Source organism: Helicoverpa zea, unplaced genomic scaffold (genome assembly GCF_022581195.2).
Source record: "Helicoverpa zea isolate HzStark_Cry1AcR unplaced genomic scaffold, ilHelZeax1.1 pri_000016Farrow_1_scaff_6_deb, whole genome shotgun sequence".
In the NCBI taxonomy this organism is placed as follows: Eukaryota; Metazoa; Arthropoda; class Insecta; order Lepidoptera; family Noctuidae; genus Helicoverpa; species Helicoverpa zea.
The window spans coordinates 1-116,085 of NW_025899712.1; the positions used below are offsets into that span (position 1 = coordinate 1).

The 116,085-nt window shown below is 36.7% G+C and overlaps 3 protein-coding genes across 3 annotated transcripts; 1 reads left to right on the top strand and 2 right to left on the bottom strand.

Moving 5' to 3' along the window:
- Nucleotides 1-5,641: 5,641 nt before the first annotated feature.
- LOC124645555 lies at nucleotides 5,642-33,963 on the bottom strand. The gene is made up of 8 exons (XM_047185367.1): nucleotides 33,933-33,963; nucleotides 26,849-27,045; nucleotides 24,523-24,620; nucleotides 23,312-23,446; nucleotides 14,702-14,824; nucleotides 6,893-7,006; nucleotides 6,335-6,460; nucleotides 5,642-5,774 (listed from the first exon to the last, which is right to left on the bottom strand). The coding sequence occupies exons 1-8, from the start codon at nucleotides 33,961-33,963 to the stop codon at nucleotides 5,642-5,644; spliced, it is 957 nt and encodes a 318-aa protein (XP_047041323.1).
- A 3,204-nt stretch (nucleotides 33,964-37,167) lies between these two features.
- Nucleotides 37,168-39,699, top strand: LOC124645549. The gene has a single exon (XM_047185362.1). It carries the CDS (start codon nucleotides 37,168-37,170, stop codon nucleotides 39,697-39,699), a length of 2,532 nt encoding a protein of 843 aa, XP_047041318.1.
- A 14,978-nt stretch (nucleotides 39,700-54,677) lies between these two features.
- Nucleotides 54,678-85,182, bottom strand: LOC124645551 (alkaline phosphatase, tissue-nonspecific isozyme-like). Its single transcript, XM_047185364.1, has 9 exons — nucleotides 84,961-85,182; nucleotides 61,911-61,990; nucleotides 60,397-60,570; nucleotides 59,104-59,296; nucleotides 58,307-58,470; nucleotides 57,608-57,941; nucleotides 57,091-57,296; nucleotides 56,178-56,289; nucleotides 54,678-55,411 (listed from the first exon to the last, which is right to left on the bottom strand). The coding sequence occupies exons 1-9, from the start codon at nucleotides 85,034-85,036 to the stop codon at nucleotides 55,224-55,226; spliced, it is 1,527 nt and encodes a 508-aa protein (XP_047041320.1). The 5' UTR covers nucleotides 85,037-85,182; the 3' UTR covers nucleotides 54,678-55,223.
- Nucleotides 85,183-116,085: the final 30,903 nt, after the last annotated feature.

Here is a 116,085-nt window from a genome sequence, read left to right on the forward strand (position 1 = left end):
GTCGTACTATATGTACGATATGTTACCCATGTATTATCTATACTATAATATTATAAAGCTGAAGAGTTTGTTTGTTTGTTTGTTTGAACGCGCTAATCTCAGGAACTACTGGTCCGATTTGAAAATTTCTTTCAGTGTTAGATAGCCCATTTATCGAGGAAGGCTATAGACTTTTTATCCCGGTACGGGAAGTAGTTCCCACGGGATGCGGGTGAAACCGCTAGCAAAAGCTAGTTATCCATATATTTTTCACACTGCTTAGCTATCAAAAAAAGCTTTGCATCAGCCCGTACTATTTCTACATCACCCAAAGGTAGACTGGTAGGCAACGCCTAAGACGTTAAGTCCGCCGTTGCATAAAGCGTTATAATAAATAAATTATAACATATCATTATCAAATTTTCGTTCTATTCATAAAATGCTCTAATATATGTATTTTTAAATTCCGACCGACCGTGTGTGAAAAAGGTGTCAAAAAAAAAGAAAAAAAAAGAGAAATTCACTTTGCGACTTGGCATTAAAACCAGAAATCGCGTTGAACTTTAAAGGCAAAGAAGTGTGAAGATAAGCTGGTGCAGAATTTATAGTTTTCCGTGTTACTAGCTCGTGAATGAACATGAACTCAATAAACTGTGAATACATACATCTGTACTAGACTAATCTAGGTAAACTAATACAATAGGTAAACTTTATCACTTGCATGTTTATAGCTAATTTGCATGTCATTATATTATGACTGAATACCGAACACACTGAAATTTTGTAACACCTTATGAACCTACTGTATCATGTTTAAATAAATACTATGACTTTGAATAAAGAAGAAAATTAAAAAAATATATATAGGTATCCCGCTAGGAGCAGTACCTACTTAATTCTCACAGGACGCGGGTGAAACCGTGGGGAAATGGATACTAATGAAATAAAGAGGATGTTTTTTGTAGTCTATACCTAAGCACCAAAACAAAGTCTGCAGTGAGTGGGTACTCATGGACACGGATATTAGAATTTAACTATCAACACGGATTGAATAATCCAGTTAGTACTTCGTTAATATCAACAAAAAAAAATGAGTTCTTAGTCACAAGAAACTAAAAAATCAAATCAATCCTCATTCGATCGGATTTTTCTCCAACTTTGTCACGGAATGATTCGTCACATATACGTTACTCAAGAAATCTATGTCACTATGTTACGTCCGTCTTAGTAAATGACGTGGTTTTGCGTGGGTTACCTTACTCTTAGCAAATGTACTATGTTATTTAAGTTAGTGTGGGAGGAACGTAGTAGTAAAATACCTCGTGGCTAAGTCAAACCCACGCGATAAAGTAAAGCAACGCTTGCCGCGGTCGTTTCATAGATGAGTGACCTTCTTGTCATAACCAGTTCTTTCATCTTCGTCTATGTATTGATACCGAAAATAGGTCTCTATATAGATAATAGGGTCTATCGCAATATACCGTAATGACAAAAAATAGGGAAAAGTGTGCAAGAAATCTTGCACATCTCTCCCTATTTCTGTTACAACCAACACCACCTTTTAAAGAAAAGATTATACTTAAATCTTTCTTTAGATTGAACACCGTATAAAAATCTATGCAATAGTTCAGAAAATTTGAGTTTATTGCAAACTAATCTACAGACACGGCAGAAGACTATTAATCATGTTTAAGTGTCTAAAAAATCTAATAAGTTGACTTCTTTGACTATCAAAAATTGCTAGTCTGATTTTACAGAGTTTTCACACTACCTCGGAAAGTACATTTGCTGTCGCGCGTCAATCAACTAAAAAGCTTTTATTCAAAGTAGGCAGCGCTTTTCGAATAACATAAGACAGCCCCAATAACGCCCTCATTTCCTATAATGTTATTGATGGGAAGAAGAAGTTTGCAACAATTGACAAGTTACACCGGTACGAAACATTTAACCCGTGGAGTACAAATAAATGACTAGCGGAGGTGCCATAACGGAAAATCGCCTAAGATGTGCGGGGGACGAGGAACGTTACTGTCTTCGCCCTTGTACGCCTTTCTTAGACCCGAACATTTGTTATAATACCAAAACTCGTTGAAAAATGTCTTAAATACCCGAACGCCTCATTACTTCACTCATTGATTGTTTTTGTCATGCCCACCGTACGAATTTGACCCAGATGAAGGCGCCTGACCTACCTACATTATGGTATCTCCGCTCATCTTTCCTTACTCCTAAATTTAACCGCACAAAAGGTTGGGATGTCGCGCGTATACGCTCGGTGCTTCGGTGTGAAAGCGCCGAAGCGATGTAGCGGCGCCGTACCATATTTCTAATTAAAGCAATTACGTAAAGACAAATACATGCTTTACTGAATGTATTCACACTTAGAGTTATTTATGGGACATTATTTGTGACAATTATGGCACATTCTCTTTGAAGTTTATTACGAATGCGAAAGTGATTTTATTCGAGCGAAGCATAGCACTTCTTGCTTCCACTGTAAAACGGCTGATACAATTAAAGAGATATATAAGGTGCTTTAATATTACCTGCCAGGACTTGAATGGGGGGTAGTATTGCGTTTATAAATCACAATAGTAAAGATAAATAATTGATTATTTGTCATATTTTTTTTCATACAAAAACAAAATACGTATAAATTTGACTTAATTTATTGGTATAAAACCATCCAGTGGAGTTACCGCGTTGCCGCTCCGCACCGAATTCTTTTCAATTTATTTCGCAAAAAGCGCGGCGGCGCCTTTCATACGCTGTTGCCATACTTATCAGACGGCGCCGGCGCGCGGCGGCTAGACAGACTGTCGTCAACGCGCAGCCCCGCCTGCGCCTGCGCATGCAGTGAACTTGTTTCAGCTGAGGTTTGGTGTGCGAGTGAGCCATCACACCATTTTGAATGCCTTGTACAGGTTCTGTGAACACCTTCGCTTTGACCCGCCACCCGTTGACGTAGGCAGGCCTCCATATTCTGCCCATCTTGAAGAGCAAGTGCTGGATTTCTTCCGGCGTCATCCTCTTGCGAGTACCAGGGATGCAGCTCGTGTCTTCAATGTGAGCGACAATTACGTGTGGCGACTTTAATTGTAATTTATCGTCATTTGATAATAATCGTTATCGATAGTTTAAACAAATGTGATTCTTTACACTAACTTGTCAGTCCAAAGCCTGTTTTAAGTGTGATGGAAAGTTTATCATCTTATTTACGTCAGTTTTTTGGAAGAATGCGTTATCTGGTAAGTAATTACACATTTTAAACACTTCTTAGGTAGAGTCGAAACTAGTCAGCTGATTTCAGTTTTCATTCGCAGAACAGATAGAAAGAGATAGCAGTTGTTTTCATTGACGAAGCGATACTACGAACGTAATTTGTGAACCACGTTATGCAGAGTAGAGCCAATGTTAATTTAACTTGTTTAATGTCTCAAATTGAATTGACTGTTCCGGGGAACGAAATTTCTTCACTATTGTAATCTATAAACGCAATACTACCCTCCATTCAAGTCCTGGCAGGTAATATTAAAGCACCTTATATTCGTTATAAAAGGAGTACCCTGTATACTGCTAGGCCATTTGTGGTGAAGGTCCAGATAATCATCTGTCTAGCCTGAACGTAACGACTGCCAAAGGTGTTGAAATGACAGCAGGGACTAACTGATTTTAAGCCTTCGTAGTTGCAATATGTTGCTATATGTCTTCTTCTTCCGAGCCTTTTCCCAAATATGGCATCGGCTTCCACTCTAACCGGATGCAGCAGAGTACCATTGTTTTCCAAGGAGCGACTGCCTATCTGAACTCCTCAACCCAGTTACCCGGGCAACCCAATACCCCTTGGAGAGTTAACGTGGTTGCAATATGTATAAAAGATATACATTTATTCATGTATCACAATTTCTTCAGTAATAACATGGAATATCTTCTGTCTTGGTCATGTTGGTAATTATCAGGTTACACTATTAAGAGCAGTAATTACAGTTTTATCGTGTCTTGTGACGGCGCCAAGCTTGGCTAGACTGCAGTTACAACCAGATAAAAAGTCGAGGTGGCTTAGTGGGTAAAGAACCAACCTCTCAAGTATGAGTGTGTGGGTTCCATTCCAAGTCAGGCAAGTACCGATGCAACTTATCTAAGGTTGTATGTACTTTCTAAGTACCTATATCTTGGACACCAATGGCTGATAAAAAGGTGAAGGAAAACATTACGAGTCTGGTGATATTAGTCACCAATCTGCATTGAGCAAGCGTGGTTCACGCTCAATCCTTCTCTGTGTGAGCAGCCCAGCAGTGGGACGATAAAAGGCTGATGATGATGATGAAGCTTCCACCAGCGATTTCACCCGCATCTCGTAGAAAATACTTCGCGTACTTGAATAAAAAGCTTTTCTAAAGCTTCTAAGCTCTTTTAAAGAATTTTTCGAATCGGTCTAGTAGTTTCCGAGTTTAGCAAGTTCAAACAAATAAACTCTTCACTTTTATAATATTAGTATATGTAGATTCAATTAATTATCATTGACTTCGGCTTGTTTTCAATCGACTAATTGAAATAAATACGTTATGATTGCAGTGTGTAGCGACTTCATTGCAAAAACGAATTGTCTTAAACGAATAACGCATGATTTAATTCAATCAATCTTTTAAAGTATCGCATTTTAGCTCCCATATCTGAACAGTTAGAGTTCATTTTTTAATGCATTGTAATTTTAAATATAAATTGTTAATGGAATAGCATAGATTTGAGAAAGAATTTCCAATTCTACTTTGAAAGAAAATAAATCAATATAAAAGCACACTTTTATAAATATACGTAAAAACCGGTTTCATAATTAGACCTTAAAACCTAATCATAGTCAAAGTTCAACACTAGACTTTTCTAACAAGTCCAAACACAGCTATGATACGATGTTCCATTATGAGGTTCCAGTTCATATCTTTCGGCTCCGTTATCAGATTAGTTCGAAAGCACCATATTGAAATGTGTTTTTGGAAGTCGGTTTTATTTTTTTGTAAAAAGTTTTTTTTTTATTTTTAGCTTTTCAGTGATAAGAATATTTGTCACTATCCCCATAACTGGAAAGTTCTCATCAATACGAATAATACAAGCCCAAACACGAGGTAGTTTACATATTCGGTTGTCGAGTTCCCTCGACCTTCTCTGGTCTCCATCATCAGGTCAGCTCTAAACCCTCACTGTTGCAAAGGCCTCGTCAATACGAATAATATAAGCCCAAACACGAGACAGTTTACATATTCAGTTATCGAGTTCCCTCGACCTTATCTCGTCTCCATCATCAGGTCAGCTCAAAACCTTCACTGTTGAATAGTGCTATCAAGCAAACACCTGATTGTTAAGTTTTCATCCTATGTATTCCTACCACTTTCGAAAGTTGCCCTCGATTTCCCAGCCAACATCAGATCCTGAACTGATGATAATGAGACCACCTCGGAAGTATACGCTATCAAACAAAAAAGAATAATCAAAATCGATTAAAAAATGGCTGAGTAATCGCGTAACAAACATAAAAAAAACGGTCGAATTGAGAAGCTCCGCTTTTTGGGAAGTCGGTTAAAAAGCGTGTAAATAAAAGGTAAGTGCTTTCAACCAAATCTTCTGTTTTACAATATTAGTAAATATACCTTGAATGTAATTTTCCTTACCTTATATATTCTCTTAATTGCTTCTGTACCGCCCGTAGTTTGTCGAGAAAGGTAGCAGTCTGGTCGAAATACTCGATCGCGTCAGCTACGCTCCCATCCTGGTGTTTGTTATCCACAATCTGCTGGTTTCTGGTGAAAATCATTATTAATTAGTTTAAGACCTATCTTCAAATACCAAGTACCAGTGACGCCCACCAGGGCCAAAGCCTGCCGGGGCTGCTGGATTGTTTGAAAGAGTTATCACGGCCTTGGTACATAAAGGGCTTAAGAAGGAACATGGTGGATTTTAGTTAGTAAGAGTCTGATACTCCCTTATGCTGCACCCACAGTGGGAAGAGTAATTAGATGATTTTCCGACAAAAGTACTAAACGTAAATCTATAATTGATATTGTAGCCAACTTTAACGGTTCAGAAAACCTATTTAAATTGTTGCATCTATGGAAAAGAACGCTAGAAAGAATATCACTTGTGACATGATGTCAGACAGAGAAATATGGATAAAGAAGACATGATGCACTGAATCAAAATAACATTGTTATAAGGGCAATATTCGATATTGATAAAAATTGCAATAAGGGATAGTGATCTTCCCCAATATAATCACCTTTCTCTTAGTACCTATATTTCGTACTAACATAAGTTTTATATGTTAAACTTCTTGTAAATAAAAACAATTTGTACTACTTACTTTTTCTCTAGATCCTGATACTCAAAGCTGTCTTCTTTGATATCCTTATGCAGGGGTATCAGCGATGGGACCAAGTTCAAAGTATTGTCCAGCAAATCACGCCCCAAGACCATATGAGCTATATACCTGCGAAAAGTATTAAATCCAAAATTAAATTTGAAATCAATCCTTCATAAAAATTACCATTTTTCCTTGCAATTAGAACGTTTGGCAAGAGAAAACACTTACTAGTCAAATGTATGTGGGGAGGAAATATATTATGATCATATGGCATACCTAGATAATACAATAATTAAATAGCTAACTATGAAAATATAGTCTGACCGCTTTTTGTGCCCTTAAACTGTAGCGTACATCTGACTCTCAGAGATGTACCTGGTAGGAAAAAGTTATTTACCATTTCTTTGACACGGCAAACCCTTTCATTTGTCTGCCTGCCACTCTGACAGGTGAGTGAACCCGCGGTTTTACGGTATCCAGCCAATTCCCCCTCATGTGCATGGCAGACTGGTATGAGAACATGATCCCTTCCTCTTTATCGTAAATGATTATACTTACCGTTCATAAGCTCGGGGTTGTAGGTACCCTCTAGCGAAGTAGTTGATGCCCAGTACAGAGCCGATTCCTTTGCATTCGATGCTGCGTAATAGGTTCTTGAAACCAACGAGATACCTGGAAGAGGATATGACACATGAAGATAGATAAAACAATGTAGGCATGTAGATGCTAACTATTCTCAACATTGAAAAAAAAAACAAAGAGTAACATCATCTACCTAGGCTTTTCCTAACGTTGTGGTGCTTTTAGTTTTAGCGAATGCGGGATGACTGCCTATCTGACATTCTCAACTCTCTTGCCTGGGCAACTCGATACCCCTGCCTTAAACTGGTTATCAGACTTTCTGGCTACCATATCGTCTGCCAAAGATGTCAGTCAAATGACGGGAACCCATGAAGTAAACATGCGTTTTGTAAAAAGGTGACCCACCCATGGACAGACCATGCCAAGAGTTGCCCTACTTTATGATTTATCGACCTGTGCGGCTATTACTCAACCATGAGCAGAATTTTCGCAAAAACTAATTCACTGCATTGAAAATGATTGAGAATGAACAGATTTAGTATACATATTTTAGACATTGTATGTAATCCACTTTGTACCTCTAGGTACCTATTTGAAGTTTAAATAAAAAGGATTTCTGAGTAAATATTCAAGGAGCAACAATGTTGCAAATACGTTTGTTTTCAAGTCTGTATAACAATCTGAAATTGAACGCGATCGTTACGCATGATTTAGATATATGAATATTGTCATTGAGTACACTTCTGTAAAAAAACAAATGCATTCGTTGTAAACAATAAGCAATTCAAAGTCAGTCACTCATCTTATACAACGATATTAATACAAATCTTTTTTCCTCGAAAAATAAACATGACTAATAAGTCCAGAGGAAAAAAAATATTTTCATAACTTTAATTTTCTGGCCTGTTAACGCTAATTACTATTACAGCCTTTTTATCGTCCCACTGCTGGGCTCAGGCCTCCTCTCACACGGAGAAGGATTGAGCATTAATCACCACGCTTGCTCAATGCGGGTTGGTGATTTCAGACTTTATAGTCCAGGTTTCCTCGAGATGAATTCCGTCATCTTTTTATCAGACATTAGTGAAACTGCTAAATTGCTAAACCAATATGCTAAAACTGCTAAATTGGTTTAACAATTTAGCAGTTTGACTTTTGAAAGTTGGCAGCTAAACGACATCTCAATCATTCGTTGTTTACATTTCACTCATCGCAAGGAAAAAAGTATGGCTACATGAGTGAGTCACGTTATCATTCAGTAAAATAACGAAAAGATACTGTAATTCAGAACATTTGTCATCAGACATCATGGTGTTTCATGGTGTTCGATGAATCACCCTTAATTGGTATCTTAGTCAGCCGCTAGTATTACCTCAATGTAAGATAACTCTGTTACAGGATAAAATGGTAACATTGATGACTATCTCTAACGTAAGAGGATAAAATAAAATATATTAGTTATCACATCTATGACATCATTACGATTTTTTGGTATATTAAATTATTGAATTGATTGTTATAGTGGATTTTTGTTGATAAGACATGACTCATTCGTCAGCGTCATCTGACTAGACTTTTCCTAAAGTATGTTGGAGTCAGCTTCCAGTCTAAACAGGTGCATCAGAGTATTTTACATGGAGCCACTATCTAATTTCCTCAGCACAGTTATCTACAACTAGGTACCCTTTATTTATTTTTCACACTTCTTGTCAGATTGCTAAAAAGAGGTTCATATAAGATAGATAAACAAGAAAGATAGGTATCTTTTAAACTAACATAAAATCCCAAAACGTTTTTATTGAATAGAATCCTACTTCCTACTATCCTACTAATATTATAAATCCTACTAATATTATAAATGAGAAAGCTTGTGAGAATGTACGGATGTATGTTTGTTATTCTTTCATGCCAAAACGACTGGACTGATTTGGTTGAAATTTGGTGTGTAGATAGGTACTTTTTATCAACACACCACGCGGGCAAAGGCGCGAGCGGAAGCTAGAAAGTCATAAATGAATAAAACGAACTTAATTAAGTTTGCCGATAGACTATAACCATAGACTATAGCCGATCGTAACCAAAGGGTTAATCTCTGCCATTGAACGTTTGCTGTTGGCAAACATGGCAGGGTTAAATGTTGTTTCTAACTATGTATTCTATTTAGAACTCTAAAGTTGGGACGTAATAAAACTGTAAAATTAACTCGTAAAGAAGCCGAAAATCGATCCGAGTGGCGTGCACTTGGAGAGGCCTATGTCCAGCAGTGGACTGCGATAGGCTGATGATGATGATGATGGTGAACTCGTAAACACTGATTTATTTATAGGTACAAAACTAGCAGTGTCTCCCTACGTATTCCCTACTTCCCGGCTCTGGATAAAAGTGTAATGATAGTTTAAAGAATTTGTTTTCTAAGAACATGGGTGAAAGTACCTATAGGGAAAAACGCACGTTAATACTATCTTATAATTTTTAAAGATAAGGGTTATAACAAAAACTATTGAAATACTTCTATTTGTCACGTGCGAAGGTTTATAGCCTCACTAAACTTATTTATCATAATTGTAAAAAGTCAAAAAAATCCTTTAAAGAATGCACTGACTCAAACAAAAAGTATTTAATGTAGAGAACACAAACAAATATTGACTAATACCTCCATGATTTAAAAATAAACAAATAACCTTGAAAATAATTCCAAAACTGCAGGAAAAAATAACCTAAAAATTCTATGTTTCTAGAGGTCAAGAAATTGTTTTCTCGGGACGTGGGTGAAAGCATATAGGGAACAACTAGTGTAAAAACGTAAAAATAAAGGGTACAGTGAGCTCGTTTTGCGTGAATCGGATTGTCAATAATAATCAACAAAATGTAGGGTAGCTGTTTGTAACTAATATATCAAGACGACCAACACCTTAGTCTGCCCGTGACCATGGATGCTGTAAAGGATCCGAAACGTCGGGATTAAATAATATTAATATAACCGCGATAAAATCCGTAAAAGTTCCTAGTTTTATTTAAAAGTCTAATATTCGCGTAAGTGTCAGAAATCAATAAACCATATCCTTGTTTCTTTTCATATTTTATGAATTTTCTTAATTTGCTATTGTTAAGCTAAATATATATTTAAAAAAATAACAATATACTGTATATGAATTGACCGCTGCGGTCTTCGATGGTATAGCATGAAGCCCGGCCTTTCTCGTGTTAAAATAAGAATTGTAACAAAAGCTGTTGCTGAAATTCTTTTAATCTTGTTTGTCACGTGCGAAGGTTTTTAGCCTCACTAAACTTATTTATTAAAACTGTTTTAAAAAATTGCCATTGAAGAATGCACTGACTCAGACAAAAAGTATTTTAGTTAGAGAACATAAACAAATATTGACTAATACCTCAATAATTTTAAAAAGAAACAACCTTGAAAAGAATTCCAAAACCACAGGAAAAAAAAAAAAAAAAAAACAAAAAAATCGAAGTGTCTCGAGGCTATAACTGTTAATTTGTCCGGATTTATTTTATTACCTACTACAATTTTTTGGTTTTTCGTAAAGGAAACTACTCAACCACTGCAAAATCTTTCATTGTTGGTAAGCAATCAATGGGTGACATTAAGGGTGCATCTACACGGTCCAAGTGGCTTGCGCATGTTAAGGCACGTGCGCAGGTTACATGCATTTTGAAAACGTGCGCGTCCAGCGACTCGCTCATGTACCAAAGCAAAATACCCACCCGCGTGCTCTTGTCACTTGCGCATGTTAACTTGCTCCAGCGTCATGCACCGTGTACATGCAGCCTAAACTATATTTTATCCGGGTACGCAAGTGAAATCGTTCTTGAAAGGTAGTAGGATACACAATAGTCGAATTGAGAGCCTCCTTTCTGAACTTGGTTTATGAATCACTCAATGATTCATTGAAGGGATAATTGCGGTTTGTTTAAGATATTTTAAGATTTGACAAAATGCATCACAAATTTGGTATTTCTGAGAGGTAAGTGATAGAAATTCTCTTTGAACATGTCATAATGTGGCATGGTATTTGTATGAGATCATTAGCAGTTTTTTCCGATCAAAGGGACAATAATTTCAGTAGGTAGTTTTTATGGAATGCAGACGTATAGCGTTAAACACATTTTAATTACTCTCCATAAGTGTATCCGCATACTACAGACTAAACAATTGGGGGACAGTTGACTCGATAAAAGGGTTTGATAAAATCTTAATTCCCATAAAAGTTTTCAGTCGGTCTGATACCGGCTAAATACCTGACTGAGTTTTGTAATGTGCGTACTACCATTTAGCTTAATACTGATTTATGAGTTCAAACAAACTATCGACTAATAGTAATAAGAACTTAATTGCTAAGAAAATAAATGAATGAAAAAAAATCACTCTTTCACTCTAAGGTTGGCTGGAAGAGAACCCAACACTGGGTTAAGCTCGCCATTGTACATTATCTCTCTGTATTCAGTGTGTCTCTCTGTATTTATGTGTGCAATAAAGAATAATGAAATTAAAAGGTTGATAACATAACATATATCATGTATCATCTCTTCTTAGTCATCTTGACCACATACATAGTTAGTGGAAATGCGTTGATGCAAATGAGTGGCGCGCGCGCAGCGCTTGTGCCGTTAATTTAATGTGGTCGACGGGGGTTTAGCGGCCTTGTCGTGTGTCCGTCTGAGTCACTCTTTCTCGGGAAATACCTCTGTATTATAGGGATGGCTCGGAGATTATTTTAATTTTTAATTTCTAATGATAGAAGAGATAAATTGACACTGTTGTAGAAAAGTGACTGTCTACATGGAGAACTACTTCGCGCATCCGGATAAAAAGATCATAGACGTCCTCCATGAATGGACTAGCCAGAAATATTTATTGAAAACGTTGAACTTTCAAAAACCTAAACGAACAGTTTTTACTTTATAATGTTAGAGTACCTAGGTACCTATTAAGATATTCTCGTTGAGTTGAAAAAATCAGATAGGCAATCACTTTTTGTAAAACAGTACTGGTACTCAGTTGCTCCGATAAGACTGGAGCCATCCTCACATAGTCGGGAAAAGGCTAGCCAGATGATGGTGATGCGTCATGTTGTTGTTAATAAGTAATATCTGACTTTTATTTTAACAAACTTTTATGATATTTTACTAAATTGTTTTAGTTGCCTGCCCTACGTGAAGGATCTTAATTCATGAATCATACAATCCGCATTCCGTTAAGATGCGGAGTGTCGATTTTGAAAATCTTAGCTGGATTGATACTTCTTTAGTTTTATAATTTTAATAAATTACCGACTACTATTTTTTTTAAAAAAAAAAAACATCGTTCAGTCGATAGGTGACCATCTTGTCATTACAAGCCCTGCCGAGTTTCGGGAGGCATGATAAACTGTGGGTCCCGGCTATCATTTCAACACCTTTGGCAGTCGTTACAGGTAGTCAGAAGCCAGTAAGTCTGATCACCAGTTTTACCAAGTGGTATTGGATTACCCGGGTAACCGGGATGTGGAGGTTATATAGGCACTCGCTCCTTGTAAAATACTTGTACTCAGCTGCATCCGGTTAAACTGGAAGCCAAGCCCAAAATAGTTGAGAAAAGGCTAGGCAGATGATGTTATTATTAAAAAAAACTGTTTAATCCGTTTACGTATCTTTCAGACAATCTGGCTAGACTTAAATTGATGACTAAGCTAACCGCTTTTGCTAAATTAAAGTTGTCAAGCTTCTCAACTTTATGTGGTAGAAATACGAACCATTCTATCTGCGATATCTAAAAGCTTATTCATTCTACTGAGTAGGTCAAATATGTTGGAAGTAGTGGTCTGTTTCTATTTGTTTTATGAATTAGTCGAAGTGGCTTCAATTTTCTAAGAAGACTTACCTAAGTCTACAATCTATACTAATATTATAAAGAGGAAAACTTTGTTTGTTTGGTTGTAATGGATAAACTCAAAAACTATTGGACCGATTTTTAATATTCTTTCACCATTAGAAAGCTATATTATCTGCAAGTAACATAGGCTATATTTTATCCCGGTGCGGGCAGTAGCTCCCACGGAACGCGGGTGAAACCGTGGGAAAACGGCTTGTAATATATATTAAGAGTAGAAATAAATATTAATTCTCAGAAATTACACTTAATCGTCACTCAGTACTCAAACATTTGCATACTGATTGAGCGGTGAGATATGCTGTAGGTACATAATTTAACCTAACTAAACATCTGTAAGATACATACCTCTGCAAATATTTTTTTTTTATTCTTCTTATATTATCAATGTGAAAGTAACTCTGTTTGTCTGTCTTTCATGCTAAAGCTACTGAGCCAATAAAAATGAAATCACTTTGGAGCCGCATAGTAGGGAAAAGTTGGAAAGAATGATAATTATGCAAGATATTCTGACTCATAACTTTCCGATAGACGTCACCTTATTATACTTATGCCCATTTTCACCAACAATCTCTTAATCTAAGTGCCACTTAGAATAAGGGCTCTCCCAATTTTGACATAAATAACTATGGATAAGGGATACCTAAACTTTGGTGAAAACGAAATTCTTATTAAGTGTTCCGTAAATGCTCTTAGGGGATCCCTTAATTTAGGTATTTGTTGGTGAAAATGAGCGTTAATCAATAAAATAATTAACAAACATTAAGTGACGTAATGACGTCAAAGCTTACATTCTTTCCTTGTACTTACGTATTGAGATAATCATAAATTTTTACACATTATCCTGTTATTCGTTTTGACACGGTTTCACGGTTGAATCATTGTCCGTACTCTGATAAAATATCTAGCCTATGTTACTCTGGAAGAGGACAGCTTTCCTTTTTTGCTTTTTTTTTCTTTTTTTCTTTTTTGTTTTGCATCAGTGTTTTGTTGTTGTTTTTGTTTTTTTAATTGGTGTACATAACAAAGAGTACATCTATCTATCTATCTATCTATCTTTCCAACAGTGAAAGATTTTTTTAAGATCAGTCTAGTAGTTTTTGAGTTTACCCATTACAAAGAAACATAAAGACTTTTTCCTCTATAACTATTCAACAGAAATATTTTTAACTTGAGGTAAATTAGGAGCTGACTAAGAAAAGATTTAAGAGTCCAATGAACGAGAAGCCGACTCTTTTCTCAACTAGAAAAGGCTAGGCAGATGATGATATAGTGTATAATAATAATAATAGTCCAAAGTCGATTTCGGCCACGGTGGCTGTTCTCATAGATATACACCGTGACTTTTTAGTCGTCTTACAACGGCAGCCCACTTCATGTATCCAATGACTAGTAAACGTTCATATTAAAAAAAAAAACATATATGAGATTTGAATAATTTAAAAATAAAAATTAATACATTATTATGATGCATGACGTAGGTAGATTATAAGAACACCCTGTTGTGAGCGCTGCCCGAATCTTGTATCAATGGAGCGCGGCACGTTGAGAAGGTACCTACTTTCTACCGTTTGATACGTAAACATTTTTTTTTCAGTATTTTTCTTTGCACCTATTATCTTAATTAAGTAAGGCTATAAAATTAATAATCGTGTCTAGTGGTATTTTATGTCGGATAGATTGAGTGGACCACCTTTGTAAGACGACTAAAAAGTCACGGTGTATAGTGCACGAGTATTTGCGCAGACACAGGTCCACTCACTATTCCTTAGCTCTCATAGCCCGATGGGACGGCAATCCGACACGGCCGGAGAGAGATCAGGCGCAGGACCTAATGATATATATAATGATGAAGATGTTTTATTAGTGCGACAATACGACATTGACAAATATACCTCCATATAGTGCTGCTGTCTGTATCCTTGATCTCCTTGGTGAGATGGCTGAGCAAGGCAGCATTTGCATTGGTATACCACTCGACAGCTTCAGTCATAGATGTACCAGCGTTTATACCAGCTCTGTGGACAAACAAATATCTATAGCAATATAATAAAGAGGTGAACATTTTTTTGTTTGTAAAGGCTCCGAAACTACAGAAGCGACTTTGAAAAATTATTTCACTGTTGTTAAGTGTTCAGCATTTTTCTTCTTGCATAATCTTCTGTTTGCCGCCCTGTTACAAGTGCCTAACATTCTTTCCATCTATCGTTCCTTTGGTCGTCCTCTCCAATTATATTCATCCAAATCCTGATCGTACTTAATAGATGAATAAATAAACAATGATTCCTTGATACAACACCGAAATAAATTAATTTCATCACTATTGAATTGTTTATAAACTTAAACTGTGTGTTAATTGTAAACATAATACAAATACTATTCGATCATTGAACTTCTAAGTCAATACATCGAAATCCTGACTCAATATTCCTCGCACGGAACAGAGCTTAAATTACATTCTAAATTAAGTTCGGGCCAACATTTGCTTAACAAACATTGGGGCCAACTAACAAGTGCCAATTTCGGCACCAATAAATATTTGGCAACGCTTTACTGAAACTGTGAAACATATTGGTTTTAAAAGGTAAAACTTTACGCTATGATAGTCGGTAAAAGCATGTAACGTGCACAAACGTTGATTTTTTTGACACGAAATGTATTTCATACAGGTATAGATGTTTTCTATCTCTGATCATAGAGAAATCTGTACTTAGTATCATAAAGATGAAGAATTTGTTTGTTCGGACGCGCTAATCTCCAAATCTAATTAATGCACCGACTTGAAACAAATATTTTAGAGTTCGATTTTTATTTGTTGAATACAGCTTGCAAATCTCCAGGTATTATTAGGTCTGAGAGCTCATTTTTTCACTGAGGCTGGCTTCTAATTCGTTCAGCAATTAAGTATTGTCAGTCAACGTGGCATTGCTACCAGCCTATTGGGTAAACTACCGATGAGGACAAATTTTTTGACTTAATTTATTCGTTTCAAGTTATGTAATTGTAAGTAAATATAGATTTAGTTTTATTTAAAGTATGTGAATTATATCAAACTTCCCTCAAGAATTACTTTTCTATTGATAAGGAAATCCATTGTTTGATAGTTAATATTACGTGCACTGGTTTTATCTTCATAAAAACTTACTAGACTAACAAAAACAAACACTCAGAATTATTTTGGATCAGACACATGCTCGTTGCCCGTGATTCCGCATTGACAAAAATACCAACTTTTTTATTTTCGTCACCGTGGGATGTCTCTTTGCTGCTCAAAAATAATTTTCTAAATGTACAATATGTGGGTAGTTGTTTCTTTTTGTACGAAAATCTAGGTCACTTTGAAAGAAAATAGATTTGTTTTCGTTTTTTTTTTCTACATTTTCTAATGTAAGTAAAAGTTAACTGAAATTATTATCAATTACCTAGATTACTTATCTACCAATATTTCGCTACAAGATCTCCAGTATGACAGCTTTTCTAAAGGCGTCGAACCGTCATGCAATCGTAATTCGTCTCACTTGCAGTCACCATGAACAGTTTACGCTTGATTCCTTTGATTTGATTCTTAATTTTGAATTCAAGGAACGAAAAAACAATGATGCAACACGAGTAGTTCGTTGTGAATCATAGCAAGAAAACTATCGTCACTATTATTTCTGATTGACTCACCTACAAGTTTCTATAATATAGATTATTACCTAGTTCAATTTAAAACTGAAATGTCAAAATACCCAAAGGATCAAAGACAAAGAGGTAGAGCAAAACTCAGGTGGATGACTATCATAAGGGGCTGCGGGATTGTTCGAAAGAGTTACCGCGGCCCTGGTACATAAAAGGCCTACGACGGAACACGACGGTTTTAGTCTGACACTCCCTCACCGCTGCTAATCCACAACGGGAGGATTTTGATGATTTTAACGTCGTTAAAAAATTGAGTATCATAAAGAATGATATGGAAAGCTGCGAACTTAAAGACGTCTGGATACGGAAAACTGACACCGTCACAATTATTCGAAAAGAAGAAGAATCGACCAAATCAAAATCATCGAAATTTAAATGCTAGAAAAACATTTATAAATAGGTATTTCACCCATATCTGTCTCTGTCTGCGCAAATGCTTGTGCACTATAATATGCCAGTGCAGTTGGCCGATTTTCAAGAAATACCGCCGGCGTCGCCGACATGCTATCAGTTTGAATGCCCTATGATATGATTTTTAAAATTAAAATATGCAGGTAGATGCATCATCTTTGCTAACAAACGTTTTCTTTTCCTAAACAAAAGTATACATCGATAATATTACTGGTAAAGCATCAATATACCTACGTACCAATTTATTTTCGTTTCGCGAAAATTCACTCGTGGAAAACAAAAGATGATAGGCAAACGTTTATTTAGAATTGTAATTGCGTCAAAAACATAAACATACTTATGTCATACGCCTGCTATTCAATTACCAACTATTATTTCTTAGAATACTATACTTAAGCCATTTGAATGGTTTGCGTAAAATACGTCTATTTGTAAATTAACAATGTAAAGTGCTATACAAGTTGGGTAAAACACATCACATTTACGGAAAACGATGACGGTTACTATAATAATACTTTTAATTAATTATATAAATTAATTTTATAGTATTTTCTTATCAATAACTAGCCATTTTCCCCCCGGTTTCACTCGTTTTCCGTGGGAACTACTGCCAGCAGCCTATGTTACTCGGGAAGAGTAGCTTTCTAACAGTGAAAGAACTGGAAGCCGTCCCCAACGTTACTTGGAAAAAGGCTCAGACGATGATGATGATGCTTGATTCCGATTAAAAGTGACCTCTTATTCAGAAAACAAAAGACTACCAACAGTTGTTCGAATTCCAAACCTTGAGAATATAAAAAAAAAAAACCAATAGTATAAGCGATAAGACGGCCATTGGTACTGTTTTTTGTGTGTTGTGATGTCCTGTGTTGCTAATTTTATTGGTGTACAATAGAGAATAATCTATCTATCTATCTAGTATCATCATAATCACAGCCAAAAACGTCCACTGCTGGTCAAAGGCCTCCATCGAACTACTATGGGGGATTTACCCATACTCACCGCGCTGGGCACGCGTGTTTGTAAGCACAGTATGGGATATTTTTAGATTCGAAGACGGTTTTACTAATCGTCATCAAACTTTTATCGTCCCACTGCTGCGCGCAGGCATCCTCTCATACAAAGCAGAATTGAGAGTTCATCATCACGCTTGCTTAATAGAGTCTAGGTTGGTGATTTCAGACTTTACAGATGAGGTTTCCTCGAAATGTTCTCTTTCACCTTTAGTTTAGTTTAGTCAGTCATTGGTGTCTAAGATTTTAGAAAGTACATACAAACTTAGAAAAGTTGCATTGGTACTTGTCTGACCTGGAATCGATCCTACACACTTGTACGTTGAGAGGTCGGGTCTTCACCCAGAAGGCCACCACGACTTTTACTAATATGAAAATGTTACTATTTTCTATGTGCATGATCCATTATAGACTATCAGTGGGAAATCCCCTGAAGGGAAAATCGGCTAAAAAAACAAATCAAAACGTATGAATAAGCCTAAATTACTAGTAATACTAGTAGAATGATCTAAAACTCCTTATATGTAGGCGTATGATCTCATTTGGTGACTCTACTTTCATGTAACCTTGTTGTTACTGTTAAACTGAGAGCTGCGGTGAATCTTAGTATTTCCAGGTAAACCTTAGTTTCACTAAATCATAAAACTAACCTCCTAAACTGCCTCCTTATTTAAATAAAAAAAAATGCTTTTAGAGTTCCATATCCAAAGGATTAAACCCTATTACTAAGACTTCACAGTCCATCTGTCACTAAGACATGATAGCAAGACACACACACACACAGATGCAATAACAACGAATATTGATAAATAGTTTTAAATAAGTATTTTAATATTGTAGATATATAGACAAAATACAAGCTATTGATTTGCATTCGTGCCATATTCAAGGACGTAATTATGCTAATATGATTCTCGACCCAAATCAACAAAAAAATTGGTACGTAATTTTTTCTTAATTTTTTTTTTCGTAATTCCATCAATTTTATCTAGCCGTATTTAAACTTGGCGCGTGTGTTGGCCTTAAAACCGTGCTGCACCCTCACACAAACGCAAACACAAAGCATACGCAACGATCATTCATAATTTTCATTCATAAAATTGGATTACTTCTGAAATACTACGGCATTACAATGACAAAAAAAGCAGTGCATATTAGCTATTTCCCGTCTACTGTAATTCCAATCGATTTTTTACGTATTTTATGACCTCCTCCTGAAGTATGGCACAAACGCAGATCAACACCTTGTATAACAAAACATAGGTTTTTGCAAGTGTTTTAGATAATAATACAGAATCCTTTATGCGCGAGTCCGACTCACACTTGGACTGTTTTTTTTAATTAATCAGATCAGTAAATTATCAGATCTACCAATATTCGGTCTATTACAGTAACATTATACATACAACGTTTATTTACCTGTCACTGACAGTTTTTATGATTCCTTCAATGAATTACCTATAAAAATTTTACGTTCATTTTATAGTGAAGGTAGGTACATTAATAGCGAATAAAAATCTAAACATTTTGTAATATCGTTCATTATGCCTTTCATAAATATGTTGGTATATTTTTATGTTTTCATGCAGAAAAACAGTTCAGTATTCTGTTTAATTTGGACTTATTGTTTTTGCCTGCAGAGAGACATTAAAATCACGAGGTTTATCTTTGGTTCCGTGCTCTGCTCATGCTAATTAAGTAAAGAGGAAACACTTCTTTGTTTGTTTGTACCCTCAACATTCCGAAACGATGACGAACGATATTTTTTTTCATTTTTGGGAAACTAGAAGATCCTCGAGTAATTTACAATGTATTTTGTCCGAGTCCAGGAAGAAGCCTGTAGCTTTCCAAACGGGAAAGACACTACAGACAGTTGCATACTTCTAACTTTTCCTTCACTTTACATTTTAGAAACCGCACTGTTTGTCAAGTGTAATCCAGAACTATTTCTGAAAATATCTGATGCTAAAAAAATGCCCACACGTTCACAATACATAAATAAATTATGTCACGTAAATTGTAAGACCGCTTTACTCAAAAAGAGCTTTTTTGGTTTGGCTCCAAGAATTTACAATAAAATTCCCACCTTAATCCGAAATCTACCTCTTGGTAAATTCAAAAGGGCTCTTCAGGCAGTATTAACCGAAAAATGTTACTACTCTTTGGATGAATACTTGAATGATATGTCTCTGTGACTTGTATTTATTGTTGTTTATTTTGTTTTCTGATGATTTAATTACTATTTTTGTTTGTCAATTTAATGTTAAGTTTTTTTTTTCTCTACTACATTTGTACGTCTTAATGACAAAACATAGCGTTCTAATTATACATACGTAAGATCTTTATTTTGTCAATACCTATGTTTTACAAATAAAAATATTCTATTCTATTCTATTCTAAAGAATTTTTCAAACCAGATCAGTAGGTTCGGAGCCTTTAGGGTAACTCTGTATTATATGTAGGTATAGATCTTCATAAGTATAAAATTGTCTACTAACTTTTTATATAAATACAATAGAATCACCCCTTCGCGATAACTGTGACAAACACAATATTTGCTAACGATTAGCCCATCTAAAAGAGTGGCAGTTCATGGGTTTTTAACGACCAAACAAACACATTACTAGTAGGAGTGCCAACGATTATAATATCCATTATGGTGTATTAGAAACACCATTAGGACACCATGGAATATTATGGTGCATGTTGCATGCTTGCTGATGAATTACTATGATTATAAAGAGCTTGTTAATTAATTGTGGTAATTAATTGGAAGAGAAGGTTTTTAGAAACAATTCCATGAAGCATACATTTGTATATTGAAGGTCATAGTTTTTTAAATCATTTCGTGCTCTCGAACAATATAATTTCAATCATGTCACTTTACAGTGGGACCTACCTGGGTCAAAGCCTGCTGGGACTGCGGGATTGTTCGAAAGAGTTTTCTCGGCCCTGATACATAAAGGCCATAAGAAGGAACATTGTGGGTTTTAGTCAGTAAGAGTCTGACACTCCCTCACACTGCACCAATGGGAGTCAATTGATGATTTCCCATAAAAAGGCATGTCACTTTCGATCCCATATTAAAAACAATAGCAATTTCGGAGAAACAAAAGCAGTATTTGACAAAATGAAATAAAATGCTCTTAGTTAAAGTAGATTGAGTATCTACTTATACAAGAGTAAATAACCTGAACCAATATAAACTTTTAAAGTGGTCCGTTTGATCGATCGACGCTCAACTTCTGTTCAAGAACATAACTTAGTCTCCGTAGCTTAATTACTTTAGATTTTAGATTTTATAGAAACTATACGAGTCCTTACTAATATTATAAGTGCTAAAGTAACTCTGTCGGTCTGTCTGTCAAACCTTTACACCTAAACTACTAAAACGTTTTAAATGGGTACACAGTATGCAGATCAGTTGGAGTCTGAGAAAGGAGGTTTTTAATTTTTAACCAGGTGCAATAAGTAGTTCCCACGGGACGAGGTTAGAATGGGATCCAGCTAGTATGGATATCTTCTACCTATATGTATAAACTAGCCGCTTTCCTGCGGTTTTACCCGCGTCCCGTGGTAACTACTGCCCGTACCGGGATAAAATATAGCCTATGTTACTCGTGGATAATGTAGCTTTCGAATGGTGAAAGAATTTAAAAAAACGGTCCAGTAGTTTTTGAGGCTATTTATTACAACCAAACAAACAAACAAAGTTTTCCTCTTTATAATATTAGTATAGATTAATGTCACTTTTCGTTGTAATTTAAAAACTCAATAACGGGCTTATCCAAACCGAATATTTAGACTTTGTTCGGACTATTTACTTAGTAGATGGTTTATGTGAAGTTCTTCATTTATACGTAGCAAAGCACTTTAATATTCATATTATTTATTTGCATTCCACAATGTATAGAGTAAGTGTTACAATTTGGCTTAGAGCTAGGCACAATGTGGACTCTGACCCTAAAATAATAATTAAATACACATATTAGTTTCCGGCCCACTAGTTTAAATATAAAATATGCAAGAAAAAACATATTGTAACATACACAGATACAATTGGCAGCATGCCCGTTAACTACTGTTTTAATTCATTTTTTTTTTAATCTTCCCGGAAAACGCGTAGGAAGTAATAAATGTGTCTTTTGTAAAACCGACCTTCAAAAGTGCAGATTTTTAGCCTACAAAATTTAAATAAATAGATTACCCTCATATAATGGCTGATTTACATTGAGTCAGTAACTGACGTCAGTCCACTGACAAGTCAGTGCTGACCCGGCACTGCCATCGTGTAAATTGATTTGAAGTCAGTACAGTACTACTGACGAAACACTGACACTACACTGACTTCGTGTAAATAGCACGCGTCAGTTTTCGGCGCCTACACTGACGTCAGTTACTGACTCAATGTAAATCAGCCTTTATGTACAGACGCCAGTAGTTCATCTTACCCAAATCTGTCAAATTAAAATTTTACCGATCAAACGTAATTGTATTAGAACAGGTTGTCAATTTCGAAGAAATTTGACAGATTGAAAAGGTTGATGTGAAATTGTCTATACATAAAAAAAACACATACACTTAGATATTGATTGTTTTCCGTTACTTTCTTTCAAAAGAAACGAATTTGGTATTCAAGTGAGTAGGTAAATGAATTATTTAGAAATCTGGTTGAAAACAAATTGAGAGACAATAGACATTCAAGATCGCTTTTTTACCATCAACCAAGTCAATGACCTTTCTAAACTTTATTGGAAAGACTTTATTGGCACACGTAGGGCTCTTAAGTCTCTTTATTTATTTGTAGACACCAAATTGGTTTCATTATTAACGATAAATCGTTTTCAGGTAAACACGGCTTTCTCTTTGCGTACCGATCACGAGTAATCGAGACAAATTGCTATCGATACAAAGAACTTTATTAGTTTTTAATGAAAATCTAGTGAAGATTATTTCTTTACAACTAGTTAAAGTTATAGAATTCGATGTTTTTCCTATCTTTATTTTTTATTTTAATTAATTTATAATCCTTAATTTAATTTTCCTTCTGTCCTTATACTCAAATATGAGGACGGCGCAGGATATTTTTTTTCTGTACACACAAAATAGACAACACTCTTTCAATTCTAACTTTAATCACTTTACTGCCCACGATGCAGACATAATAGTTAAACAATCAGTATGTATCACCTATGACTCATGGAAATTTATAATTTGAAACCATTTGATCTTTATGACATCTTCAATACAGACATAAATATCTCAATACTATTCTAGAGCTTAACAAAAATGTTAAAAATCAATAATGAAACATTTCTTAACTTACGAACGGTGTTTCTTCAAATAGTGCAAAAAGAAGATAGTTAAACAAATACTTCACTAAAAACAAAAAGAGCTTACCTTAACTCTTCAAGCTCAACTCTAAAAGCGTCACCATCGACAGGTTTCGACCTGTTCTTGAAGACCAGCATCGGTAAGGACCCCATTTGGTCTATAGCTCTGTTGGTCCCCGCGAAACGTTGCGATAAATTTGATCTGGAAGATAAAAACATTATAAGACCATCTTCAAAAGTAATTTTTATACAAAGAAACGATGGATAGATTGAAAGTCGATATGATTAGAAAGAATGTTCCTTGTGATATGACGGTAGATAGAAGAGTATGGAAAGAGAAATTATGCTGTGCCGACCCCAAATAATATTGGGATAGGTAAGGACAGGAGGATGATGCTTCTCCGTGTGAGAGGAGACCTGTGCCCAGCAGTGGGACGATAAAAAGGCTGTTACAGTACAGGTATGGACAGGAGGATGATGAAAACGTATTACCAGGAATCCAAACTGAAATATTGAGACTTGGTGTTCAATGGTGCACTACTCAGCCATAGAAATTACTTAAATAAATTGTAATTAATTGTTTAGTCATGTATTAGCTTCTTAATATTGAGTACTTCAACTTTACTGTCTCTAACGAAGCATATTAATCCTTGAATGTTATGTACAGGAATAATTGGACTTCAGATTTATGTACTGTATGCTAACTGTTGTTTGTCTTGATTGTCTTAACCTGTAGTCTGTCACTGTACTTATTAAATAAATAAATACTTATAACATCTACTTATAACATCTTATACACACAATAAACAGGTATCCTAAGCGAATGGTTATATCGGGTGTGTCGTTCATAATCACATTAAATTCTATCACATGTACTTCATGATATTCTATAGCGAATTGTAAAAAAAATACATAATCCATTCAGTGGTTTAGCCACAGGACTCATTTTTCGTTTATAATTTACAACATCATGTGTACAGCAGAGATAAAGTTAGGAGTATCGAATGTTTTGATCAGTTGACAGCTGTCAGTTTTCAAGGGAGAATTTCAGCTGTTTGTAATCACTGACTTCTATATAGTGTTCTAATTTTCGCACATTTTTATTCTATTTACTTTGTTTGAAAAATGCATTTTTTTATTTTCACGTATTTTTCTTTTTTCTTGGTGTTAATCGACATATATTAACCAGTATATTAACGCATTTCATTTAATGTGATTATGAACGACACACCCGATATAAGTGAATGTTATAATTAATTTGAACAATGAAGATCTTACCTCAAAGTGCTGCCATTGGTAAATATAAAGAAAGCCACTTCGGATCGTTCTTGCTGCAGTCTCGTCACTAGCTTGCCTAATTCTGTAGCTCTGCTTACCTGTTAACGTTCATATTTATTTATATGTAGTTATAGAAAACATTTAAGTGCATTAAAAAATACAGACTTAATTTATGGGCTAGACCGTTTTTTGTTTACTTCAAAAGTTAAGTGTAAAGTTAAGTGGTATATGTTGTATCCAAAGCGGTATTAATTATTGTAAATTTTTAGTAAATACCTTAAGCATTTCTTTCATAAATATCCATATTTCTTTACACCCAAGTGTAGGTACCAAGAAATTATCAAAATGTAATTGAAGTGACAGCCATCTTCGATAGTACGCAAATCCATAAAAACAATGAATAAATACTTCTAATAAATGATAACGCTCATTGCACTTTCAAACTTATTGACATATCCATAAGTTTGAAAGTCTAATGAGGAAAACAGATCGATACAAACGTTCAGGACTTGCAGGGATACCGGGTGACCGTTATTTGCGCTTCGAGAACCTACCATTTAGTGGGAAAGCACGTAACGCTGGGGTTATGAAAACAGAACCCTAACACTTCGGAAAAATACAGATTCTATCTAAATGTTTCTAAATATACGAGATTTTTTATAGAACTCCAATTTTGTAGCGTGTTTTTTTTATCTGTCTTCAGTTTAATGTTTGAAGTAAAAAATTGACTGACTCCCTGATCGATCAAAGTTATCAAAGTTGAGATGAAACTGCAGGTCATAAAATTATGCACAAATGTTCCGTAGCATTACGAATCTATCGACCGATTGTTGGCCGACAGTGCAGTTTTAGGTTAAACTAGACCCATTACAGACTGTTTAGTCGACCTGTACCAGAACTTTTTAATGTACCAGGTACCATTTACGGTGATTCCCGGTATTATTTACTAGGGAAAGGAATTAAATGTTACTAATGTCAAAGAGCTAATTTATTTTTAGTATGCAATCCAACAGAAATAGAATATTGGGAATTTCCGTTAATAGACCAGACAAACCGGCCGACTAAAAGTTTGCAGTCTGTGGTGGTCACAACGATAACTTAACTAACTGCATGACTGCCTAGAAACATCAGAGTAAACCACATTCTCAATAAAGGGCGAATAAATAAAGAAATGTAATTTATTTCACGTCAAAACCGATAAACTAACAATCGACTGACGTTCTTGTCACAAGCTCATGAAAATGTATGAGTTCGTAGATATTCATATACAACCCTTTAGCCGTCAATGGCTGATTCTATTTTAAATTATTGTTAGAGAGATTGATTGAGAGATTAAAATAAATTGCTGCTTAGAGCACACTGCAAACTTTCAGTCGGCCGATAGATTGATTGAGCTCATAAATCAGTAGGAAGATGAATATTAAAACGCATATTACACAGATCAGTTATTTAGCCGCCGGTGTCAAAGCAACTGAAAATTTTGATTGGAAAAAAAGTTTTATTGAAAATAAATTGTGAACTATTGGGTCATCTATGGGCCTACTGTTTAGTCTACAATGTACGGGGTAATCTTATTTAAATTAACATGAAAAATATCTCTATAACAAATGAACTGAAATTTTATCTAGATTAGAAGACGTTTTCATAAATGTCTGCATTGAAATTGCGTTTCATTTGAATATAATGTAGACTGCTAGATAGTTATCAGAAAATGAATTGATTGTTTTTTTTTTCAAAGCACGTCTATATAGCTTATTTGCAAACAGTACATTAAGGCATAGCAGTGCCTTCACCGTTAGGTTATTTCTGCCTAAAGACAAAATTATCAAATGCTGTAAAGAAAAAATCATTTCTAAAGTGTATTGATTTGTGGTTTTAAAGTTGAACGTCTGAAGTCACCACAACCTAAATGTTTATTTCTTTTTCTTGGCAAGTCGATAACAATCGATCTTAAATGTTAGAGGTCCAGTTCTTCATTATCAATTGTTTACAAACCTCATCAATTCAAAGCAAAAAGGGCTGCATCACTGAGGTCTCAAAGTTCAAAATGGGTTATTCATTACCTGCTCATCAACTTGCAAAATCTCTACTCACCATGATTGTAATTAATGTTCAAGCTTCATAAATTCAAAGTATAAAAGACTCTATAGCACAACCATCAAAGTCCAAAATCGTTTACCTGTTCTTCAACATCAGCCACATCTCTGCCGTTAGTAATGCTACTCTTCAAAGACAGTGTGGTCTGGTCTCTAAGCCTAAGGGCCTTATGGATGTTCAAAGCAAAAAGGACTCTATAACTGAACACTCAAAGTCCAAAATGGGTTACCTGTTCTTCAACATCAGCCACATCTCTGCCGTTAGTAATGCTACTCTTCAGAGAAAGTGTGGTCTGAACAATAAGTGCCAGGATAGGTATGAAAGGTAGAAGTAGTAGTCTCCAAAGTTGGCAGCGTCGACTTCTGCACCATTTCTGCAGTTTAGGGGCACAGCTGGACTGGTCTTCTACTTTGATATTTTCGGGGGCTGCAACAAAAGATAAGTCTGTTTGATAGTTGATAGAATCTTCAGCCAGGGCTGCGGGATTGTTCGAAAGAGTTACCGCGGCCCTGGTACATAAAAGGCCTACGACGGAACACGACGGTTTTTAGTCAGTTAAGAGTCTGACATTCCCTCACCGCTGCTAACCCACAGTGGAAGGGGTCATTTGATGACTTTTGACGTCGTTAATAAAAAAAGGGTTGATAGAATCTTCTTTAACTTAGAGACACTGTAAATTTTTTAGTCGGTTGTATCGAGATATAAGAAGTGAAACATAACAACGATCAGGGTTTCCTCGGCTATCAGAAAAAAATGCTGTCGGCCAACTTCTTAGATAGTCGGTTGTGTTTTTAATATTATTGAATCAGAAAAGAGTTTTTAATATTATCATGAAGCTATGTATGCTACCGTTTCATATTAAGGGTCCTTCACTTTTTAATCCCCGTTCACATTCATTTCCCGGCGATTTCTGGGAACCAATTACACGGGTTTTTATTAGGATTATTCTATCTGTTACGAATATGCTTCATGCAAAATCAAAAAGAGCAAACAATATTCGTGAAAATTATTTTTGGAAAAACCTTTTAAATTGGCTCAGTAGTATTTCGTTGGCCATTTTATATTTTTACTATGAAAAAAAACACTGTGCCCGAAGCAACACTTAATTTTATTTACAAACAAAGGGAGAAATAAATTCGTTATCCTGAAAAAGCGTTCACTTTATTTTTAATTCGATACAATTTTGTGCAACATCCAATACACTCAATTATTTTAAGTGTACCTACCAGTAAAAAAAATATTTAAACATTAAAAAAATATTTCTGATATAACAATAAAAAAATATTGGGATCAGCGCGAAGTTTTTAACATAAAACACATCATGTCATCATGTGTCTATTTTTTTCCCAACTATCTTGGGTTTGGCTTCCAGTCTAATTAAATGCAGCTTGCAGCAAATGTTTTTTTATGGAGCAACTGCCTATCTGACCTCCTTGTAACATAAAACACATAATGAGGAATTCCTCGACAACCTGGTAGCACAATGGTAGCCACGCCAGACTGCCGAAAAGATGTTCCCGGATTCGAAATATGTATTTATTGACAAAATATATTATGATGTGTAGTTTAGTATCAGTTGCGTTAGCAACCATAACACAAGCCAACAAATAGCTTACCCATTAACCGACTGTACGTGTCGCTATATTTATTTATTTTATATTCCACCACCTCTATATATTTTCTTCTTTCTCAGTACACCTAACTAAAGGAATTCATACATTGGATAAAGGTGAACGCAATGAGAAACGTGAGCAAGCGATAGCACTTCGCTGCTCGCGTGAAAACATTTAGGCTCTTCACACACGAACGCCTGCTCGTAACGTTCCTAGCGTGAACACGATGGCGACTCGTCACCGTGTTGTCATCAATGCTAGGTAGGAGAACTAGGTTTATATAAAGCGTCGCGTAGACATTGTTTTGGCATTTTTTTACCTGTTCATTTTTTTAGCTTCATTATTACCTGTATATTGGTCAGTGCATTTCTTCCCAACTTTTCTTTAAGTATAAGATCACACCTTGAACGCTTACTTGCAAAAAAATATTATATTGACTTTTTTGACATAGGTAATTAAATGATGATTCAGACACATAAACGCTATGTATATTTTAATATGTATTTTTTGCAAATAAAAACCTTCATCAAACTTGTGTTGTCCTGTGCGGAAGGCCTTAATTCCACGCAGCTCATATGAAAACATAGAAATGCATTTCATTTGGATCGACGCTTGACTATTTCCTTTGGTTAAGTTTTTCCAACGTTTTAAAGACTGAGTAGTTCTCAAGTTTCTCATAAAAAATAAAATGCTCACACCCTTTTTAAAGATCTATCTAGGCGGCTGGTTGATGCTTCTCGTGACCAGAAGGCTGGCTATTACCCCAGCCAAAGGATCAGCTTGGCCATCCAACGAGGTAATGCTGCCAGCTCTTGGGTACGCTCCCAGTCGACAGCGATGAAATGATTTTTTTTACGCTTTTTAGTTTTAGTTTTATTTGTGTTTTAGGATAGTTTTTTATCTTTATTGTAAATTTGTAAATTAAATATCTTTGCTTAAATTGAATAAGAATTAGAATATTAAAATATATGTATATACAAATAGCAAATATAATTCGAGGCTTTTGATAGAAATCGGGCGCGCCCGAGTGGTCGACGAGTCAACAATAAAAATATGCTGAAGATACCGAGATGTAGAAGCGTGGAGAGGCGAAATACATGTCGAGCACCAAAACCCTCGATTAAATGTCACACGGAAATAAACTCTACACATTTTTAGAAACATTTGATGTCATGGATTTATTAACACCAGTCAAAGTAACGAATGATTAAATCATTTGAACAAAAAAACTTGAATAGGTTTGTACTAGTGGTGGAGTAAGCTTAAGTTAGGTCTAAGGTCGAACTTAGGTCCGAGCTCTCAAACCTTAGCTATTGGTATCAACTTTTCCTAAATGCCTCGTTGGTCGTAGTTACCACAGCTGTGATCGTGGTCATGCTAAATCGCTTTGTGGGTATTAAAAAAACTTTAAATAATCACTCTTTCTTGCTTATTTATATTTCTTTGATTCCATATACCTACAGAAAACATATCTCAGTCGAATTAAATTCTACACTAGCCGTATTCCTGTGGTTTCACCCGCATCAAGTGGGAACTACTGCCTGTAACGGGATCAAATATAGCCTATGTTACTTGGGAAGAGTGTAACTTTTGAAACAGTGAAAGAATTTGTTAATCAGTTCAATTGTTTCGGAGCCTTAAGGGTACAAATAAAAAAAAGGTTTCCACTTTATTATATTGGCATTATTTAGTATAGATTATTATATAAACATAGACGAGAATTCCTCGAAGAAGATTGACATATGCATCGTGAAATGTGAGCTGAAGGATCCTTTGGGTCAAAGAAACGTTTCTGATTTCACATCTGTGTAAAATTACTGAAAGGGATTTTCTGTCATAAAGGTAATTATACATCTTGGTATCGTCTATTCTAATATTATAAAGTTGAATGGGACGTAGTTATGCAAAAAAATTTCATCCCACAGTAAGTTGAATTTGAGATAAAAGCATTTACGCGTTTCAATGGTATTCTTTTTTATTCTAACTAGTAAAGATCTATATTAAAGGTTTTATTGTTGAATTATATTGTGTTTAGATAATCATATGTTAAATTTTGGGCTATTCACTATATAATATGAAATATTTATATATATATTGGTACTGGAACATTTTAACATAATTTATGTTTAGTTGGTTTTTAAGTTCGTTTGTTTGAACTCGCCAATTTCAGGAACTACATGACCAATTTCAAAAATTCGTCCAGTAAGTAATAATTATTTCAAGATTTGCTATTTGAAATGATATTTATAGGCAAGTAATATTGAAAATCGATTATAAAAGAGTGCCCGAAGCATAAATAAAATTGGGGAGTAACACGTATTCTGATGCACACAATGAAATTTTATGCATTAAGTATAAGTACCTAAATAATTATTGGAAAGTACAGTAACCCAGATAATCGAGTATTTCTCTGATATTAATTTGTCTAATTTACAAACCCTCATTCAAATGAACAAGTAACAGGATAAAAACATTTGACAGTCAATTATAGACCGGGCGTTCCAAAAAAGTACACATAAAACCACAACGAGCGTCGTGCCAAACATTTTAAGTGATACATATGTTATTGTTCTACATAATCATATATACTAGACATGTTGGTTTGTGGTTTCACCGTAAAACTGATACATTAATTCATTACATTAACAGCCAGTTTCTTCATCAAAAGTTAAAGCCAAAGTAAAAGTCAAAGTAATGTCTAAAGTAAAAGTAACGGTCAAATTCAATTTTTCTATTAGTTTTGCTGTCACTTTAGCCTTGAAAAAACGTATTTGACCGTTACTTTTACTTTAGACATTACTTTAACTTTAACTTTTGATGAAGAAACTGGCCGTAATAAAAGTTGCGGTCTGAGGTATTTCTTCTTAAAATGTTATTCACCAGTACGCGTACACTATAAACTTTTAGTCGACCTATAGTTGGATTGGGATCATAAATCAGAGTGATGATGAATGAAAGTAAACACGTAACAACGATGAGGTATTTGTCCGGTATCAGACCAACTAAAAACTTTGAATCCACGATAAAAAACAATAAAGTACTGGGTCAAAGATGGTCGACTATTTAGTTTGCATTGTACGCGTAGGCAAAGTATGTATATGAAAGAAAGTCGTGTTCTTGAGACTACTTCTAACTTAAGAAAGACTGAACCTATTTGGCTGAAAACTGGTTGGAAGGCTTAGAACCAGGAGTAGGATATTGGATACTTTTACCCCATACGGACACGGGAATCAGTAAAGACCAAGGAATTAATGACGAACCGAATAAATAAATCGTAGACTGATGAACGGACAGCAAAGTATTAGTAATAGGATCCCGTTTCTACCCTTTGGCTGCGGATCCCTTGAAATATTACTAACTTGCATATATTTTTTTCTACAAAACGTAACTTGAGTGAAAATAAAAATGACCTGACCCTGACGTGACCTGAACCTTGTTTTTAGATTAATTGGGTATCATATTATTTTGGGACGTAACTTGAGCAATTTTTACTGCGATTTGCGTGCATACAAATGATAATCAGTAAAAAAATGGGGGTTACCCAAAATATGAGCAGTTGAACAGTGTTGGCTGTGGTTTGGGTGTTAAAATATGTGACTAAGTATAAATATAAATGTAACCATATTATGTAATTTGTCAGTTATGTTAGCATCCATAACACAAGCTCATCAATAGCTTACCACGTGGCTAACCGACGGTGTGTGAAAGTGTCGCGTTATTTTTTTAGGTATTTATTTATACAAGCTGTTGATTTGCATCCGTACCATATTCAAGGACGTTAATGATTTGACGACCCAAATCAACAAAAAAATTGGTACGTATTTTTTTTTTCGGAATTCCGTCAATGTCATCTAGCCGTATTTAAACTTGGCGCGTGTGTTACTGGCCTTAAAACCGTGCTGCACCCTCATACAAACGCAAACACAAAGCATACGCAACGCTCATTTATAAATTTCATTCATAAAATTGGATTACTTCTGAAATACTACGACATTACAATGACAAAAAAAGCAGTGCATATTAGCTATTTCTGTAATTCCAATCGATTATTTAGGTATTTTATGTCCTCCTCCTGAAGTATGGCACAGATGCAAATCAACACCTTGTTATTGTTGGATTGGCTATAGGAACTTGGTACGAATATACAAGTACAATACTTAAAAGTTTTTTAAACCACGAGACAATTTTCAATCAAAACAATAATCCGTACTAATCATATCAAAGAGCTCTATAAGAAAATATTCAATCTTCATAACCGTCAGTAAGTTTATTTGTCCCACAGATAAGCTAAGCTATTAGGCTAATAACTCGAGGGGAGGTTGCAACACGCTTTGCAAATAAAACGATAGACTGTTTACTTCCTAAGTAAGGCAAGGAAACTCGATTGAAATATTCGCGAAAAAATAAGTATAATGATTGAAAAGTTCAATAATGAAAATGAAAATGAAATCTTTATTTGTAAACATAGGTTTAAGAAGGTGGTTCAAAGTACATATATATTATATTATTAGCCCATTCATGTCTTGCATTTAAGCGTACAAATACATGCATTTTATGATTATACAAAGTGAACATTATTAATTTGTTACAATAAATTTATTAGGTTTGTCCAAATAAGTATAGAGATATTCAACCTCTTTAACTCAAAGACAAATTATAAAAAGAGGATAGATGACAGTTGTCAAGAGAAAAGGTTTTTTTGTTCAAATTATTGATTTTTTATTTTCCATGTTTTTAATATAACTTTTATGTTTTAAATTTCTATTGCAATGTAAATACAAGTTAAAAAAGGCGAAGGAGTTTTCTTTACAATCTTGAAGAACCTAGAGACTACAATTTTCCATGGTCCTTCGAAGAGCCGAATCAATGCGTTAGTACTGAGCGCATGTGGTTCAGGAATCGGCGATGAGAGAGATAAGACGATGGTGAAACGCCGCTAGAATTCTACAATGAAATACTTCAGTGCACCAGGTAGTACAAGAGCTGGGTGCTCGATGACTTCAATGTAAGAATTGGACTTCAAGCTGTGAGTAAAAACTTGATATAATATCTCAACTGTGCAGTTGGAGCAAGATTGGAACTCTGTTTTGTTTGGTGTTTGATCGTATTTAATGAACTCGCGGACTCGAAGTGAAAGTGCAATACATTTAAACTTTTCATAATTTTAAGTAGTTGGTAAGATTTGAATTTGTTGCACATTTATGATGACTCATAGGTTTTTTTGAAGGTGTGCAAATAACTAACTAGTATTGTTCAGTTTTTGTTGTTGATTTGTTACATTATTTCATATACTCATTCGGTTATAGTCATGGATACGTTATTTAATATACAAATTGATAATAAAAGAAATATAGAAAAAAGTAGGATCAATTACAAAAAATCTCCTAAAGAGCGCATCACACCGTCATATTTAGAAACTAGATTGGAGACACTAGAACAACAGTGGGCAGTATTTATCGAAACGCATCGAGAGATTGTTGAAAAAACCGACAGGAAGCATAATTATTTTACGAGTGAAGCATATGAATTAACCGAAGAAATTTACATTAATTATAAATCTGAATTAAAGGAAGCTCTTAGACAATTTTCATCAGCAAAGGTTATACAGGATAAACAGTCAACAACGGGAAAATGTACCACTGTAAAATTACCCAAAATTGTGATCCCAATATTTTCAGGCAAATACACCGAGTGGATTACCTTCCGCGATCTGTTTCTTTCCCTTATACATAACAACGATAGTATTGATGATGTGCAAAAACTGCACTATTTAAAAGGGTACCTAGCTGGTGAACCAGAACAGTTGTTAAGGCATACCCCAATCACTGCGGCCAATTATCAAGAATGCTGGCAGACCTTAACTAAACGTTATGACAACAGGCGTTACTTGTCTAATTGTATTCTAAAACGGTTAATGAATCAACCTGTTGCAAAGGAATCATCATCCTCGGTGAAGGAGCTGTTAGATACAACTGTGGATTGCTTACATAGCTTAAGCAATCTCGGAATTGATACAAAGTCGTGGGACGTCATCATTATTTACATTATTAGTGACAAGTTAGATTCTGAATCGCGCAAGCTATGGGAAGCAGAGATAAGCTCTGTAGAACATTTGCCAACTTTTGATAAATTTAAGTCGTTTTTAGAATCTAGATTTCGCTCGTTGGAATATTTAGATACTGCCAAGTCTACACAAAAATCCACAGCTGTAAAGTCAAAGAACCTTCACGCAGTAAGTTCAGATAACGATAATACTGTAATATGTCCATTCTGTTCACAAGATCATAGTTTGAGTCATTGTAAACAGTTTTGTAAAGAAAATTACAAAACCCGAAGTGAGTTCGTCCGAACACATCGATTATGTTATAATTGTTTAAGTTCCAACCATTCGATCAAGTTTTGTCGAGTTAAAACTACTTGCCAGCTTTGTCAACGTAAACACCACTCATTGTTACACCCCAAGGTTTCTTCAAGATCCACGTCGCCTACCACAAGTGGCCTGTCCGGAGAAGCGGCAGCTGTCAAATCAGCAGCGTCTGCGTTGCTAACCGCCTCCAGTATGGCCCAAGAATCAGATTTACCAACACAATCAACACACTTCTCGAGAAGAGTAGTGCCTAACCGAGTTCTGTTAGCAACCGCTTTGGTCGAAGCACAGACCGAGACCGGTTATAAGCAAATGCTGAGAGCATTGTTAGATCAAGGATCTCAAACATCCTTCATAACAGAATCGGCAGTTCAATTGCTGGGACTAAAAAAGATACCAACCAGGAGCGTCATTACTGGTATAGGAGGTGACGAGAGTGCATTTGCCTCAAAGTTCATAGTTTCTGTAACTATTAAATCACGTCACGATCCTACAGTTAGCATTCAAGTCCAAGCATATGTAATGAGAACCATTACTACATTGATTCCATCTACAAAGATTTTAATACAAGCTTGGCCTCAACTGAAAGATTTGGTTCTGGCGGATCCAGAATACCACACTCCAAACAAAATTGACATTTTATTTGGAGCCGAGGTTTACGGCCAAGTCATAAAGGAGGGTTTAGTAAAATGCGGTTCAGGGCCTATAATAGCACAAAACACATCCCTGGGCTGGATTTTATCTGGACAAACTCATGCTGATCGCAATGTCGATGCAGCACAAGCTTACAACACATTAGTTAGTATGTGTTCACAGTCTAGTGATAATGAATTACTAAAGAAGTTTTGGGAGATAGAATCAGACTACAGCAATACACAAAAAATACTTACCCCTGAAGAACAGCAGTGCGAAGACTTCTTCTCTCGTACAGTTGAACGAGATTGTTCTGGGCGCTACGTAGTGAAACTACCGTTTCGTGAGTTAAATCCACTTGCCAATATAGGATACACCAAAGACATCGCACTCAAACGTTTTCAGTCACTTGAACAGCGTTTCAAGAAAAATCCTGAGATCAAAAAAAGATACACCGAAGTGATCCAGGAATATCTTGATCTTGGTCACATGAAGAAAGTATCTCGCCATGCTGACAAGAAAGAGTCAGAAGCAGTATACTTACCTCATCATGCAGTTATTCGTGAAGACAGAACTACCACCAAAGTAAGAGTCGTGTTCGACGCTTCTGCAAAAGGTGGCAATGGTGTATCGCTAAACGATATGTTAATGGTAGGTCCGACCATACAGCCAGAATTACGTCATACCATAATGAATTGGCGTATGTATCCAATTGTATTGTGTGCAGATATAGTAAAAATGTATCGGCAAGTGAAGGTAGCTCCAGAAGATACGTCTTTTCAGAGATTATAGTTCGGCCATTCAGAGAATGCGTTCCTGACACGTCGCGATTGAACTGACGACGTAACTTTGCAATGGCGTTGCAGTTACGATAAAAATATTTTTGCTGGTTGTTTACCGTTTTAACAATTGAGGAGCATTAAAACAACATTATTATATCAATAATCAATGAATGTTATAATTTTGTGCCAAACTGAGTGTCAAATAACTTGGTAAACAATATTTTTCTAAATCTATACTGCGCTATTACAAGGTTATGTCAGCGGTTTATATTTTGTAGTGCTGTGCTAAAAATAACAGGCAAGTATCGTAATCTGTTCTTATACAGTTATAATATAAAATAATACGTTTTGATTTTCTTTTTAAGAATTGGAAAATAATGGACTATAAGACTTAATTATAACTTTTATGAAATATAAAAATAAAACTATGACCAAACCGCATTTTTATACTTAGATTAAAAATGGTAACCCCAAATGGCGTTATGGGCCGCCATTTTGTGACGCTAAAACAGTCGTCCGTTGTCGTTTCGTGCGCATAGACCACGTTTTTCAAGTGTTTTCGATCTGTTTTTATTTGATTACCCGGCTTTTGTTAGACCGAGATATCAGGATTGATTCTGTTATTGATAATAATATAATTATACATGTAGGCGAAGATGATGATGAAGACACCACCTCCTCAAGCAAATCGGAGTCTGATTAATATTCTGTTCGCACATTCAATTCAATGTACTTGTAACAAAGAATAAATAAAACAATTTTATTATATGAATATTACCTTTTTTTGGTTTCCACTTAAATAACTAAAATATAAAACAAATGATTCCGCCAATTTAAAACGAAAATAATCTTAAAATAATGCGGCGGTTCATTTTGAAGGAACGGTAACGAACTCAGTGTTATGTTGTGCCCATCACTAGTCGTGACTAACTGATAGGTGTCAGGAACGCATTCTCTGAACGGCCGAAGTATAGTCTGGAGAAGTGATCCTGCAAAAGAAATAGAGGATTACGAATTATTAACAGTCACCTTCGGGACTGCATCCGCGCCCTACCTGGCAGTAAAATCGTTGCAGCAACTGGCACACGATGACGGCGAAGAGTTTCCACTGGTACGGGATAAAATAAAAAAGGAATTTTATGTAGATGACTATATGTCTGGATGTCAGTCAGTAGAGGAAGGAAAAAGGATTAAATTAGAAATGGAAAGACTGCTAAAAGGGGGAGGATTTGAACTTCAGAAATGGCTGACGAACAATGAGGAATTAGCGAAGGAAATAGCATTAGAGAAGGCAGCTCAGGAAGGACAAGTTGAAATAAAAGTTAATGATGTAGTGAAAATATTAGGACTTACCTGGGATCGAGAATCTGATAGCTTCAGGTATTCAGCAACATTTCCTTTGCAGTCTGGATCTATAACTAAAAGGAGAGTTATTTCAGAAATTTCTCGTCTGTTTGACCCATTAGGATGGGCAGCGCCATGCGTGATTCCAGCCAAAATAATGATTCAAAAACTATGGCTTTCCGGCATTGAATGGGATGAAGAATTGCCGGAAGAGTTATTGAGGGAATGGAAGACTTACCAAGAAGAACTTCTGAAAATCTCTGAATTTGTTATACCGAGATGGCTGGAAAAAAGGGATAGCGATGAAGTTGTTGAGCTGCACGGATTTTGTGATGCATCCAATATGGCGTATGCAGCCGTTGTTTATATTCGAACAATCAGACCGGATGGAATCATCAAAGTCAATTTAGTGACGGCCAAAACCAAAGTTGCTCCCATTAAGCAACTCTCAATCCCTCGTCTGGAACTAATGGGAGCAAAACTATTAGCCAAATTAGTCTCAGAAGTGGCTGAAGTATTAGCTATAGTAAAAGAAAGAGTTCATTGTTGGACAGATTCAACTGTTGTTTTGGCGTGGCTGAACCAACATCCTAGCCGATGGACTACATTTGTCGGCAATCGGGTATCTGACATATTGTCCCATTTAGATAATAGTCACTGGGGATATGTTAGGTCTGCTCACAACCCGGCTGACATGGCTTCACGAGGTACAACACCTTCGTTTCTTGCAATATCATCGCTATGGAAACATGGTCCAGAATGGTTACTTAAAGAAAACATCGACTACACCAAACCGAAATCAATTTCAACGGATTTGGAGAAGAAACCAGTATCAAAATCTGTTAAAGCACATCTAACAACCAATGAAGATAATCCGTTATGGGTAAAGTATTCATCACTTCAAAGGTTGATTAGAGTTATAGCATACTGTAGACGTTTTTTAAGACGTAAAGAACGTAGGGAATCATACTTGACCAGCGAAGAATTGTCGGACGCTTTGGAAATCTGTATCAGAAAATATCAAGCTCAAGAGTTCAAGAAAGATATAAATAGCATCAAGAAATTAGGAGTTGTCAGCAAGAAAAGTAAACTTAGACCTTTATGTCCCTGGATAGATAATAAGGGAATATTAAGAGTAGGTGGTAGGATACAGAAGTCTAACATGACTGAGAGTATGATACATCCTATCATAATTCCATCTAAAAATCATTTTTGCACGCTACTAGTGCAAGAAGCACACCAAAATACTCTACACGGAGGTCCAACATTGATGTTGAATTATTTACGGTCCAAATATTGGATCATATCTGCGAAGAATATGGTTAAGGCCTGCGTTCGCAAATGTGTAACATGTGCTCGACAATCAGCCACAATAACAAACCAATTCATGGGACAATTACCAACCTGTAGAGTAACACCAGCTCGACCATTTTTGCATGTTGGAGTCGACTTTGCCGGTCCTATCAACCTTAGAGTATCTAAAGGTCGTGGCAATAAATCTTACAAAGGCTACATCTGTTTTTTTGTGTGTATGACTACGAAGGCAGTACACATAGAAGCTATCAGTGATCTCACCGCTCAAGGATTTATAGCCGGTTTTAAAAGATTTGTCGCCAGGAGAGGACACTGCAGCGACATTTGGAGCGACAATGGAAAGAATTTCGTTGGTGCTTCCAAAGAACTACAATCATTGGTTGCTGCTGAAAGGTCAGCAGTTGCTAATGAAATTCGAAGTTGGTTGAGTACTAAAAGCGTTAAGTGGCATTTTATTCCTCCTCATGCCCCAAATTTTGGCGGACTTTGGGAGTCTGGGATCAAATCCACTAAATACCACCTAAAGCGTGTCATCGGTGATTCAACCCTTACCTACGAAGAAATGTTCACCTTACTAGCTCAAATTGAGGCGTGTCTCAATTCCAGACCGCTTTCCCAGCCGCATCAGAATCCCGACGATCCAATAGTGCTAACACCTGGTCACTTTTTAATTGGAGAACCTCTGGTTCTAGTGCCGGAACGCAATTACGAAGTGGGCAACGTCAGTACATTGAGGAGATGGCAGCTATTGCAACGAATGACTCAGGATTTCTGGCGACGTTGGTCCAAGGAATACTTGGCTTATATGTTGCAGCGGTATAAGTGGCCACAAAAAGAAACTGAGCCGAACATAGGCCAGGTAGTTCTGGTGAAAGAGGATAATCTACCTCCTGGCAAATGGTTGCTAGGAAGGGTAATAGAGAAACATCCGGGTTCGGACGGACTCACTAGGGTTGTGACCCTTAAATGCAACGGGTCTAGTATTAAGAGACCAACAAATAAGTTGTGTGTTTTACCTATTGATTAGGTACTATTTTGTTTTAAATAGGTTTTATTTTGTGTTTATTTTTCTTTATGCCTGTACCTCATGGTGGGCGGTTAAGGTTGGTCCTCATGGTTAGGTCCTCTTGATGGTTAAGGACAATTCAGGCGAATATGTCCTTGGTGGGCGGTATGTCCAAATAAGTATAGAGATATTCAACCTCTTTAACTCAAAGACAAATTATAAAAAGAGGATAGATGACAGTTGTCAAGAGAAAAGGTTTTTTTGTTCAAATTATTGATTTTTTATTTTCCATGTTTTTATAGTTCGGCCATTCAGAGAATGCGTTCCTGACACGTCGCGATTGAACTGACGACGTAATAACATTCATTGATTATTGATATAATAATGTTGTTTTAATGCTCCTCAATTGTTAAAACGGTAAACAACCAGCAAAAATATTTTTATCGTAACTGCAACGCCATTGCAAAGTTACGTCGTCAGTTCAATCGCGACGTGTCAGGAACGCATTCTCTGAATGGCCGAACTATAATATAACTTTTATGTTTTAAATTTCTATTGCAATGTAAATACAAGTTAAAAAAGGCGAAGGAGTTTTCTTTACAATCTTGAAGAACCTAGAGACTACAATTTTCCAAGGTTTGGTATCTGTCATTTAAATATTCATTAATTGAGTAATAGCATTTTGTAGCCAAGAAATTATATAATTTTTTTTTAATAAATCTTTATCGTAGACCAGCGGTTTCACCCGCATCCCGTACCGGCATAAAAAGTAGCCTATAGCCTTCCTCGATAAATGGGCTATCAAACACTGAAAGAAATTTCATTCAAATCGGACCAGTAGTTCCTGAGATTAGCGCGTTCAAACAAACAAACAAACAAACTTTTCAGCTTTATAATATTAGTATAGATATTTATAATATGCTTCGGGAGATTTTGAAAAAACTTTTTGGAAATGTTTTTTAGAATTGTTTCGTTCTAATATTTGTCTACTAAAGTTTTAGTTAGTCACTTAAGTGCCAAAATGATAAATAACGTTTGTGTCTGAAACGGGCTATCTCAAACTGAAATATTTTTCACACTGGACCAGTGATTCCTGAGATTAGTGCATTTAAGGAAATAAATATAATTACAAAAAGACAGTTACATTAGAAACAGACTCAAAGTAATAATTTGTGAATTTCTTAAGTATTGGTGTAGTTCATAATGGTACTTACTGTTAAACACCATTTACATTTTGTAAATAACTGGATTGTGCCCCTTCTCACATATACATATCGACACACTATTATAAGCCTCAGGCTGAAAGAATAAAAGCTAGACTCTGCGGAATATTGAATAGTAATGAGGTTACACTCACAGGCAGGTACTTTAAGTTATCTAGGAGCAAAAGGATCCATTTTATATTAAAGTACAAAGAAGAAGCCTTATGACGTTTTAAAGTTGGATGAAATATTAACTTAAAAGGTATTCAATGCCTTTGGCAGCATATTTCTTGATCTTTCCCCACGTCGTATATTAGTATTAATACTTCAATTTTAATAGAATATTTATCTAGGTTTTAGTATTTTATTTCAATGTATCTTTCTACCTCTGGCGGTGGGTACAGCGTGAGGGAGTGTCAGACTCTTACTGCCTAAAACCCGCCATGTTCCTTGTTAAGCCTTTTATGTACCAGGGCCGCAGTAACTCTTTCGAACAATAGCGCAGCCTCAGCAGGCTTTGGCCCTGGTGCAGCAAACCAGTCAATCAAAACCCCAGTGGGGTTTGCTGACACAATGAGTAGTGGAAAAAAAAAACAGAGGTACATTGAATACTCAATTATAATATACGGCTTCATTCAAGTGAGAGATATTGTAGTCATTAAAACAAACAATAAAATCTCGAACAGAATGTGTCGTATACGAGACAAATGCCGTAAAAATGTTTTCCGTAAGCTCGTAAAGTTACCTTTTTCGTGTATATAGGTAGCTGTGAGAGAAATTAGGTTAGTATGTCTATTACTTATATGTTTTTGTTTAACTATTATAATGGCGTTGTAGGCCGATTTCGGCGACGGTGGCTGTTCTCATGTAAGGAGATCAGCCAGCTGCGGTGGACTATATTGCACGCAGACACAAGTGCACTCACTGTTCCTACACTCTCATAGCCCGATGGGACGACAATCCGCCACGACCTGAGAGAGATCAGGGAGAGATTTTACTATTAAGTATATTTAGTTATGGTTTTCGTCATAGACCGTCCACATTGTTTAGCAAACTGAGGAATTTGTTTGATAACTTATTTTATCGTGAAAGGATATGTGCTACTTTTATCCAAGTAGTTTCCATGGGGTTCAGGGCAAAAACTAATCGTTACCAAATATTTTGCTAAATTGCCTTAACAAACGGTTAAGGTTCTCGATAACCCATATACCACCTTGTCATATAAATTAAACTTTACATAATCTTGTCTATACAAATGCAATAACCATAGAATAAAACAATGAAACTTTTTTATTGCGAGCACAACAACTCATAAAATGTCAACCTCATTGCAAAAAAAAAACCGGCCAAGTGCGAGTTGGACTCGCGCACGAAGGGTTCCGTACCCGCAAAAAATCACGTTTGTTGTATGGGAGCCCCCCAAAATATTTATTTTATTCTAGTTTTTAGTATTTGTTGTTATAGTGGCAACAGAAATACCTACATCATCTGTGAAAATTTCAATTCTCTAACTATCACGGTTCATGAGATACAGCCTGGTGACAGACGGACAGACGGACGGACAGAGGAGCGAAAACAATAGGGTCCTGTTTTACCCTTTGGGTACGGAACCCTAAAAACACGTATAAATAAGTACCAGTTTCAGTATTCAGGGAAAACGGCTCGTTCAAGTAAGTAAGTAATAAAAATGTCCGTGCTGAAGTTCTCTCGTACGTAAACTTCCTTAATGAGCTAATTAACAATTCGAGACGAAAATCTGGAGCGAAAATGTCTGAAGAAGACTCTTTGCGAATAAGTTAATTTATTTAAAAGCTGAAGCTACTTATTTGACTTGGACTATTTCAGGACTTAATTTATTAGTAGATAGGTACCTACTACTACGTACTACTAAGAGCCCCCGCATACTGCAAACTTTTGGTCGGCCGATAGTTCGATCGAGCTCATAAATCAGTATAGATAGATAAATGGTAGTGCACACATTACAACGATGAGGTATGAACCTACTTGATTGAATTCAAGATTACTTTTAAAAAACTGTCGGCAAACCATCGGGCCACAGTTGACCAACAGTTTATTTTGCAGTGTGCGGAGTCTCATAAATAGATTTCTCCCATGATATAATTAATTTGAACACCAATTGTAAGTATATGTTTTCAGGATAGCTGTAACAATAAAATCCGCTAACCGCGGTTTTACTTGTGTTAAGAGATCCTCCTCCTCCGAGCCTTTTCCCAATCATGTTGAGGTCGGCTTCCAGTATAACCGGATTCAGCTAAGTACCAGTGCTTTACAAGAAGCGACTGCCTATCTGAACTCCTCAACCCAGTTACCCGGGCAACCCGATACCCCTTGGTTAGACTGGTGTCAGACTTACTGGCTTCTGACTACCCGTAACGACTGCCAAGGATGTTAAATGATAGCCGGGACCTACAGTTTAACGTGCCATCCGAAATACAGTCCATGGTGTCTAAGATATACTTAGAAAGCACATACAAACTTAGAAAAGTTGCATTGGTACTTGCCTGACCTGGGATCGAACCCATGCCCTCATACTTGAGAGGTTGGTCCTTTACCCACTAGGCCAAAACGACTACTTGTGTTAAAAGATATATCAACATAAATATACTTATAAAGACAGACAAATTGAAATTGTTTAGGATGTGGTTTTATAATATACAAGGTGTTGATTTGCATTTGTGCCATAGTTCAGGAGGAGGACATACAATACGTAAATAATCGATTGGGATTACAGTAGATGGGAAATAACTAATATGCACTGCTTTTTTTGTCATTGTAATATCGTGGTATTTCCGAAGTAATCCAATATTATGAATGAAATTTATGAGTGATCGTTGCGTATGCTTTGTGTTTGCATTTGTGTGAGGGTGCAGCACGGTTTTAACGCCAGTAACATACGCGCCAAGTTTAAATAAGGCTAGGTGACATTTACGGAATTCCGAAAAAAAAATAAAGAAAAAAAATTACGTACCAATTTTTTTATTGATTTGGGTCGAGAATTATTAGCATAATTACCTCCTTGAATATGGCACGGATGCAAATCAACAGCTTGTATACGAAGGAGTGTATAAAATATGTAAATGCCTGCCTAAAACGGTTGCCCATCTATGTATTGATCCATAGAGCTGTTTAAGAGATAGCCCACTCAACTAAAATATCTATAAGTTACCAAAGAAACAAGAAAAAATAGTTTAAGTCAACCATTTGGCCTGACTCCAAAGGATAAAAAGGACTAGTTTAAGATGACCCCTTAGTTTTAAAAATACGGTATAAATATGAGGTCATGAAAAATTGGTTATTCTAGTGATGAATGTGCTGTCGATCGGGATTTTCTTAATATTGTACAAAAAAGCCCTATGTAAACAGCCCTCTTTTTGTGCCTTTGGGGTTATTTGGTCAGAAGGGCTTATATCATTTTATGGCAAGCGTAATATTATGAAGGGATCCCATATTATATCATCTATAGATGAATATCTATTAATAGATAAATACCAATTAATCTTATCTGCAATATTGCATACAGTGAATATCAAAGGGGTTTAAGGGGGAAAACCAACATCGTGCTGCCCCAATCGCCAACTTCACCAGCCCGAGGCCTTGGTGTGACTAGTGGTGGTATAAACACCACACAATACCAGGTGGGATATTGAATGATTTGCTTGGATATGGGCAGCAGTATCTCCGAAGCTAAAAACACGCATGCCCAGCGCGGTGAGTAGGAGCAAATCCAAGCTTAATGTAGGCTTTTGTCCACCTGTGGCCATTTCTAGACTGTGATGAATGCCAATAAAATAAGCTATAGTAGGTACATGCCTACAAACAAATAATATACCCAAGAAATTTTCCAAGTTATGTCGTTACGAGAGTAATCAAAAATTAATTGTAGGGTTAGATAATATTTGAAAGTGTCGACCTAAAATAACAGTGGATATTTTTATAAGCAAAATGAAGTGCCATAATAATTCATTTTGTCGTGTTTTCAGTAAACATTTCAAGGAAACGGTACTTTATTTGGTTCGAAAAAATAGACAAAAAATCTAAATATATTTGGTTCTAGGAATTGGGCCAGTTAATGCTTCATTGGTCTTTTCAGATATCCGTCGGGTAACCTTGAGCCAACTAAACTTAGTAGCTTTTGCCCGTGGCTTCACCCACGTCCGTCACCCAAATATAAAATAGTGTATGTAACCAGAGTAATACTAATCTATGACCCTCACTTCAAATGTAAATAGTAAAGCCGCGTCAGCTTGAGTGTCATAATGAAAATGAATGGAAATATGCCTGTGTGTGTATCATACAGATACTCACAGACATACTGTTGTATTTACAATATTAGTAAGAATCTTGAGATTTTTTGGCTGTTTCCCAGGATACTTCATTCTTTGTTATTAAATATTCACTAGTAAATCTTTGTAGTTATTTTTATTTATTTATTTGGGTCATTAAAAATGCCAACACTGTATTAATGAGGTAAATCATGAACCCTTTTTGTTACAGTTGACAATACAGCCAGTCAGTACACAGAATGATATGCTCTCTAGAAAATTGACAGCTGTCAACTGCAAAACAATCGGTACCCCTTTTTTGGTGGGAAAATCCTCATATGACTCCTACAGCTGCAGGTTAGCTGCTTGACGTGTTGTCAGACTCTTACTGACTGAAACCTATCATGTTCCTTCTTGGGCCCTTTATATAACAAGGCCGCGGTAACTCTTTCGAACAATCCCGCAGCCCCGTCATTCGTTACCCCTACAAAATGAATTGGTATCTGTGCTAGTCCCTTAAAGACAATACAATCATGTGACATATACATACAATTGTTGCAGATAGAAGTTAGGAATATGATTTTGTTGTTACAACTGGCTGAACCAATTTCGAAAAAGTATCATTTTTGTTCAAGTGAAGTGCACGTACTTTTACTATGTAAGAAGATAATTTTATATACAAACTTAACGTAACTTAACTTAACGTTCAAGATAGTAGGACTTTTATCTCTTTTAGTCCATGCACTTTTGTGACTTTGAGAAACTTAAAATTTATCTAGTTTTGGACTTAAACTTCGATACTGACTAATACTGAAGGAAAACTTTGAGAGTACCTAAATATTAAAAGATGAAGTATTTTCGTTCGCATGTTGGACAAGTTTATATATCTAAGAAAAGGAATAAAACAGTCCTCTATTAAAACGAAATATAAACTGATATAGTTAAGAGGATTTTTAAGCTATTGCATAGCTTCTATCGCAGGCCTTGAGCGCGGGGACCAAATCCACAAATTCCGTAACGAAAAAACCTCACGCTCCCCACTCCGACGGGCACGGAGGCAGAACCACAAAAGTAAAGTACTAGGACAGCATAATTCACCTTAGTAAAGTATACCAATAACGAAATTTCGATGCAACTGCTCACCATGTACCAGGGTAGCATAACTTATATGAGTATACCAATACCAAGTGTAGGTAGACGCTACTGCTCACCATGTACCAGAGCGGCAAAAAATACACCGGGCGCGGGTAATATCGCGGGGAACGGCTGGTAATTAATAATTATAATTATAATTGCATAATTTTTATGTTGTTTGTGAAGGCATGAAGGTTCCGAAACTACTGAACTGATTTGGAAAACTCTTCCCGAGTTACACAGGCTATACGGTTTCATCCGCAGGATAATCGCTAATTAAAACTCATTTTAAGGCGCCGCAATAGTTTTGATAAAATTTGCCTTTGATATATGTTTATTGATACACCACAATAACACATAAGCTGCTACTAATATATACCTAGCTAGTACACTCATACTTGCGAGGTCTGTCTGTGTGAAGTTATCTCACAAATTTTAATATGAATGTCACACACATCATGTTTATTACATCTTTTATCCTTTTGAGTAATGTAATTTCATGTCTGAGTGGAGAAATGAGAGACTTTGACTTATAAAGTACTCTGAGATTATTATCGATAGAGAGCCTTTTCAAGTGTTCATACTGTATTATTTATTAGAACGAGAAATGTTTTTTTCAAGTATTTTCCTTTGATTTACTCATACTATCTTTCACCCCGACTTCACTTGTAACACCTACACTGAAAAAACAGCCTGTACGTGCCTAATTACATTCTTCAATAAATGGGCTAAAGACACTGACAATAGAAATTGCGTGCCAATACTTTCTTAATATGAGCATGTTCAAGCAATAAAATAAACAAACTCTCCAGCTTTATGATATAAGTATTATTAGGTAAGGAGGCGTAGAAAAGTTAACTGCCTTATTAGTCTATTTTTGTCTGCTACATCTAGACTCATTTTCGAAATAATCAGCATTCAAATAGGACATTTTCCCAAGACCAATTTGTTATCTACCAATATTAAGGAATCATGACGTAGGTAATACAAAAGTCTAGAATAAATTCTTGTAGCTTTTCGGTTAATACGAGTTTTTGGATTTTCAACGTGAACGTCATAATGTAAAATTATCTGAATACTGCACTTATCTTACTAAAACTATTTTGATGTAATTACATTTTAAATGTAAATAATAAATAAAAAATAACACTGGTAATTCGTTGGAAAAAGAAACCAATGCTTATTACAATATCATTTCACGTTTATTTAACCATCCTCAGAATGAAAATAAAACCGCGGGGAAAAACTACTGCCATAAAAGAATTGACCTTATTTACTACACTTCCGATCATTGCATAGGTACTCAATAATCTGCATTACGGTGCAATGAACCTTACATAAGCCGAAAACCTCGAATGCAGCTATCCGCAACAAGTATCCCAATGCACTCTATAGAAACGCACACGATATATGAATACAAAATACAGCTTCAATAACTTATCTTCAAAGTCCTTACGAAAAAGAAAAACCGTGCAACGGAAAAACGCCAATTTATTTTTGTAATAAAAAATAACACTTACCCATATTCATTGAAAGTTGGGAATAGTAAATCACAGTTGTGTTTAATACGCGATTATTTGAATATGTAAGGGTAACTTCACGCGACAACCACCCCCCACAAGGGTGAGATTTCAACTGAGGCGAACGCCTAGCGTCAGGCCCAACCAAACTGTTGCTTGCTACAATAATATAACCTGAAATATTAATGCCCTGAAACTTGTGAAACTCGAAATTGCTTAAATTCTAATGTGGTGGTATTTTTTGGTTATTTTTCTTTTGTGTATTTGTTTGTGTAGGTAGTTTTTTTTTGGGAAATAAGATTCTGCGTAGAAAAAATTGTGATAAGATTTGCGTTTGCTTTCAAACAAAATAGAGAAAGATAAAAGTGTAGTTTGACAAATGTCTTTTAATTTAGCTCAAAAAGGCAATAATAGCCTTTTTATCCAGGTGTGCGAAGTAGTTCACGGGACACAGATGAAACTATTACCAGAAGATTGTAACAAAATAAATATGAAAAACACAATTCTAGGCTAACACTAACACAAGCCTAAAATAATATAAGACCGTATGTAAAGTATCAAAAATTCGAAACATGCGGTCGACCCAAAAACGTTAACCATCCAACCCCTTTAAATAATGTAGTGGAAAACGTAATATTTCTTAGTAAATATTGTAACTACAATAGCAGGGCTCGTGAGGTCAACGACCTATATTCTGTATGAACAACTCGTCGCGAAGGATCTAATTTGTAAACAAGAGCTTGTGAAAGGCTTATATAAGCATTCTGTTTGTTTCAGGAACTGGATATTTTCATAAGTGTTTTCATAAGCTAGAGAATTAATAGCTGTTGGACTTTCGTAATTTGATGAAGGCGCACTTTTTGCATGAGCAAATCTACATTCTATATTTACCTTGGGTACTAAAAAGGTCTTATCATAACGTTTTTAATACAACGCTGGTTAGAATCCACCGAATTAGTAAAAGATATGTAGCCAACCTTCTGCCAGCTGCCCTAAGAATATAAGCATAAAGTTGAAGTTCTTGAAGAGTTTTCTTTAAGTACGACAGATTCCTGGATTCCTAAGATAAGGGCAGCTGGATGAGATTCCTGGATTCATAATCTTCAATCTATCGATACACAGTTTTATGGAAAAACGTCAAATGACCCCTCTGTGGGTGCAGCGTGAGGGAGTGCTAGACTAAAAGCCATCATGTTCCGTCTTAAGCCCTTTATGTACCAGGGTCGCGGTAACTCTTTCGAACAATCTCGCAGCCCCAGCAGGCTTTGGCACCGGTCGACCCCTTGGACTGTACTGTGGGCTATGTCACCACCATAAAGCATCTAGTAGTTCCTGGTTACCACAAAACCCACTACAGGCAGTCAGATACTATTATCTTACATCAAATATTAATTAATACTTATAATCAAACCATGTATGTGTGTTGTAACCACAGTATTTGAATATTTATGTCCCATTAAAGTGTATGTAAATTTCTGTCCTAAGGGACACATGGGTTATTAATAAATTAATACCAATGAAAAGGCAACTACATACGATATTAATTAATGATAAACCAGGGACTTCATAAACTATCGACCAACCAGGACCACCAACCACCACCAAGGACCAGGGACTTCATAAAGTGTCGTGGTGGCCTAGTGGGTAAAGGACCAACCTCTCAAGTATGAGGGCGCGGGTTCGATCCCAGGTCAGGCAAGTACCAATGCAACTTTTCTAAGTTTGTATGTACTTTCTAAGTATATCTTAGACACCATTGACTGTGTTTCGGATGGCACGTTAAACTGTAGGTCCCGGCTGTCATTGAAAATCCTTGGCAGTCGTTACGGGTAGTCAGTAGCCAGTAAGTCTGACACCAGTCTAACCAAGGGGTATCGGGTTGCCCGGGTAACTGGGTTGAGGAGGTCAGATAGGCAGTCGCTTCTTGTAAAGCACTGGTACTCAGCTGAATCCGGTTAGACTGGAAGCCGACCCCAACATGATTGGGAAAAAGGCTCGGAGGATGATGAGGGACTTCATAAACTATACATATATTTATCTTTTCTAAAGGTGTATGTAATATGTAATCATCATCTGGCTAGTTTTTTCTCAACTATGTCGAGGTTAACTTTAAATCTAATTAGATGCAGCTGAGTACTGGCGTTTTACATGGAGCGACTGACTATCTGACCTCTTCAAAGTAAGACTAATTTTCTAATTCAGATTTTCTAGCTTCTGACTATCCGTACCGACTGCGAAATATGTTAAAATGACAGTCGCGGCCTACAGTATCGTGCTTTCCGAAACACGGAAGAACTCGTTATGACAAGATGGTTACCCATCCACGGACTGATCACGCCAAGCTTTGTTAAACTTTTATAATCTTTCAATCTGCGCGGCTTTAACTGAGAGCAAACTGATGTACCCATTACAATACAACTACAATAAACATATAGACTGTAATACAAAAAACTTTGCTGCATTTTTGAAAAATAAGCTCTGCTAAATAAACGAACAGTTATTCAGTAAAAGTAACAAAACAAAAATGTGAAAGACTGCCAAGTTCGATAATATGGGAATGCTTTGCCTATAAAAGAAGTGAGATCTGAATAAGTACCAAGTTCCATACACATACCTCAGTTAAAAATAGTTACTTTTTATGATGTTACTTGGCAAGTTTTCATACACCTTGTTATAAACCTACTAAACGCAATGAATCAAGTATTTAATTTTCTATTAAAACTTGCCAAGTAATCATCATTAAAAAGTAACTATTTTTAACTGAGGTATGTGTATGGAACTTGGTACTTATTCAGATCTCACTTCTTTTATAGGCAAAGCATTCCCATATTATCGAACTTGGCAGTCTTTCACATTTTTGTTTTGGGTGGGATTTCATTTATTTTTGTAAGGTTGTTTATTTTATTTTTTTCTTATGATGAAGTTAGTTAAAGAAATGTCTCATTTATACTATCTTTTAGATTTTTTAATATGCACTATGTTTCTTACAAAGAAATGAACTAGATTAACTATGACTAGATTTACCAACTGACTGACATGACATGTTATCATATATTATGTTCGTGGATCAAAGTTACACATTCGTTATTTTCTAAAGTGATTCACACTTGGCCGTTTTCAGATTTTTACTTTACTTTGACTAAATACAAACCTTTGTACCATTCGAAGATATATTATATAAATATAGATAAATTTAGTTCGTTTTAGTTCCTTAGGGGTATAAATTTACACCGGGTATAAAACACCTTCATTATTTTGAAACCGACTCACACTTGGCCATTTTCAGATTTTTTCCTTTACCTTGACATAAAGACCTACCTCCATGCCAAATTTCAAGTCAATACGACCATTGGAAGTGGTCTAGGTTTTTGATGAGTGAGTCAGTCAGTGAGTGTATAGTAAAAATAGCGATTTTCTGACGTCAATATCTCAAGACCTACAATAGGTATATTAATGAAATTTTGTATTTTAGATAAGTGAGGGGGTCTCAACAGATACTAGAAATTTGATATGCGTAAATAAAATAGATTTTGAGTTACAGGGGGGTCGAATTTGGCCCGAAATGGTTCGTGTAATATAACCCACGGCCGGTGTGTCGCCTTTTTTGCTCGAACTTGGCGGACACACTGCCGTGTGTCTAGATGCGTTTCTGCATGGGCACAGCATGTCCCAGGTGTAATAAATGTAACTTTGTTCTGTACTAACCTTTTATTTCCTACTAACTTCTGTTTCAACGCAATTGTATGGAATTCCTAGAAAATGTGACTGTTATTTAAGTTCAGTGGAAATTGTTCGGTAATTTAGTTTATTCAGCTTTAGATTTTCTGTATTTTTTGAAGGGAAAAATGGAGCTTGTATTGGATTATTGCATAGTACCAATGCAAAATTTCTAAGTTTGTATGTACTTTCTAAGTATATCTTAGACACCAATGACTGTGTTTCTGATGGCACGTTAAACTGTAGGTCCCGGCTGTCATTGAACATCCTTGGCAGTCGTTACGGGTAGTCAGTAGCCAGTAAGTCTGACACCAGTCTAACCAAGGGGTATCGGGTTGCCTGGGTAACTGGGTTGAGGAGGTCAGATAGGCAGTCGCTTATTGTAAAGCATTGGTACTCAGCTGAATCCGGTTAGACTGGAAGCCGACCCCAACATTCGTTGGGAAAAGGCTCGGAGGATGATGATTGGATTATTGCATAGTCTATCTGTATGACTGTCCGTTCATATAACACAGATGTTTATTCATCCATGGATTAACCCGTCAATTGTTGCTTAGCCTTATGATCGATTGACTCGTTCAGCTGTTGCTTAGCTACAGGCTCCTTTTTACTAGCACTATTTATGGAACTACGGATGGATGGGACGCGGGAAATACTACGGGCAATAAAGTAAACCCAATTATTTGACCCACTGAAAATGTTTTAAAGATAGCTATGTATTGTCGTAAACTTCCCGAAACACAAAGAAATTATACATTTGCAAATAAGTTTATCTACGTTTTCCTATGTAATAAATACTAATATTTAATGTAACATTTCATTTATTTTGTGTATTATTGATAAAGCTGGAATTTTAAAATGTCTTCTTTTGCTGTGTCCTAACAGGATCCATAATTGTACATACGTACCTTAGAGACTCTTCGACATCTTCAACATTATGCAATTCAAATAAATATTTGAATATGAATTGCTTTACCTACTTACTAAAGGATACCTATCTATCTAAAATTCTAACATTACTTAATCCTCTTTACCGCATTACCACAAACTATCCTTCCACTATCCCCAGAGAATCCCCGCTGGTTAACACTGAAATTCAGTTAATCAATTACACATACAAATGTCATTGCTTTCGATCAAAGGAAGGAGTAATCGTGACCTCGTTGACCTGCATCTGTTACGACTGTATCTTATGTTGTCGAAGTTCCGCTAAACTATCGTTTGAGGGAGCTATCCTTGTTGTTAATTTAAGCAAAATATTGTTACTTCTGTTTAGGCCATTTAATATATGGGTAGTCTTTTATAATTCTCTCCCGACTAAGTTCCATGTACGTAAATAATAGCTTCCCTTTTATTTCAAACTAGCTTCCGCCCGCGGCTGCATCCTCCCTCCGAGATAATCGCTTCCCGTAGCCGGATAGCGACACAAACTCCTATCTACTCCATAATATGTATAATCCTATGTCTTTCTCTCGGGTCTAAGCTACAGGTTCAGCTTAAAGGTTCAGCCATTCACGCGTGATGATTGGACCAAGGGATATAGGTATTCATTTTTTGTATATTCCGAATAGGCCTTTGCCGGTGCAAAGGTACGTCCCATAATGATTTGGCCTAACTATGAACTAATGAAGGAAATGAAACGAAACCGAATTTATTTTTCAATATAATCAAAATGAATACCAATACACTTCTGACATCTGCGAATTAACATCTCTTCACCTTTATAAAAGTAATCACAATTTTACCCCAAAAAAGGTAGCCTATTGCCTTTCTAGGGGGCTTTTCATTATTATAACGCCATTCTATTGACTCGCGCTTGCTTTGTGGATCATAATGCAAAATCATAGTTTCATCACCAGTCACTAGCCGCTCGATCACATCTTTGAATTTTCCTCCACAAAGATCCAAAAACTCATCATCCAAAACATGCTTTAAACATAAACTTTATGAGACTTCGTTACTCACTTTTCGACATTTAGAAAAAATACGCGACTCTCTTCATTCAAATGCCTACTAAACTAAAACTAAGCATTTCATGTCGATGCGTATTTTTTATATTAAGTACACAATAAACGTACTTTTTAATGCCACATAAAATGTATAAGATAGATATGTCGCCTAGAACTATATCAGGCCAGTTCATTATGGGACCGCCTAGGTATTTGATCTTTTACTGACGGATGTGGTCTACTACATAAATTCTGAATTGCAACTGCCGATGAGGTTTACTATTTACTGAATTGCGAAATGCAATTTTAACATTAAACCCATACTAGTAATGACAAACTCCTTTCTGTAGGATGAATATCGTGAATAGATATATAGATTGTTCTAATGTGCCATAAGTACGTCTAGTTTCATTTTATTAATGAAAACGTAGTACAGGCAGGGGTTAAATAAAAACCGCTATTTAATAACCACAATTTATTATTTCATATCAAATCCTGGTACAAAAATATAAAACTTTACAAACACTTATTACAATTATTTAACTTTATTACATCTACACTTAAATTCATTAAAACATAATTTACTTTTAAATAACACTTGTAAAAAAAATATTTAAAATAATCCGTGGTCTAGTCTCCGAAGGAATGAGTTACTTTACGGTCAAGATTTTCGACCTTATTATTGAAGAAGTAAGGTCGAAAATAGTCAACCGAGAAGTTACTTTACCAGATTATGTTCTTATACTCAAAAATTAAAATAAATAACAAAGGCAGTGAACCCTTAAAATCTTAAAATTAATTTATTGATAGCTTATTTCACATCAAACAACAATACTTGACATAAATAATTACAAATAATGTCAAAGTTCCTAATTATAATTATTTACAAATTATAAGTTACTGCGATTTTGAACCTTAAAACTGCGTCTATAAAGAACACTTTTCATGATGATTGTAATTGTGAAATTAAATGCGATATTTAAAGGACATCCAAAACTCAATTATTATAAAATGTCTTCCCAAAAAGGATGAGGTTCTTAATTCTTCGAAATCTTTGTTTTTTTTTCTTATTACAGAAAAAAGTGGTCTTGAATAGGCAAAAATGAGGTAAAGAATGAAATACAGATTTTTTTGTGAATAATATTGAATTACTATAAATTATTTGGTACCATTTTCACAGAACTGTTTGTATGATAATTAAATTCGATATTACGAGAATTTCAATTAAAAATATTTGCACAACTCTATTTAAGGTATTTCATTTCAGTTTCGATCGAAAAATTGAGAATTAAAGCGCAATACAGCAACTAGAGGAAAAAATTGGAACGAAAATTGATTCGAAAATTGCATGAGAATGTGAAGAGAATGTTTGGTGTTACGCGAATGGATAGAGTGAGGAATGAGTAGGTGTATAAGAGGAACTCTGAAAGTGGTACCGGTCACAGAAAACCTGCCTGGAAACCGACTGTCATGGTATCCTCATCACATGTCCACATGTGATGAGAGGGAATGAAAGTCACGTTGTGAGGAAGGTGATGAGCATGAATGTGGATGGATATAGTAGAAGGGGACGACCAAGGAAACGGTAGATGGATTGTGTGAAAGTCAATATGGCTAGAAATAATGTTACTTGTGAGATAACGACAGACAGAAGAGTATGGAAGAAGAAAACATGCTGCAAATAAAAAATTGGGATAAAGGCAAGAGGATGATGATTTTTGTACATTATTGAACTGGCTGCTATTTACAACTGGTAAGTCCCGGTCCCATACATGCAGCATATGCTATGGCATGAGGTAAGAAGTTCTGTTCATAGTTGCCAGTAAACAAATGTGCCCAAGGACCTCTGGCGAAGACCGCCACGTCCTCACCTCCGTGAGTCTCCCGAGCGATAGGCACTAATGCTGGGTACGTGTAGTTTATGTGGCCTGAAATTAAATCATACATTAATATTTTTGACTGGATTCTCGCTTTTCGCGAGCAGTTTCGTTAGCTGCCTGAAGGAACTACTTTCGTCAGAGTTTTCGCCCGCTTCCTGCAGGAACTACCTCCCGATTAAACAGCCTTCTCATTATTCTGATCTGATCGAGTTTCATTAAAATCCGTTAAGCAGTTCATGCGTGTACAAGTAACAAACATACACACACAGACACATTCAGAATCTTTCGCCTCTATAATTATTAGTGTGATAAGTGACATAGTGTGATGTCTTGGTGCAAAAAAAAAATCTGTATTAGTGTATATGGTTCAGCTATGTCATGCACTAAAGTGAAAAGAATTGAACCTGTTCAAAAGTACTATCTACTGATGGGGATTGTATAACATCCTGGTACGAAAAAGTTATCTGAGGACGCGAGTGAACGAAACCGCGTGAAACAGTTAGTGACTTATAATGAAAACTATATAACAGTGTACGAGAAAGATGCAAAAGAATTGTGGCATCTTAGTGAGATATTAAACAAAAAAATATCTTTTACTATTGTTGCATTTGACTGCTCAGTATTTCCAAGTCAGTTTCTTTAGAATATTTTAAATGCTGGGTCACATGGTAAAAATAGGTCACTGGGTATATTAAAATCTGAGTGATATAGTAAAATATGAATCTCTGAGGTCGGTTAAAGTGTTATCACGTTTTTGTTGTTGCCGTGGAAACGCGACAGAAGGAACTTTACAACATTTATAAAGATTACTTACTTAAGTTATCGAAAGCCAAGTTATGTCTCTTCTGGTGCTGATCATCAGGTTTATACCCTGGACCGTTGGCGTAGCTCAGGATGGTGTACGGCATATTATCTGATCCATTCATCTGTAAGCCAAGAATTAGATTTATTGCAACTGCAGTAACTATTTGAAAGTACCTAAGAAACGTTGGTGATTCCTAAATATTTGGAACGCCAGTATAATTCCTACACAAAAGAAACGTCAGATATTTAAGCAACCAAATAAATGGCTACCGTCATTATATTTTTTTTTTTTCGCATAGAAAAATAAGCATTTATAGTTTCTTTCAGCTATTAACACCATCCACCTTATTATAAAACGTGGTACCACCTTTAAACCACCGTCCCGAACAAAATCAGTGGACTTAACCCATTAATTAAGAGGGTGCTTCTTAAAACCACGTTTTGTAATAAGGTGTAATATTATTACTATGTCGTATACAAATTGATGCAGAGGAAAATTATCACATGGATCAATCTATCCATGGTCTGTGAGGGTTTGGATAATTTTGAATACATGCCATTGTTTTGGTTACATAATAATAGAAACAAAGATACCTATACAAAATAATGTTTTGATAAGGGTTGGCTTTTGTCTATTAAAGGTACACAAAAACACATTGTAACTTGAATACAATTATTTGTACTACTAAATGATAAGAAGAGAGATAATTTTAGTTAATTTAATCAAATCTGTGTCTTCAATTATACACAAGTATTATTCAAACCCTCTAATTACCTGATTATGACATTGAACCATCATCTGGCAAACATTATAGGTATGTATTTGTATAATTTACCATTGACAGAAAGAAATCAGTCAAACAGATATTCAATCCTCCTAAAAAAACTTTTCAGAAATACTTTCCATATAAAAATATAAATACCTTATTAGCAAGTCCCAATATATCAGTGCCTCGTTTACTATAACCATTGTACGTCATGGTATGGCTATGGTCTGAGGTCACAACTACTAAGGTCTCCTGTAAGTCCACTAATCTTAAAGCAGCTTCAACCGCTTTAGCGAATTCAGCCGTCTCATCGAGCGCTTTACGAGTCTTCGTTTCATGGTGAGCTGTGTCTATTCTTCCTCCTGAAATAAACCATTAGGTTTGAAATAAGATGATGTTGATTTATGGGAATCTGATTTGGGAATCCCTTCTAAAACTAATAGTTTCCAAGAATATTAGAAGCGCCATTCATGGAAAGTAAGTATGGCAGCTAGCCAATGCTGCTGCCGCGATTGTAGCTAGTACTCTAAACGTACCTTAATTGTGTGAGCAAGATGTAATATTATTTCTTTATTAAAGAAACTCTGAGTAAAAAAGACTATTTCTTAGTCCTTTACCTTAAAAGCCCTATCCCTAATAAATAACATGCATCAGGAGTCTCAAAATTATTTACCTTCAACAAACAAGAAGAAACCATTCTTCTTCTTCTTCAAAATCTGTATTGCTTTCTGGGTCATCTCACTAAGAGTAGGATCATCGTCTCCCGCTTCCAAATGGTAAGGCATATGGTCAGGAGAAAACAGGCCTAAGACTGAGTTATAATGATTCTCATCAAGGCTTAGAAGACCAGCTTTGTGGTATACGTATTTTGGGGAAACTCCAAGAGCTTCCTTCTTGAGCTTCCATTCTCTGATTAAGTCTACTCCGTCACTTCTATAGCCGTTGTATCCTTCGATGTCCTTTTGGTTCTTGGAAAAGAAGTTTCGGCGACCACCTCCTAATATGACCTGTACATTTAATTTTATATTAGTAATTGCTTTTCTGTTGTCATTACTCTATGTATAGTCCGATTTTCAGCTTGATATGTTTTTTTTTTTGTAAATCGTGTACTTCGTGTGACAATTTTGGCGGACATCAGATTACCCTTCCCGTTGTGAGTTTAGCTTGAGAGTGTTTCTGACTCTGCCTGACTAAACCCCATCATGTTCCTTCTTAAGCCGCTGACTAAACACCCCCATGATCCTTCTCAAGCCCTTTGTGTACCAGGGCCGCGGTAACTCTTTCCATCGAACAATCCCGCAACCCTGACCGACATACATACATTCTCTATTTCAGTTTAAATTAAGCGTAGGGTTACCAAAAAGAAACTTACATCAATTTTGCTGCCAACCTGTCCCTTGACCAGCTGCGTGGCTATATCCTCACAGCGCAGCCCTTTCTTCGGCAGATCACTATCGGCCTCCCACCGCCTGTCTGCTGAGTGAGCGTACGACGCCGCTGGGGTCGCGTGCGTCACTCTTGTGGTGGTCACGAAACCTGGAGTCATGCCACATTAGATATCTATAAATTGTTATTTAAGGAACACTTACATATATTTACAGATCTAAAACTAAACTATTCTTATATTTATTTACTAGGTACATTTACTTATTAGGTACCTAGGAACACTTCGAACCAAGTATCATGATTCTGGATTACTGGACGTCAGATAGTGCCAATGGAATTTATCCATTAGGAATATGAAAATAAAAACGTAAAGATTCATAGAAATTTGTTGTTTTCCTAAATTAGAGACTTTGCCCACAATATGGGTCTACTACAAGAATGAATGGTTCATAGACTAGCTAGGTTTTTAGCTTAGCCATACAATATTTTTTTTAATCATAGATCTACAAGTCGGGAGACCGATTAGCTCACATTATGCTAACTTCCACGTTTGATGACAATATAGGTTCTTTAACAAAGGTTAATTATCTGTGGATCGCTACAACCAATCTATTTCATTAGATTAATTTTTGCCATTACCTCCATTTATATTATGTCCAATCTCTAAACGCAAAACAACTGTTACACTCAATTCTTTGTAAGCATTCCATAAGTGATGTTATAGAGTAATCTAAACCAAATAATTCTATTACACACATTACAGCAAAAATCTGTATTACTCACCAGTGCCCTTCCCCGCTTTCTGTGCCCAGTCCATAAGGCCCGTGACGGAATGTATGCCATCTCTTTGGCCCTTACAGTCCCCGCGTTTGACGGCCGCGCTAAGGCCCACAGTCCCGCTGTTGGCCTTCACTCCTGTGAGGTAAGCAGTGCCACTGCATGCGGAGTCAGCTACGTTATGGTCTACGCAGTACGTCTGAAAATTAATGTAATTGGTGATTTTAAAACAAGTATAGAAACACAAGACATTTATGTAGTGAGCAATGTGAGCATAAATATGGATTAGTAGTGGGATGCTAAACCTATGCTAATTAAAGTAGGTTACAAATTGGGTGAGGCAGTTTCATACTTTAATCACAATGAGATCTACAAAATTCTGAACTACATATGTAATTGTTTAGTTATAGCATAAATAAGATATTTGAAGAAATAAGAACCTCATTCCATAAGTTATTCCAAAATCAATAAAGAATTAAACAAAATGTAAAAAACAAATGTTGACAAAACTAAAAAACACGTTTGCCATGTATTGTCATCAGAACTTAGGGCGTGTGCAGAAATTTAAATAAAACTACTTTTACGGATTTTATCGCGTTATATTAATATTATTTAATCCCGACGTTTCGGATCCTTTACAGCATCCATGGTCACGGGCAGACTAAGGTGTTGGTCGTCTTGATATATTAGTTACAAACAGCTACCCTACATTTTGTTGATTATTATTGACAATCCGATTCACGCAAAACGAGCTCACTGTATCCATAGGTCGAGCAGTTGTAGGCTTGGATTTTGATTTAATAGTTTCTATGATGGGATTCCAAGCAGGTGGTATGCACCAGCCATCTTCTCTATTGAAATTTGGATGTTTTTTAATTTCAATAGCCTATTAAATCAAAATCCAAGCCTACAACTGCTCGACCTATGGATACAGTGAGCTCGTTTTGCGTGAATCGGATTGTCAATAATAATCAACAAAATGTAGGGTAGCTGTTTGTAACTAATATATCAAGACGACCAACACCTTAGTCTGCCCGTGACCATGGATGCTGTAAAGGATCCGAAACGTCGGGATTAAATAATATTAATATAACGCGATAAAATCCGTAAAAGTAGTTTTATTTAAATGTCTAATATTCGCGTAAGTGTCAGAAATCAATAGCGTGTGCAGAATTTCATCCTTATCGAAGACAAGGAAGTGCGTGAAATTAAGATTCCAAGATTTTTTTACATACATATGTAGTTACAAGTGAAGCTAATAAGTATAAGCGTGTTAAAAAGGGGATCTTATATCCGTACCTTTGCTAATCCTGTGTAAGGAAAAGCTTCGAAGCTCAGCTTCAGCTCTTCACCAAGATGTCCATACTTCTGGCCGAGATACACCCTGGTGGCTGCCAGGGTCGTGATACTCATGCCATCTCCAAGAAATAGGATCACGTTCTTCGCAACCTTCGTGTTTAGAGGACTCGCTAACTGAAATTTTAATAAACGAGATAAAAAGTCATTAAGTAGACTAAAAAACAGCACTTTTTGAAGATCAATTTACAAAAGACAGCCCGCAAATCGCCCGCCTTTCCCCACTTCCTATATGTTATTACTGGGAAGAAGAATTGGTAGAACGGATAATATAAGTATGAATGTGAAAGAGACAGAGGTAGACCGAGGAAAAGATGGGTTGATTGCCTGAAAGAGGACATGAAGCAGAAGGGAGTGTATGTTTAGTGTAAATCTGACAGAGAGAAATGGAAGAAAAATACAAATTGCATCGACCCCAAATGACTTGGGAACAGGGTAGGAGGAAGAAGTAGGTATTATTAGCATTTTGGTCCCCATGGCAAGAAATAATGTTACTTGTGAGATGACGGCAGACAGAAAAGTGTGGAAAAAGAAAACGTGCTGCGCCGACCCCAAATAAAATTGGGATAAGAGCAATTTGATTCCTGACATATCTAGTAAGTAACTTTCCATTTATTTTTATAAAAAGGATTTTTTTATTTGTACCTTGAAAGCTCCAGAACTTCTGAACCACTACTTTATCTTCGAATGTCATAGAGGCTATATTTTTTCGGGGTACGGAAGTTAGTAACTACGGTTTTTCAAATAGGGTCTGTAGTTTTGTAGCCTTTGGGTTACTAAAAAAATCCTCCTTATAAAATTAGTGTAGTCAGATATTTTTTTACATGGATTTTATTTAATACCATCCTTCATCTTTTTTTAAGGATCCCATTACTTAAACTTTCACTCGAATTTAAGGCTTATAAGAATTTTCTGCAACTGGGTCAAGTATTCCTGCTATAATTTGAAAACTTAAATTGTGTTGGTCCTCAGGTATTCGGGAGTTACTTTTTGGGTATAATACCTTATGTAAAGAATTGCTGCCGTTAAAAAGTTATCTGATTTATATTGTGCTCGATTTTGTCTTGATAATAAGCATTAATCGAGCTATGTGTATTGCTCCTCGGCATCACGAGGCATAATAATCATTTACTTAATTAAATTTTCTAAATTAACAAAATCAAAATCAAAACTCATTTATTCAAACTTGGCTGCAAAACAGCACTTTTCGAACGTCAGAAAAAAAAATTACATAAGACAGACCCCAAAACGCCCACCCTTCACAACAACACCCTTAACAAACAAATCAACCTATTTTCGCATTAAAAAAAAAGTTTGAAATGCAAAGTTGAAAAGTTAAAGGCTTAGGAGCAAGCTAGTTAAATGGAGTAGGTAAGTTGAAATAGATGAACTGTACTTATATTCGGAATAATCAATAATTTAAAAATAATTTGTAATAATTATTTATCAAATTATACCTTTGTTCGTAATATCCATTGCGCTTGCAAATTCCAATGGTCCCTATTCTTTTCGTCGAATGTCGGAGTTTCTGAATTACCTGTAAAAGAGAAAACAATCTATATACCTAATCATCAATAAATGTAAATATATTTGAAACATCATTTTCTTCAAAACTGTCAATTCTCTTTTCATTTGGCACGTCATGCATTTAGTTTTCACAAATATATCCCAGGGTATTAAAGGCCGCACATAACACTCATGCTTTATATTATTGTTTTCTATTGTGAGTAAAATAATTAAAAAAAAAAAACAAATCTGAAACTAGCGATAATTTAAAAAATAAGTTTGCGAGAATAGAACTCTGCCCATGATCTAAAAAAACCATTCAATAGATTATTGGGTCAGCGTTACTCAATAAACAGGATCCATGAATAATATTAACCCGTTTCAGTTAACTAGTACGGTTAAAGATTGATTGAAGCACTATGATGCAGGAAAGACATACTTTATAAAGTTAGTAATAAGATTTAGTTAGAATTATAAAATAAACAGGCCAAGAGAGTGCCACGCTCAGGGTAGGTAATTTTTTTAACTTATAATTGAAAGAAACTCTTTTAATTTATTTAAGGGTTTATCTTATTTAAATAAAAAAAACAGATTCAATTCGTGTAACAATGAAGTCATTTGATGGGTTTTTCACACGAATGAATTAACTATCGTTTTAATAATTCCTTTTATCTCTAATCAAAACGTGTTTCTAATATGCAGTCACAAAAAAGTCTTTTTTTATGTCATTTATTAAAAACAAAGATGATATTTGAAGTCTCATATTAGTAAGAATTAAGTAATCGGGGGAATTCTATAGCCGGATGGCAATTAAATAAATCATCGGCTTGAATGCACTCTTAACTGTAAATGCCAAATATATTCATCATTTGATTTCTTAGAACTTTTGTGCTGGTTATTTAGCTGCAATTTTATTTTACGTGCAATAATGGAAATACCGTTATTTGTAGCTGTGTATAGAGGTTGATTCATGTATATATTCGAGTACCTAAGAAAGATTTCTTCGTTTGTTTGTTTGTACCCAAAAAGCTATGAAATCCACTAAGCCGATCTGAAAAAATCTTTCACTGTTGGAAAGCTTCACTGTACCTGAGTAACATGGGCTATATTTTATCCCGGTGAAAAAAAAACAAATCGGTGCAGTAGCTTCGGAGCCTTTAGGGTACAAACATAAAAAAACTGTTTCCCCTTTATTAAGTTTATTAGTATAGATAAATCCAACATTATTCACAGCTAGAAGTAACGTGATTTCCATTATTGTGCAAAATAAAACTGCAGCTAAATTGGCAGCACATACATATTATGTAAATACTGACCATTTACACTAGCCACCCATCAACATAAAGACCGGGACGCGAATCCATACCTATTTTCGAATCCGATTTTTAATAAACAGTGAATTTCTGGTCTTTCAAAAAAATTGTTTAATTTTATTCATGATATTCGTTTTCCCGCGGTGTCCGCGGTGTCCGCGTCTCGTGGTAACTACTGTCTGTACCGGGATAAAATATAGCCTATGTTACTTGCAGATAATGTAGCTTTCTAATGGTGAAAGAATTTTTAGAATAGGTTAAGCAGTTTTTGAGTTTTTACAAACAAAAAAAAACCGGCCAAGTGCGAGTCGGGCTCGCGCATCGAGGGTTCCGTACAAATCCTGTATAGATAAATAGTGACTCTCGCGCAAAAAGTTCAGTTTAGAACAATCATAGTTATGTTAATTTCGTGAGAGTCAAAATGTTAATATTTTTTATTTTATAATGTAGGCCAGTACCTTGTAAAAGTTCTTTTATTAAAATTATTTATTTACAACATTTTATAGTCATCATTCAGAAATCTGATTGAAAATAACTAATTATGTCTTTTGGTCATTGGGCATATCTGACCCGCTTTGCAAAAAGTGGCGGACATGAATCAAAGTAGTTTTAAATTGTCGAGACTAGTATGACGTTTCTTTGAATATAAATATTTTATTAAAATTCCATGGAGACGAATGTCCAGGATCGTTAAAAAATATAAAAGACAAGCAGTTTCAGAGGATTGTACAGGTACTAGTTTTTTTATTTTTAAAGACTTTTAATAAAGAAGGAAGATGTCAATTCGGATGACCAGGATCTGATGAGGATCTGGAAACCCTGAGAAATCGAGGGCAACTCTTGAATTTTAGTTTATAATCAATAAGAACCCATCTGCCGCATTAGGCACGGTAGATGTAAGGTTGTGTGTATAAATAAATAAAAAAAAATAAAAAAAAGAATATTGTTGGCACGCATCAAGTCAAAACCAGACATTTGAGTGTATTTTTGAGGGTAAACAGTGAAGGTATGGAGCTGATTTGATTATGGAAGCCACAGAGAGTCGAGGGAACTTCTGAACGGTATGTTGCAACTACCACGTGTTTGGGCTTATTTTATTCGTATTGGCGAAGACTTTCCGTTTCGTTTCTAGAGCCTTGACAAAAGTGTAATTCTGTCTCTTTCTTTGTTTTATAAAGTCGGCTTTATTTTATTTTGTAAATAGTTCTCATTAAGTTTATATATCTCAATACCCATATTTGTAGTCGTAACTTGTAATGGTGGGTCGACCATTAGGGTGGTGACCATTAGGTCATAATGGTCTTTATCAAAATGACTAAAAAGCATTTTACAAACAAATCCAACTTCAAACATATAAAAAGGCAACAAGAAAGAAAGGAAGAAGATGTTAGGTGCATTGGTCTAGAACTCTACTCTTTCACTACAAAGAAATGATTTCTCAAATCCGTCAAACTTGGTCGTTTATAGGTATTCCCCATTGAAATGAGGAAAATATTTGATGTTTAAACCTGATTTTCTCTAGATTCTCATGGTTCACATTGATGCGACTAATGCCATAGTAAATCAGAGCCTTATATCATTATTACTGTGCTATATTTCGTTCTTGTCCGTCGTGGGTATGGTTTCCATACTAAGGTGCCCAATGACTTTTGAATGATTTAGAATTTTTCACAGTTTAGAGGCAATTAAATTTAAGAAGTGTTTGATATTAATTAACATTTTACATAACTTCAAATTTATCATTTTGGCAATTTTTCCTTTTTATGTACTATATAACGTTGCTTCGTGTCGAATTTCAAGATTCTGATTTCACGAGAAGTACCTTGTAGGTTTTGATTCCCTAGCGTGTGACGGAAATTCGTCTAAGGTGTCGGTATAAACTGCTGTATCTTTTGATCGCGTTAACTTTGAAGTTTGATTTTTTCACTGCTTAAGGGGACAATAGACTTAGATATTTGATATAAATTTCAATTTGATACCTTTATTCGTTCGTGAGAAATAAGGTAGTAAGTTTCATTTTATTAAAATATTTTTATTATATCATGTAACTAAAAAAATTTGATTTTCGCAATTTTTCCTATATTTGTATTATATGACAATGCTTCATGCCAAATTTCAAGATTCTGAGGTTACGGATAGTATCCTGTAGGTTTTGATTCTTTTGCAAATGTCGAAAATTTGTTGAAAATATCGACATAATCGGCTGTATCTTTTGATTGGCTTGGCTTAGAAGTTTGATATTTTCACAGCTTAAAGGGACAATAGACTTGAGTATTTCATATGAATTTCAGCTTGATACGTCCACGCATTCTTGAGATAAAGGGTCTTGACAGACAGACAGACGGACAACAAAGTGATCCTATAAGGGTTCCGTTTTTTCCTTTTGAGGTACGGAACCCCAAAAACACAGTTTTCTTCTTTATGATATTAGTAAACATAGTTAAGATACCGCGTTTTATCGTGCGCTGCCAAATAGAAAAACGGAAATGCCAATGGAAACGTATGGCTTTTGTACAAGTAAATTATATACTAAAATCTTCAAGTGTTTAAGGATGATTGCGTGTATATGTTACTGTAAAAGTTCGAACTACGGTAAATCTTAAGATTTTCTAGTATGATCTTAGGATAGTATTTATACTGTAGTTCAAGGTTTTACTATTACATTTAAATAGTAGATTTTTTTATTTTCATTTTACAAATACAACAATGCTTTGGTGGAATACCTAAATCATTCTGGTTGGATCCCTCTTTTAGATCTATTTTAATATTTGTGGCGTTGGATCCCACAAAACATGATTTTATATTCCTGTTTTAATTGATCGTATGCACATTCATAGAATAAATCTACCTTAGTACCTAATTTTAATATAGAAAATAGTTAAAAAAAAAACGCTTTTAGCACGCACTAAAATGATGATATGTGGTGATGAATGTGTGGTGTTACAAGAATGGATAAAGTGAGGAATGATGACATTAGAAGAAGTCTGAGTCAGTTACAGAAAATGAGAAGTAGAAGATTGTCATGGTATGGGCATGTAATGAGGAGTGATGATAAGCATGCATCCAAGTGTGTGCTACGTATGAATGTAGATGGATGGAGAGGAAGAGGAAGACCTAAGAAAAGATGGATGGATTTGACATGAATAGGAAGGAAATGAGTGTCAGTATGACGAATGACAGGGGAAAATGGAACAGGATGACATATTGCGAAGACCCCAAATAAAATTGGGAACAGGGCAGGAGGAAGAAGAAGAAGAGTTTTGTATATGCATTTTAATCGCAACATAGGCAGCTCATAAAACCGTAGCATTCTATACTTCACCCGCAACTTTGCATACGTCAGAAAGGCACAAAAATAAAAAGCGTGTAATAGCACACATTACACGCTGTTATTTCCTTTTCCTTCCACTCTGAAAAAAATATCTCATCATAACAGCTCAAAGTTTTTATGTAATGGACCAAAAAAAAATCGTGTTAGTTCAAATTAGAAAAAAACTTTGACATTGACATCACCAATTACTTAAAATCAAATGAGTAATTGACATCTTCACACGACACTAAATGAATCACTTATGTGGCACGTGTTTAACCAATTATTTTGTCTTGTGCCAAAGAAACCTGAATGGTAAAAACCCACCCATAAATGGAAACCCAATCTGTGATTAAATGTATCTTATAGCTGTCTATTCATTCACGCAATAAACCTAGGTACTTAATCATCTAATTTATTACATACTAGCTGTTGCCCGCAACTTCGTCTGCGTGGGCAATATAGAATAGTCAAAATACTACTTATCCCGTAGGTGCATTCTTTCACGTGACAGTATAATTAGGATTAGCACTTAGCAGTCGCATAGATTCATTGATCAAGGTTGTGTTGTGGATGTGACCATTTATCTAAACAAAAGAAGTAAAGTTTGTGACGTTGTGAATATCTCTGGATCTAGTCAGCCAATTTGGAAAATTATTACGTATGGTGCGTAAGTAATTTTCACAGGAAACAGTTATAATCTATGTCTATATGCTTTGATCTCAGTGGCGTGCACTTAGAGAGGCCTATGTCCAGCAGTGGACTGCGATAGGCTGATGATGATGATGATGATGATATGCTTTGAGTCTGACAAAGCTGTCATTTGTACATTTTCTGCAGCTGCTGCGACTAATCAGAAGCCAGAAAGTCTGTCAGTCTTACCATGGATATCGGCTTGTGTAGTTGACTGGATTGAAGATAGGTAGATAGGTAGTCGCTCCAAGCAAAATATTGGTACTCAAACAGATTCGGTGACTGGAAGCCAACACCAACATAGTTGGGGAATAGCCGGATGGATGATAAAATGAGTCATCATCATCAGCAGGCGCATAGGGTAGGATAGTTTCACTACTGGGGAGAAACACTTGTATGACGGGGATTTTCTGTGCACTTACTCACTATGGTAAGGCTGACCCCACATTAGGCGTGCGCGATCCTCGGGCGTGTGAGTAGCGCGGGCGTCGCGAGCACGCTGCATGAACGTCGCGTTTTGCTGCCCTGCGGCATGTGTGAAGAGTGCAAGCGACGCGGCGCTCGAGTTGCGTTCTTACCCCTTCGCCTGCTATCCCCGCCACCCGCTAAACGCCTTAGCAGTTAAACGTCAAGGAGAGCGGCGCGTGCGCGCCGCGACCTCGCTGTAGGTAAATGCGCAGGGCAGCAAAACGCGACGTTCATGCAGCGTGCTCGCGACGCCCGCGCTACTCACACGCCCGAGGATCGCGCACGCCTAATGTGGGGGAGGCCTAAGCCGGGACTCCACCGAAATGTTTGCATTACTTCACGAATAGGCAAAATGTACGTATCTGTGAGAGTCCACTTCATGTGTTCGTACTTGAAACCTGCAGTTTTGCCAAGATTTTCAAAATGTACGCTCTCAATTTGTCATTTCTTGGTGGAGCCAGCAAATCAAAAGAAACAGAAGTGTTGTATACTGGGCGTCACTACCGCACTCCAGGAAAATTTCGCTCTTGCGTTTATATACCATATTTTGTGTCACACGTAAACAGGACGACAGTAAGTAAAAAAAGTCCACCGAAAAACTTTCAAAGATCTGATGAACGAACAAATCAGACCTGACTTGGTCAACTGGGGCCAATCAGAGCTCTATGAAGCGATCATATGCTTTGGCTCCTACTGTTATTGTGGTTTCTGAAAATTTATTCACCTCATTCAACGATGAATGTAATTCTGATGGTACTATTAAGAACACTTGCTTAGCGCAGAAGCTGACGTTGGCAGGTCGACTCTTTTGACTTCTCGAATAGGATACCATTGGTTTTTGTGCAATGCACACCTGCAATGCATGCTGGATTAGGATAGGATACAGGTGGATAGGATTTGCAACAGAAAACAATTCTGTCTTTGTGATTGAATGACATCAAACGTAGTTTTATATAAAAGGTGTTTTTTTAGACTTGGCTCGGGTCTTACTGAGACTGTTCGTAATCGTGACCAGTGTATTTGCGATCAGAAGTTGAAAGTAAGCATGTCTCTGGTATGCGACGCGCAATTTGTACGTTTTCAGACGCATAAAGCATTTTACTTGTGTATGGTATTAAATCGAGAAAGCTCCCATTTCTTATCTGCACTTTGTATCTGGGCTTGTTCTTAAAGCTACAGAATCCTACATTACCTACCTACCTCACGCTTAGCAGCACTTGCGAGAGACAGATCCTCCTTTCTTCTAGGATTAAGTTTACATACTTTGCATCAGAAAAAATAATGAAGGTCTACTTAATACTATTCACTCAAAGTAATTTGTTTTAAGGCCACCACATTAGTGGAAGAGAAGCTAAACTATGTTTATGAAAAAATCCTGATATAAACTCCATCTGTAACTTTAAATGATAATTAATTGTTATACTAAAGTCATCATTTTTGACATAATATTCAAAAAATAATTTAGATGGCACCGTTTTAAATTTGGCTGAGAACTATTATTTTCCTTTCATCAAGGTAATAATTATAATTGGATTTTGATGTGGCACGGCAAACTGACAAACACTATTGAAATGTCTATCGAAAAATTACACTACGTGTTAAAATATGGTGAATTACGGAAAATACACAACTCCATCTGTTGAAATAATAATCCTCTATAAAGAATGTATGGTAATTTATTGTCATTTACCACCTCGCTCCTTTGACAAATTTTATGTATTTTATTTAACACAGATTACCACAGATGGAGCTACTTTAACCTTGGCTAAACACAATTTTCATTTTTATTTTCTTCCGAAGTTACTTATGAAGGTGTGATTTTCTGTGTAAAGGTTAATAATAGGCCGATCAACTAATATAAGTACAACATTCAAATGTACAGTTTTGACAAACAGATTGCGTGTCGTAATATTTTACATCTTGAATTCACAAAATTAATCATATCTTTTGATAGAGTGAATCGATTTCGATGAAACAAAAACTAAGTAATACCCCAAGTCACGTAGAATTTTTGTATATAAGCATTGTCTGCATTGAATTCGTAGATTTTACGTGAATCCCGAACGAACAAACAGATAAACAGATAAACAGACAAACAGACAAACAGACAAACAGACAAAAATGACAAAAATGATGGAAATGGGTTCTGTTAGTTATCCTTTAACATGCTGGCTATTTTTTTTGTCAATTTCTTCAATGTACAAAAATTACTTTTCTACAGATTTATTATATGTATAGACTATTTTCAAGTTTTGCTTGTGAAATTGAATGATAGTAATTATATTTATGAAACTGTAGCTTACTAAACTATACTCGCGACTTTTTTGTGTCCCGAGGGCACTACGTCCCGCATCCGGGTAAAAAGTAGCCTATAGCCTTTCTTCGATACGTATCGTTCGATACGATAAGTAACCGGAATAGTAGTCCCTCAGATTAGATGGTTCAAGCAAAAAGACATGATCTAGAGATGTACCTATATAACCATATGTATAAAAGAAAGTCATGTTGTTTGTCAATGGCTGAACCATTTTTTCAAGCTGAAAATAGGGGAGAAAGGTCCCCAGCTTAGACACGGTAGAAGGACGTTGCTACGGGAAGCTTTTATCACGGGACACGGGTGAAACCTCGGGCGGAAGCTAGCATTAATAAAGATTAGTAACTAAAATTATTCGAGCTAAATCAAATTAGAAGAACCCTATGACCTTGACATCACCAACCGTTACCTACTCAACTTAAAATCAGGTGAGCAATTGACTTACTATAATATGTATGAATCATTCAAGTGGCACGAGTATAATAACCAATTAATAAAGTCGTGTGCAAAATACCTTAAATGGTAAGAACCGACCACACTTAAAATGAAGTTAAAAATATGCTCATTCTAATATGGGCAAGAAAAATCTTACTCAGTTCTCAACCCATAGTACTTTCGAGTAAAATAGTTTCGATCAGAGTTTATAATCGCACTTAATAAATGGATGAACCCAGATTCTTCTTTTTCTTTTATATTATATCTATTATCTACCATATTAATCATTTATGTGGCACAATTTAATAGGTAGCCAATTGATACCGGCATGTGCAAAAAAACCCGGAGTGGTAAAAACCATACCTACTACAAGCCAATCTTTCACGGTTCATCTATCATCAGCTAATTGCCGACTTGCATACCTACTCTTCCGACGTGTGACATTCTAATATGCAAATATTTGCATATCATTTATTTTGTTTTAAGTTTTAGGAAACATTATTTGGATTTAAAAAGAACGTAGGTAAGTATAATACCTTTAAACATGGTCTATCGTCATTTTAAATTAATTACATCTTTGCATTCGGTTAAGTTAACAAGAATTTATTAACAAGCTCACTGTAAAGTATGTACTTGGATTTGATATGAAAAACGATGACTTTACTTACCTACAAATAAATCTGATTCATCATTGGACAAGTTTTTAATAGCTCAGAAAAACTGAATGGGAAAAACAAACTGTTAAAATACTGTGAACGTTTATACTTAATAATATAATTATAGTAAGTGTAAGTGTTTCGACTGCAATTATATTGTTTGGATTATGATTCATGCTAAATTGATAGGTGATCAATTCTTAGATGTGCATTCTAAAATCTGCAATTTAACATACTTACTAAATTCTAAAATATTGGATTGCAACACTAAAATACAAACAAAAACTAAAATATTTTTTCATTCCTTTTTGCCACTATTGGCATTTAAATATTTCTAAGCATGTTTTAGAAACGTGTTTTCAAAAGAATTACGAATAACGTCAGTATCAAGTCGATTAGAAGTCAAGACTTCATTGTTATTCCGTCATCCACAGACCGATGACGATTTAGACAAGATTTTAGAAATAATTTAAAGCAGATTTATTGCTCACAAATATTTTTCCACCTTTTTACCTAAAAAGCACGACCTTGCTGCACTTGAACTATGGAACTTAAAATTTAAAGTAACAGTATATTTTAAAGAATATATGATTCAATGAACACACATCGTCAAAAGATTACGTATTTATGTCATGAATAAAATATCAGTAAGTAGTACTAATATCAGTAAGTAGTAGTAATATCAGTAGGTAGTAGTGTCAGTGTTAGCTCTCAAGAACATTTTTTGTTACCCAGGTTGAGTGGACAGAAAATATATAGTCCTCTAATGTGAAAGATTAAAATGACATACTGCAGATTTTAAGAATGAATTTCCTAGTATTGTTTCTTAAGATTCCAAGTCATTCTAACTGTAAAAAACGTGACAGGTGATTAATTTATTGATATGCATTTACACATTAAGCATACATTATCTATTATGTTGTAGTTAGTACCTAATGTTGATTTTCATTACATTACGTTCATTACATTACGCGCAAGGAGAACAATTCATCCAGGTTGACGTTTAGTAAAAACCTGGTCCCTTCTGAGAAAATTACCTACGTAAATATAGCATTCCTAAGAAAATTCATGTGTACTACTGCACTGCATATATTCATGAAAACGTATTGGCAGCAGAAGTTTTACATTACAAGTCAAAGTCATTTAGGCCTTTACAACCACTGATAAAAGTGTGGTTAGCAATTAGTTAAAAATTGTAAAACCAAATAGGTAATACAAAATTCAATATAAAATACTCAAACAAGAAAAAACTAATAATTTTACAATAGAAAAAAAAAGCAGAACATCATCCATAAAATGAAAATAAAAGAGATTTATTTCCTTTACATAATATAATATAATGGCTCATAAGCATGTGCCTGCGCAAGCACGTGATTTGCATAACAACACACATAACGCTACGTAGTGGTATCTCTGTGACGTTTCTTACTCGACGGTTGCATGAATGACACGTGAACGTCATTAAGTTGTTAGATATGTTGCGTCAAAATAAAGTTCTTTGATAATTGCACAAATCTGGCATATGTGGGTACCATGTACCTATCCACGAAGACAAAATCCGCCAAAATTCTTATAAAATAGAAAAAAACCGAACCCCTTTTACGGACACCAGGCTGTAGGTATCTATCGAACCGTGATAGTTACACAGATGATGTGATGATGTGCTCCTAGCCGAATATCGTCTACGGCAGCTGTTCTCGTAAGGAGATTAGCTAACTGCGCTAAACGTTAATATGCTCAAGCAGTTGCTCAGACACAAGTGCAGTCACTATTCCTTTACTCTCAATATCAGTGCCCCTACCGGAATAAAATATAGCCCACGTTACTCGAAAAAAGTGTAGCTTTGCAACAGTAAACGAATGTTTAAAATCATTTCAGTAGTTTCGTCTAATAACTTAGGCTATATTTTATTTCCGGTACGGGGCCTCAGCTCCCACGGGACGTGGGTGAAACCATGAGAAAACGGCTAGTATGACATCATTTTACATCCAGATTTGTACATTATGCAGGCAGCATAAAACTTACAACATTACAACTTAAATAAATCAATAGGCATACAGATTTAGAACCATAGTCATTGTTTTGAATTCTTATTACGATTTTCGTGACAAGAATACAAAGTTACGTTATGTCATTCAAACAGCCTTCGGAAACGTCTTATGAATTTGAAATTGTGTCTACAAATATGTTTTGACTGTACTGTTTTGTTCGGAATATGGGTACAAAGAACGCCTTTGTGCTAATCTTAGGTTGGTGCTGCTTCTATATTCAGCAAAGAAATTGGTCGCCTGTCTAAGCATTAAATACTTAAGTCTGAAAGCACTATAAAAGCACGCTTATATAAATGGACGTTACATAAGTGTGCTTAATATGTAGTGTTTTTTTTACTATCTTTAAAAAAGATCAAAAGCCAAAACAGGACTTTTCTAACAGCTATAGCACGATGTTCCATCATGAAGTTCTAGTTTATATCATCTGGCTCCATAATCAGATCAGTTCGACAGTACCATAATAATGTACTATCATCAGAACTACATACAGCTACTAATTTTCATGACGCTTCACTCCTTTAAATTCCTCTACATAGCTTACATACAAGACAATCTAATAAAAACCTGTTAAAAAGCAACAAAAACAAAACACTTTCACTTTTACTACAATAGTACTCAGTGTCATCATCCTCATCCTCCGAGCCTTTTTCCCAATCATGTTGGGGTCGGCTTCCAGTGTAACATATTAATATTATACACTTTATTAATAAGCAGTCAATAAACTCTAAAAACCGCTAACAACCAGAGATAAACGTCCGATTATCAAAACAACCTTCGCTTAAATACCAAACAGGTTTGAAACACGTTTAACCTCCTTACACGAGACTTGAATACGTAAGAAAGAGGTTTCTCTCACGCATGCATCTGAACCGGGACGTCACGAAACGTCACAAAACGTCATAATCTTGTCTGCAATAACAAGTCAAGTGAGATACAGGTTATGCAAAATATGCAAATTACCTCTATATTTGCGTGGGAAACCGGAGGTGGTAAATAAATTATGTAAATGCCAATTTATTTATGAATCTTGTTAAGAATTATTTTGGTGTTTCACTTTAATTTCAGATGTTAGTGTATTGATTTAAATATAGATACCTATTGGTCCACACGACCCTACTGTATAATTTAAGTTTGTACAAATATCTGTATAATCATCGGCAAGGATATTGAGCCCTGACCTTCACCTGCGCAGAAGTGATTTATTGGTTTATTGCCTTAAGTGTACAGTGCGCAAAGCGATCCCCACTCTTCCGCCGAGAGCTCATTATCCGTGCCGATAACTATATGAACTTGAAGTTTTTTTATTCATAACTTTAGTATGCGCAGACAAAGTTCTATAAAAGAACTCTCGCGCTGGGATTGCGTGTTGATAACCAACAGGTCTAACAGTGTTAAAATAGAATAAAGACATAATTAGAATAGCTCTATGGATTGTGGAGTGAAAATGGAATAACAGTTAATAAATTACAAGTATTCCATAAACCAGACCACTTTTGTCACTTTAAATATAAAACGTCATTAATTAAATTAAGTACACTATGTATGTACAAGGATAATTAAAGACACTCAAGTACAAAGACACTCAAGTACAAAGACACTCAAGTACAATGGTGACTGGTGATACCTTCTCTTTTCGTGTGGTTTTAAGACGAATTAATACGTCAACGATAAATTAATTGGCTATGCACCTACTTGGTGTTAATGTATAATCTTGGTGATTTAAGTGTATTTAATTTTATTAAATTAGAAAAAGGAATGAGCCTATAACCTTCCGCGATAAATAGGCTGTCGACACATTTGTTATTTCCGTCAAGTATTTTCCAAGATTATCAAGATTAAGCAAAATTAACATTTCAGTTTTATAATATTAGTAGGATAAAGCACAGATTTGCTGACGAGACGACTATAAGTAATTAACTATGACTCATAAAACCCCAAGTTATAACGCCGGTAAAAAGTCGTCTACATATTTGAGTAGAGAGTCATTTTTATGGCCATATCGGTTATAATATTTTGTTTTGCATCAAACTGGTCAAGCATTCTTACCGTCTGTCTCACCGCTAAGCTATGGATGAGACATCATCGGTCACACATCTGTATGTTCCTACTATAGTAAAAGTCATAGAGGTACTAATCTTTATCAGTATATAGAGAAGAAAGATTTGTTTGTTTTATGAATGGAATAATCTAGGCTCCGAAACTACTGAGCAGATTTGAATAAATCTTTCTTTCTGTAGTTATTTATACACCCTGGGAACACATTATTTTTTTTTGGGAAAAATCACTGGTCGCGATAAAATTGAACCAGAGTTTCATTTTAAGATCTCTAAATTATGTGTTCAGGATTTACCACTATTCGAGTAAACTTAATATTTTAAAGCTGAAGTTTATTTGCTTACTCGCTTTAACCTCAGGAACCATTGGTCCGATATGATAAATACTTTCAAGAATAGATGTAAGAATAGGACCAAATAGTTAACCAATTAATTATTTTAAAGTGTGCAAATAACTTATGCTACCTCCTAAGTACGGGTTTACCGTTATCCATATTAAGCGTAATGACTCATTTGCCTTAAGAAATTACCACAATTTCCTTAAGGTAAATATTAAAATTTTGCAAAAAGATTACTTATAATGGATACTTGACAATTTAAATATCACTTAATGACGTCATAAGATTTTATATTTGCGCACGAGTGAAACCGTATACGTCACTATCTTGTTTTTAAATCAGATTTTGTAATTAATGTTGATTAAATCGTACGCAAGTTAGTAATACCGTGCGGTTTATTTATAGAGGATAATAATTTGAATGAGTAAGGCAATAGGCATTTTCCTTAATGCACACCTTTTTTATGGGAAATTATCAAATGACCTCTTCCGCTTTGGGTTAGCAGCGGTGACGGAGTGTCAGACTCTTACTTACAAAACCCACCATGTTCCTTTCTCCTTTTTTGTACCAAAGCCGCAGTAACTCGTTTGTTTAAAATATTGTAAGCACTTCTTTTTTTACGTTATTATCGTATGTACTTATCAATATATACCTACCAAATGTAATACTAATTATGTTTTAAAAAGTATCCATAAAGTTTCTTGCCCGTTCTTCTCCGTAGGAAGCTACTTTTGGAATGGGCAACCAGAATCAAACTTAGTTATTATTTTTGACGTTCATAAGTTCTTGTAAAGGCCTAAATGAAATAATTGATTTTGATGATCTGCACTTTCTTACCTGTTAAATTCGGGGAAATTAACTGCCAACCCTTCCACGTCAGGCAAGTACCAATGCAATTTTTCTAAGTTTGTATGTACTTTCTAACTTATTATATCTTAGACACCAATGAATCTGATTAAAGGTGAAAGATGTTTGACTTATGTATATTTGCAATTCTATCACGCAAAAACTACAGAACCTATTTTGACGAAACTTGGCGGTTCCTTCTTTTCGCCTTTCGTATAATCGTAAATGTAATACTAATTAGCACTAAATAAAGATACACTAGATCTGCACTTTTCACACGTAAAACATGCACCTTTATGCAACTGCAACGTCACAGAAGTCAATGACACTATAACACGGTCAAGGTAAAACAACCAGTCAACCGACTTTCGGTCAATAAGATCACGTAACCACAATAAATGGCCGTTTAGCAACCGATATGATTTGAATAAAGAATAAACCAACCTTGCTCTATGAGTCTAGGGAATGAACACAGGTTTAATAAAAAGTTTATGCTATGTTTTTGGTCGCGAAAAAAGTAATCTAGATTTTCTGCAATTGTCTTTACTAGATCATTGTGTTTTTGACTAAGTTAGGAAAAAATATGATAAGAAGTCTTAACAAGATATAAATGATTTATTGATCTACTTAATTTATTTAATAATTACTTACTAACTAACTACACCGACTAGGTTTCGTGAAAAATGATAGTCGCGTGCCAAGTGAAGTAAAATGAAGTTTACCTTAGTTCGAAGTTCTTGGCACAAAAAATTACCAACTGTAGGTACCTATGTAGCACACACATTTCTTTTTATTATTTACTTTTTTGTCATTTGTCTTGTGTTGTGCCAATAAATATTTTTTCCGTCTCCTTCCTTTCACTAGGGCGTAAAATAAATAAGTCTTTACATAGCTGCAGAAATGGTTATCTTTAAGTTTCTTCTGTGTTTATGTTGCCACCGACGAACATCTATAGGTACTAATATACTAAAGAGGAAACTTATTTTGTTTGTACCCTAAAGGCTACGTAGCTACTGAAACGATTTGATCTTTCACTGTTGGGGCGCTACACTCTTCCCGAGTAACATATGCTATATTTTATCCCGGTACAGGCAGTATTTCCCACTAAACGCGGGTGACACTGCGGGAAAACGGCTAGTCTAGTATAACCAGGTTACTGTTGAGCTTTGAGACAATCTCTATATCAATAGTTTTCGGCTTCAGGCGTACACACAATTACGCATGTATCTATGTATATTGTGCAACTAAGGGTCCGTTCAAACAGACTGGCTCGGAGAGCATCGGCGCGCATTTTTCTTTTCACGCAGACCGGAGACGATGCGCGAGCATTAAAGTTCACTTTTTACACGATACACGAGTACACGATTGGAGCCGGTCGGCTCCTCTTATTATTTCACACCAAGCGCCTTCGAGCATTCTTAATGACAAAAGCAGTGCACATCCAAAAATAATTTTCAACGTGTTAAAAATTTGCTCTTCTCTCCGAGCCGGTCTGTCTAAACGGACCCTAAGCCTCAATGGTCTCTAAATAGAATTAACCGATCGTTAACCGAAGGTGAATGTTCAGCTTAACGTCGTTTAGGTAACTTGCACATTCGTGAACTAGGTCAGTTTAAAAATAAATGAAATAATATTAATGTTTGTAGTCCTATACTGAAGAAACACGTATTCATACTTCTTCTATACATATAATAAATCTGTAGAAAAGTAATTTTTGTACATTGAAGAAATTGACAAAAAAAATAGCCAGCATGTTAAAGGATAACTAACAGAACCCATTTCCATCATTTTTGTCATTTTTGTCTGTTTGTCTGTTTGTCTGTTTGTCTGTTTGTCTGTTTATCTGTTTGTTTGTTCGGGATTCACGTAAAATCTACGAATTAAATGCAGACAATGCTTATATACAAAAATTCTACGTAACTTGGGGTATTACTTAGTTTTTGTTTCATCGAAATCGATTCACTCTATCAAAAGATATGATTAATTTTGTGAATTCAAGATGTAAAATATTACGACACGCAATCTATTTGTCATAACTGTACATTTGAATGTTGTACTTATATTAGTTGATCGGCCTATTATTAATCTTTACACCGAAAATCACACCTTTATAAGTAACATCGGAAGAAAAAAAAAATGAAAATTTTGTTTAGCCAAGGTTAAAGTAGCTCCATCTGTGGTAAATAAAATACATCATCAATTTGTCAAAGGAGCGAGGTGGTAAATGACAATATTACCATACATTCTTTATAGAGGATTATTATTTCAACAGATGGAGTTGTGTATTTTCCGTAATTCACCATATTTTAACACGAAGTGTAATTTTTCGATAGACATTTCAATAGTGTTTGTCAGTTTGCCGTGCCACATCAAAATCCAACTATAATTATTACCTTGATGAAAGGAAAATTAATAGTTCTCGGCCAAATTTAAAACGGTGCCATCTAAATAATTTTTTGAACATTATGTCAAAAATGATGACTTTAGTGGAACAATTAATTATCATTTAAAGTTACAGATGGAGTTCATATCAGGATTTTTTCATAAACATAGTTTAGCTTATCTTCCACTAATGTGGTGGCCTTAAAACAAAGTACTTTGAGTGAGTAGTATTAAGTAGACCTTAATTATTTTTTCTGATGCAAAATATGTAAACTTAATCCTAGAAGAAATGAGGATCTATCTCTCGCAAGCGCTGCTAAGCGTGAGGAAGGTAATGTAGGATTCTGTAGCTTTAAAAACATTACCCTCCTTCTTTGGCAGTCGGGTAAAAACAAGCCCAGATACAAAGTGCAGATAAGAAATGGGAGCTCTCTCTATTTAATACCATCATCATCCTCCGAGCCTTTTCCCAACTATGTTGGGGTCGGCTTCCAGTCTAACCGGATTCAGCTGAGTACCAGTGCTTTACAAGAAGCGACTGCCTATCTGACCTCCTCAACCCAGTTACCCGGGCAACCCGATACCCCTTAGTTAGACTGGTGTCAGATTTACTGGCTTCTGACTACCCGTAACGACTGTCAAGGATGTTCAATGACAGCCGGGACCTACAGTTTAACGTGCCATCCGAAACACAGTCATTGGTGTCTAAGATATACTTAGATAGTACTTACAAACTTAGAAAAGTTGCATTGGCTAGTTTTTAATAAATTGAAATGCCTTAACAGGTAACTAAGTTCTAAGAACGTAACGGGTCATAAGATCTTTTCATACCTACTTAGCTCGCAATAAAGATTTTGAATTTGACTAATATTATACATTCGTAACTATGTAGGCTTGTATGTCTAACTATGCCCGGCTTATGTAGGTATATTGTGAGATTAAGCGCTGTGTAATCCGCTTGGAAACATATGCATGGCTAAATAGACAGGTCTCTCAAGTTCAGCAATTTAATTCACTTGTGTACCTCGGGTAACTTTTTAAAATTATGTACTCAAAATCTAAACGAATAAAAAAAGGACACTTTTGTACTATCCCTGAGTAACAAAGGCTACATTTTTCCGGGTAACCCCATGAAAACGACTAGTAATAATTAAGTTTCACAGAAAATTTTATCACACAAACTATCAAGTATTGCATAGGTACATTTTATCAGGATTTGCGTCATAAATACAGTCATAGTTATCGAATACCCGAAAGTGGTAAGTTTCAATATAAAGTTGAGGTTGGAAAACCCTTCAAGCCCACGTGTATCGTGCCTACCTAAATGTAATTACCCGATTACATACAGCGATGCAACCTGATACAGTCATTGGTGACTGTGCCAAGTCGATACCCTTTTAAGGTCATTAGATTTTAAGTACTGGTTGAATATTCTAGTTATAAAGAGCCTATTTATTGTGTGTGTTCTAAGTATGAATGTAGATGGAAAGGAAGAGGAAGACCTATATAAAATATGGACGTATTCCCTGAAAGATGACACAAATAAGAAGGGAGTGAGTATGACGAGTAACAGAGAAGAATGGAAGCGGAAGACATATTGCGCCGACCCCAAATAAAATTGGGAACTAGAAGGAGATTGGGAAGGCAGGAAGAAGAAGAGATCCCATTTATTGCAGAAGCCTATAGGCTACCTTTTATCCGAGTGCGCGGAGTAGATCACACGGAACGCGGGTGAAAACGTCAGTTCCAATATAAAGATGAGGTTGGAAAACACTTGAAGCTTGAATGTGCCGGGGCTCCGGGATTGTTCGAAAGAGTTACCGCGGCCCTGGTACATAAAAGGCTCCAGAAGGAACATGTTGGGTTAAGTTAAAGTCAGTAAAAGTCTGACACTCCCTCACGCTGCACCCACAGTAAGAGGGTTCATTTGATGATTCGTCTGCATAATGTGTCTATGTAAATACCCATATAGATTGCGTAAGGCGATGTAATCTGATGCAATCATTGATCGGTGTGTCAAGTCGATACCCTATTGAGGTCATTGAACTTAATTCGGCCTCAGCTACACTACTCGTTTGTACGTATTTACATGAAACCGTTTTGTATCGAAGCGGCAGCAGCACGTGCAGTCGCCCTCAGATATCGACCGATTTCATGCAGTCTCTGCACGTGCGGTTGGCAGTTGCAGTCGGCAGCTCGCATTCAAAACGCAACTTTTAGATTTGCAGTTTGTAACTTTGTGTCAAATGACGTTTATTCTTTAACGAACACCAAGTAGCCTTGACAACTAGTAATTGTATACAGAATGACGTATTTATTTGCGGTTCCCGTAGTACCTTTGTACGTACATTTCAATATTTCTCCTTCCTTGACGCGAAAATGACGTGGATGGCATTGAAATTGACTAATTAGGGAAAGGGACTGCCCACCTGTCCGTATGTTCTCTACCGCCATTCAGAGAAGAATAACTAATCGTGTTAGACTATGTATTTTTTGAGTTCCATACCTTAAGGGAAAAACATGACCCTATTACTAATAAATAATAAATAATGTCGGGACACCTTTTCACACACGGTCGGTTAGCCCCATGGTAAGTTATTAATTAACTTGTGTTATGGGTGCTAACACAACTGATAAACTACATATAGCTACATATATACATATTGATAAATACATATTGTAACACCCAGACCACGGCCAACAAGCATGCTCATCACACAAATGTCGACCGAACCGGGGATCGAACCCGGGACCTCAGGTTCGGCAGTCCGGCATGATGACCATTGCGCCATCGAGGTCATCAAATTACTAAGAATTCGCTGTCCATCTGATTATCTACTACAAAGCTGGAATTGCTAAATGTCAAATATATTCATTATGCTGGCCATACACGGTCCTTATTATGATCCAATTATCATGATGATGCCAATTCCATTAATTACAATTGACCGTGTGTTGGAGCAAAGTACTATGATTGCCATAACAGCTGAGAGGAAGGATCGTGTATGGTCGGCATTATGAGAGTCCCTTTAAGACTACATCGCTATAATTAATCATTCCTTTTGTTAATAGCCTTTCATACATCTTTAGTGCTACCCGTCTCGCGTTAAGCTACTAACGTATGTACAATTGTATGACACGTGTTGTTTGACATTTGTCTACTAATTAATGAATTTTAGTATAATTTTTGCATGAATTTGCAAGAATAACAAGTGCTTAGTCTTTTTCCAAATATGTTTGGGGTTAGCTTTCAATCTAACTAGTTGTAGCTGAGTCCTAGAGCAGTGGGTTATCTAGCCTTTGCTTAGTGACAAGGTCAAGGTCAAAGTGGGACTTTGTATCTACACACGTACGACTTCAATCGAAAAGAAGAAGGTGTCATATTCTTATACAAACATGTCCTTCCCGTACCATTAATGACCAAATAAACCCTTCAATTGTCTTTGTGAAAGATTGCGTCAATACTTGTAAATAGGAACACGATATAACAATTAAACTTAATTGTATTTACTTATCACTGAAACCGGTAACCAATTGTACAAATAATATGACAAATAACAATTAAAAAACATTATGTTTTATTTTGAGGATCGGCCAGAAGAATGATGGGAACTCCATTAAATGTAACACGGTGTTACACACTACATTCTTTTGTTTTTCTCATAACAATTTAACAATGTTTTTATTTTTATTAAATTTTGTTGCAGTCACATTTTCTTGTTTGTTAACTTAAGGCTTATGTAATGTCCTGTTAAGGCTTCGAGATCGTTCGAACGAGTTACCGCGGCCCTGTTACATGAAAGGCTTAAGAAGGAACATGATGGGCTTTAGTTAGTAAGAGTCTGACACTTCCTCTGAACCCGCAGAGAGATTTCGATGATTCGATGGTTTCCATTAAAAAAAGCTTACATAATATAGTAACTTCAATAAAGTATAAAAAAGCCCAAGTTCACCGACAACGTAACCGTCAGTTTTTCTTAACACAACTGTTTACTATTAATGTTCTCGTTGTAGTTTCAAAGTAAACAGTTAAGAAAACTAATGTCTACATGTGTTGTCGGTGGACTGTACCTACCTATAAAACCAAATTTATCGCAGTAGTACAGTAACAAGCATGACAAGACAAAATAACAAAAATGTTATAGTAATTTATGCTACCACAACTCGGCCCCCAAGGTTCACGCATAGCCTAGTTTGGGGACCACTGAAATACTCATGTACCACTCCCTCGTAGTTTTAGTTACAGTGATTGACGGCCAGTTTCTTCATCAAAAGCTAAAGTTAAAGTAATGTCTAAAGTAAAAGTAACAGTCAAATTCGTTTTTTCAAGGCTAAAGTGACAGCAAAACTAATAGAAAAATTGAATTTGACCGTTACTTTTACTTTAGACATTACTTTGACTTTTACTTTGACTTTAGCTTTTGATGAAGAAACTGGCTGTTACTCTAATACTAGTAAGTAGCCATTTTCCCGCAATTTTACCCGCGTCCTGGGGGAATTTCTTACCGTATCTGGACAAAATATAGCCAATGTTACTCGAGTGTAACTTTCCAACAGTGCATGAATTCTTCAAATCCTTGAGAAAAAGTAGTTTCGGTGTCTTCAGAATATAAACAAAAAATTATTCTACTTTATTGTGTTGATTTAGACTTTGAGGGCCTCGTGTCAATTTTGTAATAATTGGACTAATAAATCAAATTGTTCTAGCTTCCGCCAGTGGTTTCACGTGAGAACTACTTTACGCATCCAGATAAAAAGTAGCCTATAGCCTTCGTCAATAAAGTACCTAACACTGAAAGTTTTTTTTATTTCATTATGCCCAGTAGTTCCTGAGACAAACTCGTTAAGTAAATACTTAAATATATGTTTTTTTGTGAGTTACCCTCTGTTATACACGCCTTGCTTCTGTCTGCGATAAATCGGCTACCTAACACTGAAAGAATTTATGAAATCTTATATCGGGTGTGTCGTTCATAATCACATTAAATGAAATGCGTTAATATACTGGTTAACATATGTCCATTAACACAAAGAAAAAAGAAAAATACGTAAAAATAAAAAAAATAATTTTTCAGACAAAGTAAATAGAATAAAAATGTGCGAAAATTAGAACACCATATAAAAGTCAGTCATTACAAACAACTGTAATTCTCCCTTGAAAACTGACAGTTGTCAACTGATCAAAACATTCGATACTCCTAACTTTATCTCTGCTTTACACATGATGTTGTAAATTATAAAAACGAAAAATGACTCCTGTGGCTAAACCACTGAATGGATTAGGTTATTTTTTTTACAATTCGCCATAGAATATCATAAAGTAGGTATATGCGATAGAATTTAATGTGATTATGAACGACACACCCGATATAAATAAACTCTTCAACTTTATAATATTAGAGTATATATGTATAGTAGTAGTACATATACTTAGAAAAACAAAATCAGTAAGGAGGTACCTACTTAAATATATATAAATACATTCTCTTCGCGAACACTGTTCCGTTTGTTTATATAGGTTATTTACTCATTGATTGTAGTTAAACTATGATTATAAAAATTAAAAACGTTATATCACTATGTATTTTATATATATAGATAAATTAGGTACGATATACTCGAACTTAAAATAATTTATACAAACTTGGATGCTATACAACACTTTTTGAACACAAAATTAATTAATAAAAGACGCATCTTAAAATCTTAAAAATCGTTTATTTCATTTAGGCTCTTACAAGCACTTATGAACGTCAAAAATATAACTAAGTTTCATTCTAGTTGCCTATTCCAAAAGTAGCTTCCTACGGAGAAGAACGGGCAAGAAACTCCATGGTATTAAAACTTTTATTGACATCAAGATTTTCTTTAAAAATGTTTAATCTGCAATGTGCGGGTACTTTAATAGTAATTATAGTCAAATATAGAAAGCGGTTCCTAAGTCATAAGTACCTAGAAATCGTTAACCATAAAGATATCACCAATTAACGTAATGTTGCCTAATGTTTTACTTTATGTAGGTATCTGAGTAATAATTATTATTTACTTTTACCCACAACTTATAAACCGTTTGGTAGATTGAGAACTTAGTAACATAATTATTTATTATTTATATTTGTAAATAAAAAATAAAACACTTACTTTTATGTATACTCCTCGAACTAACGTATAATAAAGTCAACACATACAAAAAACAAACTGTCAAAAATTGCGCCATTTTGTCCGTCAAAATTTAAAATAAAAAAAAATCACTAAAAAACTGTCACTGGTCGTAAATTAATTCAGGTATTCAAAAATGGAATACATTTTAAAAATGGAATGTTTCTGAGCACAATGATCACGGCGCTAAAGTCTCGATACAACTGTTTGGGAATTACTTTTAGTAATGATTTAAAAAGTGCAATTCAGACAAGACATTGAGCGCCGTGGAGTGGTCAACTGTGCTATATTTTTTTGCCTTGAACTCAACCTTGACAGTGCGTGTAGAAAATGCATTCCTCATAATATTAGACCCTTTGCGACAATAGAATTAAATTACACAGAGTAATTTAAAACGTGTTAGTAATTTGTGTCAATAAGATCATTGTGCAATATTTTGGTACTTAGGTTATTTGTAAAGATAGTGAATATTGAATTATGATTAATGTCACGTGTTCTCTTAGGTATGAAAAATCCTTATCTATAAGGAGACTCCGAAAAATACGTTAACTGACAACAATTCATGAACTTCCGTGTTGAAGGCTTATTGACCAATTTACTTTGGATTAGATGTAGGTATCTATTTGCATGATCAAAATTATTATTTAAGTAAGTAGCCAAAAGTTTGAGAGCGATTATAAACCCATTTTAAGACGACAAATATACTGTTATATACAAGTTTTATTTTTTAATTTCTAAAAATATTGCCGTCGGGTCGGTGGTCATGGTGGTCTAGTGGGTAAAGGACCAACCTCTCGAGTATGAGGGTGTGGGTTCGATTCCAGGTCAGGCAAGTACCAATGCAACTTTTCTAAGTTTGTATGTACTTTCTTAGTATATCTTGGACACCAATGGCTGATAAAAAAGGTGAAGGAAAACATCTTGAGGAAACCTGGACTATATAGTCTGAAATCACCAACCCGCATTGAGCAAGCGTGGTGATTAATGCTCAATCTTTCTCCGTGTGAGAGGAGGCCTGTGCCCAGCAGTGGGACGATAAAAAACAAAAAAAAAGGCTGTAACAGGAAAAATATTGCCTATGCCTTATTTATTTTAATACGGATATTTAAATTAGTTACCTTCTATAAAATAATAGTAGATACGTGATTTTTTTTTCACACAGCCCAGTTAATGGACTAAATCCATACGTATGAAACATGTACTTATTTGTTTTATAATTTCACGATACAATTTAAATAAATGTTATTTCGTTTGGCAATATTCGTACGTTTTTTCTTACTGAATAAATTTGGGATAGCTGAACAATAGCCTAGCTGAACCTTTTATACGCAGGTCAACATGTTAGCATGTGTTGCTTCACGCGACCGTGATCAATTCATTAATGGGCCAAAATTTGTAACGTATGAGTGAATATTTTTAACCGACTTCGAATAAAAGTGGTTCCCAGTTTGACCTTTATGTATATATGTTTTATCTTGTTCTGGTTTTTAGAACGGTGTTTATCAGATTTAAAGGATGTAGGCACATATTTTTATATTATTGAAGTAGGCTTTATTTTTTGAAAAAAAAAAAACAAGAAGTAAGCATAAAGCAAATGCATGTCTAATTATGTGTAGGTATATGATCTATATTTGTACCCTTTATGATTGTTTCATTATAAAAATAAGTACACTAATTACTTTAATCTAAGGGCACAGAAACGTCAATACAATACATAAGTACATTGACCCTAAAGATAGCAGTTATAATCTGAGTAAGTACAAAAACATTATGTATCACAAAGTAATCTATACTTCTATACTAATATTATAAAGCTGAAGAGTTTGTTTGTTTTGTTTGAACGCGCTAATCTCAGGAACTACTGGTCTGATTTGAAAATTTCTTTCAGTGTTAGATAGCCCATTTATCGAGGAAGGCTACTTTTTATCCCGGTACGTAACGTGAAGTAGTTCCCACGGGATGCGGGTGAAACCGCTGACAGAAGCTAGTATTTTATATGGCTGTAAAAATTAAACAACAGGAAATTATACCTATTAATTTACATAATTACACGTAATTTAAAAGTAATTTAATTTAGAGCAAGATTAAACCGCTAATAAAGTTTAGTACTTAATATGTAGGTAAATTGGTTCTATGGAGGAATTTATACATTTTAATTGAAATATTATTTTATTACATTATCCTTGTTTAATGAGATCAGAGTATTTAACTATTCCCCACGGTTTTACCTTTCAAAGATAATCTATAGTAAGTATTAAAAGCTGTATTACGCTATTTCCTCTTTATTTATTTATGTAAGGAACACCTGGATAACTTTCATATACAATTAAAATTTTCAAATACCTATAATTAACTAATTTACACAGGCCTTTCTTATGTAATACCTAATCCTGGAAAGTTATTGTGAATAACTGTGTGCACACGTGTGCACTGTTACTGTTACAGCCTTTTTTTTTATCGTCCCACTGCTGGGCTGCGGCCTCCTCTCACATGGAGAAGGATTGAGCATTAATCACCACGCTTGCTCAATGCGGGTTGGTGATTTCAGACTTTTTATAGTGTGCACATCGATCAAAAAATCTTTGTATTTATTCCTTGAAATAGTTTCTAAGCCAAACCTAGCACACACGAGAATTAATGTAGATCGCTTTACCTAGTACTTAAAAGTAAGGTAAAGCATCGAACGTTTTTCTCATCATGGTTTTATAATGAAATATTATCTGTCGCTTATGTATAAAACTTACAAAAAAATTGAAGTCACAAAATCGGAGCAAAAATAAAAATAGAAAACATTACACTTTTTATTTAATAAAATGATCATCGTTCGACTCCACTGGCGTCGCTATTCGGCCTTGCGTTATCGATATTGTCAATATTCACAGAGACTCGACAACGAATCTGTGTGCGTTTCGTCTTATTTATTTGTTTTACTTTTATGTATAATTGTGTCTGGCCAAGACACTGATATGTACGTTTGTTATAGTATAACAGTTCGTTGCATCGAAGTTCTTCTAATTTATGCAAATAAAATATATATAGGTCAAAGTTCGATATCAGATTGTTTGCACGATCAAAATGTCAACATTGGTAAATATGAATGTAGTCCAAACATTGTAGGTGGTAGCATGGTTTCTGCAACTTCGTAAATAATCCATGAAGAAATAAATAACATACTTTAAGTTTTTTATTGTTGAATCTTTTTTCAGACGAGTACTACTTACTACTGTTGGCAGTTTAACGCCATCCTCACAAGACAAAATAGCAAAAAACTTAAAACAGTTTAACCGATTTTGGTCGAGTATTCCACTGGGTTTTCGTCTACAAAAACCGCATCGAAATCGGTTAATCCCTTGAATAGCTACAGAACGACACATAGGTACCTAAGGGATTAGGTATGATACAAATACATAAAAGTTTAACATTACCAATCTGTCGTGAATTAAATTGTTTTATTATTCACCGATTAGGGATATCCCTTTACATACGTAGTAACATTTTAATTTGTGCCAACAATCATTTTGACGTACGTAAAAGTTCAAAGTACATAGTCCCTTGCTTGCTCATTCTTAAATCAGTAGGTATTTTTTAATTAACGGCCATGAACGAGTTGAAATTAAATGATAATTTATTTGGCCGATACAATACAAATATGGTCTCACTATATTCGACTTATAATTTGATCATGTAAATATTTTCACACAAGGGGTTTCAAGGGTTCTATGTCGTTACTAATACCTATCCAGCAATTTTTCTGAAAACCGTGGTTTCTAGAGTGTGCCTAAAATTATATATTTCCTTAAAATATACCTATAACACTCTTTCGGGCACTAAATAAAAGGAAACAATGAAATAGAAATTCATCTTACAGATAGGTACTTTTAAATTGAAAATACATCTTCAATACAATAAAAATAAATACTGCTAGCGACCTCTGTGTGTTTTTGTGCTAACTTATAACTACTAGACTAGTTCGTGTTGTTACATGCAGATGGCAGTCTAATCGCGGATGTCATCTATGTAGGAACGCACAATGTGCTTCTAAATAAATAAAATCATACTTAATAGTAAACCGACTGTTCCAATAGTGTTCAAGACAACTAATTCCGCACTTGGATAAAAAGTATATGGCCTTACTACAAAAACTTAACGTCTGTTTTACACTTGTCTAAAAAATTGTGGCTGCAAAATGAACCATATGTCAACGTCATAATGTGACTTTTATTAGACTAGTCTTTTTTTTTCCGACGTCAAAAATCATCAAATGACCCCTCCCGCTGTGGGTTAGCAGCGGAGAGGGAGTGTCAAACTCTTACTGACTAAAAACCGTCGTGTTCCGTCATAGGCCTTTTGTGTACCAGGGCCGCGGTATCTCTTTCGAACAACCCGCAGCCCCGGCAGGCCTTGGCCCTGCTGGGCCCCGCTGGGGTATTAGACTAGTCTTAAACTGACATTTAAAAGTTTTTGTGGTAAGACGGATATAGTCTCACACTCTAGGCTATCTGTGTACCAAATTACATTTATATCAGTTTCTTAGTTGAAAAATTTTCTCCGAACAGACAAAGTGAGTTACTTTCACATTTACAGTATAATAATAATGAAGAAATGTCTCATAAATAAAAAAGATGTAATGGCAGAAATAATTACATGCATAAATCTATTACTAATTACTTACTTGTATCGTTTTGCAAATAGGTAAACTAAATGCCTGAAAAAAACATTGTACAAAACACGTACCTAAACGATATTTGCATTAACTAATCATCAAGGCGCTTATCGACAATTTATTTGGATGTTTTAAATTATGTTACTGTTATTGCCTGGTAACCAAGACTGAGGTATTGGATTGAGGAGGTCAGATAGGCAGTCGCTCCTTGTAAAAACTGGTACTCAGCTGCATCCGGTTAGACTGAAACATAGTTAGGAAAAGGCTCGGGAGATGATGATGACTTTTATCGCCTGGAAAAAACATTGTATGAAACAACAACGTTATTTGCCTTAAGTATTAATTCAGGCGCTTGACGACTATTAGGTATTAAAAGCACCATTTTCCTTTGTATATTTGAACACTAGCTATTCTCCGTGGAACTAATTCCCGCACCCAGATGTAATTATACTAAATTTCAGTAGGCGCTTTACCAAAGTGATCTTGAATATGACAATTTTTTTGAACTCAGACCGGAAAAAGATCCAATACTTTATCACGTCAAATATTATTATACTTACCTACTTCAATAGGAAATCACCCTTGATTATTCAGATGGTGGTAGATATCATATCTACAAAAGTACTATACACAATTATTTTGTTACTAAGTGTAATATTCGTATTTCATTTCATATTTATGTGTATATGTTTTTAGGGTCATCATCATCATCAGCCTATCGCAGTCCACTGCTGGACATAGGCCTCTCCAAGTGCACGCCACTGAGATCGATTTTCAGCTTCTCGCATCCAGCTCCTGCCAGCCGTCTTGCGTAAGTCATCACTCCACCGTGCCTGAGGACGTCCTACACTACGTTTGCCGAGGCGTGGTCTCCACTCTAGAACTCGCTTGTTTTTAGGGTCCCGCACCCAAAGGGTAAAACGGGACCCTATTGTTTTCGCTCCTGTCTGTTCGTCCGTCCATCCATCCGTCTGTCACCAGGCTGTATCTCATGAGCCGTGATAGAAAGAGAGTTGAAATTTTCACAGATGATGTATTTCTGTTGCCGCTATAACAAATACTGAAAACTAGAATGAAAAAAAATATTTTGGGGGGGTCCCATACAACAATTTTTTTTGCTCATTCTCTAAACAATAATACGGAACCCTTCGTGCGTGATTCCGAATCGCACTTGACCGGTTTTTATTTACGTAATTGCAATACCTAACGCCTGTTAAAAATATATTGTCACCTAGATGCTACTTATTTACGCAATGCTAGGCACTTATATTTATGGTCAATCCTTCTCCGTGTAAGAGGGCTTTTTTAACGACGTCAAAAATCGTCAAATGACCCCTCCAGCTGTGGGTTAGCAGCGATGAGGGAATGTCAGACTCTTACTGACTAAAAACCGTCGTGTTCCGTCATAGGCCTTTTATGTACCAGGGCCGCGGTATCTCTTTCGAACAACCCGCAGCGTCGGCAGGCCTTGGCCCTACTGGGCCCCGCTGGGGTTGCTAACATCTCTTTGATGAGCGCGTGGAACAACGCGCGCCGTCGACACGGGTCTGTCGTCTAAGTAGACAGAGGGACGATGAGCCACCCGAACTCACCGCCCACAGACCCACGCCTACGGTGGCCGGGAGTCATCTCGCGACACCCGGCGCCCATGGTGTCTACCTACCTGGTCCAGCGCGGCGGCGTTCCGCCTCCTCCTTCTCGAGTCATGACCGCTTCGCAGAAGGAGGCGACGGCATCCCATTCCCTCTCGCCCCGGGCCATGGCCTGAACCAGGGCCGGACGCGAGAGGTCGCCGCCGCCTAAAGCCTCGAATAGGACCCGGCGGTGCCCTTCCCACGCAGGGCACTCCTGAACTGTGTGGTCCACCGTGTCCTCGGGGCTATCCGCACAGTGGTGACACCCGGGCGCCTCTTCACGACCGATTCGATGCAGGTACCTCCCGAAACATCCGTGTCCGGTGAGGACCTACGTCATGCGGTACGTAAGGGCGCCGTGACTCCTCCCGAGCCACTCCTCAAAGAGGGGACTTACCGCCACTATGGTGGCGTGCCCTGCACTGGATTGCGACAGTCGCTCCCTCCGGGCCACCATGAGATCGCGCCGGAGCTCTGCCCGCTGCGCGAGAACTTGCCGCGGCAACGGGGTTTCCCCACGGCGCTGAGCCTCCTCGCGCCAGTCGTACAGGCGCAAGTGAGAGGAGGGCTATGCCCAACAGTGAGGCGATACAAAGGCTGTAACAGAACAGGCACTTAGCAATAAAATTGTTACTCAAGCTCCTCAGCAAAACTACCTTTACTTGCGGAAAGGGTATAAACTGAATATTTGAATGATAATATTTTTGTTGGAAACAAGAAAATAGTACGTTTCGTTCGAAAGAGATACCGCGGCCCTGGTACATAAAAGGCCCATGACGGAACACGACGGTTTTTAGTCAGTAAGAGTCTGACACTCCCTCACCGCTGCTAACCCACAGCAGGAGGGGTCATTTGATGATTTTTGACGTCGGAAAAAAAAAGATGTTATGTGTGGTCATCCTGCCATCTACAAACAACAGTATGAACTAGTCCGTGCTTTAGTTTGCACGAAGGAACATAGATGTCGCTAGCGGGCAAGCACTATCAGAATTATTGTGCGAGTACTTTTCTATTTGCCGAATACTGAAACGCCCGTTAATTTTAAGGACTGCTCAAACATCGATCTACATACATATAATATATCTATCACATTTAAGTGAATTTCTGCGGTGAATAAACTTTTAAGTAGAACTTAACTTAAAGTTGAGTAACGTTCGAGTAATTCGATGTTACTCACCCAATGACAATTACTCAACTGGCTTAAAGAGTCGTTATATTTTGTTGATTCATGTTATCATCATCTGTCTAGCCTTGTTGGGGTCGGCTTCCAGTCTAACCGGAAGCAGCTGAATGCCAGTGTTTTACAAAATGATGTTCAAGAAAATCAATATAAACGTTTAGGTATATTTTGACATCCTGTAGTATTTATACATAGGTAAATGGAAAGTTTTGAATGGCGGTTGAATGCTGTTTATTGCGGTGTTTCTTTTATCTTTTTTATTTGATATTGTAATTTCCTAAAAAGCCAACTTTGTTACTTTTTATTTGCTGTTCCATAATCCATAGTAGTCAGAAATGAGATACGATACTCTCTGTGCTTGCGTAGGTACATAAGTACCTAATAGGTACGTTTTGGAAGCGAGTTGCCGACCGCACGTGCCGCAGCTACACAAGTTTGTATGTATTCACATGAAATTGTTCTCGCCTCGTTATGTGTAGTCGCCCTCAGATATAGATCGATTTCATGCAGTCGCCGTCGGCAGCTCGCTTCCAGAACGTACCTTTACCAGGGGCCCGATTCTCCTAAGTTAATAATGTCAAAATCGAATAGAAATCGAATCGCAATATGATCGCAATAGCAGTTTTAAACATATCGGGCATTCTGGTACTAATATAAGACCAATCGTATTCCAACGACATTCGATTGGTTTACGACTGGTCTGCTATTTTGGTGATTTTGGTCTATACGGTAGTTTGCTCTACAATCATATTGCAAGCGTAAATCATTTTCAGACCAAATGATTCATTATTAAATGACAGAAAAGGATAAAAACGTTTGTTTCAACGAAAAAATAGCGGAATGTCACATACGTTTCAATCGTAATCGAGTCGGGATGGGATCGCAGTCGAACGTGAATCGTATGTTGCTTAAGTAAAATTAGGAGAATCGGGCCCCTGCACTTACTGTTACGTTACCGCATTATCGTAGCAATCTTAATGACTCACTGCAGTTGTTATCAATTAAACTTACAACTGACTTAGGCAAAAGTACACAAAAATCATGACACATCACATCACTAGGAATGCAAAAACTGTAACTCACAGTTCACATTCTCTGATTTACAGGTTATTTTTTTTCCGTATGAAGCTTTTTTGAAAGATTTTAATGTTCATTTTCAATATTTTGAGTTTATGTATTGTGCTGACTGTATGTAACTTTACTTTGATTTGACAAGTTTTTCAAACAACATTTTTTTTCTTCAGATAAATCTTAGGTATCTAATTTTATTGCAACTAATGTATATAGTATAGTAATAAATAATGTGTAACTGAATAAGAAAACTTTGACCCAATTCCCAATACCTTTTCTATATGATAAAACAAAAACCACGAACATTATAATTTATACAAATAAAAAAAAACAGTAGGTACTAATTAGCATGCTCACTGATCATTTAAAACCGAATTCCAAAATAAAAGTGGAAGTTGTGGTTTGACATTTTAAATCGATTTTTTCAAGCGAACATACCTATTTACCTATCTATATGTCTATATATACTAGGCAATATTTATATTTGTGCTGTGGACATGGAAGCATGTGTCAACATGAAACTCTATAAATTTTTTATCGTGTTAGTTATTGAGTTATTGGCAAGTTATTGGTCACAATCACAATGTTCGTTCTGCGCAACCACTTAACGATACGGGACAAAATTATCTATCAAGTAAATAATATCGCAGAGCGGATAGCCGATGGGGCCGAAAAGTGCTGGAGTGGAGACCACGGACTAGCAAGCGCAGCGTAGGACGTCCACCATCAAGGTGGACAGACGACCTTATACTTAAAGGTCGCCGGAAGACGCTGGATGCAGGTCGCCTCCATCCAACAGGTATCTGTGGAGAGCTAAGGGGGAGGCCTATGTTCAGCAGTGGACGTCCTATGGCTGAGTTAATGATGATGATAAAATATTATCATAAAACAAATCTCGGGTACCTGCTTCTAATGTAAAATGGTTCATCTCAAAGTGCATCACTTGTGGAGAATAATGGAGAATAAGTGCTTTCTAAATTACTTCTGCCCTTGAAGAAGCTACGAAGTCGTGATAGCCCAGTGCTTAGAGCACCAACCCTTCAAGTTTGAGTCGAGGTTTGTTTGAGGGTTCGATTTTACGTCACGCAAGTATCAATGTTACTTTTTTTACGTTATAATGTGCTTTCTATATCTTATCTCACTTTGCCTAACTGCGTATCATTTAATATTTTCCTTTCCGTCTCAATCCATCCTAAGGTTGTCTGGATGAGATCACTCTTAGCAATAAGACTGCCCATTATATCACCTACTTAGTGTACTTCATAAAGTACATATATCTATCTACATCTATCTTAGACAACCAATGACTGAGTAAAGGTGACGGAAAATAACTAGACGGACGTTAATGGCCTTACAACAAAAACTTTAACCCCTGTTTTACACTTGTCTAATAAAATTTTGGCTGCAAAATGAACCGTATGTCAACGTCATAATTTGTCATTTTTTTAGACAAGCATAAACTGACGTTTAAAAGTTTTTGTGGTAAGACGGTACAAGTCTGAAATCACCTGACCGCTTGGTATATATAGATGGATATGTAGATAGGACATATGTATGTACTACACTCAAAAAACATGACCCTCGTTCTTCTGCGGACAGGAAAAAATATTAAGTTCTTTGTCTGTACCTACGTTTTAAAAAAACCTATTGTGTGGGGTCCCGTTCAATTCTAGTAATTGATGATTCAACGTACGTTTTCGTGTATCGCTGTCGACTCCTTGACGTGAAAAAAGGTCGTGTTAAAGCTACTAGGTACTAACTTTTCTTTGTATTTTATCTTGTCCTGGTACCTACGTGGTAAGCAGTTGTATCTAAGCAAACAAACAAACTATCGAATCTTTCCTCTTTATACATTTCGTATAGTATAGTTATAGATACGGATTGCATACCATGACTAGTACTAGTGGTCTTGGTCTTTGAGGTTTGTTTTTGTCATTGATTTCGGAAACTTGTCCCTATTAAATTAAGTAATTTGTGGTCTTACTGCGGTTCCACACCAGATCAGAGTTCTGTTATCAAGCGGAAAAATCATTAATGTTTGTTCTTAGTAAGGCACGGTAATACGAGGTACAGTCAACCCTTGATAATTGCTGGTACAAATGATGCATACATTTGGCACTGCGCTACCGATTTTTCTCCGCTATTTTGACTGGATTTCAAGATCCGCTTATGTGCCCTCGCGCAACGAATCATGTTTCGTCTTTAATATTTTGTAGTAAGTCAATGTGGGTTCACAAAACTTTCTAAAAGAAATGAGGAACGTCTGTTTAGCTTCTTTGTAGTAAGGCCAATAAGGTCTTTATTGGCATGAAAGCAGCACAACAAAGATCGGACGGCAACACCAGACCCGGGATATACACACATTCGACACGACATATACGACACGGACCACAGGCATGTGTTCTTAGTATCCACTATACAAACCTTCAAATGTTTGCAAAAAAGCAAACAAACAAAAGTTGGTCTTCAGAAGTCCTTACGGTGCATCTACACGGAACATGCGCAGATTACATGCATTTTATAAATGTGCGGATCTAGCGACTCGTGCATGTACCAAAGCAAAATTCCCACCAGCGTGATCTATTGTCATTTGCGCATGTTAACTTGCTCCAGCTATACAACCTAAGGGTGCTTCTATGCAAGTCTTCGGTGCAAGTGCTTTGGTAAATACGCGAGTCGCTAGATCGGCACGTTTTTAAATGCATGTAACCTGCGCATGTGGCTCAACATGCGCAAGCTACTTGCACCGTGTAACTGCAGCCTTAGTATCCGTTATTTAAACCTTCATATATTTGCAGTCAGTTATTTTATTTCTACATCGTCTGAGTATTGCCGACTAGTGATTTTTTTTGTTTCATTTTCAAGAACGCGCGCTTCTGTTTCCTGTCTGTCTGATCTATGTGTGATAAATATGAATGTGAATTTGTGTTGCTGTCGGCTGTCGGACCTCGTCCCTCGCTCCCCGCATCTGGTGTCGCCCTTAGATCGTCGCAGTGGCTAACGTTGATGACCTGTCGCCAACAAAGACTCTATGGATGTTACTACAAAGAAGCTAAACAGATGTTCGTCATGTGTTTTACAATTGTATGGAGATTTTTCTTGAACCCACACTGACTAATGTGTGTTTAACTTTTTTGTAGAAAGACCAATACGTTCTCTGTTGGCTGCAAATTAGCACTGTCTATCGACTCTATCGGTCTATCGAGTCCAAACGCACTCAAATGAATACCTACATAATTTGCAACATTATTGTGAATTTCACGTTCAGTATTTTTACCGCTGATCAAACCGACGGTCCAAGTTCAATGCCAATATAGACGTCAGTTTTCTTAGATCAGCTGCCCTACTATGAATTTTCAAGTAATTTCAAAGAAAACAGTTGTTGTCAAAAAAACCGCAATTATGCTGTCAGTATACCTGGAACTTAGATTTACAATCCTGGTTAATGTAAGTTTCAGAGCTCCGACACACTGCAAACTTTTAGTCGGCAATATTTTGTTGGGGCCTATAAATCAGTATGTAGATGAATGTATGGTAGCACGCACATTAAAAAGACCAGGTATTTATTCGGTAGCTATGAGACCAAAAGAAAGCATTGATTGGAATCAAGATTTTCTCTGAAAACAATATTTTAGCTAATCATCGGGGGTCAACTGTCGGTCTACACTGCAGTCTATAGTCTGTGGAACGATTAAAAAAAAATCATTTACTTACAAAAGATTCAAAAAATTTAAAAAAGACAGCACCCAAAACCCCTTCACCACTTCCTATGTGATTTTGCTGGGACGAAGAAGTGGCGCAACAAACTCCCCAGCAACACATGATTAGTCTATTCTATATTGTTCACGATGACGCGACTCGAGTCTTCAATGAGATAATGAATCGTGTGAAATGAATATAAGTAGGTAGACTACATATAGACTCGACACTTATAACTGCCTCGACGATCGATAGACTTTTAACTGCCTCGTTGGTTTAGTTGTCGCAAGTGTGGCTGCTGAGCACGAGGTCTCGGGTTCGATTCCCGAGTCGGGCCGAAATCGCTTTGTGGGTTTTAGAAGACTTTCACAAAGCAGCCCGAAGCCTGGAAGTTGGTGATTGATTCACCCGTGCATCGGAGAGCACGTAAATGTCGGTCCTGCGCCTGATCTCTTTCCGGTCGTGTCGGATTCGAGGAGTCGGTGAAGGAATAGGGAGTGCACCTGTGTCTGCGCAAATGCTTGTGCACTATAATATGTCCTGCGCAGTTGGCTAATCTCCTTACATGAGAACAGCCGCCGTAGCCGATAATCGGCTAGGAGGACATCATCACATATAGACTCAGACAGAGAAGAACATTCAGTGACTTGTTTATCATGGCAGATCAAATAAGTTTGGGGTTTTCCGTTTTGCAAATGATGCATAGGTAGTGATGTTATTGGAAATTTGATGCATACAGATAATATGATTTAATGTTATAATATTTATGTAGGGTTACTATTTTCTATGGGCCTTGATGCCTGATGCAAAGAAAAAAAAATATTATTGTATTGAGCAGATTCATCTGATGATCTGTGGGACACAGAATGATATCTGTGTTCAGCAGCACGCCTACGTTCGATAGTTGGTGACCGATTTTTGTAGGTGAAAAACAGAACACACTGATAGCAATAATGCAACGCATACGTCTTACAAAAAGTTATAGGGGTGACGACAACCCACTTAATGGAACCACAGCCTTAAGGCGCTGACAACACCCAAGTTGACCTGTCTCAAATAATTTTCTACAAAAAAATAAATTAAGCATGAGCCGCTCGGGCGCGCGCGAGAGCATCGAAGAGCATGCGCGCGCATCTTTTGTAGACCGTATGTCAAGATTTTAAGGTTCATATTAAATTGTTGTCTTCAAATGCGCTCCGACGCGCTACCCGCGGTATGCGCTGGGCCTTCTCTTTCGAACGTATTTTTGGTTTTGGGTGCTGACAGATTTTTTTGCGACTTATGTCAGCTGACCATTTATGTACTGCTCTTCGTAGCAGGACCGCGAGATTTTTTTGGTAAAGTGATGATAATGACTAATTACCAGATTCATCGTTTATCGACTACGTCAGCAAGAATCGTCATTCCTGAACGAGTCATGTTTGGGTGAGTATAGACTATAACATTTTCTCGAGCATTTCTGTGTAATGTAACATTCTAGCGAATGGTACAATACAGGCAAAAGCTTAGTCTTCAATGCATTTCCATGTAATGTAACGTTCGAGCGAATGCTCGGCGTTATGTTACGGGTAAATGCTCACAGCGAGCGAGTCTTTCGTCCCTCTCCTTCCGCGTCACCCCGCAACCACGCATAGCCCGCACTTGGCTCGACGAAATGTTACACCAATACGCTCGACGAAATGTTACACCAATATGCTCGACGAAATGTTACACCAATATGCTCGTTGGTTTGTAACAAACAGGCGAGCGTGCTCGACGTTTTCTTCGTAAAAGAATGATACACTAGAACATCTCATAGAGCGGCTCGTTGTTCTGTTACAAGTAAATGTTGTAGTCTATACTCGTTTTCCTATCCCACTATGACCAATAACATAAATGCCCATGTTGTTCTGAAAACAACGGTTTACTTGCATGTTAAAATTGAAAACAATTTATTTGGAGGTGAACCGACGTCTACGCTTTCGGTGCCCATGTTCACCATTTTTTTAAAAGGAAACCATCAAATGACCCCTCCCGCTGTGGGTTAGCAGACTCTTACTCTTACTCTTACTTAGCTCTTACTGACTAAAACCCACCATGTTCCTTCTTACATAAAGGGCTTACCGTTACGTACTCTTTCGAACAATCCCGCAATCCCGGGTGAACGGCTTACGTGATGAACGCATGCATGAATGAACATACTGAGTTTACGCTTTGTGCAATTTGTCATTGTACAATCATATCCTTTTATTGATCTTACGATACACTCATGATGAGTTCGGACTATTTGATAAATATCATACTGAGTCATAATGAGGTTATGACATGACACACACCGGTTACACGTTGTATGCATTTTCCAGATATATCTGTCTGTATACACAGTTAAATTTTACGTAGATATTGTCTGTGGTCTGTGGTATTTTAGTTATTCCTAGAAAAGAAGCAGGAATAGTTTTGTCTAAATTTTAACCAGCTTTAGAAAGCTTTCTGAGGTTCTCAATTTCTTTACCTTTTTTGTTTTTTTTTTTTACAAAATTTTTCGAAGACGTCTGGACTAACGCCTGGACTTCTTTGTATGAACGCCGACTTACCATTACCGTATGGTCCTTTTGTCATCAAATCAGGATCTGATGATGGAGAGTTTCCATCCATACAAATCAAGAAAAACCTTAAAAATCAGGTATGCATCGTGTGGAAACTTCGGGTGACATTCGTATGTACAGTAACAGTTATATCTCTGCCTCGTTGGTCTAGCTGTCGCAAGCGCTGCTGCTGACCACGAGGTTTCGTGGTCGATTCCCGGCCCGGAACCTGGTTGGTGATTGATATGCCCGTCCATCGGAGGGCACGTAAATGTCAGTGCTGTGAATAATCCCTCTCCGGTCGTGTCGGATTGCTGACCCATGGGACTATGAGACAGAAAGAATAGTGAGTGCACCAGTGTCTACGCAAATGCTCGTGCACGATAATATGTCCTGCGCAGCTGGCTGATTTCTTGATATGAGAACAGCCGCCGTGGCTGAAATCGGCCGTGGAAGCCATTATTAGATGAGGTCGCTCCTTGTTAAACTCTGGTACTCAGTTCCATCCAGTTAATGATAGCCGACTCCAAGGTACATAGTTGGGAAAAGGCTAGGCTTTTACTAAAATATATTAGAAGTTTCACTAATTTTAAACGGGTAGCGTTTGTGGTATCGTTATGGGTAGCGTTATAAAAACATGAAGATGATTTTATACAGAATCCTTTATATCGTCATATTATAACCACTCTTTATTGAAAAAAGTGGACAACCGTATTGCTCAGTTATCTGGATTGAGGAATTTAGATTGGAAGTGACTAGATGAAAAGTAATTATAAGCAGTAGGATACAGTGCTCTAATGAGATTCAGAGAACTCTTAACAAAGTATGCATTGTATTTAAAACATTTTGCTTTCGTGGAATTCCCAATTGTGGGGCGCTCATATATAAGCTTCGATTGCGGCCTCTTGAAGACAGTCATTCATTCTTTAAATTCTCTGCCAAGCAGTCGTGTCGTAAGCAAAATTCAAAATGAATACTTCAAAACTTATTATATTTTTTTGTGTTGCCGCATTAGTCACACTATGTTCGGCACAACCAATTGCCGACTCGACAGTCGAACCAGGAACTTCAAATCATTTAATTTTTAAAAGACACTTAATCAGTCGTTGTATTTGCCCAAGTGATGAGGTGTTTGTCCACGGATTATGCGTGAGTTGTGAAGAGTGAGTTAAATTTATTATTTTAATAATTCAATCAAAATCTAATTATTTTGACCAATCGAGAGCTAAGCAGATAGCACAAATTGGGCTTTAGATGAGGGACTTTTATTATTATTTTTTGAAGACGCGTTAAACTGCAGGTCCCAAGAGACATCTGTATTTTTTTGATAGCCGTTTGATAGTCAGAAATCAGAAAGAAAGACAGCCAGACTTTAGAAGGAGTATCATGTTATGCCCATTTTCACCAAGAATCTCTTAACATTTTCCTAAGTGCTAACTATTTCTAAAAACGATTACGCTTTTGTCAAATTGACATGTGATATGTGTGTGCATTGAGATTAGTTTTGGGTTAGTAGTTCTAGATATTTTTTGGTGAAAATGAGCAGTCTACCTTTTCTCAAGAATATTTGTGTATGCTTCCTGTCTAACCTTTCCAAGTCTTAATTTACAGATATTTAGACCTTCAATATATTCTCTTTCTTTAAATAGTTTTTTGTTTTGAGGAATTATCAAATATCCCTACTGTTGGTACAGCGAGAGCGAATGAGTCATTTTTACGCAATTTTGGGCTGGATTTTTTTTTAAAAGATTATTAATTAAAAGTACTACCTACTTGATTTCTAATATCCTTCTGTTTTTGTTTTAGATATAAAAATTTATTAGATACCGACGAGTGTCCACCAACCTGCATTTAATTTCGGGCCTAAGTCCCTCGTATCCCCGAGCGCCGGAGCCCCGAGTCCAACTTCGTGCTGTTTCGGCAATCTTCGGCTTCGAATGTGATGGGACTAACGATTGACGCAGACGGGCGAGTGACCACAGATTCCAATGTTTTCTATGGCTGCCTTTCGTCTTACCGTCACTTTTACCATACACCATATTATACCTGCACTTATTAGTACACGAGCGCAGTCAAAACACCTACATTAATATTGTAGCCCGCAGTGCGTTGATCTCCGAAAAAGTTATCTCTCGCTATTGAGTGTAGATAACGTAACCCAGTACAGATGCTATATAGTGCAATAATAAGTCTTTACTATAATAGATATTCTTCTTTATCTCTGAGGTATAAGGTTCAATTTGATATAGAAAAATATTCCCTGGTCCCACGGTGACCATAGAGGATATTGTAGCTAAAAATGGCATAAAGTGGCACAGAGTGCATTTTTTTATAGGGTATTAAGTGGTAAGTTACACACTGGTGGATTTTGTGCTCGCTTTTTCTTATCTAAAACGCTTGGTTTGTACGGGATTAAAGGCTCGAGCAGACCGGATGCGTATGCGTAACCACGTCGTAGTCACGCGCGTAGTTACGGCGTAACCATGAGTTGTAATGTATGGAAATGTATGAGACAGGCCACACCGCTTGCGTAACGACGCGCACGTCTACGTTACGCAAGCGGTGTGGCCTGTCTCATACATTTCCATACATTACAACTCATGGTTACGCCGTAACTACGCGCGTGACTACGCTTACGTCTACGCATACGCATCCGGTCTGCTGGAGCCTTTATTGTCGTATACGTCTAATACACGGAGGAGAAAAGTCTTTTCTCCTCCGTGGTCTAATAGCAAACCATTTACCTATACAAATTTGACATTTAGAACCGTGCGACAGATTATTGCTACTCAGAATATGTCACGCGTATACCTACGCTCAGTTCTGCTGCGAAAGGTAAAACCGAGCGAGAAATCCGCGAGTGTGAACACTGTTACACACATACAAAGTTGTGTTACGTTGCAAATGCGTGGAAATTCCATTAAAATAATACATGGGTATTTAAATTATGTTTAAACAGCTCGTCTGTCTGATGTGTGCAGTAGATGACCCACATGCCACTTCTATAGCTACTTCAATAAAGATGAACAATCTTGATACTTGGGACTTTAACACAAATACAAATTAATCTACTGCTTAAAATAATGTTACAACTAATTCAGTAATGTAATTGTTATAATTTCATTTTACTTTACTATTAAACTGAGTTTACAAATACTTCAACTATCAAGATTGTTTATTATCTTTAGTTTAAGAAGGTATTAAAATAACTAGATATAAAGAAAGGATTTCACATTTGACAAAACAATGAGGAAAATAGAATACCTAATTATAATATTAGAGGATAGCCAAATATTTTTGCAAAAAAAAAAACTAGTTCTGTGTGTATGCATGTGTTTAGCATTTAAGAATGATTTTATAAATAGTTCAGTATGTAGCAGCAATGCAGGTAAAGTTGATAAATAAAACAGCAATGATGGTGTAAAGTAGAAGAGTATAGTATATCGTATATTTTGTAAATACAGAACGAGCTTAAGTCTAAAATAACAGGGGCCGAAGTAGTGTTAACGCTCAAGCGAGAGCGTCGCGCGATTGTCCAATAAGAACGCTCTGATAAGACTCTGTGAGTACCTAAAAGAAACGAGACAGATGCGCGCGCGAGTGAGATAGCACGAACGTAAATATAACGCGTTCGGCGCGAGCGGTCTTCAATCCCATGTTGTGGGTGGTGTAGCGAAGCGTACCTCACAGTACCCCCCCCTTAGCGAAGCGTACGTTTGGCTTGCATACTCTGCCGGTCCTGGTGACGTAGGGTTGCTGTGAAGGTCCAGGATCCACGATGCTCGGTGTACTCGTAGGATACGTAGTGTTTGGCGAATCATTTTCGTTGCAGATGTATGCCGGTTTCAGTCTATCCAGCGATACAACTGTCTCTCGATTCGGTAGCTGTATCTTGAAGAATTTTTCGTGTCTCTGTAGCACAGGATACGGTCCATCGTAGGGTGGTGTCAGCGGCGCTCGAACGGTATCGTTCCTCACAAAGACGTGTGTGCACGTACCGAGGTCCTTATGTATGAAGGGACTGGCTGATGTTCTCGCGGTAGTGCACGAAGGTGAGAGTGACGTTATCGTTTGTGTGAGGCAGCGTACGTAATCTTCGTCCGACATGTTAATTGTAGTAGTCGGCGCGAAGAAATCCGATGGCACACGTAGCGTAGAACCGTAGGTCATTAGCGCGGGACTTAGGTTGTTGTCTTCACGCAGCGCTGTTCGGAGGCCAAGTAGTACGGTGGGAAGTTCGTCACTCCAGTTGGTAGTTGCGCCTCTAGCCATTAACGCAGCTTTTAGCGTACGATGCCAGCGCTCTATTTGACCGTTTGACTGCGGATGGTATGCAGTTGTACGTATGCGTGTAATGCCGAGTTTCTTCATTAGCGCGCTGAACAACGACGATTCAAACTGCCTGCCTTGATCGGTTGATATACGTAGTGGGCAGCCGAATCTCGCAATCCAGTTTTCATACAGCGCTTTTGCGACGATCTCAGCTGTTATTTCGCGCACTGGTACAGCTTCTGGCCACTTTGTAAATCTGTCCATGATCGTAACACAATATCGATAATCGTAAGATAGTCGAAGTGGGCCGACTATATCGATATGTATGTGTTCGAAGCGTTGAGATGGCGGGAAACTTCCTAGCGGCGTGACGACGTGACGATGTACTTTTGCTCGCTGACAGCCGACGCAGTTTCTTGTCCACGTTGTTACGTCTTTGTTCATGGATGACCAGAAGAACTTCGATGTCACTTGCTTCCTAGTCGCCTTGATACCAGAGTGGCAGAGATCATGTTGCGCTTTGAATGCAGCAAAACGATGTGCCGGTGGTAAGTATGGGCGAAGCGTGGACGTTGACATCTCGCACGTGATTGGTCGTTGCGTGCCAGGCAAAGTAACTGAGATGAATTTTAAATTCGGCTGCAGCTTCAATTGTTTCAGCTCATCGTCTTGATCTTGATCACGTGATAACTTGTCGTAGTCGATGTTTGACGGGCATTGTATTTCGTCAATACGAGATAAGGCGTCAGCGACTGAGTTTTCTTCTCCCTTTACGTACACGATGTTCTTGACGAATTGACTGATAAAGTGGAGTTGTCGCTCACGTCGCTGAGTGTCGCTGCTACTTTGCGGCCTTGAGAGCGCATAGGACAGCGGTTTGTGATCAGTGTAGACGGTGACGTCACAGCCTTCGATGAGTCTTCGAAAATGTTTCACAGCCGCGTAGATCGCTAGTAGTTCGCGATCATACGTGCTGTATCGTGATTGCGTAGCACTCAATGTTTTGGAAAAGAATGCTAGCGGTTTCCAGGCTTCGTTGTCACGTTGTTGTAGCACCGCTCCAATGCCGTGGTCAGAAGCGTCCGTCATGATGCAGAGTGGGGTGCCGGCGATAGGGTGCGATAGAGTTGCACATTCCAGTATGCTTTGGCGGCATTTTTGAAATGCTTGTTCGGCGGCCGGCGTCCACGTGATAGGCGTTTTGTCATTCTTTTTCCCATTGTGCAGATATTTGTTGAGTTCACTTTGCATGTCGGCTTGATTTGGTAAACAATCTCTGTAGAAGTTCAGCATGCCCAGGAAACGACGAAGCTCGATGATAGTTTTCGGTTGAGGATAACTGGATATGACTTTTATCCGTTCTTCGGTTGGTTTTATGCCGTCCGCTGTTACTTCATAGCCGAGAAACTTGATTTTCGCCTGTGCAAATTCACATTTGTTTACGTTGAGTGATACGCCGTATTTGTTCAAGCGGTCAAGAACTCGATGCAGTAATTCCTTGTGTTCTTGTTCGTTATCTGAGTACAACAAGATATCGTCGATGTATGAAAAACATCCCTCGATGCCGCGCAGAACCTCGTGCATGAATCGTTGGAAAGTTTGACTAGCGTTACGTAGGCCAAACGGCATGCAGGTGAATTCAAACAACCCGAAGGGTGTGATGATTGCCGTTTTCTGAGCGTCTTCTCTTGTTTATTGGTATTTTGTAGTAGGCCATTTTCATGTCGAGTTTTGAAAAGATCTTCTTATTGTGTAGTTGATAGGTGAAGTCTTGTATGCGCGGAATCGGGTATTTATCTGGTAGCGTGACTGAATTTAGACGTCTGTAGTCGCCGCACACTCGTAGACTGCCATCTTTCTTCTTTACCACATGGAGTGGGCTGGCCCACGGGCTCTTGGAAGGTTGACATATGCCCATTTCCATCATGCGTTCGAATTCGTCCTTAGCCGCTTTGTATTTGTCGGGCGGCAGGGGGCAAGCACGGGCGAAGACAGGTTGTCCCGTAGTCTCGATGTGATGCACGACGTTGTGTTTAGCGGGCGTTTTCAAGGACATAGGTCGCAGTAGATCTGGATATTGCTTGAGTATGTCTTGATATGTCTGCTTGTTGCTAAGTACGTAAACGGCTTGTTGCATCGACGAGATTTCTACGGCGTTTATCGATAGTTGTGTCACCTTGTCGATTAGCTTCTTTTGATGCAAGTCGACGAGGAGTTTGAAGTGGCGAAGGAAGTCAGCTCCGAGTATCGATGTTTTGACATCTGCGACTACAAATGACCAGCGAAATCGTCTTCTGAGGCCTAGGTCGATTTGTAGATCTTTCTCGCCGTAGGTATTGATTGGTGAACTGTTCGCGGCGTATAGTTTGTATGATGTTGGCGAACATTTCTTCTTATGTATTGGGGTGGCGGCTAGGACGGAGATATCCGCACCGGTGTCAACGAGGAAACGGTGATTCGTGTTGCGATCGAAGACACATAGGCGGTTACTTGTCGTAGTTACACCGACGTCCGCCACGGTCGGTGCCTCTTCTAGTTTTCCGACTTCTTTTGATTTCGCCTAGCGCACGGTGACACGCAGCGTCTTGCCTGATCTCCAAATCGGTAGTGGTAGTAACATACTCGATTGGGATCGTGTTGATGCCTTGCAGTGGACTTTGATCTTGAGCGGGAACGCTGATAACGGCGATGGTTTGGTCTTCCACGGCTACGAAGTTCGGAGATCTCGAGTGTCAGATTCTCGAGTTGTTTTGAGAGAACTTGTATCTGCGCGGACATGATTTGCTGGTTTACTGCCGCAGAATCTGGTTGAGATGAAGAGACAGCTGCGATACTCTTTGCCGACTCGGGATTATTCCATCATCTTGTCTGCCATTGGCCGCGAGCATTCGAGTGATGAAATCTGGTGTCACAGACAGCACAAACTCGCATTTGCGGCGGAAGGTGGTTCATCCACTCAATCTTGATGCCATCTTCGGTGATCATGTTGCCGCCGAGTTCGCGCTACGTCGTAGCAACTGAGACGGTTTTGGTTGCCAAGTTCCAATCCGCTGATGAGTGTTCTTAAAGTTTTTCACCTCGACTGCTCGTACACGGAGAGAAGGCGTTGTTTGATGGCCTCGTACTTCTTAGTTTCTGGCGGCTTGATCACGATGTCGTGACATGTTGAAGGTCGGGGTCACCAAAATGTAGCAGCATGCAGTATAGTTGATAAATAAAACAGCAATGTATGTGTAAAGTAGAAGAGTATAGTATAAATCGTATATTTTAACCGACCTTCAAAAAAGGAGGTTCTCAATTCGAGACCGTATTTTTTTTTTTTTTTTTTTTTTGTATGTTTGTTACGCGATTACTTCCGCCAGTTTATTAATCGATTTTGATGATTCTTTTTTTGTTGATAGGATATACTCCCGAGTGGTCCCATAGTCATCAGGTCAGGGTTCTGATGATGGAAACCCTGAGAAATCGAGGGGCAACCTTCGAAAGTTGTAGGCATACATAGGTTAAAAACTTGACACTCAGGTGTACGCCTAAAAGCACTATTCAACTGTGAAGATTTGGAGCTGACCTGATGATGGGAGACCAGAGAGGGTCGAGGGAACTCGACAACTGAATAGGTATAACTACCGTCGTGTTTGGCTTAATTATTTGTATTGACAAGACCTCTGCACAGTGAAGGCTTTGGAGCTGACCTGATGATGGAGACCAGAGAAAGTAAGTCGAGGGGAACTCGACAACTGAATATGTAAAATACCTCGTATTTGGACTTATATTCTTGTATTGATGAGAACTTCTCACTTGTATGGATAGTGACAACTATTCGTATCACTGAAAAGCTTTAAAATAAAAAACTTATTTTACAAAAAAATTAAACCGACTTCCCAAAACACTAAAAAGCAAAAAAAAACTATTTTAGGTGCATCGGCCTAGAAGTCGGTGGCAAAATTAACTTAGTAACATCCATTAGACACCGACTTCTAGGCCGATGCACCTAAAAATAGTTTTTTTTTGCTTTTTAGTGTTTTGGGAAGTCGGTTTAATTTTTTTGTAAAAAGTTTTTATTTAAAGCTTTTCAGTGATACGAATAGTTGTCACTATCCATACAAGTGAGAAGTTCTCATCAATACAAAGAATATAAGTCCAAATACGAGGTATTTTACATATTCAGGTTGTCGAGTTCCCTCGACTTACTTTCTCTGGTCTCCATCATCAGGTCAGCTCCAAACCTTCACTGTTGCAAAGGTCTTGTCAATACAAATAATTTAAGCGGGGTCACCAAAATGTAGCAGCAATGCAGGTAAATTTGATAAATAAAACAGCAATGATGGTTGTAAAGTAGAAGAGTATAGTATATCGTATATTTTGTAAATACAGAACGAGCTTAAGTCTAAATAACAGGGGCCGAAGTAGTTTTAAGACGCTCAAGCGAGAGCGTCGCGCGATTGAGATAGCACGAACGTAAATATAACGCGTTCGGCGCGAGCGGTCTTCAATCCCATGTTGTGGGTGGTGTAGCGAAGCGTACCTCACACATTACATTACATTAATTGAAAAAAAAAACTTATATATATACAACTTAAAACTAATACAGTGCATCAAAAAATTGCTCCTCATCGCTGTCACCGGGTAATGTACCCAAAAGACTGGCAGTACTTTGTACTGAAATATAGTATTAATTACGACAGTTTCATTTTCCTTTGACACAATTTCCATTACATCTGCACATGATCCGGAAGTGACTTCTAAACAACATATAAAAATAGAATCGTCAATGGAACATTTGAACATTTTATGGGTTGACATGCAGTTTTAGAGCAGATGTGATTTATCGATCTATTTTTTATTTTATCTATGATCAATGTCGTGATCGATAGATTTCTAAGAATATAGTTATCTCATATACTTACCTGCTGTTTGTCTTGTTTATGCTTCAAATTATATAATTTTAACCCTAGATCATATATGATGATGTCCTCCTAGCCGTTTACCCGCTGCGGCGGCTGTTCTCATGTAAGGAGATGAGCCAACTGCGCAGGACATATTATAGTGCACAAGCATTTGCGCAGACACAGGTGCACTCACTATTCCTTCACTCTCATAGCGCGTATTACTTACTTTTGATCTAGACACGACGCAGTTCATATCCACTCAATTATAAACATAATTTTGGCGCCATCTCCAATAAAATACTATTATTGACACATTGCCAAGAACTTTCATATATTTCTTTACAGAACTTGCAATTTTTTCTATACCTAAATATTTGGTTCCCAAAAATAATTTTGTGAATCCAGACGTTGTCGTTCAAGGGCATAGAGTAAACCTAAATATAATATCAGACTTTAAATATTCTTTACATTACAATTTATGTAAAGGGAAACTGCGGTTCAGACAAATTAACAACTATGATATTACCTACAGCTCGATCAAAGGTCTCCATGAGACCAACTTTTTGAAACCGTGCAACTGGTGTGACGTATCATAGGATACCTGCAAGTCTATTTGAAATAAAAATATTTGACTTTGCTCTTTTGCTCTCGACAAATATCTCTGTCCTCTGAAGACGGCCATTTAATCTAGACTAGCTTCCGCCCGTGGCTTCGCCCGCGTCGAGTTCGGTTATATCGCATTTCCAAGAGAACTCCTCAAAAGTCCGGAATAAAAACTATGTTCTTTCAAAAGGGGCGAACTCTATCTCTGCACCAAATTTTATTAAAATCTGGTCAATGGTTTAGACGTGAAAGCGTAACAGACAGACAGACAGAGTTACTTTCGCATTTATAATATAAGTAGGGAAGTATGGATATAGTAAAGACACTAATAAACTTTTGAGTGGTAAAATTATTTGCTAATTTATATTTTGGTAATTGTTACTTTTAAATATTTTACAGAAATCAAAGGAAAATTAGCTGTAATGTGACTGCATAAAAAATGTAAGGCATGCATCTTATGCATTGGCTCTGAGCCAGACTTCATTTAAAAAAATTGAAACATGATAATAATGTACAATTTACAACCAGTGACGTGCATTTGACAAATGGTAAACATAATTTGTCATATTTTACTGTTGGTTCATTAATAAATACATTGTTCCATGTGACTTTGTTAGCAATGATATTGCAACTAAATGACATTGAATCTTGTTCATTTTAGACTAAGTAGCTGTTTGCCAGATTCTATCTCAACTTAGTTGTTTAACGGACTACTTTGTTTAACCAGATAACACGTAGCATGTAATTTGTCTCTATCAGAATCACTGGTCATTCTCCATTTTATCTCTCGAAATACATAGAGTTGCTACCCAGTTATTACCAGCTGCCATGAATTGCTACCAACCACTACCCTCGTGACATCAACTTAGCTTGTCACTACATCCAGAGTTATGCACAAAAGTATTGTTTTTTTTCTAACTAAGAGTTAAAGTACTGCATGTCGATTCTATAAAATATCACAACTCACTTCGACATCACTCTCACTTCGACTTCGATCTAAAGGTAGAATTCCGTGGACGCGACAATAGTCAACCTTTGAAAATGTATGGCACCGTTGTCGAGGCCCGTGACAGTCGCGCGCGGCCGACGAATTTCGTAAGCTGCTCGCGGCATTGTCAAAAATTTAATTCTGGTTTTACTAAAATTCTATAGATGTTATTAAGCGCTAGACCATGTTGAGAAGCGTACGGCCGCGAGCGGCTCACGAAATTCGTCGTCCGCGCGCGACTGTCGCAGCCCTCGGCAGCGGTGCCATACATTTTCATAGGTTGACTTTTGTCGCGCGCGGCTGCGACAATCGCGACCCACGGAATTCTACCTTAAAGTTTCGTGATTGACATTGTCAAACTACACTAGCGCTTCACTATCGAGCGTGTTGACAAGTTGAACTAAATCAAAGTCGAGATTTTGACAGATTTGTCAAAATCTGTCTATCTATAGGGGAGGTAGGGGAGAGATGGGCAGTTGGGAGACATGATCAAATCAGAATAAAAGGGGGGTCCTTTTATTCTGATTTCTGATCATAGTTTTGTTTTTTTTTAATTGGGTAGTTTACGTTACCGACTGGTAACGGTGTTCATCCATAGACTATCTGTCATTTCTGTGAGTTGTCAAGAACAAACACTCGTAAAAGTACTTAAATATTTTGTTGCGGTTTCGGATCGTTATAAAGAGAAAACTAATGAAAGGTATGTGTATTTTCTATTATTAATTATTGATTGTCAAAATCTCCAGTTACAATTATAGTAAGTCGATGCAATCCACACCTATTATACCTTTAGAAGAGAGTACTACAGCAATAGTTAATGGGCCCCACGTTTTTATTTTAGTCTAATATGACCGGGACCACCTACGTAGGTTGACAGGTAAGTAACTATTTTTTATTTTCTAGTTTTCAGTGCACATAAGATAAAACCGTTTAACTTAAAAGTTTTTTTACCGATTTTTTTTTCATAAACTAAGTCAAAAGTGTCCAATGCTCTCTATGGTAGGGAGGCTTTTCTTCGTCAGTGAAAATTTGTGAGGTTATAAATCTGCGCGAAAAATCCTTTATAGAATCTTGTTTCAGGTACCGTTGCCAACTTGATCTAGAGACTATTATATTTAAAATAGTGTTTAAATAAAGTTCTAAGTGTTTTAAAGTGATTAAGTGCCTACATTTAACGATGGCTAGAATGTTTTTGCTTAAATCTTTATTAGAAGAAGCTCATGCTTTAGATAATTTAGAAAAGCGTCAACAATCTGCTAGAATTCGTAGTTTACCTTTATTAACTCGCGATGATGACTATGTGAGCATATATAGATTGTCAAAGGAGCTAATTGACCAACTGGAGTCTGATTGAGTGAGATTTGGGTGAGCTAAATAAAACCGTTTAAATATCTCGTAATGTTGAAACTGATTGTAATTTTTAGGAAAGCTCTTTCATTATATCTAGCCGAATATAAGAAATGGCAATAAAAGTTGATAATGATCTGTAAAATCTGATTTTTTATGCAATAAATTGTGAAAAAGTGCCCATCCCTCCCCTACCTCCCCTAAAGTATGAAATGACATTACGAATCGAAGTGAAATGCGAGTTGTTGATCGAGTTTTATAGAATCCCAGTACTGATTGTCCAGTAAGTATTTCATTTTGGACCACATAGATTTCACAAATTTTAATTATTACTGTTGTAGGTCCTTCTTCGCCTCTGGATAAATGAAGTTTCCATACCGATCCATTCCATTCCTATCCGTTAATTTCTAAGGGCCAATTTCTCTGGCACTCGAACACATTTGACCAACTTTAATTATCTATTAAAACCGCTAAGTGCGAATACTGACTACTTTCTCAACTATTATTCTGGTTCAAGCTTATCTTAATTATAATATCTCATTGCCATGCCTTATTGAATAGAAACTGGTTATCTATTAAATATCTCGGTGCACTATTATGGTCAGTGTATTTAATTTCATATTGGGTACGAATTCACTTTCTAATGATTTGATTAAATGCTGTTTATTAATAAGAGGAAATATAGATAGCCTCTATGAATGCCTAATTATAACCAAACACTACAGAAAAATTATAAGAAGGAACTAACTAGGTACCTACTTAAACTTTCTAAGACCAAAAAAAGTGTTTTCGAATCGGCATACTAATTCCTGAGATCATCCTCCGAGCCTTTTTTCCCAACTATGTTAGGGTCGGCTTCCAGTCTAACCGGATTCAGCTGAGTACCAGTGCTTTACAAGAAGCGACTGCCTATCTGAACCCCTCAACCCAGTTACGTGGGCAACCCAATACCCCTTGGTTAGACTGGTGTCTAACTATACTATACTAATTCCTGAGATAAGCTCGTTAAAACAAACTCTTCAGCTTTAATAATATTAGCACACATTAGTACCTACGTACCTATGTATAGAAGATACATTTTCAAAGATATTTCTAAACCAAATAATTATTTAAAGGTCAAAAGCAAATCCGCTGTATGTTAGCCGTAACATTCATTCACGTTCAATTAGTTCGTTCAAAACGCGGGATCGATATAATGCTTCATTCATTACTGGAAGTACTTTGTAGGGTTACCATCATAATACCTTTAAACTACAGGATAAAACCACTTTCTGACCGGAATGCGATCTGCATCCGCATCCGTTGCACTCTCCCTATCCTTTACTTCTTTGTATATCAATTCCTTTAAAGCTATTCTAGTATTTTGACGTGGATAATTTGCATAATATGTGATAGAAGAATACATATTACATAGGTAGGCAACCTATGTCGAAATCAGGGCTCTTAAAAAAACTTAAGCAAATACCTACATACACAAATACTCAGCTGAATCTGAGGAAACCCGAACGCATGGTAATCCTAGCACTCTGTACTACCACATGTCCTAATCAGGCACACTTGAGTTTCAATTCAGAAGAATAATGGCTGATTCATCAATTAGTCTATTTTTAATTCAGGATAACCGAGCCAGCCCTAAAAGTTTCTTCTAATACACTAGTTTGAATTATCACTTTTAATTTTTTTATCTGGTTACTGGAAGATGACCCCACAGTAAGGAATAGGTTAAGCCGATGAGACTACTAGGCAACCTGTGCCTAGTAGTCGCCACGAACTTTATCATAATATAGACAAGGAAAAATGTACTCAAATGACGCCAATTAATTATGACGTCATGAAGGTTTGAATTTATTCTCCTGAAATTGTTAAGGAAAATTTAATGCCTCGTAATGTCGTTTGTATACCTATATTTTTTGCGTTGCCCTCTCATAAAAAATAATCGTCCCCAAAAAACATTAAGTACCAAATACCGCAAGAATGGTCCATTGTGTAAAAAATACCAGAACAGTTTTCATTTGTTTTTTTTTTATTATATCTTACGCGGGACCTTTAAAATTGGAATGACAAAGACCTTACTGTAGCGTTCCACGAAATGAGTATTTACTTCACTCAGTTATGGTAATAATTTACATTTTCTTTGTAACATACTTTTGTTAGATAAAGGCCGATGTTAAATAAGTCAGTAAGTACAATACAAAATATGTGTTTGTACAATTTGTAGTACATATTTAATACTTTGTATCTTGCAAAGACCTTCAGAGACTGAATTTCAAATGATATGATAAGTAACTTAATAATAATATGTTCCATATTGTATTAGGAACTCTTGATAAAACTTTTTGCTATCGCTAACGCGTGTTAGATATTGCAAACTGATTTTGGATTTGTTATATGACATTGAAAGAGTAAATTAGATAAAGGTTCGTCAAATTCGATCAATTTATCATGATAATAATTACTAAGAAGTCCTAATTTTTCTACGTTTTATTTTTTACTTTTTTACCTAAATTATTATGATAACCAATTAAAATTACGACAAAAGCAAAACTAAATACTTTTCAAAAGTTTAGGTGACACAATGGGCGGTTCTTATCGCTAAACGCGGTCTTTTACAGGCAACCTTTGGATGGATTGAGAAAAAAAGGAAATAACCATTTAGCAGGTAGTCTAGATAGACTTTATTTCTTAACATTCTAGTTAAGAAAGCAATGATACCAACTTATATCTGTGTGCCATAGGTCGGTAATACCACGGGCTTGTTATCTACCCAGAGGCGAGAATAGTGAACTATTAACAACATATTACGCTTAACCTAACACGATTCAGGTTATAGGCCAATGGTCCAAGTGTACTTAAGTATGTCGCGTGCATGGAGAACAAATGACTAGCGGAGATGTCATAACGCAGTGTCTCCTAAGGCCTCTGCCTCGAATTTTGCGGGCAGCGGGGCGGCAGCGGCGGCGGCGCGGGAGCGTGGCGGGCAACGGATACGTGTTCTCGAAACTAGCGGGCAGATCGCGCGGCACTATAGCAGTGTAGTGTTGTGTTCTGTTGTGTTTGCTGTTCCATATGGGTGTCCTCTCAAAGATGGCCGAAATAATTAGCTCTTGCACGTCCGAACACATTTTGATACGTCACAAAAAAAATGTATAACACTATGCCTACAATGCAGACGCCCAACGCGGGCGGTCACCGCTTGACTGGAGCGCACCGCTCGTCGCCCGCCGCCGCGCCGCTCCCGCGCCGCTGTATTCGAGGGCCGGTCCATATGAATATACGCGTAAGATCCTGCCGCTCCCGCGCCGCCGCCGCTGCCGCCCCGCTGCCCGCAAAATTCGAGGCAGAGGCCTAGGAAAGCAGCGCGCCAAAATGCGAGTGTTCGGGGGACGAGGAACGTTACAAGCTCAGAAGGCATGTTAGGGCTTACACGCCTTCTATGGAACCCGCCCATTATTTGACCAAGAAAAAAATCATGGCTCTGCTAGACGTTTTCGTGACCAACATTTGGAATGAATAGAAACTACCGTTAATTCTAGGTTAATTTATGCATTTAACGCATAATGTAGTCTACACTAAGATTAAGAAATTGTAGGTACACGTAACTGTGACACATTTGTCTTGATTTGACAAAGAACCCGAACGTCTCGTTAGTTCTAGTAACTGATCACGCCTACCGTACGTCGCTTGACCTACAAGAAGGAGCCTGACCTACCTTCCTTACAGCATCTCCGCTATCTTTCCTTCCTCTGTGCCCGCATGTAAACTTAGTTCTCTAAGAACTAGTAACTAGTGTAACTAGGCTGAAATTCTTCAGACATTGTATTGGAGTTCCGTATTGGTAACTTTCTAGTAGTTTCTGTACTTTCAAATGCCTAGCTCAAATTGTCTAAAGGCTTTCTAAAGTGGCGAACGCTAATGTAGAATTTTAATGTGTAGGTACTTAATGTTTTCAAAACGAATAATGTAAATAAAAGGAATTCGGTAATCTATAGTGATGTTATGAAACTGAAGCGTTTGTTTGAATGCGCTTATTTTAGGAACTACTATGTAGTCTAGTAGGAATTTTCTTCGCTACATCGTAGGAACTATTTAGTAATCTGTGGATATATCGCCTTCGAGATTACGTGCTTAGGAAAATCAATGACAAGGTTTGTATCCAATGAGTTAATTACCACTAAACTTGTAGATTCGATTCTTTTA

Coding starts and splice junctions, on each gene's coding strand:
- LOC124645555 (XM_047185367.1), bottom strand. CDS start 33,963: ATGTATAAGGGAAAGAAACAGATCGCGGAAG. Junction 24,621..26,848: donor TGGCTGATGTTGAAGAACAG/GTAACCCATTTT, acceptor GAACGTTAACAG/GTAAGCAGAGCTACAGAATT. Junction 7,007..14,701: donor GACAGCAGCACTATATGGAG/GTATATTTGTCA, acceptor ATCCTCTTCCAG/GTATCTCGTTGGTTTCAAGA.
- LOC124645549 (XM_047185362.1), top strand. CDS start 37,168: ATGTCTGGATGTCAGTCAGTAGAGGAAGGAAAAAGGATTAAATTAGAA.
- LOC124645551 (XM_047185364.1), bottom strand. CDS start 85,036: ATGGCGCAATTTTTGACAGTTTGTTTTTTGTATGTGTTGACTTTATTA. Junction 60,571..61,910: donor AATGGATATTACGAACAAAG/GTATAATTTGAT, acceptor TTAAAATTTCAG/TTAGCGAGTCCTCTAAACAC. Junction 56,290..57,090: donor TATTGGGACTTGCTAATAAG/GTATTTATATTT, acceptor CTTGGCTTACAG/ATGAATGGATCAGATAATAT.